Below are 132,183 nucleotides of genomic sequence, written 5' to 3'. Positions count from 1 at the left end.
AATGCTTTGCATAGCGCGGGCGCAATAATAACGGCATTTATTAAGCGTTTACTATGTGCAAAGCACTGTTCGAAACCCCGCGGTCGCCCCGCCTCGGACTCCCGCCAGCCTGGGCTGTCGTGAAGTTACAAGCGTGCAGCGGTGATCCCTGAAAACGGGAAAGTCGGTTGGGGAAGGGGCTCACGGTCTTCATCCCCATTTGACAGACGAGATCACCGAGGCCCAGAGAAGTTCCGTGACCCGCCCAAAGTCACCCGGCTGACGACCGCCGGGGCCGAGATTTGAACACATGACCTCCGACTCTTTCCGCTGAGCCACGCGGCGATAAGACACTGCTGCCCGACCGACTTTCCCGTTTTCAGGGATAATAATAATAATAATTGGCATTTGTTAAGCGCTTACTATGTGCAAAGCACTGTTCTAAGCGCTGGATCACCGCCGCACGCTCGTAACTTCGCGACCGCCCAGGCCGGCGGGAGTCCGAGGCGGGGCGGCCGCGGGGTCTCGACGGCGGCTTTCCGTTTCCAACGTCCGGTAGTTTTGCAAGAAAATCTTCCCAGGCCGAGCCCGGACGCACGCCCTCGGCCGGGCCGGGGAAATTACCCAAAGCGGAGACGGGTATCGTCGGCCTTCCCTTTTTTTCCCCTCTCCGTTTCAGACACGGAGCCGTTTTCACTTCCAAGGATTTCAGGCCCCGGCGGTTGACATATAACATCACCCCTCTGTATATAACGCCGAATTACTCGTGACTCTTCCAAAGTTCACCGTAGGCTCGGGATGTCAAACAGAGAAAGAACACGCCTCGTCCGCGTTTCCACTGAAGACTTGCAGAGAAGTCGGCGGCTTATGATAAATACCGACTGACATTACTAGAAAGAAATAGCGTACGCGGGCCCCGAGGCACTTTCCCGGGAGATTTACGAGCGGGGCCGGGATTCGGCTTCACGGGTGGGTCCTTGCTGGTCGTTCGGGCCGCCCGAGTCTTCCAACGGGGGAGAGCGGCAGGACGACGTCGGGCAACTAGAAAAGCCCACGGTTGATCCACTACATCATCATCATCATCAATCGTATTTATTGAGCGCTTACTATGTGCAGAGCACATAGTACTAAGCGCTTGGGAAGTACAAATTGGCAACATATAGAGACAGTCCCTACCCAACAGTGGGTTCACAGTCTAAAATATACTAAGCACTTGGGAGAGTACAATACAACTTTATACGGTCACATTCCCATCCCACAATGTGCTTAGAGTTTAGAGGTGGGGAGACACACATCAATATAAATAAATAAAATAAAATGACAGATCTGTACGTAAGTGCTAGGAGGCTGGGAGGGGAACGAGCTAAGTGATACAGGAGGGAGTGGGAGTTGGGGGAAAATGGGGCTTAGTCTGGAAAGGCCTGTTGGAGGAGATTTGTCTTCATTAAGGCCTTGAAGGGTTGGAGGGAGAGTAATTGTCCGTCGGATTTGAGGAGTGAGGGCGTTCCAATCAATCAATCAATCATATTGAGCGCTTACTGTGTGCAGAGCACTGTACCAAGCGCTTGGGAAGTACAAGTTGGCAACATATAGAGACAGTCCCTACCCAACAGTGGGCTCACAGTCTAAAAGGGGGATGGCGAGACTGTTCTAAGCACTGGGGGAGATACGAGGTTATCAAGTGGTGGAGCCGGGATTAGAACCCCTCTCCATCCCCCCCTTCTTACCTCCTTCCCTTCCCCACAGCACCTGTATATATATATGTATATATGTTTGTACATATTTATTACTCTATTTATTTTACTTGTACATAACTATCCTATTTATTTTAGTTTGTTAATATGTTTTGTTTTGTTCTCTGTCTCCCCCTTCTAGACTGTGAGCCCACTGTTGGGTAGGGACCGTCTCTAGATGTTGCCAACTTGGACTTCCCAAGCGCTTAGTCCAGTGCTCTGCACACAGTAAGCGCTCAATAAATACGATTGATTGATTGATTGATCGTTTATATTAACGTCCGTCCCCTCCCTAGGCTGCAGACTCACTGCGGGCGGGGAAACGGCGGAGCCCAGCGGAAAGTCCCTGGGAGTCGGAGGACCTGGGTTCTAATCCTGCCTCTGCCACTTGTCTGCTGCGTGACCTTGGATGAGTCACTTCCCTGTGCCTCCCTTAATAATAATAACAATAATGACGGCATTTATTAAGCACTTACTACGTGCAAAGCACTGTTCTAATCGCTGGGGAGGTTACACGATGATCAGGTTGTCCCACGGGAGGCTCACAGTCTTCATCCCCATCTTCCCTCCTTCCCTTCCCCACAGCACCTGTATATATGTATATAGGTTTGTACATATTTATTACTCTATTTATTTACTTATTTTACTTGTTACCTATCTATTCTGTTTATTTTATTTTGTTAGTACGTTTGGTTTTGTTCTCCGTCTCCCCCTTCTAGACTGTGAGCCCACTGTTGGGTAGGGACAGTCTCTATATGTTGCCAACTTGGACTTCCCAAGCGCTTAGTCCAGTGCTCTGCACACAGTAAGCGCTCAATAAATACGATTGATTGATTGATTGATCGTTTATATTAACGTCCGTCCCCTCCCTAGGCTGCAGACTCACTGCGGGCGGGGAAACGGCGGAGCCCAGCGGAAAGTCCCTGGGAGTCGGAGGACCCGGGTTCTAATCCTGCCTCTGCCACTTGTCTGCTGCGTGACCTTGGACGAGTCACTTCCCTGTGCCTCCCTTAATAATAATAATGACGGCATTTATTAAGCGCTTACTACGTGCAAAGCACTGTTCTAAGCGCTGGGGAGGTTACACGGTGATCAGGTTGTCCCACGGGAGGCTCACAGTCTTCATCCCCATCTTACCTCCTTCCCTTCCCCACAGCACCTGTATATATGTATATAGGTTTGTACATATTTATTACTCTATTTATTTACTTATTTTACTTGTTACCTATCTATTCTGTTTATTTTATTTTGTTAGCGTGTTTGGTTTTGTTCTCCGTCTCCCCCTTCTAGACTGTGAGCCCACTGTTGGGTAGGGACTGTCTCTAGATGTTGCCAGCTTGTACTTCCCAAGCGCTTAGTACAGTGCTCTGCACACAGTAAGCGCTTAATAAATACGATTGATTGATTGAATGGGGATTCAATACACGTTTTCCCTCCCACTAAGAGGGTGGGACCGGACGATCTTTTTCCTCTCCTCCTCCCCTCCCTCTTCCCTACAGCACTTGTAAATACTTGTACTTATTTATTACTCTATTTATGTTTTCTGTACATATTTATTACTCTATTTTATTAATGATGTGTACAGCTATCATTCTATTTATTCTGATTGGTATTGTTTCGTTTTGTTGTCTGTCTCCCCCTTCTCGACTGCGAGCCCACTGTTGGGTAGGGACCGTTTCTACATGTTGCCAACTTGTACTTCCCAAGCGCTTAGTCCAGTGCTCTGCACACAGTAAGCGCTCAATAAATACGATTGAATGAATGAATGAGCCCCTTGTCGGGTAGGAACCGCCTCTGTATGTTGCCGATTTGTACCTCCCAAGCGTTCAGTCCAGCGCTCTGCACCCAGTAAGCGCTCAATAAATACGACCGAATGAATCTTGTGTCTGCCCGGCACTTAGAGCGGTGCCTGCCGCATAGTAAGTGCTCATCGAGCGCTCTCATCATCATCGTCAGTATTATTATCTACAGAATCAATCAATCAATCGTATTTATTGAGCGCTTACTGCGTGCAAAGCACTGTACTAAGCGCTTGGGAAGTCCAAGTCGGCAACATATAGAGACAGTCCCTACCCAACAGTGGGCTCACGGCCTAGAAGGGGGAGACAGAGAACAAAACCAAACATATTAACAAAGGAAAATAGATAGAATAGATATGTACAAGTAAAATAAATAAATAGAGTAATAAAAGAACTCTGAGGGTCCCCTCCCAGATCCGCATTAGCGGAACTGTGTCACCAAAAATGCTTTTCAAATAGACGAAAAAGAACCCGCCACTTTACCGGAACCGGGCCGGCTGAAAATCGGGCCGTCCGCTGGAGACCCAGACGACCGATCGTGTCGGCCGCGTTCCCGGAGTGCTACAAATCGATCGATCGACTACGCGTTTATTACGGTATCCGTTACGCGCTTACGACGTGTCGAGCGCTGGGTTCGATTATAAATTAGTCAGGCCGGATAAGTCCCCTTCCCACATGGGGCTCACGGTCCAAGTAGGAGGGAGAGCGGGTTTCGAATTCCCATTTTGCGGTCGAAGGAAACCAAGCCGCGGAGAGGTGACGTGACTTGTCCAAGGTCACCCGGCCGAACGGCGGAGCCGGGATTAGAACCCGGGTCCCCAGGCTCCCAGGCCCGATTTCTTCCCTCTTCCCTAAATTAATGAGTGCTTACTGTATGCAGAGCACTATAGTAAGCGACTTGGAGATACAGTGCTCTGCACACAGTAAGCGCTCAATAAATACGATCGATTGATTGATTGATTGATTGGAGATGGCCATCAGCGAGGAACTAGAATAACGCAGCTCAGTGGAAAGAGCCGGGGTTTGGGAGTCAGGGGTCACGGGTTCTAATCCCGGCTCCGCCGCGCGTCGGCTGTGTGACCTCGGGCAAGTCGCTTCACTTCTCTGTGCCTCAGTCGCCTCATCTGTAGAACAGGGACGAAGACAACCTGATTCCCTTGTACCTCCCCCGGCGCTTAGAACAGCGCTTGGCACATAGCAAGCGCTTACCAAATACGATCATTATTATTGTTATGACAACTCTGTAGACGAGAAACAGAACACGGGGCTTTGACTCTTGAAAATTCTGAGATCGAGCCCGTTGCTGGATTTTAACCGCTATAGATAATATCTTATGCTTACAATGTATTATAACTGGAAAAAGACACTGTTATAATAATCATATATTATTATATGTACAGTGTACATATACAGTACACATGTACAGTGCTCTGCACGCAGTAAGCACTCAATAAATACGACTGAATGAATGAATGATTATGGGTTCTAATCCTGGCTCTGCCACTTGTCTGCTGCGTGACCTTGGGCAAGTCACTTCTCTGTGCCTCCTTTAATAATAATATCATCAATCGTATTTATTGAGCGCTTACTATGTGCAGAGCACTGTTATTATAATAATAATAATGATGGCATTTACTAAGCACTTACTATGTGCAAAGCACTGTTCTAAGCACTCCTTATTATTATTATTATGTTGCCGATTTGTACTTCCCAAGCGCTTAGTCCAGTGCTCTGCACACAGTAAGCGCTCAATAAATACGATCGAATGAATGAATGAGTGAATAAGACAAACGACAAAAAGCAACAAAGTCTAGGGGAGAGGTCAGATGGGGAGCAGGGAAAATCAGGCTGGGAGGAAGGGAAGCACCTGTATATATGTATATATGTTTGTACATATTTATTACTCTATTTATTTATTTATTTATTTTATTTGTACATATCTATTCTATTTATTTTATTTTGTTAGCATGTTTGGTTTTGTTCTCTGTCTCCCCCTTTTAGACTGTGAGCCCGCTGTTGGGTAGGGACTGTCTCTAGACGTTGCCAATTTGTACTTCCCAAGCGCTTAGCACAGTGCTCTGCACATAGTAAGCGCTCAGTAAATACGATTGATGAGGATGATGACCAGGGATTATTAGGGATGGCACTTAGAACAGTGCTTGGCACATAGTAAGCGCTTAACAAATACCATGATTATTAATTATTATTATTATTATTATTATTATCATCATCATCATCATTCTTTTTAGTAAAACCATTAAATCTCATCAGGCAACAAGGTGCTTTAAGGGAAGAGCGACCCCTGGTGGAATACTGCGGTGGTGCGCCTGGATTCCAGCTGAAATAATTGTGGTATTTAAGTGCTTACTATAACAATAATAATAATAATAATAATAATAATAATAATAATAATAATAATAATAATAATAGCTGTGGCATTTGTTAATTGCTTACTATGTTCGAAGCCCTGTTCTAAACGCTGGGGAGGATAGAGGTGATCAGGTTGACCCACGGGGGGCTCACAGGCTGAGCAGAAAGAGGCCGGGATTGGGAGTCAGAGGTTCAAATCCCGGCTCCGCCAACTATCAGCTGGGTGACTTTGGGCGAGTCACTTCACTTCTCTGCGCCTCAGTGCCCTCATCTGGAAAATGGGGATGAAGACTGGGAGCCCCACGTGGGACAACCTGATCACCTTGTATCCTCCCCAGTGCTTAGAACAGGGCTTTGCACATAGTAGGCGCTGAACAAATACCATCATCATTATTATTATTATCCCCGTTTTCCAGATGAGGCCCAGAGAAGTGAAGTGACTCGCCCAAAGTCACCCAACTGACAAGTGGCGGAGCCGGGATTAGAACCCAAGACCTCTGATTCCCAAGCCCGGGCTCTTAACGCTGAGCCGAGCTGCTTCTCAGACCAGGAGCCTGTCGTTGGGGAGCGACCGTCTCTATCTGTTGCCGACTTGTCCTTCCCAAGCGCTTAGTACAGTGCCCTGATTGAATGAATGAATGATAATAATAATAATGGCATTTAAGCGCTTACTATGTGCGAAGCACTGTTCTAAGCGCTGGGGGGGGATATAAGATGATCAGGCTGTCCCACGGCTTCATCCCCATTTTCCAGATGAGGGAACTGAGGCCCAGAGAAGTGAAGCGACTTGCCCAAAGTCACCCAGCTGACAAGTGGTGGAGCCGGGATTTGAACCCGTGACCTCTGATTCCAAAGCCCGGGCTCTTTCCGCTGAGCCCCGCTGCTTCTCTAATGAATGACTGCTCTGCACATAGTAAGCGCTCAATAAATACGATTGATTGATTGAATGACTGGGCTGCAGAGCGGGAGCCCGTTGTTGGGGAGGGACCGTCTCTATCGGTGGCCCAATTGGACTTTCCAAGCGCTTAGTCCGGCGCTCCGCAGGAAGGAAGGAAGGAAGGTGTTGTCCACAGCGGACTTGACATGACTGACTCCATTTTGTGTATGCTGACAGTAAGCCTCCATTTCTGCAGGCTGAGAGAACAAGTCTGTAAAAGAGGCCTTCGAGGCCATCAACAAGTACCACCCACCCGAAGAGAATTTACATCCCTATTACCTATCTATGCAAGGTCAAAGGGCACAAGAATTTACATCCCTATCACCTATCTATGCAAGGCGGGGGAACGGAGAACAAAGATAATTTGTAACATCCTGCCGGTCCCAGTTCCTGAAATTCCTGAAATTTCCAAATGCCCCCACTCCCATGTTGCTGTAACTCGATAAAAGACACGGTGATATTGGGATCGGGGCTGCTTGTCACTCGTCCCTCTCCCGGGAGGTGAAGGGGCAGGGAGACACTTTCCTTCTTTGCTGCTCTATCTGAATTCGTGTCTCCGAGTCATTTTTCCTCTCTGCGGAAGGAAGGAAGGAAGGAAGGAAGGAAGGAAGGAAGGAAAGAAGGAAGGAAGGAAGGAAGGAAAGAAGGCTGGTCCCCGGCGGGGAGGAGAGGGAGGGGGCGGGGTCAAGGAGACACAGGCCCCGCCCCTCCGCGGCGGCCACGCCCACTGCTGGCCACGCCCCTCCCATAGGCTCCGCCCACGCCCCGTCCTCATTGGCCATGGCCCCGCTCCTTCCGCTTTGGCCACGCCCTCTTCTCATTGGCTCTGCCCCTCCGCTCCAGTCACGCCCATTCTTCTCCGACCACGCCCCTCCTCACCGGCTCCGCCCCTCCGTGTCGGCCACGCCCACAGTTGACCCCGCCCATCACGCTCCGGCCACGCCCTCTCCTCATGGGCCCCGCCCCTCCCCATTGGCTCCGCCCCCGCTCCGGTCACGCCCATTCCTCTCCGACCACACCCTCTCCTCATTGGCCCCGCCCCTCCGCGCCATCCTTCCTCATTGGCCCCGCCCCTCCACACCAGCCGTGCCCCCTCCTCATTGGCCCCGTCCTTCCGCGCCGACCACGCCCACCGCTGGCCCCGCCCATTCCAATCCGACCACGCCTTCTTCTCGTTGGCCCCGCCCCTTCTCGATGGCCCCGCCCCTTTCCGCGCCGACCAGCCCTAGCCCCTTCCTTCCTTCCCCCTCCTCATCCCCCCATCTTACCTCCTTCCCTTCCCCACAGCACCTGCATATATGTATATATCTTTGTACATATTTATTACTCTATTTTTATTTATTTTACTTGTACATATCTATTCTATTCATTTTACTTTGTTAGTATGTTTAGTTTTGTTCTCTGTCTCCCCCTTCTAGGCTGTGAGCCCACTGTTGGGTAGGGACTGTCTATATGTTGCCAACTTGTATTCACTCATTCATTCATTCAATCATATTTATTGAGCACTTACTGTGTGCTGAGCACTGGACTAAGCGCTTGGGAAGTACAAGTTGGGAACATCTAGAGATGGTCCCTACCCAACAGTGGGCTCACAGTCTAGAAAGGAGAGACAGAGAACAAAACATATTAACAAAATAAAATAGAATATGTACAAATAAAATAGAGTAATAAATATGTATAATCAATCAATCAATCAATCGCATTTATTGAGCACTTACTGTGTGCAGAGCACTGCACTAAGCGCTTGGGAAGTACAAGCTGGCAACATATAGCGAGAGTACAACATAACAACAGACACATTCCTGTCCACAACAAGTGCACAGGCTAGGGGGGAAGCCAGACATTAATATAAATAAATAAATAGATAAATGAATAAATAAAAAATACATCTCTTCCTATTTATCAAGCTAAGAGTACAAGAGAAAAATCCTCATTTCAACCACATAAGAACTCCTATATGCTAAGGACTAAACCTTAGTCAGGCACATAAAAACAAGTATTTGGATTATGAACCACTTTTCAGAATTAGTAAGTGCTATGGACTGTGAGCCCACTGTTGGGTAGAGACTGTCTCTATATGTTGCCGACTTGTACTTCCCAAGCGCTTAGTACAGTGCTCTGCACACAGTAAGCGCTCAATAAATACGATTGATTGATATAAAGACAGTCCAAAGCGCTTATACAGTGCTCTGCACACAGTAAGCGCTCAATAAATACGATTGATGGATGATGGATGGACCACGGCCTCTCCTCGTTGGCCCGCCCTGTGGCCCCGCCCCCAGCCACTCGATGGCCCCGCCCCTCCACATTGGCCCCGCCCCTCCGCGTCAGTCACTCCCCGCCCGCCCCAGGTCCTCCGAGCGGCAGGCAGGTGCGCCGCTCTAGGCTGGTCCCTCTCTATGGCCCGGGGTCGAGCGCCGCCGCCGCTTTGAAGGGGAGGGGGAGGAGGGTGCGCGCGCCGCCCGGCCCCGGCTGGCGCTGTGGGGGGGGGGAGGAGCTGCTGCTATTGGGCGATCGCTGTCACGTGCCCGCAGCGGCCCAGGTGATTGGTCGCCGGCCGCCGCCACGTGCGGCGGAGGGGCGGGGGCGGCCTGGTCACGTGCGGCAGGGGAAGGCGGGGCCGGCCACAGCCCGGGCCCGGGAGCCCCGAGGACCTGGGTTCTAATCCCGCCTCCCCCACCGCTCGCCTCACTTCTCTGGGCCTCGGTGACCTCCGCTGTAAAATGGGGATTGAGCCTCTCGTGGGACGGGGGCTGTGTCCGACTCCATTTGATTACACACAGTGCCTGGAACGGAGCGCCTAATACATACCAGGATCATTATTATTTTTGGAAGAGGCCGGGCTCTGTCGGGTCCGGGGAGAGGCCGAAGTCGGGCCCTGTCATGCGCAGGGGAGGAGGTGGCTGGGCGGGCTCCCTCACGTGCCGGGGGCGGGAGGAGGCGGAGGCCGGGCACGTGACTAGCCTAGGCTAGACCGTCTCTCTAAGGTGCCGACTTGGATTTCCCAAGCGCTTAGTACGGTGCTCTGCACCCAGGAGGCGCTCAGTAAATACGACTGGAAGAAAGGGGCGGCCGCCTCAGCTCCGGGCTCGGTCACGTGGTGGGGGCGGTGTCACGTGTCGGGAGAGGCGGGGCTCTGGTCACGTGCCGGGGGAGTCGGGGCCCGGTCACGTGGTGGGGGAAGCAGGGGGAGCTCGGTCACGTGACGGGGGCGGAAGGTGGGGCTCGGGGCACATGGTGGGGATAGGAGGCGGGGGGGCTCGGGGCACGTGGCGGGGACAGGACAAATACCCCTAACAAATACCTTGATTATAATTATTATTCTCTTGGCCTCAGTTCCCTCATCTGGAAAATGAGTCTGTGAGACCCTTATGGGACCACCTCATCACCTTGTATCCCCCCCAGTGCTTAGAACAGTGCCCAGCATATGGTAAGCGCTTAACAAATACCATCATTATAATTATTATTCTATGGGCCCCAGTTCCCTCATCTGGAAGATGAGTCCGTGAACCATGGTATTTGCTCCCCCTTTTAAACTGTGAGACCACTGTTGCGTAGGGACCGTCTATGTTTCCAACTTGGACTTCCCAAGCGCTTAGTTCAGTGCTCTGCACACAGTAAATGCTCAATAAATATGATTGATTGTATACATGTATATATACATACATGTACATATATAAATATATATATACATACATGTATATATGTACAAACATACATGTTTGTATATGTACAAACATACTGCATATGTTTGTACATATTTATTACTCTATTTATTTACTTATTTTTCTCGTACATATCTATTCTATTTTATTTTGTTAGTATGTTTCGTTTTGTTCTCCGTCTCCCCCTTTTAGACTGTGAGCCCACCGTTGGGTAGGGACCGTCTCTCTATGTTGCCAGCTTGGCCTTCCCAAGCGCTTAGTCCAGTGCTGTGCACACAGTAAGCGCTCAATAAATGCGATTGATTGATTGATTGACAGGAGGAGGCCGGTCACGTGCCGGGGGCGGCCGATTGGTGGGGCTCGGTCACGCGGCGGGGGGCGGCCGATTGGTTGGGCTCGGTCACGTGTTGGGGGCCGGCGGGGCTCGGTCAAGTGTCGGGGGCGGCCGATTGGTTGGACTCGGTCACGTGCTGGGAGCGGCCGGTTGGTGGGGCTCGGTCACGTGCCGGGGGCCGGCGGGGCGTCGGTCACGTGGCGGGGGGGGGTCGGGCGGTGCGGTTGCCGGGGCGGTGCGGGGCTCGGATGCGGTTGCCGGGGCGATTGTGCGTGTCGGCGCTGAGGGTCCCGGGGATGCCCCGGGGGGCCCGCGGAACCGCCGCCGCCGCCGCCGCCGCCGCCGGACGGCCCGGACCCGCCACCGTCTACGCGCAGGTGGTGGCGGCCGGAGGCGGCGGCGCCCCGCCCGCCCTCTACGTCTTCTCCGAGTACAACAGGTACAGGGACACACACACACACACACACACACACACTCACACTCACACACACTCACACACTCTACCCCCAACCACAACCATAACAATAACAATCCTGGTGGTGTTTGGTGTTTGTATCTATGTGTATATGTTTGTACTCATTTATTACTCTATTTATTTATTTACTTTATTTGTGCATATCTATTCTATTTATTTTATTTTGTTAGTACGTTTGGTTTTGTTCTCCGTCTCCCCCTTTTAGACTGTGAGCCCACTGTTGGGGAGGGACTGTCTCTAGATTTTGAGCCCCTTCCTTCCTCTCCCCCTCTCCATCCCCCGCTTCTTACCTCCTTCCCTTCCCCACAGCACCTGTATATATGTATATATGTTTGTACATATTTATTATCCTATTTATTTATTTTATTTGTGCATACCTATTCTATTTATTTTATTTTGTTAGTACGTTTGGTTTTGTTCTCCGTCTCCCCCTTTTAGACTGAGCCCACTGTTGGGTAGGGACTGTCTCTAGATGTTGAGCCCCTTCCTTCCTCTCCCCCTCTCCCCCTTCTTACCTCCTTCCCTTCCCCACAGCACTTGTACATATGTATATATGTTTGTACATATTTATTACCCTATTTATTTGTTTATTTTATTTGTACATACCTATTCTATTTATTTTATTTTGTTACTACGTTTGGTTTTGTTCTCTGTCTCCCCCTTTTAGACTGTGAGCCCACTGTTGGGGAGGGACTGTCTCTAGCTGTTGAGCCCCTTCCTTCCTCTCCCCCTCTCCATCCCCCCCTTCTTACCTCCTTCCTTTCCCCACAGCACCTGTATATATGTTTGTACATATTTATTACCCTGTTTATTTATTTTATTTGTACATACCTATTCTATTTATTTTATTTTGTTACTACGTTTGGTTTTGTTCTCTGTCTCCCCCTTTTAGACTGTGAGCCCACTGTTGGGGAGGGACTGTCTCTAGATTTTGAGCCCCTTCCTTCCTCTCCCCCTCTCCATCCCCCCCTTCTTACCTCCTTCCTTTCCCCACAGCAACTGTATATATGTTTGTACATATTTATTACCTTATTTATTTATTTTATTTGTGCATACCTATTTATTTTATTTTGTTAGTACGTTTGGTTTTGTTCTCCGTCTCCCCCTCTTAGACTGAGCCCACTGTTGGGTAGGGACTGTCTCTAGATGTTGAGCCCCTTCCTTCCTCTCCCCCTCTCCCCCTTCTTACCTCCTTCCCTTCCCCACAGCACCTGTATATATGTATATATGTTTGTACACATTTATTACCCTATTTATTTGTTTATTTTATTTGTACATACCTATTCTATTTATTTTATTTTGTTAGTACGTTTGGTTTTGTTCTCTGTCTCCCCCTTTTAGACTGTGAGCCCACTGTTGGGGAGGGACTGTCTCTAGATTTTGAGCCCCTTCCTTCCTCTCCCCCTCTCCATCCCCCCCTTCTTACCTCCTTCCCTTCCCCACAGCACCTGTATATATGTTTGTACATATTTATTACCCTATTTATTTATTTTATTTGTACATACCTATTCTATTTATTTTATTTTGTTAGTACGTTTGGTTTTGTTCTCCGTCTCCCCCTTTTAGACTGTGAGCCCACTGTTGGGTAGGGACTGTCTCTAGATGCTGCCAATTTGTACTTCCCAAGCGCTTAGTACAGTGCTCCGCACATAGTAAGCGCTCAATAAATACGATTGATGATGATGGTAAGCGCTTACTAGGCTCCGAGCACTGTTGTAAGCGCCGGGAGGGGATGCAAGGTCAGCAGGTGGGCCCACGTGGGGCTCACACACTCATTTTCCACATGAGGGAACTGAGGCCCAGAGAAGAATCAGAATAATGACGGGATTTCATCAATCGTATTTATTGAGCGCTTACTATGTGCAGAGTACTGTACTAAGCGCTTGGAAAGTACAAATTGGCAACATATAGCGCTTATATTGGTTAAGCGCTTACTAGGTGCTGGGCACTGTTGTAAGCGCTGGAGGGGATACATGATGGTCAGGCCTTCCCACAGACTCATTTTCCAGATGAGGGGACTGAGGCCCAGAGAAGAATCAGAATAATGACGGGATTTGTTAAGCGCTTACTAGGTGCCAAGCACTGTTCTAAGCGCTGGGGGAGGATACAATCAATCAATCGTATTTATTGAGCGCTTACTGTTTGCAGAGCACTGTACTAAGCACTTGGGAAGTACAACATCTAGAGACAGTCCCTACCCAACAGTGGGCTCACAGTCTAAAAGGGAGAGACAGAGAACAAAACCAAACATACTAATAAAATAAATAGAATAGATATGTACAAGTAAAATAAATAAATAATAAATAGAGTAATAACTCATTTTCCAGATGAGGGAACTGAGGCCCAGAGCAGAATCAGAATAATGAGGATTTGTTGAGCGCTTACTAGGTGCCAAGCACTGTTCTTAGCGCTGGAGGGTGGGGAGGGGATACAATCAATCAATCAATCGTATTTATTGAGCGCTTATTGTGTGCAGCGCACTGGACTAAGCGCTTGGGAAGTCCAAGTTGGCAACATCTAGAGACGGTCCCTACCCAACAGTGGGCTCACAGTCTAGAAGGGGGAGACGGAGAACAAAACCAAACATGCTAACAAAATAAAATAAATAGAATAGATATGTACAAGTAAAATAAGTAAATAAAAATAGAGCAATAAATAAATAAATAGAGTAATAACTCATTTTCCAGATGAGGGAACTGAGGCCCAGAGAAGAATCAGAATAATGACGGGATTTGTTAATCAATCAATCGTATTTATTGAGCGCTTACTGTGTGCAGAGCACTGGACTAAGTGCTTGGGAAGTACAAGTTGGCAACATCTAGAGACAGTCCCTATCCAGCAGTGGGCTCACGGTCTAAAAGGGGGAGACGGATAACAAAACCAAACATACTAACAAAATAAAATAAATAGAATAGATATGTACAAGCAAAATAAATAAATAGAGTAATAAATAAATAGAGTAATAACTCATTTTCCAGATGAGGGAACTGAGGCCCAGAGAAGAATCAAAATAGTGACGGGATTTGTTAATCAATCAATCGTATTTATTGAGCACTTACTGTGTGCAGAGCACTGTACTAAGCGCTTGGGAAGTACAAGTTGGCAACATATAGAGACGGTCCCTACCCAAACATCATCAATCGTATTTAATGAGCGCTTACTATGTGCAGAGCACTGACTAAGCGCTTGGGAAGTACAAATTGGCAACATATAGAGACAGCCCCTATCCAGCAGTGGGCTCACAGTCTAAAAGGGGGAGACGGACAACAAAACCAAACATACTAACAAAATAAAATAAATAGAATAGATATGTACAAGAAAAATAAATAAATAGAGTAATAAATAAATAGAGTAATAACTCATTTTCCAGATGAGGGAACTGAGGCCCAGAGGAGAATCAGAATAATGATGGGATTTGTTAAGCGCTTACTAGGTGCCAAGCACTGTTCTAAGCGCTGGGGGGGATACAAGGTGATCAGGTCATCCCACAGACTCATTTTCCAGATGAGGAAACTGAGGCCCAGAGCATAATCATAATAATGATGGTATTTGTTAAGCACTTACCATGTGCTGAGCACTGTTCTAAGTGCTGGGGGGGGGATACATGGTCAGCAGGTCATCCCACCTGGGGCTCCCAGTCTTCATCCCCATTTGACAGATGAGGGAACTGAGGCCCAGAGAATAATACTAATATTGTTGGTATTTGTTAGGCACTTACTACATGCCTCCCAAAGTCACACAGCTGACAATAATACTAATGATGGCATCTGTTAAGCGCTTACTATGTGCCAAGCACTGTTCTAAGCTCTGAGGGGGGATCCAAGGTGATCAGGTTGTCCCACGGGGGGCTCACAGTCTTCATCTCCATTTTACAGATGAGGGAACAGAAGCCCAGAAAATAATAACAACATTGGTATTTGTTAAGCGCTTACTATGTGCCAAGCACTGTTCTAAGCGTTGGGGGGGATACAAGGTTAGCAGGTCGTCCCACGTGGGGCTCACAGTCGTCATCCTCATTTTACAGATGAGGGAACTGAGGCCCAGAGAATAATACTAATATTGTTGGTGTTAAGCGCTTACTATGTGCCAAGCACTGTTCTAAGCACTGGGGGGATACAGGGTCAGCAGGTCAATCAATCAATCGTATTTATTGAGCGCTTACTGTGTGCCGAGCACTGTACTAAGCGCTTGGAAAGTCCAAGTTGGCAACATCTAGAGACAGTCCCTACCCAACAGTGGGCTCACAGTCTAAAAGGGGGAGACAGAGAACAAAACCAAACATACCAACAAAATAAAATAAGTAGAATAGATATGTACAAGTAAAATAAAGAGTAATAAATATGTATATAAATATGCAATATGTAAATAAATAAAATAGAGTAATAAATACGTATACTAATAAATATAAGTATATAAATAAATAGGTCGTCCCAGGTAGCGCTCAGTCTTCATCCCCATTTTACAGATGAGGTCACTGAGGCCCAGAGGACTAAAGGGATTCGCCCAAAGTCACACAGCTAACAATAGTAATAATGATGGCATTTGTTAAGCCCTTACTATGTGCCAAGCACTGTTCCAAACGCTGGGGGGGGGGGGGGGGGGGAATACAAGGTCATTGGGGGTCAGAGAGCGTGGGTTCTAATCCTGGCTGTACCACTTATCATCCATGTGACTTGGGGCAAGGCACCTCCCTGGGCCTCAGTGACCTCATCTGGAAAATGGGGATGAAGACTGGGAGCCCCACGGGGGACAACCTGATCACCTTGTAATAATAATGGGATTTATTAAGCGCTTACTATTCATTCAGTCGTATTTATTGAGCGCTTACTGTGCGCAGAGCACTGTTCTAAGCACTGGGGAGATTACAGTGTGATCGTGTCATCCCATGTGGGGCTCAGCCTTCATCCCCATTTTACAGATGAGGTCACTGAGGCACGGAGAAGTCAAGGGACTTGCCCAAAGTCACACAGCCTCACCCCAATGCTTAGAACGGTGCTTGGCACATAGTAAGTGTTTAATAAACACCAGCTTAATTATTATTGTCATTAATTATTATTGTCATTTTTACCCCATCATCATCATCATCAATCGTGTTTGTTGAGCGCTTATTATGTGCAGAGCGCTGTACTAAGCACTTGGGAAGTACAAATTAGCAACATATACAGTCCCTACCCAACAGTGGGCTCACAGTCTAAAAGGCGCTTAGAACAGCGCCTGACACATAGCGCTCAGCAAATAGAAGCGTGGCTCAGTGGAAAGAGCCCGGGCTTTGGAGTCAGAGGTCAGAGGTCATGGGTTCGAATCCTGGCTCCGCCACATGCCTGCTGGGTGACCCTGGGCAAGTCACTTAACTCCTCTGAGCCTCAGTGACCTCATCTGTAAAATGGGGATTAAAACCGTGAGCCCCACATGGGACAACCTGATCACCTCGTATCCCCCCCAGCGCTTAGAACGGTGCTTTGCACATAGTAAGCGCTTAACAATTGCCATCATTATTATTATACCCTCACTGTTGTCAGTGATGGCATTTATTAAGCGCTTACTATGTGCCAAGCACCGTTCTAAGCTCTGAGGGAGATACAAGGTGATCAGGTTGTCCCACGGCGGGACATCCCCATTTTCCAGACGAGGGAACTGAGGCCCAGAGAGTAATAACGGCAACAGCGGTAATTCATCATCATCATCATCATCATCAATCGTATTCATTGAGCGCTTACTATGTGCAGAGCACTGTACGAAGCGCTTGGGAAGTCCAAATTGGCAACATATAGAGACAGTCCCTACCCAACAGCGGGCTCACGGTCTAAAAGGGGGAGACGGAGAACAAAACCAAACGTACTAACAAAATAAAATAAATAGGATAGATATGGACAAGTAAAATAAATAGAGTAATAAATCTGTATAAACATATATCCAGGTGCTGTGGGGAAGGGAAGGAGGTAAGAAGGGGGGGATGGAGAGGGGGACGAGGGGGGTAATTATTGCTATCGTCGTCCCTAAGCGCTCGGGAGAGTCACCACTACAGTGTAATAGACGCATCCCTTGCCCCCCGTCCCTTCCTCCCCGGGGGGCACTCACTCAGTCCTCAGGGGTGGTCTCTCCGCAGGTATCTCTTCAACTGCGGCGAGGGCGTCCAACGGCTCATGCAAGAACACAAGTGAGTGGGCCCGGCCCTCGGGGGGACCGGGCCGGGGTGGGGGCGGGCCGCCGGCCCCCCGCTGAACGCCTCTCCCCCCCCCAGGTTGAGGGTGGCCCGCTTGGACAACATCTTCCTCACCCGAATGCACTGGTCCAACGTCGGGGGGCTGTCGGGTGAGTGGGTCGCCGGGAGGGTGGGAAAGAGGGGCAGCCAGGTGCATTTATTGGGCGCCTCCAGGCTGCACAGCGCTGTCTTTTGCACGGGGACCGTAGAGCGGAGTGGGTAGGTTTATTACACTAGTAATAACGATGCTGGCATTCGTTAAGCGCCTACTAGGTGCCGAGCACTGTTTAATCGATCAATCAGTCGTATTGAGCGCTTACCGTGTGCAGAGCACTGTACTAAGCGCTTGGGAAGTCCAAGCTGTCTTAGGCGCTGTGGGGAGATACAAGGTGAGCGGGTTGTCAATCAATCAATCAATCAATCAATCAGTCGTATTTATTGAGCGCTTACTATGTGCAGAGCACTGTACTAAGCGCTTGGGAAGTACAAATTGGCATCACATAGAGACAGTCCCTACCCAACAGTGGGCTCACAGTCTAAAAGTCCCCCGTGGGGCTCACGGTCTTCGTCTCCGTTTTACAGATGAGGTCACTGAGGCCCGGAGAATATGAGGGTGACGATGGTGTCTGTTAAGCGCTTAGTATGTGCCGAGCCGGGGTAGATACAGGGGCGTCGGGTGGTCCCACGTGGGGCTCGCAGTCTTTAATCCCCACTCTACAGATGAGGTCACTGAGGCACAGAGAACAATAGTGCTAATGATGGTGTCTGGTAAGCGCTTACTATGTGCCAACCACTGGGGCAGATCCAAGGTGATCAGGTGGTCCTACGTGGGGCTCGCAGTCTTTAATCCCCACTCTACAGATGAGGCCACTGAGGCACAGAGAACAATAGTGATAATGATGGTGTTAAGCGCTTACTATGTGCCAAGCACTGTTCTAAGCGCTGGGGCAGATCCAAGGTGATCAGGTGGTCCCACGTGGGACTCGCAGTCTTTAATCCCCACTCTACAGATGAGGCCACTGAGGCACAGAGAATAATAATGATAATGATGGTGTCTGTGAAGCACACGCACCGTGCTAAGCGCTGGGGCCGATCCCAGGTCATCAGGTTGCCCCACGTGGGGCTCACAGTCTTTAATCCCCATTTTCCAGATGAGGCAACTGAGGGCCAGAGAAGTGACTTGCCCAAAGTCACGGAGCCGGGATTAGACCCCACGACCTCCGACTCCCAAGCCCGGGCTCTTTCCATCTAGAGGGAAGACAGACGTTAATCTAAGTAAATAGATTCTAGATAGGGACGTAAGTGATTTGTGCCCCGAGTTCCCCAAAACCAGGAATCAACCAAATCGACGCCCTTCTCGGCTCGCTCACCCTCGCGGGCGGGGAACGGGTCTGGTTATCGTCCCGTTGGGCTCTCCCTGGCGCTCAGTACAGCGCTCCGCCCATGGGAATCCCTTGCCAGACTTTAAGATCCCTAAAGGAAAGGGGTCCCGTCTGTGCCCGCATTCGGCCTAGTCACGCTCTGGTCAAAGCCCAGTCGGTACCGTGGTCCGACCGGAACGCCGAGCGACCCGGCGGCGGGCGGAGCGGGAGATCTGCCCGGGAGTGACGTTGGCGCTTCTGATTTCCGTCCCCCCGACAGGGATGCTCCTCACCCTGCAGGAGACGGGGCTGGTCAAATGCGTGCTTTCCGGACCCCCGCAGCTGGTGAGTCCTTGGGCGAGCGCGACCCGATCCTTGCCCCCGGCTCCGTCTGCCCGCCCAAACCCTCGGCCTCCCCGCGCCCGCCCTCTTCCAGGACGGCTCTTCGCGTCCCCGGGCTTGAGTCGGCGGCAGCCGAGCCTCGGGGGGTGCGGACTCGGGCGGAGGGGCCGCGAGGACCGCCGATGGACGGCGAGCTCTCCGCGGCCTTTTCCTTTCTAGAAAAGTTACCTGGAAGCCATCAAGATATTTTCCGGTTCCTTGAAAGGGATAGACCTGGGTGAGTTGCGCGGCGGCCTTCCGGTCAGCCAGCTCGTCCCGGGCCCCGCGGAGTCCCTCCGTCCTGGTGCGCCAGCCGGGTCGGGAGGGGTCTCCGATGCGAGGGAGAGCGGGAAGGGGACCCGGGGGTCCCCCGGGTCCCGGGAGCGACCGGTTCCAGAATCCCCCGCGATCGTTCCCGCGGCCAGATGGGGAACAAGCCGGAGACAAGCCAGGGAAATGGGGCGGCGGGCAAGCCGCAGGCGGGATAATCGCGTTTATTTAACCCATTTTACGCGAGGGTATAAGATGATAAGATTACGTTGCCAACTTGTACCTCCTAAGCGCTTGGTACAGCGCTCTGCACATAGTAAGCGCTCAATAAATACGATTGAATGAGTAATAAGGTCAGACTCTCCCACACGGGATTCACAGTCTTACAGAGGGGTGGGGGAGACGCCTATCTTCTCCCTGTCGAGCACAAAAGGAAACCGAGGCCCGGAGAAGTTTAGGCGGCTCAGTGACTCAGCGGGCAAGTGGCGGAGCCGCGACTAGAACCCGATTCTCCCGTCTCCCGGGCCGCCCCGGCCCGCCTGCCCGGCCGGTGGAAGGGTGGCGGGAATATTTAAGCAACATGTGTCACACCGAGCCTAGTTCTCCGGGCGGGAATGTTTGAGGGCTTCAGTGGCCTTTCCCGCTGGGGTTGCCGAAATTCCCCGGGGGCTTCCGGGCTCGTCGGCTCCCCTCGGGGCTCCATGCTCTCCGTGTCTCCCAGCCGTGCGGCCCCACTCCGCCCCGGACTACCGAGATGACACCATGACCGTATTCCAGGTGCCTATTCAGAGTAAGTACGGCCAGGCTCACGGGCCAGAGTCCCGGGGTGGGGGTCCGCTAGCCGTGACCCGAGACGGGCGGGGAGCCGACCCCATTCCTCGACCCCGAGCGGTCGGGAATCGCTGAGGCGGGCGGGAGGAGGGCCGGGGTGGGGGTGAGGCCGGGCTGTTCGCCGTGAGGACCGGATTCCCAGTCCCCGGGGCCGTAAGGAGGCCGACGGACCGATGGCCGGAATCTCCCGGCCGCGGGCTCCGCCTCAGTCTCTCCCCCGGCCCCACGTCAGGCAAGCAGGGCTCCGGCGAGCAGGCCCAGCCCCCCACCAGCCCCGAGAGGGCCCTCGGCGAATGCAGCCCCGACGGCCGAGCCGGCGTGGAGTCGTGCGAGGACGGGCGGTGTTCTCCAGCGGACCGTCGACCTTCCTCTCCGGACGTCCCAGGTAGGGCCCGGAGCGCCGACCCAAAGGAGCGCTCCCCCCCGCCGGGCTCCCCAAACCAAAGGCACGGCGAGGTGTCCGAGCCGCAAGACCGGAGAATATCTCGGTCCTGGGTAATCGCTTCCTTTTTGGGTTTCTTTTTTCAAGCCACGTCTGCGAAGGGAGGGTGAGCCTAAATACCAATGGTCGCGGTGTTTACTCACCTTGAATTCTGTGCCAAGCGCTGTGCTCAACTCTGATGTGGCCGCAGAGCGATCAGACCCAATCCCTGCCCCGCACGGGGCTGGCTAACGGTCTTATGTGGGCGGGGCTTTTGTAGATGAGGAAACTGAGGCACGGAGAAGTGAAGCGACTTGCTGAGGGTCGGGATTAGAACCCAGACCTCCCGAATCCGAGGCCCAGACTCTCCCCACTAGTGCAGCCTTGTTTGCCGAAGCGGCGGCCGGAGCGGGGACCCTCATCGAGCCGGAGACTCGATCTCCGGCGTGCGCCTTCCTGTCAGGGAGAGAAACCGCTCGGGTCAGGCCGACGGGAAAGCTTTTCCGGGCAGTTCCGGATCCGGGCCCCTCCTCGTCCTCTTCCCGGGCATTTGAGCGCCCAGGAAGCAGATCCACAGCCCCCGTCCTTCCCCGCAAGGAACTGGGTTTTAAAACCTCCACCTGTGGGCAGGGATCTAAGGAATCCCGTAGCTCGGGAGCCGATAGGGACGACAGGTGGAAGCGCTTTGTACTTCCCAAGCGCTTAGTACGGTGCTCTGCACACAGTAAGCGCTCAATAAATACGATTGATGATGATGATGATGACGTTTTGGCTTTCAGACGGCAACCGGGCGTCGGAGGGCCGGGACCCGTCTCTGGTGGTGGCCTTCATCTGCAAGGTAACAGGCGGCCGGAGAAAGGGGAGCCGCGTCTTCCCCGCGACCCGACGCCGTCCCGCTCGCCCACGGGGATTCCCGGCCTCCTTCCGAACTCCTGGAAGCCCGGGCGCTCGGAAGCATGGCCACCTCCCCGATGGGCGGGCGGGGGCCCGGGGAAGCCGCGCCCGGCCGAAGGCAGCCCCGTGACCGGCCCGTTTCTCCCTGGCAGCTTCACCGAAGAAAGGGAAACTTTTTGGTGCTCAAAGCCAGGGACCTGGGCCTTCCCGTGTGAGTGTGAGAGGGGACGGGGGAGGGCTCCTGCGACGGGGGGCGGCCCGGGGGGGCCGCGTTGGACCTGGCGTCGCCGTCCCTTCCAGGGGCACCTCGGCCATCGCCCCCATCATCGCTGCCGTCAAAGACGGGAAAAGCGTCACGTTCGAAGGGCGAGAGGTGAGAATGGGTCTCCTCGGGCCGGCGACCCCGGCCGTCCCCCCAGAAGGCGGTCCGTGGGGTGGGCGCGGGCCTTCCCAGGCTCCCGAACCCCAGGGGTGCCCGGTGACGGCGGAGGGTTCCGAGGAAGACTGGCTGGGGGGACGGTTCGGGCCCCGGGCCGGCGTCCGGAGACCCCAGCGGCCGTAGCCCGGCCCCTCGGCCGCCCCGCCCCGAAGCGCGCCTGAAGCGGATGTCCCGTCTCGCAGATCCTGGCCGAGGAGGTGTGCACCCCCGCCGATCCCGGCTCGGCTTTCGTCGTGGTGGAGTGTCCGCACGAAGGCTTCGTGGAGCCCATCTGCGAGAACGACAGTTTCAAGAGGTGGGTGGGGGAGAGGGGGCCGGCCGGTCCCTTCGGAAAGCCGCGCCCCGGCGGGGCCCGGGAGCCAAGCGGCCGACGGAGGGGGGATAGAAGGGAAGTCTTCTTCCTTCCTTCCCCCGGAGCTAGTCGACGCCCTTCCCGCCTCTCCCCCGGCTGCCTAGGAGGTAGGGTCCGACCCGGGCTGGAGACACGAGGCCCCGCCGTCTTGGAATCCGGTCCGGCCCCAGCCCGGATCGGAAGGCGGCCTCGCTCCGGCCCGGGGGACGGGGAGAAGACGGCGGGCCTGGGGTCGGAGTCCGGGCGAGGAGCGGGTAACTCTGAGCGGCCGGGGCCGCTGAAAGCCCCCTGCTCTTTCAGGTACCAGGAGGGGAAGACGGAGGCCCACGTGGCCCTGGTGGTTCACCTGGCCCCGGAAAGCGTGCTGCAAGACAGCCGTTACCAGCGGTGGATGGAGAGGTGCGAGGCTCGGGACGGGAGTGGCGGTCGGCCGCTGAGGCTCATTGGAGGGGCGGGGCGGGGGCGATCCGGTGGATCGCACCACGAAGGGGTGGCCGTTCCCCTTTGCTAGGTAGGCCTCGTGCCCTTTGACCTTTGCCCGGGGTCCGGGTTGAGGCGACCTCGCGTGAGCCATCGCTCCGAGCGGACGGGACGGGAAGCCGCGGCGGTTGGGGCCCGATCCGCTCAGCGTTGGGGCTTTGGCTCCTCCCTCACCGTCCGCCATTCCCGGGATCTGCCTCAGGCCGGGCGGCGGCCCGGAAGCGCCCGGGCGGAGCCGGGGCGGCCGGGACGCCCCCCCGGCCCTGACGTCGGTCACCCGGTAGGTTTGGCCCCGACACGCAGCACCTGGTGCTGAACGAACGCTGCCCTTCCGTCCACAACCTCCGAAGCCACAAGTTCCAGGCCCAGCTCAACCTCATCCACCCGGACATCTTTCCCCTGCTGGCCCGCTGCCCCGACCAGGTAAGGGCCTCCAGACGGAGCCCCGGACGGCCCGCCGCGGCCCGCGCCCCGGCCCGGCCCCCTGAGCCCGAAGGCCTGTCTCCCCTTCAGGAAGCCCCCCCGACGCTCGGGGTGCCCGTGGTCCGCGCCGAGTGTCTTCTGAAGTACCAGCTGAGGCCCAGGCCGGAGTGGCAGAGGTGCGGGGCGGCGGCGGGGGGTGGCCCGGGACCCGGCGGGTGGGCTCTGCCCGGCCCGGCTGCTGGAGATCCCGCTCCTCTAGGGACGCCTGCATCGTGTGCGACCACAGCGAGTTCGTGGCGGAAGCTCTGCAGCTGCCCGACTTCGAACAGAGGGTGAAAGAGTGCCGGGAGAGCGTGGAGAAGACCGCGGCGGGTGAGTGGATGGCGGGCTTGGAGGGCTGGCCGGGGTGGCTTAGGGTCTGGAAAGCGCCCCTCACCACGATTCCCCTTCTCCGGGGGGACTAGAAGGGTCGCCACCCTCCTCCTCCTTTCCGCCCTTCCCCAAACGTGGAGGGGGAAGCTGGGCCCGGAGGGAAGTCTGACGTTTCCGGAGCTTCCCCCTTTTCCTCGCCTCTTTTCTGGAAGAAGCGAGCCGATAGCCGGCGGTCCTGGTTGTTCCAGCCTTTGAAGCAGCGGGTCCGCCACGGGTCGCTGCCAAAGGGATTCACCCCTTCTCGGGATTCCAGGGGACGGGGGATTGGAGACACCCTGGGATCGGGAGGTGGGAATTTTGTCGTTTCCAACCTCCCCGAGGCGGGGCCGGTGGGCGGATGACGGTCCCGGGAAGGGTGGCCCTCCTCACGCCCGCTCTCCTAGGCGAAGGAGCCCGGTATCCGGAGGTCGTCTTCCTGGGCACGGGCTCCGCCATCCCGATGAAGATCCGCAATGTCAGCTCCACCCTCGTGAACCTGAGGTGGCCGGCGGAGGGGGCGGGAGGGCGGGCTGCGGGCCGGATCCTGGTTGGGGTGGGCCGGCCCGGCTCCCGGGGCGCCGTGGCGGAGAGCCGGGGATCGGGCCGCTTCCCTTCACCTGCCGCCTAACCGAGGAAGATCGGGGGGTGGGAGCAGCCCAGCCCCGGGAGGTGCGGATTTTTAAAGCGCCCGACGGGTCGGCCTCCCCGCCGGGCCGCCCCGTCCCCCGCCTCGGTCTGACCTCGTGTCCACCTTGCCCCCCGCAGCCCCAGCAAGTCCCTGCTCCTGGATTGCGGGGAGGGGACCTTCGGCCAGCTCTGCCGCCACTACGGGGATCGGGTGGACCCGGTGTTGCGTGGCATCGCGGCCGTGTTCGTGTCCCACATCCACGCTGACCACCACACGGTGAGGGGCCCCCTTGCTCCGAACCCCAAAGATGCCCGTCCCGCCCCCCGATTCTCGCTCCCCAGTCATCCATCTCCCGTCCCTTCCGAGGCCTCTGTTTCCCAATCTGTAGAACGGGGACCAAACACCTGTTCTCCTTCCCCCCTTAAGGATGAGGATCGTCCCCGGGAGCGTGTCCGCCCCAGTGCTCCGCGGAGCGTGTGGCGCGCGGTAGGCGTCGAAACTTTGCCACAATTAATTGGTGCGTGTTGCTCTCCAGGGTCTGCTCAGCATTCTGCTGCAGAGGGAGCGGGCTTTCGTAAGTAGCGGCCGCTCTGTCGGGAGCCCCTCGGTTTCCCCGCCTGGGCCTCCCCACCGTGGCGGTCGGTGGCCGGATCCACCCCCGCCGTCCCCCGGACACACGCGTACGCTTGCAGGAGGCGCTGGGGCGGAGGCCGGACCCCCTGCTCCTGATCGCCCCGACCCAGGTCATGGCGTGGCTGCAGAGCTACCACGACCGGTGCCAGAAGATCCTGGGCAACGTCAAGTGAGTGTCAAGGCGGACCGGGCGTCGCGGGGCATCGCGATGGGTTCGCGGACCGCCATGGGGCTCGTGGTCGCCGGCTCCCGGACGCGCGCTTCCCTCCCTCCTCAGGATGATTCCTGCCAAGTGGCTCCGGGCGGGCGTCGAGGTGCCCTCCCAGGCGGGCAAGCGGCTGGTCGCTTCCCTGCTGGAGCAGTACGACCTGGAGCAGGTGAGGAGGGGGGCCCCCGCCGCGGCGGGCCGGGAGGCGGCGGCGGGACCGTCCTGACCCCCGCGTCCCGCCTCAGTTCCAGACCTGCTGGGTCCGCCACTGCTGGGACGCCTACGCCTGCGCCCTGGTCCACAGGTCGGGCTGGAAGATCGTCTACTCGGGCGACACCATGCCCTGCGACGCTCTGGTCGACATGGGTGAGGATCTGGGGCGCCCGGGGGCCGGAGGGGCTGGCGGAGCCCGCCCGCCGCTGACCCCGGGGCCGCCCCGCTTGCGTCTCCTCAGGCCAGGGAGCCACGCTGCTCATCCACGAGGCCACTCTGGAGGACGGCCTGGAGGCGGAGGCGGTGGAGAAGAGGCATAGGTGGGAGCTGCCGTGGCCGGCCCTCGGGCCCCTGCCGCTGGGGGAAGGATGGGAGGCATCGGTCGGGGCCCCGTTCCTGGGGGACGGGTGGGCAGACGGGCGCCCGATCTCACCCGGCCCTTTCTCCACTCCACGGGGCCTTCCGGGACTCGGAAGTCATTGGAGGTGGTGGGAGGGGGGGTGGGAGAGTTATTTTTCCTGGAAGGCAGTGGGCTGATCCCGGCGCCAGATCCTGGGAAGGGATCAGAGGTGGTCCCGGGGTGCGGGGTTCCCCGGAGCCCCCACTAGTCCTCGGATTTCGGCCAGGAGGCTGCCCCCCGGAACCCCGGGGCCGCTGACCTCCGGGCCGCCCGCCTCCAGCACCACATCCCAGGCCATCGGGACCGGACTGCGGATGAAGGCGGACTTCATCATGCTCAACCACTTCAGCCAGCGGTATGCCAAGATCCCCCTCTTCAGCCCCGACTTCAGCGAGAAGGTGGGGGTCGCCTTCGACCACATGAAGGTACGGGCTCGCGTGACCTCTCTTCCCTTTCCCTCCCACCCTCTCCCCCACTCAATCAGTGATATTTACCGAGCGCTTACCGTGTGCAGAGCGCTGGACTAAACACTTACATTGGGGGGACGGTACGGTAGGGAGACCGGATCCTTGCCCTCTTCCTTCTCCCCGTCCTCGTCTTCCCGTCTTCTCTTCCTCACCTAAGTTGGGAAAGCCCCCCGCTTCGGCATCCCAGGGAATCTGCGCCGGCTTCTCTGAGCCGGGGGCAGCGCCTAGGAGGGGAGTCATTCATTCGGTCGTATTTACTGAGCGCTTACTGCGTGCAGAGCACTGGACCAAGCACTTGGGAAGTACAAGGTAGCAACGTATAGAGACGGTCCCTACCCAACAACGGGCTCACAGTCTGGAAGAGGGGATGGGGAGCGGCGCCCGCGCGGGGTGTTAGACTGAGCGTGTGCCTCGGTCTCTCCCCGAGGCCCGAGCCCCCTGGGGAATCCGGGGCAGATGGCCGGCGGATTGACGAGAAGCGTTGTCCCCTCCGCCGCCAGCGTCTTGGAGTCGCGGCCCCCGACCCGGCGGTTCCCTGCCGACGGTCATAATACGCCCGCCTCCCATCACCAGGTCTGCTTCGGGGACTTCGGGATAGTGCCCCGCTTGGTGCCCCCGCTGAAGGCCCTGTTCGCGGGAGAGCTGGAAGAGATGGAGGAACGGCGAGAGAAGAGGGAACTGCGGCAGCTGAAGGAGGCCGTGCTGGCCTTGAAGCGGGCCGGGAGCCCCGGGGAGAAGCGCGGCCCGCCGGAGGACGCCGGCCGGCCCCGGGGCAAGAAGCTGAAAGCGGAATGAGGACCGGGGGCGGGTGGGACCCGGCTACGGGAGGGCGGGGGGCGGCCCCGGTGCCAAATAAATGCCCGCCGTGCAGCTGGCGACTCATCCTCGGTCGGGGGGGGTGAGGCCCATCCTCGACCAGGGGCGGGCTTGGCCGGCTTCAGCCGCAGGGCCGGGCCCGGGCCTCCTCCCGCGACCCCGGGAAGCGGTAACCGGGAGGTTGGGCCGGGGCCAGAGACCAGAGTTAGCCACTCCGCGCCTCTCGTTCCGGTCAGCCGGGGCCGAGAGCCGGGTGGGAAAACCAGGGAGAGAGTGCGCTTTTCCAAGTGATAATTGGTTGGCAACTTGCCCCGCCTTGCCTCGGGTCAACAAAAAAGAGCAACGGTGGTTTTTATCGAATCGAGAATCAGATGGGACGCGGTCCTTGTGTTGGTGATCACTGATGGTATCTGTTAAGCGCTTACTGTGTGTTAAGCACTGCTGATTTCAAATTAATCAGGTCAGACACAGTCCCCGTCCCACTTTGGGCTAGCTGTCTAAACAGTAGGGAGAACAGCCCCGAGAGTCAGGAGGACCTGGGTTCTAATTCCGGCTAATTCTAATCTTAATTCCGGCTCCGCCACCTGTCTGCTGTATGACTGTGGGCTAGTCATTTCACTTTTCTAGGCCTCAGTTACCCCCATCGGGAACGGGGATTAAGGCCGTAAGCCCCGTTAGGGACAGGGAGTAAGTCCAACCTGACTAACTTGAATCTACCCAGCGCTTAGCGTAGCGTCTGGCATGTAGTAAGCCCTTAAAGTCCACTTAAAAAAAGGAAAACGGTATTCATATCTGTCGAAAAGGGTGGGAGAAGTATTGTATCCCCTTTGTGCAGATGAGAAACTGAGGCGCAGAGAGGTTAGGCGACTTTCCCGGGGTCCCACAGCTAGCGGGGCCGGAATTAGAACTCGGGTCTCAGGCCTCCTGGGCTTGGGCGAAGGAGGATATGTAGTGCGGTGAGAGCCAGGTGCCTTAAATCCAGTGGTCGTTACGAGCGGGGCGGGGGGGTCATGTCCGCTAATTCTGTTGTATTGTGCTCTCCCCGGTGCCAAGTACAGCCCTCTGCACATAGTAAGTGCTCAATAAATGGCACTGAATGAATGGTCAGGGGTGTCTACTTGATGCAGAGAGGGATGGGCAACCACGGGGGCGGGGGGTAGGGTAGAAAGAAAAGAGCGGATTCTGGCGATGCGGTGGTGCGACTCCATAGATCCGCAACAGAACGATTGCGGGCGGAGACGGGGCCTTCTGGGAGAGACGCGTCCGTGGAGTCGCTTTGGGTCGGAGGCGACTCCGCGGCATAAGGCGAAGACCAGATGGTGGAAGTGACGGGATCTGGAGACTGAATGCGTCAGCTATCAAGGAGAATGCCGAGGTTATGAGGCCAGGGGGATGCTGGTATTGGAAAGCGGGAAGGAGGGCGGGGTTTGGGTGGAAAGATGAATTCCGTTTTGGATTCGTGTTCCGTGTTCAATTTGAGGCGTCGGTGGGACGGCGGAGCAGGGCTATCCCGAAGGCAGGAGGAAATGCGAGATTGCAGAGAGGGAGATCGGGGCTGGAGGGGTAAACTTGGGGATGAGAAGCAGAGTGGCCTAGTGGATAGAGCAGGGGCCCGGGAGTAAGAAGGACTTGGGTTCTAATCCTGGCTCTGCCACTTCACTGCTGGGTGACCTTGGACTGGTCATTTCACTTCTCTGGGCCTCCGTCTGTAAAACGGGGATTCATTCTGTTGTGTTTATCGAGCGCTTACTATGTGGAGAGAACAGTGGAACGGTAAGCAGACACATTCCCTGCCCACTATGAGATACGTTATTATAAGTAAATTACTGATACGTGCATGAGGGCCGTGGGGATGAATAAAAGGAGCAAGGTGGGATGCAGAGAGTGGGAGAAAAGGAAAGGTGGGGAGGGTCGTTGTGAGATTTGAGGAGGGAGGATTTCCAGGCCAGGGCATGGACGTGGGCGAGGGGTCGGCAGCGACATGGACGAGAGCCGAGATACGGTGAGAAGATTGGCGTTAGAGGAACAAAGGGTGCAGGCTGGGCTGTAGTAGACGAGCGGTGATAAGAGGGGGCAAGGTGATTGCTTTAAAGCCCACGGTGAGGAGTTTCTGTTTGATGTGGAGGAGGCTGGACAACTACTGGAGGTTCTTGAGTGGAGAAACAGAAAAACACATGTTTTTGTAGAAAAATGATCCGGTCAGCGGAGTGAAGTACGGCCCGGAGTGGGGAGAGACGGGAGGTCGGCAAGGAGGCTGTTACAGTCATCAAGGTGGGATAGGATAAGTGATTGTATTAATGCGGTAGCAATTTTGGTGGAGGAAAGGGTGGATTTTAGCCCTGTTGCGAAGGGGGAACCCACGGGGTTGAATCCGAATGAGAGAGAGGGGTCAAGGACAACGCCAAGGGTATGGTGCGATGGCAGATCGGAGCGGGTGGAGGAGAAAACTGAGGAACAGGAAGGACTGGGAAGGGTTGGTGAGAAGCTGATGGTCCGGGGATCTGGCTCTTCCTCTCCCGCGTTCCTGACTCCGGTTTCAGGTGTAGACGCGGCCCCGCTTTGAGCTGGGGGAATCCCCCTGCCCCCAAGTAGAGACGAGGATCCCTGGGCGGCCGTCCTGCGGGGCGGCCATCCCGGCTCCGTCTGCCCCTGGGGAAGGGGAAGACGGGTCTGGCGCGCGTTCCCTGTAATAATAATAATAATAATGATGGCATTGATCAAGCGCTTACTATGTGCAAATCACCGTTCTAAGCCCTGGGGAGGTTACAATCAATCAATCGTATTTATTGAGCGCTTACTGTGTGCAGAGCACTGTACTAAGCGCTTGGGAAGTACAAGTTGGCAACATATAGGGAGAGTCCCTACCCAACAGTGGGCTCACAGGCTACAAGGTGATCAGGTTGTCCGACGGGGGGCTCACAGTCTTAATCCCCATTTTCCAGATGAGGTCGCTGAGGCCCAGAGAAGTGAAGTGACTCGTCCAAAGTCACCCAGCCGACAAGTGGCGGAGCCGGGATTGGAACCCATGACCTGTGGCTCCAAAGCCCGGGCTCTTAGCCCGTAATCACCGTTGACGCTGTGGAAACCCCAGCCCCTGTGGCCAACCCCAGCCCCCGGCACTCAATCCAAACTTTTACGCCGTCCCGCGCCCAGAGAGACACAGACGGGGTCGCCATCTCTGAACCAAGTCCCTGGCTCGACAAACTGGGCGTCACTGGTGGTAACGATGGGTGTTCATCGAGCGCAAGACACTGCATTGAGCACTAGGAATAATGATAATAATAATAACGGCGTTTATGAAGCGCTTACTATGTGCAAAGCACTGTTCTAAGCGCTGGGATGGAGCAGGAGAAAGGCGGAAATGAAACCAGCCCAAGGGGGCCGGACGCCATCTAAAGATACATCGAGCATTTCCTCCGAACAGGCATCGGGACAAACCACTCTCGTCTAACGGCGTCCGGCCCATAGCGACTCCGTGGACACAGCTCTCCCGGAACGCCCCGTCTCCGGCTACGATCGTTCCGGTAGCGGATCCCGAGAGTTGTCTTGGGAAAAATGCGGAAGCGGTTGACCGCGGCCTCCCGCGCGGTCAACCTGACTCTCTCCCAGGCCGCTGCTGCCCAGCGCGGGTGAGTTTTTCCTGCCTTCAGCTACGGAACGGGTAGGCCTCAGTTTGCCCCTTCCCTCCCGTAGCCGAGCCCGTTAGAGAAGCGGCGTGGCTCAGTGGAAAGAGCCCGGGCTTTGGAGTCAGAGGTCGTGGGTTCAAATCCCGGCTCCGCCCACTGTCAGCTGTGTGACTTGGGGCAAGTCACTTAACTTCTCTGTGCCTCAGTTCGTTCATTCAATCGTATTCGAGTGCTTACTGTGTGCAGAGCACTGTACTAAGCGCTTGGGAAGTCCAAGTCGGCAACATCTGTAAAATGGGGATTAAGACTGCGAGCCCCACGTGGGACAACCTGATCACCTTGTATCCCCCCGGCGCTTAGAACAGTGCTTTGCACATAGTAAGCGCTTAACAAATACCATCACTATTATTATTATTATTATTACCAGAAACTCTCCAGCTGCCATCCCGAGAGGATTTGGGAGAGCGACAAAGCGCTCAGGGGAAAGAAAACGTGACTCCAGTTCCCGCCTCTCCGGGACCACCCCGACCACAGATAGGTCTTCATTCACTCAATCGTATTAATCGAGCGCTTACTGTGTGCAGAGCACTGTACTAAGTGCTTCACGCCCGCCGCGTCCGCACGACCAGGCCCCCCCCGACTCTTCATCGTGGCCCAGTTCTACTTGATGACGATGATGGCATTTATTAAGCGCTTACTATGTGCAAAGCACCGTTCTAAGCACCGGGGGGATACAAAGTGATGAAGTTGTCCCACGTGGGGGCTCACAGTCTTCATCCCCATTTTACAGATGAGGGAAATGAGGCCCAGAGAAGTGACTTGCCCAAAGGCACACAGCTAAGTGGCGGGGCGGGATTTGAACCCATGACCTCCGACTCCAAAGCCCGGGCTCTTTCCCACTGAGCCACGCTGCTTCTAATTCTGGGCAACGCTCCCCTTGTACAGCCTAGAGGCAATTCCCGCGACTTTCCGCTCGCCTCGCGATGCCCACCGCGCACATCCGACCCTCTCCACCCGACCGGATCCTCCCCCCCCGCCACCCACCCAAGAACGTGGGCGACGCGAAGCCCCCGGAAAGGCCGTTCCCTCCACCCCCACGGCGTCGGGGACCCCCCGGCCCCGCTCACGGAGTATCCCCCAGTAGCAATCCGGCCCCCCTTTGGGTTTCCATTTTATTTTCGAACAAGTTCATAAGTTACACGGTGCATAGTACAGAGCGAGATCGTCGACGCTAGGCCGAAGCGGACCGGAGGGGGACGAGCCGCAGGGCTGGACGTGTCGGGGCGCGTTTTCCCGCCCCGACACATCTGCCCTTCGAAAATGAAAATAGCAAGCTCACCATCACATCCTAGATTTATTACAACCGACCCGCAGGCGAAGGCTAGCACTATGACATAAACACTGGGGTTCCAAGTAGAATACCTTAAATAGCGGAGGAGGAGTCAAACCAGGATATAGGATAAAATATTTCCAAGCTCTGAGAAGCGGTTAGGTTACTGAGCTCCATTTTACGGACAGATAAGGCAATATCCCTGCACGTTAGCTTCTTGATAATTTTTATACATTTTTCTATGGTACAAGAGGAAAAAAAAAATAATCAGAGTTCACAATGCAGAGTTCTTACACTATTTTCACAGTCCGTGAACACTACACACCTTTTATTTTTTGATAAAGATACACTGTAATAAACTCCTTGCCCTTAATAGTTTATAATAATCTGTGATTAATATGCTAATAAATCGCCTTTACCTCCGGTCCCCCTCGACGCGGCCCCCGTCCACGGCCGAGACCCCTCTGACCCGTGGGGACCGGACCGAGTCCTCCGTTGGTTTTTAAAACCCTTCCCCGGACGGGCGCGGGGGAGAGGATGGGGGGAGTCCCGGGGCTCCTCGGAAGACGGGGGCGCGGAGGGGGTCTCCGGCCCCCCGTTCCGCCAGCGGGTCCCCGTCGCCCGGGCCGAGTGCCGACCGACCGCCGAGCTCCGGACTCGGTGTTTGTACACGAAGAAAGGGATCAGACAGAGCCGAGGGGTCACAGGTACTCACACGCTCTCCGGAGCAGCCTCAGCCAGGCACGGGAGGAGGCCGGGAACGACAGTTCGGACATTTGGTCTCGGGGCGTTGGAAGGAAACTTGCCCCCGTCGGCCCCGAGCTTGGGTCTGCCCTCCCGCTAAAGGGGGGCGGCTGGGCAGACCCCTGGAAGGGGAGGGCGCGAGGCCCGGTGGGATTAATGTGGGGTGCCCACATTCACTCCCCGCTCCGAGGTCCGGGCGGGAGCATCTTCCGGACGGCTCGCCGCGTCGGCCTGCCTCCCGCCGGCGGGCTCCCCGAGGTGGAGGGGCGGGGATGCGCTCCGTCCCGGCTCCGAAGACCCTCCCCTCGGCCTCTCTTCCCCACAGCGTCGTTTTTGGTAGAGAAAACAGTCCGCTCGCTTTCCTCACCCTTCCTCCGGCCGCCCTATTGCACTTTGCGAAGGAAACGCCGGGTCCTCCTCCGGCCTCGCGGGGCCCAGGGCGGTGATGGAACCGGGGGGTTCTCCGCGGGCGCCCGCCAAGCTCCGGCGGAGGAGGCCGTGGCCCGGGAAGACGCCCCGGAGTCAAGAAGCCGCGGACAAATCAACTGTACTTACGCTCGCGGTTCACGGGGGAGGAGACGGGGATGGCAGGCCTCAGACCGGCACGGACACTGGGAGAAGAGGTGAGGGGGTGGCACTTTCCAAGGGGTGGGAAGACACGGATGTGGGGGCGACCCGACACCCCTGTCGTCCCCCAGTTGGGGGGGGGGGGCTTCAAACAGGGTGGGAAGAAGGGGTACGGTTTGTGTGTGTCGTGTGTGTTGCGTGTGGACGCGTGGCCCGGCCGGCGGCCCCGTGGCCTAGTCGGGATCAATCCACGAACATGGGCGAGCCGGGCGAGGCCGGCATCCGGTCCAGGATCTTGCAGACGTAGCCGGCCACTTCCACCGCCCGTTCCTCGTACATCAGGATGAAGGTGTGTTTCTGCGGGGGCCGAGCGGGGCGTTGGGCGTCAGGGGCCGCCGCCGCCCGACGGATCCCCGCTCCCCGCTCCCCCGACCCCCCCCGTACTCACCAGAAGCTCTTTATATTTTGGCCTTTTGGATTCATCCTTTGTAAGGCTGAAATAATAATCACGATGGTACTCGTTAAGCGCCTACTCTGTGCGAAGCACCGTTCTAAGAGCCGGGGGGGGGGATACGAGGTGATCAGGTTGTCCCCCGTGGGGCTCACGGTCTTCATCCCCATTTTCCAGATGAGGGAACTGGGGCCCAGAGAAGTGAAGTGACTCGCCCAAAGTCACACAGCTGACAAATGGCGGAGCCGGGATTCGAACCCATGAGCTCGCGCTCCCAAACCCGGGCTATTTATTTATTTATTTTACTTGTACATATTTATTCTATTTATTTTATTTTGTTAATATGTTTGGTTTTGTTGTCCTTCTCCCCCTTCTAGACCGTGAGCCCGCCGTTGGGTAGGGACTGTCTCTAGATGTTGCCAACTTGGACTTCCCAAGCGCTTAGTACAGTGCTGTGCACACGGTAAGCGCTCAATAAATACGATTGAATGTATGAATGAATGAATGCCACTAAACCACGCTCCTTCTCAATAACAATAACAACGATGGCATTTGTGAAGCGCTTACTATGTGCCGAGCACTGTACAAAGCACTAGGGTAGATACAGTGCAGCGTGGCTCAGTGGAAGGAGCCTGGGCTTTGGAGTCAGAGGCCATGGGTTCGAATCCCAGCTCTGCCAATTGTCAGCTGTGTGACCTGGGGCAAGTCACAACTTCTCTGTGCCTCAGTGACCTCATCTGTAAAATGGGGATTAAGACTGTGAGCCCCAAGTGGGACAACCTGATCACCTTGTAACCTCCTCAGCGTTTAGAACAGTGCTTTGCACACAGTAAGCGCTTAATAAATGCCATTATTATTATTATTATACAGTGCTTTGCACATAGTAAGCACTTCATAAATGCCATCGCTACTACGCAAGGTCATCGGGTTGTCCCACGTGGGGCTCCTGGTCTTCATCCCCATTTTCCAGATCAATCAATTGTGTTTATTGAGCGCTTACTGTGTGCAGAGCACTGTACTAAGCGCTTGGGAAGTCCAAGCTGGCAACATATAGAGACGGTCCCCACCCAACGGCGGGCTCACAGTCTCGAAGACTGTGACAGATGAGGCCTCATAAATGCCATCGTTACTACACAAGGTCATCGGGTTGTCCCACATAGGGCTCCCGGTCTTCATCCCCATTTTCCAGATCAATCAATCGTATTTATTGAGCGCTTACTGTGTGCAGAGCACCGTACTAAGCGCTTGGGAAGTCCAAGCTGGCAACGTATAGAGACGGTCCCTACCCAACGGCGGGCTCACAGTCTAGAAGACTGTGACAGATGAGGCCGCTGAGGGGCCCAGAGAATTGAAGTCACGCAGCTGACGGGTGGCGGGGCCGGGATTAGAACTCACGACCCGTGACTCGCAAGCCCGGGATCTTGCCGCTGAGCCACGTTAAAGAGCGGGGCCCTCCGAGGCGGCCGGTGGCCGGCCATACGAGACGCCCGGTGCCATGATGGGGCTGTGGCCTCCCTCCCGCCCAAGCCCGGCCTCTTTCTACCGAGCCGCACGGCTTCTCTTCACCGTCCTCCCCCTCACAGACCGCGGCGGGCTTTCATTTTTCCAAAGCGCCCTCCCCTCCACGCCGCGCCCGCGGGGCGGGACGAGGGGAGTAGTAACTCCTCCCCAATTTCCACGACGGGCGAGCCAAGCCCGGAGAGGTTCGGGCCGGATTCCCGGCCTCGGGCCGCGTCCGGGACTCACCACAGGTTGACGAAGTTGATGAAACTGGGAGAGAATTCCCGCTCTTCCGAGTTGCTCAGCTGGGGGGGGTCTCCCTTCACCACCTGCGTCAGCTGGTCGAAGACGCTGTTCCACTTGGGGTACGGGAATCGGCCCGTGGCCAGCTCGTACTGAGGGGAGACGGCGGAGGGGGACGCGTGGGCCCGGCGAAATCCGCCCCGAGAGGGGACGCGCTTCCCGCTCCCGCGACCTTCCTCTCCGGGAAGCCACAGGGGACTGGGCCGCGGCGACGGGATAACTGCCGAAAGGGACCAAGGGCCTCCCTGCCTCCACCCGCGCACCAGTGACCCGCTTGGCTCCCGGGACGACATTCCAGGCTGCCGGGAGGTCGGGAGAGGGCAGGCCCCGATCTGCAATTTTATTTATAATAATAACGGCATCTATTAAGCGCTTACTATGTGCAAAGCACTGTTCTAAACGCTGGGAACGTTCCAGGGTGATCAGGTGGTCCCACTGCGGGCTCACCGTCTTAATCCCCATTTTCCAGATGAGGTCACTGAGGCCCAGAGAAGTGAAGTGGCTCGCCCAAAGTCACACGGCTGACGATTGGTGGAGCGGGGATTTGAACCCATGACCTCTGACTCCAAAGCCCAGGCTCTTTCCACTGTGCCACGTTGCTTCAATTTTTATTCTGCCTATTTATTTGTATAGGTGTCTGTCTCCCACACCTCTAGACTCTACGCTCAACGAGGGCAGGGAATGTCGCTGTTTATTGCTGTCTTATACTTTCCCAGGCGCTTAGTACAGCGCTCTGCACACGGGAAGCGCTCAATAACTATGACTGAATGAATGAACAAGTGGGGAGGTCTCCCGCCTCTCGTCGTCATCGTCCCGATGATGTTCGTAAAGCCCTTACTACGTGCCAAGCACTGTGATAGACGCACAGGGTCATCAGGTCGTCCCCCTTGGGGCTCACGGTCTTCATCCCCATTTTCCAGATGAGGCCCAGAGAAGTGAAGTGACTCGCCCAAGGCCACCCAGCCGACAAGCGGCGGAGCCGAGATTAGAACCCACGACCTCAGATTCCCAAGCCCGGGCTCTCGTCACCGAGCCACGCCGCTTTAATCCACCCTTCCAAGCTCCGGGCCCGGGAGCCGGCTCTTAGGGAATAGATGGGGAAGGGGGAGACGGGCTAGGATGGAGACCCAGAGGGGTATTTGCTGAGCGCCCACGGGGGCGGGACACGTACCAGCGTGATGCCCAGGCTCCACACATCGGAACGGACGTCGTATCCTTGCCGGGACGCGCTCGGGTCTATCCGCTCTGGCTGTAATAACGATGATAACCGTGGTCTCTGTTAAGCGCTTACTACGTGCCAGGCACTGTACTAAGCGCTGGGGTGGATACAAACCAATCGGGTTGGACACAGCCCCTGTCCCACGTGGGGCTCACGGCCTCAATCCCCATTTTCTACATGAGGGGACTGAGGCCCAGAGAATAATCATAATAATGACGATGGCATTTGTTAAGCGCTTACTAGGTGCGAAGCACTGTTCTAAGCGCGGGGGGGATACAAGGTGATCAGGTTGCCCCACGTGGGGCTCACAGTCTTCATCCCCATTTTCCAGATGAGGGAACTGAGGCCCAGAGAATAATAATAATGACGATGGCATTCGTTAAGCGCTAAGTGTGAAGCACTGTTCTAAGCACAGGGGGGGATACAAGGTGATCAGGTTGTCCCACGTGGGGCTCACAGTCTTCATCCCCATTTTCCAGATGAGGGAACCGAGGCCCAGAGAATAATCATAATAATGACGATGGCATTTGTTAAGCGCTTACTATGTGCGAAGCACTGTTCTAAGCGTGGGGGGGATACAAGGTGATCAGGTTGTCCCACGTGGGGCTCACAGTCTTCATCCCCATTTTCCAGATGAGGGAACCGAGGCCCAGAGAATAATCGTAATAATGACGATGGCATTTGTTAAGCGCTTACTATGCGCAAAGCACTGTTCTAAGCGCAGGGAAGGGATGCAAGGTGATCAGGTTGTTCCACGTGGGGCTCCCAGTCTTCATCCCCATTTTCCAGATGAGGGAACCGAGGCCCAGAGAATAATCATAATAAAGACGACAACCTTTGTTAAGCGCTTACGAGGTGCGAAGCACTGTTCTAAGCGCAAGGGGGGAGATACAAGATGATCAGGTTGTCACACGTGGGGCTCCCAGTCTTCATCCCCATTTTCCAGATGAGGGAACTGAGGCCCAGAGAAGTGAAGTGACTGGCCCAAAGTCACCCAGCAGACAAGTGGCGGCGGCAGGATTCGAACCTACGACCCCTGACTCCCAAGCCCGGACTCTTTCCGCCGAGCCACGCTGCTTCTCTGTAAGACGGGGGATCGCGGGGAGTCGCCACCGAACGCCTCCCTCCCCACAGAGCGGCCCGTGGCCAACTCTCCCTGTCCACAATTTTTTTGGGAACTGGAATCGTGACTGGGTAGACGGGAACTTGGAAAATCCTCGGGAAAAACGCGGAACCCGGCCTTTCGCCGGAAAACACGGGGGGGACGGGGACGAGGGCGCGGGCGGCCACTCACCGCCATGTACGGCCGACACCCAGCATCTCTCGTCTTGGCGATGGAGTCCACCAGCTGACCGCTGATGCCAAAATCACAGAGCTTTATATTCCCGTTCCGATCCAGGAGAATATTGGAAGGTTTGATGTCTGCAAGACAGAAACGCGGGAAACCGGCTGGGAATCATCGGGAAAACCGGAGGGAAATGCGTCCCCTACGGGGCCTCCGGGCCAGGTGTCGGCAGACTCAGAGCCGCAACGTGGAAAACCGGGACAACGAAACACGGCTCGCTCCCTCCCTCCGCGCACGCCCCTCGTTTTCTTCAAACGTTTCCGGAGACGAGGGCCTGGTCGGTTTTCCTGAATCACCGAGGGGAAGGCCTCCCGGAGGAAATGGGATTTTAGTACGGCTCCGAAGGTGGGAAGACGGGTGGTCGTAATAACAATAATAATAATAATAATAATGGCATTTATTAAGCGCTCACTATGTGCTTTGCACATGTGAGATCAGGTTCACAGTCTTCATCCCCATTTTCCAGATGAGGGAACCGAGGCCCAGAGAAGTGAAGTGACTTGCCCAAAGTCACCCAGCTGACAATTGGCGGAGCCGGGATTCGAACCCATGACCTCTGACTCCAAAGCCCGGGCTCTTTCCACTGAGCCAAGCTGCTTAGGCGTAAGCGAACGGCATAGCGGGGAGAGCACAGGCTTGGGAATCCAAAGGTCACGAGTTCTAATCCCGGCTCCACCACTTCTCTGCTGTGTGGCCCTGGGCAAGCCACTTCACTTCTCTGTACCTCAGCTGCCTCATCTGGAAAATGGGGATTAGGACCGTGAGCCCCACGTGGGACAGGGACTGTGTCCGATTTCCTTGTATCCACCCCAGTGCTTAGTACAGTGCCTGGCACATAGTAAGCGCTTAGCAAATGCCACATTTATAGAGAAGCAGCATGGCTCAGTGGAAAGTCTTGGGAGTCGGAGGTCCTGGGTTCGAATCCCGGCTCCTCCGCTTGTCAGCCCTGTGACTTTGGGCAAGTCACTTCACTTCTCTGGGCCTCAGTGACCTCATCTGCAAGACTGTGAGCCCCACATGGGACAACCCCATCACCTTGGATCCTCCCCGGCGCTTACAACAGTGCTTGGCACATCGTAAGCGCTTAACAAATACCAAAATTATTATTGTTATTATAGGAAGGGGGCCGGAGGGGAGAATTCCAGGCCTCGGGGAGGACACGGCCGAAGAGCTGGGGGTGGGATGGAGTAGAGGATACGCTCAGCCGACGGGACGACCGATTCTCCCGCACCCCACGTACTGGTCACACAGTAAGCGCTCAATAAATAGGATTGAACGAATGAATGAATGAATGAATGAATGAATGGCCCACCCCTCCGGGCATCCAGCCTGGACCACCCCCCGCCCGAGGGTCCGCTCCGGAGAGTCCTCCGCCCCCCTCCACGAACGGCAGCCCCCTCGCACGTACCTCGGTGAATGATTTTCAAGTTTTCCTTTAAGTGGTTTAGTGCTTTCACAGTCTGGGAAAGAAAGGGAAATTCGGGAGGTGAAAGCTGGGCCGCAGAAACATCCAGCAACATCCCTGTCCCGCGTGGGGCTCACAGTCCTAATCCCCATTTTCCGGATGAGGCAGCTGAGGTACAGAGAAGTGAAGTGGCTTGCCCAGGGCCACACAGCAGAGAAGTGGTGGAGCCGGGATTAGAACTCGTGACCTTTGGATTCCCAAGCCTGCATCCAGCATCCAACATATTTATTACTCTATCTACTTATTTATTTATTTATTTTACTTGTACATTTCTATCCTACTTATTTTATTTTGTTGGTATGTTTGGTTCTGTTCTCTGTCTCCCCCTTTTAGACTGTGAGCCCACTGTTGGGTAGGGACTGTCTCTATGTGATGCCAATTTGTACTTCCCAAGCGCTTAGTACAGTGCTCTGCACATAGTAAGCGCTCAATAAATACGATTGATTGATTGATTGATTGATCCAGCAACAGACGAGACTTTCCGGGGTGGGGGGCCCCGCTTTGTGACCTCCGCAGCGGGACGTCAACCCGTGTGGGGAGGGAATGTGCTGGTGGCTCTGTACTTTCCAAGCGCTCAGTACAGTGCTCTGCACACCGGAAGTGCTCAATAAATACGACCAAATCGACAAATGGATAAATAAAAGAAACTCTCCCTCTTCCTCCCTCTCCCATAGGGGAAAGAGCCCAGGCCTGGGTTCTAATCAATCAATCAATCAATCAATCAATCGTATTTATTGAGCGCTTACTATGTGCAGAGCACTGTACTAAGCGCTTGGGAAGTACAAATTGGCAACACATAGAGACAGTCCCTACCCAACAGTGGGCTCACAGTCTAAATCCCGGCTCTGCCACTTCCCTGCTGCGTGACCTTGGGCGAGTCACTTCAGTTCTCTGGGCCTCATCTGGAAAATGGGGATGAAGACCGTGAGCCCCCCGTGGGACAACCTGATCACCTTGTAACCTCCCCGGCGCTTAGAACAGTGCTCGGCGCATAGCAAGCGCTTAATAAATGCCATTATTATTTATTATTATTATTCACAGCTCCTCACCTTCCTCATCTGCAAAATGGGAACTCGATCTCGGTTCTCCCTCCTACTTAGACTACGAGACCCAGGTGGGACCCGATGATGTAGTATCAACCCCAGCGCTTAGTACATCATCATCATCATCAATCGTATTTATTGAGCGCTTACTGTGTGCAGAGCACTGTACTAAGCGCTTGGGAAGTACAAATTGGCAACACATACAGTACAGTGCTCTACACACAGTAAGTACAGAGAAGCAGCGTGGCTCAGTGGAAAGAGCCCGGGCTTTGGCGCCAGAGGTCATGGGTTCAAATCCTGACTCCGCCAATTGCCAGCTGTGTGACTTTGGGCAAGTCACTTCGCTTCTCTGGGCCTCAGTGACCTCATCTGGAAAATGGCGATTAAGGCTGTGAGCCCCCCGTGGGACGACCTGATCACCTTGTAACCTCTTCAGCGCTTAGAACAGTGCTTTGCACATAGTAAGCGCTTAATAAACGCTATCATTATTATTACTAAAAAAATACCACAATCGTCACTATTACGACTGTTACTACAAGAAAGCGCGTTTTCCGCTACGTGCTCCGACTAGAATGCGATGGCAGAATGGGAGGGTGTTCTTTCGACAGGGCCACGTCTGGACTTCCACCCCGGCGCTTAGTACAGTACCTGGCACATAGTAAGCGCTTAATAATGATAATAATAATGATAATAAGGGTATTTGTTAAGCACTTACTATGTGCAGAGCACTGTTCTAAGCACTGGGGAGGATACAAGGTGATCGGGTTGTCCCATGTGGGGCTCACAGTCTTAATCCCCATTTTTCACATGAGGTCACTGAGGCGTAGAGAAGTGAAGTGACTTGCCCAAAGTCACCCAGCTGACAATTGGCGGAGCCGGGATTTGAACCCATGACTTCTGACTCCCAAGCCCGGGCTCGTTCCACCGAGCCACGCTGTTTGACGGCATCTGTTAAGCCCTTACTGTGTGCCAAGCACCGCTCTAAGCGCTGGGGGGGATACAAGGTGATCAGGTCGTCCCCCGGGGGGCTCCCAGTCTTCATCCCCATTTTCCAGATGAGGTCACTGAGGCCCAGAGAAGTGAAGCGACTTGCCCGAAGTCACACAGCTGACAAGTGGCGGAGCCGGGACCACGATGACGACTTAGGGTGATGGGGGTGTCGGCTGAAACAGGTGTGGCTCTGACCCCCTCCGACCCCCACGGTTACTATTTATTTTATTTTATTTATTTAATATATTTTGTTGTGTGTCTCCCCCTTCTAGCCTGTGAGCCCGTTGTTGGGTAGGGACCGTCTCTCGATGCTGCCAACTTGTCCTCTCCCAAGCGCTTAGTACAGTGCTCTGCCCACAGTAAGCGCTCAATAATACGACTGGATGAATGAACGGCCATTTCCAAACAGCAAGGAGGGTCGGGCTACTTACAGCTAAAGTGATTTTGCCTAAAATTTCCTCCGGAATAACGTCGTCTAATACACTATATACATATTTGTAAAACTTATCAAACGAGGTAGACATGAGCTCCATACAGATCCAACAGTCACCCTAAAAGAGAACAGAATAGAGTTATCCCCCGGACATCAGAAGTATACCCCGAAGGCATATAGTAGGCGCAAAGGGGATTCATTCATTCAATCGTATTTATTGAGCGCTTACTGTGTGCAGAGCACTGGACTGAGCGCTTTGGTTTGTTTTTCTGTCTCCCCCTTCTAGACTGTGAGCCCACTGTTGGGTAGGGACCGTCTCGATATGCTGCCAACTTGGACTTCCCAAGCGCTTAGTACAGTGCTCGGCACACAGTAAGCGCTCAATAAATACGACTGAATGAATGAATTTGGAAGTACAAGCTGGCAACATATAGAGATGGTGTCGACAACGGGCTCACAGTAAATACGACTGAATGAATGAATGAATGGCCGCGTCCGACCTGATTAACTTGTCCCTCCCGCGATGTTCAGTGCTTGGCACATAGTAAGCGCTTAACATATACCATTATTATTATTTTATTACTATTATTATTATTATTATTGTTATCTCACAGCCCCAGAGGGAGGGAGCTTGAGGTCGGCTGCTTCAGGGCGAAAGAAGGAGACACTTCCCTCCCTGGTAAACTGAGGCATTAGGAAAACCAGGAGCCCAAGGGATTGGCCCGACGGAAAATATCAGTAGCCGAGCGGGCTCGGGGTCATTTCACGGGAAAGCGGCGGATTACTGAGCCGGGTGGACGCGGGTCCTAATAATCGTCGTATTCGTTAGGCGCTTACTACATGCCAAGCTCTGTACTAAGCACTGGGGTAAATACAACATCAGCAGGTCCCACCTGGGACTCACAGTCTAAGCAGGAGGGAGAACGGGCACTGAACACCCATTTTACAGATGAGAAAACAGGGGCACAGAGAAGTTTTTTTTCATTTTAATGGCATTTATTAAGCACTTACTATGTGCAAAGCACTGTTCTAAGCACTGGAAGTTACATTTTAATGGCATTTATTAAGCGCTTACCATGTGCAAAGCACTGTTCTAAGCGCTGGAAGTTACATGACTTGCCTGAGGTCACGAAGCAGGTATGACTTACCCAATCCCTACACCCCTTGTGGTCTTGGGGGAGAGCCCCGGGGCGGAATTATTATTATTAATAATAATAATGATAATAATGGGATTTGTTAAGGGGGGAGAGCCCTAGGGTCTAGGGCGGAATTATCATTATTAATAATAGTAGTGATAATAATGGTATTTGTTAAGTGCTTACTATGTGCCAAGCACTGTTCTAAGCACTGGGGGAGATACAAGGTGATCAGGTTGTCCCCCTTGGGGCTCACAGTCTTCATCCCCATTTTCCAGGTGAGGGAACTGAGGCACAGAGAAGTGAAGTGGCTTCACTGAAGAGGCGGGATCAGAACCCACATCTTCGGACTCCCAAGCCCACGCTCTTTCCATTACGCCACACTCTTCTCCAATCAAAGGCAGTGCGGCCCAGTAGAAACAGCACAGGCCTGGAAGCGGGAAGACCCGGTTTCAAATCCCAGCTCTGCCAAGGTCTCGCCTCTAGATCGTAAAATTGCCGCGGGCTGGGAACGCGTCTTCCAACTCTGTCACACTGTGCTCTCCCAGGTGCTCAGTACAGTGTTCCCCGCACGGTAAGCACTCAATAAATACGACCGACTGGACCGTCGGGCAAATCGCTTCACGTCTGTGGGCCTCCGTTTCCTCCCGTGTAAAATGGGGGATTCAATCCCTGTCCTCCCTCTTAGACTGTGTCCAACCAGACCGATTTATAGCTACCCCGCGCTTAGAACAGTGCCGGACACATAGTGAGCGCCTGAGTCCTGCGCTAAAGAAGCAACCACAAAAGAATCCACCCTCAAAACAAAATACATCCAGGGCCAAGGGGTTCGCGGATCAGTCCAGCAATGGCCAAGATGGTTTCCTGGCTCCCCCCTGCCCAGCTCAAGGCGTCCCCTACCTCAGCTCCCCGGCTGATGGTCACCACCGTCCGGATAAATCGACGGGAGGCGTCGCTACAGTTCCCACCCCACCCAGTCCGGGACACGAGGAGACGGGAGGAGGAGCAGAGGATTCCTCGGTGACCGGAGATAAGTCGGTAGCCGCGTCGCTGCCCCCGTTCTCGGGCCGATTCCCGGCGGCCCCCGCTCCCCGGTCGCGCTCCACGTGGGAAGACCGCGTCGGCCTCTCCGCGGCCTCGCCCGCCCTTACCTCTCTGAAGAGCGCTCCGTAAAACTGCACGATATACGGGCAGTCGCTACTCCGCATCACGACGTCAAGGTCCATAAGGAGCTGTTTCTGTTCTTTCTCATCCACGGTCGAGCGAATTCTCTGAAACGGCAGAGACGGGGTGGGGTCACCCTGGGGCGCGGGCCTCTAGGCCGGTCGGTCTCCGTTGCTCCCTCCGCCATCCCCCGGACCAGGAGAGCTCGGAGGTAGACGGACGGATCCCTCGGTAAAGGATGTCAGACGCCTCAGGGGCTTCCTCTCTCCCTCCCGGATAAACCGGCCAGCCGACCCAGCAATCCACCCTGTTTACCGAGCACAGCGCTCCGCTAAGCGCTAGGAAGCGGACGATATGTCGGAGACGGGAGACCCGATCCTTACCCACGAGGGGCTTACGGTCTACTTCCCGACATCTCCACCCCAACCCAACCCCAGTTCCTGAAAGTTCCTGAAAGTTCCTGAAAGAAGAGAAGCAGCGTGGCTCAGTGGAAAGAGTCAGAGGTCGTGGGTTCGAACCCCGGCTCTGCCAACTGTGTGACTTTGGGCAAGTCACTTCTCTGGGCCTCGGTGACCTCATCTGTAAAATGGGGATGAAGACCGTGAGCCTCCCGTGGGACAACCTGATCACCTTGTAACCTCCCCAGCGCTTACAACAGTGCTTGGCACATAGTAAGCTCTTAATAAATACCATTTTAGAAAAAAAGAGACAGGAGGCAAAGAAGGTGAGGAGAAGGAAGCCCAAAATCTTTAAGGCAAGAAGTAGCACGCTTTAGAGACGACAGGATTTTTTTTTCAGCCCCAACATGGCTGAATTTCTTCTTCGCAAAGGGGACGCGGGCCCGAATACCGGCCCGGCGGCTTTCCACGGCTGAGCGGATCTAAGCACCGCAAGATCATTCCGGGCATCACCTACTTTAACTGCCATTATCTGCCCACTTGGCTTGTGGGCCATTTTGTTGACGGAACCGTAGGCCCCTCGTCCAATTTCTCCGAGGTCTTTCAAGTCCTCTGCAGTGAAATCCCAGTGTTGTTCGGGGGAGATCTTCAGTTTTCCTGACGATTCGATGCTGTGCGTCCTCAGCCTCTCTCTGTTGAAATAGGGGGAAGCCATTTTTCCACACTGGAAATCACCGGGGACCGTCCGCCTCCCCCGCCCCCCGATAAAAAGCTGGGCATCTCAGAAGCTCTTGCCACATTCTGACCTCCAGGTTTTCGAATTTGCACATCGGTTTCGCTCTGTCAGCGTTTCCAGAAAGGCCCGCGCTAAATTCCCGCCGCCGCTGAACGGTCGGGCCTCCCTCGCGGGCCGGACAACCCTCCGTTTCGGCCCCTCCGGCCCGCAGAATCTCGGGAGCTGAAATTCTCCCTCCCTCTCCGACGTGATTCCCCTGCCCGGCCGGGCGCGGGGATGGTCAAATCGGTTTTCTTCCTGACTCCTCCGATGCTCTCAAAGCCACGTTTGAACGATCCTAACGCCCGGGCCCGGGAAGAGGCAACGGACCTTAAAAGGGAAAGGGCCATCTACTCCCTCTTCCCGCGGGACAAAACTTTTTACGCCGTTCAGGTCGGGGTGGTCCAGATCTGAAGAGGCAAAGTCCAGAGAAGGTAGCGTGTCTGAGTGGAAAGAGGCCGGCTCTGAGAGTCCGAAGACCTGGGTTCTAATTCCAGCTCCACTCCCTGTCTGCTGTGTGACCCTGGGCAAGTCACAGCCTCTCTGAGGCTCACTTTTCTCTCATCTATGAGATGGGGATAAATGACCTATTATTCTCCTTCCCCATTAGGTTGGGAGCCCTGTGTGGGACAGGGACCATGTCTGACCTAGCTTACAGCTATCCCAGCGCTCAGCAGAAGCAGCGGGGCTCAGCGGAAAGAGCCGGGGCTTTGGAGTCAGAGGGCGTGGGTTCAAATCCCGGCTCCGCCGATTGCCAGCTGTGTGACTTTGGGCAAGTCACTTCACTTCTCTGTGCCTCAGTTCCCTCATCTGTAAAATGGGGATTAAGACCTTGAGCCCCCCGTGTGCTTAGAACAGTGCTTTGCACATAGTAAGCACTTAATAAATGCTATCATTATTATTATTATTATTAGCACGGGATTTGGCATACTGTAAGGACTTAATAAATACCGCCATTATTTTGCCTCAAATGATAGAACTTCCCCTGTCGTTCTAAGGTAAGTCCTCTCCTGTACAGATTTCTCTTTACAGGATAAAGCCCGGGCCTGGGAGTTGGAGGATCTGGGTTCTAATCCCGGCTCTGCCAACTGTCAGCTGCGTGACTTTGGGCAAGTCACTTAATTTCTCTGGGCCTCAGTGACCTCATCTGGAAAATGGGGACTAAAACTGTGAGCCCCCCATGGGACAACCTGATCACCTTGTAACCTCCCCAGTGCTTAGAACAGTGCTTTGCACATAGTAAGCACTTAACAAATACCATCATTATTATTATTATTAATACCGGCTCCACCACCTGTCTGCTGCGGGACCTTGGACAAGTCACTTCACTTCTCTGGGCCTCAGTGATCTCATCCATAAAACGGGGATGAAGACTGTGAGCCCCATGTGGGACAACCTGATTACCTTGTATCTACCCCAGTGCTTAATACAGTCTCTGGCACTTAGTAAGCACTTAAAAAATACCAAACAAAATTTCTCCCGCTTCTCTTCTTGCTGTTAATGTTTTCCTTCTCTCCCAAAGTTTGATAAACCCATCCCATCTCACCAACTCGGGGATCTAACTCTCCTCAGTGAGCGGAGGCAATCAGAAGGCAGATCCAGGTCACGCCAGACTCCTGCCTGGTTAAAGAGACATTAAAGAGCCCGGGCTTTGGAGTCAGAGGTCATGGGTTCAAATCCCGGCTCCGCCAATTGTCAGCTGTGTGACTTTGGGCAAGTCACTTCACTTCTCTGGGCCCTCATCTGGAAAATGGGGATGAAGACTGTGAGCCCCCCGTGGGACAACCCGATCACCTCGTATCCCCCCAGTGCTTAGAACAGTGCTTTGCACATAGTAAGCGCTTAACAAATACCATCATTATTAGTATTATCATTATCTGGCTTCCGAAGAGAAGTTTGGGGGGGAAAAATCGATTTTAAAAAATGACGATGTGAGGAAATGCTCCGGAGGCCCATCCTGGAAATCCTTTCCACTCGCTCTTCTTCCCAGACTTTCGGGTGGGAGCTAAGCAGGAAAGGGCAACGTGAGGGGCTGCTCGCTAAGACCCCGGGCATTCGAGAGCCAAGGCTGACTCGAAATTCCCAACCTGGAGATCAAAAGTATCTAGATTGCAGAATGGAGAAGCAAATGGCTCACACCGTTAGGTGGAAAGGCAAAACAGATGAAGGACATTTCTCTCTCTCTCTCTTTCTCTCTCTCCACTCCCCAACTGCCCCATCCCCTTTCCACCGACACACACACACCGAGCTACAAAGCCAGCAGGATGAACAGCGTCTTTAAATCGCGCATTAAAAGGAGATCGACAGTGCAACGTCCACAGAGAAAAGAAAACACAACGTGGCCTCCGGTCGCCGGTCTTCACGGCCGAATTCCCGCCTAAAGCAGCTTCTCATTAAAAGAGCCTCACGCGCCAGCTAAAGATGATTTTGACCCTCTGAGAATCGAGGGTTGGTAAAAAAACCAATCGGAGAGAATTCTCTCTGTTCCAAAATTGCAAGAATTTTACGGGGATTCGGGGACCCAAGCGCCGCTCAGTTGGTAGCCGCTTCTAACGGTGTCTCTCGCACAGTCCGTCTACTGCTTTGGGAATATTATTACTGGCCGGGTCGGATCGTTACCGAAGGCCCTTTTCCCCAGGGTGGCAATGCAAATCTTTAATTATTTGAAAATTCTAGGTGTGCGGGACAATGAAAAAGGTGTAAAACTACTCCATTCAGAGGCCTTGGGGGGAAAATAGACCATACAGAGAAACTCAGAGGTCTCTCAAAGCGGGGCTGACAGGCTAAACAGGAGAAACGAAATCCTGGATTTTAGAGGTGAAGTCCAAAGTAGCCCCAAGAAAGGCCACGAGGTCTCTCCGTCAACGCTGGGCTTCACTAAATGGATCTTGCAGGAGGGAAACTGAAGAGTCTCTTCACGTGGGCAAGACTTTTAGCTTCCAAGCCTGGTGTGCGTGCATGTGGGGGTCGGGGAAGCTTGCCAGCCAGGGTCAGGGGAGCGGAGGACCGGAGGTTGAGGGAGTGTGAGGGAGAAGAGAGGCCAAGGCCAGAGATCCGATCGAAGGTCAGTCTTCCCCCAACCCAGAAAAGGTAAGGCGATCTCAGGCCCGAGAACTCGGGGGCTGCGTGAGGAAGGGGCCCCTCGGAGCGACAGGTGTCACGGGAACAAAGTCGGAAGAATTCAAGTTGGGACGCCGGAGCCCCGGAAGGTCCGACCTGGGAACCGAGGGGCGGGGGTGGAGACGCTACCCACTAGGGGCTAGGATCCGGGGGCTCGAGACTTCGGCCAGTGAAGCGGGCGAGTCAAACGAGCGGCCAATCTGACGCTCGGGGGTGCGGGCGGAGACAGCCCCTCAGAAGGCCTGCGCGTTCTTCAGAGAGAGGGAGCGTGCCGTAAAAAGGTTTCCCCGCTATCGCTGCAGTGAGGAAAGCGGGCCGCTGCTCCACAGCTCCTCTTCTCTCCCCCTTGAGGGGTCCAAACGGCCTCTTAATTTAGACCTGAAAGGTGGGACTGGCAATTCGGAAATGGCCTCTCTCCCTGTCGTCCGTCGGGACGGATTTCCACCGGCGATGACCCGGGCAGAAACGGGTTCTGCTTCCCCACTGGCAGTGCCTCTGCGGTGTTGCCGCTTTCTGGTCCCCCGTTTTAGAAAATGTGGGCCGGGAGACCAGGGGGCTTTGGGTTAGGTTCCAGGGCCCCTCTGGAATAAAAGCCTGTAGGCAAAGTGGTTGGGGGGGGAGTGAATGGGACTCCCGGGAAATTCTGCAGTAAGTTTCAGGGGGAATACCGGATTGAAGTTTCCAAAGCAGTGCTGTCTAGCAGGGCTGAAGCAGGGAGGCAACCTGGGAGATTTCATCAGCTGGGTAAAGCAAACCTGAAGGGGACACTTCCCCAAGCGTCACGAATGTCCTTGCCCCTCTCCTGTCTGTCTGTCTCTCTCTCGCTCGGACAAAAATCCCTTCCTCTTCCCTAACGAAACGGACCTTCTGCAGACCTCGGCCATTGGACTCGGCACATCTTAGGGACAAAATTGCCGCGGCATCCCCACAGTCTGCAAACCATCTACTGGCTTGCTTCTTTACAGTCGGTGGCACCTCCCAAAATCAGTCAGCTTCCTGAATCTCTGATCCCCCTCTGCTCCCTCCGGCCGAAAATCCACAGAGCCGAGCTAGACGGCTCCCAGACCCTCCCAGACGGGGAGGGAGGGAGAGGAGACCATAGGGGACGGGACTAGAGAGGGGCGAGAGAGTCGATCCCTCCCTGCCTGTTAAGGCCAGCGTCCGGTGACCCCTTACAGACCCGGCCTTGGATACGCCAGACGTCCGTTCTCCGGACAGCTGGGTGCCCTTGTCCCAGTGAAGTGCCTGGAAAGGGATGTGGGGTCGGGGAGGGTCGGGAGTTGGGGGTGGGGGGGGAACGACACGGGCTCCGGGTCCACTTTTCCAGATCCGGGCCGGAAGGAGGAGTCTCTCCCGGTTTTCCTCAGCACTCTCCTTTAGCCGAATTTGAGATCCCCGTTACAACCGGGCCGCTCGGGCCCGGATCCAGCAGCGAGCTCTCTCCCGGGACGGGTCCCGCGCTCAGGTGTAAACCACGTGCGATCGTTGCCCCGCCCGGAGAGGCGGCCGTCCGTCCCTCTTCAATAAGACTCCGGGCCCTCCGTGGGAACGAAGCCCCGGGGTGTCTGCCCTTCCCTGCGGCTGCAGCGCTGGAGACGTCCTACGCTCTGAACGGATCCCCGCTCTCGGTGTGAGAAAAGCCACCGGTGGGCCTGAACGCCCGCGCGGGGCTCGGATCGGGAACCAACGCGGAGGCTCAGGGCGGATTTTGACCCCTCCCCGGAAAATGACACCGACGTGGCCCTGCCGTCACGGGGTGAAATCATGGAATGGCGTCAAGTCCCGAGGCTGTTTTCATTACTTTAAGAGAAATCGCTTTTTGCCGTTACGGAATCTCTGATAATGGCTAATGGACAGTTAAGCTTACTGTAGCCTGCTGGACAGTTTCTGGACGAGGTCCGCTTCTCTCCTTTTGAAATGAACAGGAGAATGGAATTACTACCCCAGAGTTGACTGGATTTCGCTTCAGCCAGGAAAAGAGGTGTGAAAATGACAGGAAAACACGCTTCCGTTATCACATCGCCAATAACGTCTCCCCGGTCCTCATGTTTACCCACGGGCTCTGGGGCGGGGCCGAAGGCTAGAATTCATGCACCTTAAAAGAGATTGCTTCGGACAATCAGCCAGACTTTAGCGCTCCGGTCCTCAAGAAGCAGCAGCAGTACATTTCACGCCGCGGCGCTCAAACTGGGAACGCCAACAGAGGACGGGGGGCGGCTCAGACCACCTCGGCAGCCAAAAATCTTATTTTCACCTTTAGGGACGGGAGGCGGAGCGGCAAACGAGAATCTCAGAGGGACGTTCCTGCGCTAAGGGGGCTCCTAGCCGCTTAAGGCCATCACTTCGCAACTCTCTTCTGTGTCACGAGGGACGAATTTCTTACCTGAAAACGAGTTTGACTCCCATCCGTCCAGGACTGGTGACTTTAACCAATCAGACTTAGGAGACAAGGCAGAGCAGGCGGCTTTTTCACCCTTTGAAAAGCAGGGCGTACTTTCCTTCAGACATACATCTTCAGTTAAGTGCTTATGCGGGCAAGCAGCGTTAAAACAGTGACACCGGCCGCTCTCTGACTGGCTGGCGGTCAACAGGGGAGCAAGGGTTTAGAGTTCCGAGGCGGCAGAACCGCATTTCCAGGTACGAAATGTACCCTTCCCACGTCTAGGATCCGCTCCCCCGGGACGGAAAAGCGGCACCCCTCTACGGGGTCAGGGAGAGAGAGTAAGTCGGAGGGAAACATCTCATACGAGGCAAGGCACCCGCAGCAGATAAAAGCAAGCGGGAGCTCGCCGCTTCGGGCTCTGGAAAATTCGGCCGTGACCTTTCGCTCTCCGACTACGCCTGTCTGGAGATTCTGCCTGAGAGGGGTGAAGGGGGGGCCTTCCTACCCCAAAGACCTAAAGCTCTCCCAATCCAGTCCCGAGCCCACCCGGAAAACCAGGACAAATCAGCTGGGAGGGGAGTTGGCTGGAGATCTCCCTCCATCTTGGGAGCGGGAAAAAACAGATCGCGTTCTAAAGGCTCGGGGTTTGAGGTGGACCTGAGCTGTCACTGAGTCTCCCTCCTTAAGGGAAGGGGGAAAACATTGGGAACATTTTCAAAATCCCACCTGACGGTTTCGCGCGCTCTCTCGGAACCCTGCTCCCACAGTGTAAAGGGGCTCTATTGAGGGTCTTTAGCCAAATTCTTACGTGACCTTCATCGGAACCTGGTTTATCTTTTACTGATAAGGCCAGGCCCACAACTCTTCCATACGTGATGTGCAGGGCGGGATTTCCCGTCCTCAGCTCTCTCCTATCACCCAGACTATTGCTACAGACAAGAGGCTGGACTGAAAACGCCTGAAACCTCCGCTGAAAGTTTAGGGAGATAGGAAGACAAGCAGGGTTTGCTAGCCCTCCATTATGTCCCTGAGCTGGGCCCTCTGAAAAGGAGACACCTTTAAAGTTCAGCATTGGCTGCATTCTCCCCAAAACTGCCTGTGTCCCGAATCCATCTCATCAAGCGAATTCAGGATGTTCCCCATGAGAACTTGGAGGGGGCAGCTGCTCTAACAGAAACCGGGGCTGGGATGGGGGTGGCAGAGGGGGTGCGCTGCATTTCTGCTCTCCTCGATTTTGTCCTGGGAGAGAGGGTCCCATCGAAAAGGGAGCGGGGGAACTCCTGGAAAACACGTGACTGCGGAATCTACAGCCAGCCCAAAACATCGGTTCATCTCCAACCCTCTCTATTCCTCCCGGCTGGCATAATCGGCAGGGATTTCCGGAAAACCGACCTCCCGGTCCGGTGTAGGAGACCCCAGATTGCTTTCTTTGGAGGAGGGCACCCACGGCCTCCCTTCCGGTGGCCCGGTGACTCTCTCGGACTCTGTCTACAGTAGCCTTTCCTTCAGCCCTCTCTCCCAACGAAAGGAGACCGGGAATAACCATGGGCTCTGCCCCGGGGGCTCCCGGCTAAAACGGGAACGGTAGCATTACCTCGGGGCCTCCCTGTAAGCGGAAGGAACCTTCCGGGGAAAGGGAAGGGAAGCAGCGTGGCCTGGTGGAAAGAGCCCGGGCCTGGGAATCAGAGGACCTGGGTTCTAATCCCGACTCACCCCACCACTTACCTGCTGCGTGGCCCTGGGCGAGTCGCTTCGCTGGGCCTCGGTTCCCTCATCTGCGCAATGGGGACGCTATACCTGGTCTCCCTCCTACTTTGACTGCGAGCCCCATGTGGAATCTGGTGATCTTGTAGCCCCGGTGCTTAGGACAATCTTGGCACATAGTAAGTGATGACCAAATACCACAATTATGACCATTTTGGGGGTGCGGGACCATAAACCAGCTGCTGTCTTTGCGGGGGAACGGGGAAGGTTACCCGACCTGTCTTCCTGACCACGCTATCAGGGAAGCCGGGCTCTCTTCCACGGCCTTCTAATAACAATAATAATGATGGCATTTATTAAGCGCTTACTACATGCAAAGCACTGTACTAAGCGCTGGGTAGTCTCCGGTCAAGATGAGCAGCAGGATCCCAAAGGAGGGGAACGTAGTGGACGTGGCCTTAAATGAGTTTTTGCCTTTCCTTCCCAGGAGGGCAACATTCTTCTTCTTCTTACCCCGTCTCTCTGGGCCTAAACTCCTGACAGGGAATGTGCAGGACTGACTGGGCCATTTTTTTTTTAATTGGCATTTGTTGAGCACTTACTATGTGCCAGGCACTCTTCTGAGCAAACTAATCAGATTGGACAAGTCTACGTAATAATAATGATGGCATTTATTAAGCGCTTACTACATGCAAAGCACTGTTCTAAGCGCCGGGGCGGTTACGAGGTGATCAGGTTGTCCCACGGGGGGCTCCCAGTCTTCATCCCCATTTTCCAGATGAGGAAACTGAGGCCCAGAGAAGTGAAGTGGCCTGCCCAAAGTCACCCAGCGGACAAGTGGCGGAGCCGGGATTTGAATCCGTGACCCTGGACTCCAAAGCCCGGGCTCTTTCCACTGAGCCACGCTGCTTCTCTGTCTATGTCCCACATGAGGCTCACGGTCTTAATCCCCATTTTGCAGATGAGGTAACTGAGGCGCAGAGAAGCGAGGAGACTTGCCCACGGTCCCACAGCAGACAAGTGGCTGAGCTGGGACTAGATTGCGGGTCTTTTCGACCGCCAGAGCCACTCCAGCCAAATGCCAGTTCTTCCGGATCCTGGACCCCGGATCCTTTTGGAAAAGTCTCTTTTGTCCTCAGACTGTTCCTGACATGAGGGTAGATTCTGCCTGTGGGGAGCCAGCCGGGCGTGGAGTCGGAAACCCGCTCCGAGATGGTGGGAGCCCTTCTAGGCCAGAAGAGCCCGGGCCACCCGATCCTCTCGACTAACTTGTACTTCCCAAGCGCTTAGTACAGTGCTCTGCACACAGTAAGCACTCAATAAATACAATTGAATGAATGACTACCAACTCCTAATGATAATGATAGCAGTTATTAAGTGCTTACTATGTGCAAAGCCTTGTTCTAAGCCCTGGGGAGGTTACAAGGTGATCAGGTTGTCCCACGGGGGGCTCACAGTCTTCATCCCCATTTTACAGATGAGGGAACTGAGGCCCAGAGAAGTGAAGTGACTTGCCCAAAGTCACACAGCTGACAAGTGGCGGAGCCAGGATTTGAACCCACGACCTGGTGGGCAGGGAACGTGTGTGTCTACCAACTCCGTTGCGCCACACTCTCCCAAGCGCTTAGTACAGTGCTCTGCACCCATTAAGCACTCGATAAATACCACTGATTGACTGGTTATCTTGGGGGGAGACCTGGGGGCGGGGGGGGACGACAGAGAAGCAGCGTGGCCCAGTGGAAAGAGCCAGGGCTTGGGAGTCGGAGGTCATGGGTTCTAATCCCGACTCTGTCTGCTGTGTGACTTTGGGCAAGTCACTTCACTTCTCTAAGCCTCAGTTCCCTCATCTGTAAAATGGGGACTAAGACTGTGAGCCCCACGTGGGACAACCTGATCACCTTGTATCCACCCCCCCAGCGCTTAGAACGGTGCTTCGCACACAGTAAGCGCTTAACAAACGCCATCATTATTATTATCCCTGACAACCTGATCACCTTGTATCTCCCCAGTGCTTACAACAGTGCTTTGCACATAGTAAGCGCTTAATAAATGCATTATTATTATTATTACATTATTATTTATCAGTTTCCCCCCAGATCTGCGAGATGCACGTCCCCTCCGGCGAGTTACCGCTGGAGGAAAACAAAATCCCCACGGGAAATCCCGGTTCAGGCAGAGAAGCAGCATGGCCTAATGGAAAGAGCCTGGGCCTTTCCAGAGGACCTGGGTTCTAATCTCAGTACTATCATGTAACTACTGTGTGACTTTGGGCAATCACTTAAGCCCTCTGCTCCTCGGCTCCTTCAGCTGCAAAAAAGGGGATTCAAAACCTGTTCTCCATCCTATTAAGACTGCGAGCCCCGCTTTGGGATCTGATGCGCTTGTATCTACCCCAGTGCTTGGCACAGAGTAAGCGCCTAACCATTACCACAATTATCATTATTATTCTCAGTGCCCGCCAGGGAAGAGGTGGAAGAAAAGTTGCGGTGGGACCCTGGAGCGGAGGGATTTTGGTGCCGGCGCGCTGGTCCTTACCTTCCCACGTCTTCCCGCTCCCCGGGAAGGGCGGGTGGGAGAGCTCGGGGGTCGGAGCCGACGGGGAAATCCAGCAGACCGGGCCGGGAAGGGTCCGGGGCCGTGTCCCGCACCTTCCCGATCCCCCTCCTCGCCCGCTTCGGCCGAGTTACGGTTCTGTCCTACAAGAGGACGCGGTCCCGGCTCTCCCGGCTGTCGGAATTTGGGGGGCGGGAGCCGGAGGAGGAGGGAGGGCTGGCACGGTCTCACCCAAGGCGCACCCCACTTGCGGGAGCCCGCCGCCGATCTCGGGGGAAAGGGGCATCGGCGGGGCCCGCTGTAGCTCCCTCCCGTCCCCTCGAACGTCTGAGCTCGAGTCGACGGAAGGAGTGATCGGGGTGCCTTTTCCTGACTCTGAGGCCCCTGAATAATAATAATAATGGCATTTATTAAGCGCTTACCATGTGCAAAGCACTGTTCTAAGCGCTGGGGGGTTACAAGGTGATCAGGTTGGCCCACATGGGGCTCACGGCATTAATCCCCATTTTACAGTTGAGGTAACGGAGGCCCAGAGAAGTGAAGTGATTGCCCAAAGTCACACAGCTGCCAATCCGCAGACCCAGGATTTGAACCCATGACCTCTGACTCCAAAGCCCGGGCTCTTTCCAGTGAGCCACGCGGCTTCTCCTGCCTGAACTCGGAGAACTTAGAGAAGCGGCGTGGCTTAGTGGCAAGAGCCCGGGCTTGGGAGTCGGAGGTCGTGGGTTCGAATCCCAGCTCCGCTAGTTGTCTGCCCGGTGACTTTGGGAAGGTCGCTTCACTTCTGTGCCTCGGTGACCTCATCTGGAAAATGGGGATTAAAACCATGAGCCCTACTTGGGACAACCTAATAATCTTGTATTTCCCTTGGTGCTTAGAACAGTGCTTGGCACATAGTAAACGCTTAACAAATACCATTGTTATTATTATTAACTCGGGGCTACAATGACACCGATGGGGCCCTCCGGGGACCGGCGTGGAGGGAAATGACGAGCTCCGTTGCTTCACACCGGTCTAGACCGGAGTGGACAGGGAACGCGTCTTCCAACTCTGTTGTACTGGACTCTCCTACACGCTGAGCACAGCGCTCCGCACGCAGTAGGGGCTCAATAAATCCCACTGGTCGATCCCACCTGGCTCCCCAATCCCTCACCAGAACCGTGCTTCCAGGCTCAGCAATGGGCCCGACGGGACGGAAAAAAACGGGACAGAAAAAAAACGGGATGCCACCCGGAAGGGGCTAAGTTCCATCTGGGGCTATTTCTATCGCTAGCCGCCATTTCTTCTCCTCTTGATCAGTTCTTTTTGGAGAAGCTCAGAAAGGCAGACTCGTAAGAACGGAGTTTGCCCCGCCATCTGAATTCCCAGCTTGTCCTTTGCTGCCTTTACAGGGTCTCCGTAAAAATAGAGTCCGTTTGAGAGTCACCACCTGGTGGAATTGGGAGCTGACTGAAGGTGGGAAATGATTCCAAGAGTCGCTCTCCTCGGGGAAAATTCCCAGGGCCGCGGCTTGGCCGGCTGAAGAGAACTCCCCAGGCCGTCCCTCCCTTTACGCTTCAAATGTCTTTTGAAATCCCTTAAAGGAATGGCCCTGACCGCCCTCAGTTCAAAGAGGATCAAATCCAGTTTACGTTTTTTTGGCCCGAATTAAAAATTCCCCTGTAAAACCGAGGGAAATATCTGCCTTTCTTAAACCCGAGGTCCCGGAGGTCCGATCGAAATCGTTAACTGGAGATGAGCACGGCTAGGTGTAAAACGCAACAGCACAGCCCCTTCGGACTATATTCGGTTCATATACATAGCACAGATAGGCGTATATATAGTATACGTTCAACTGGAGCACAAGATTGCCACATTTACATGCCTTAAAGGAAGGATTTAGGGGCAAGGCAAAATACTAACCCTGTGGAAACTGAAGAGGTATCTACACATCTTTCCTTTGGCAGATAGCTTTTGAAATCCTGGATTTTGCCGCCTAACCTTGCGTTTGTAAAAAAAAAAAAAACACAAAAACAACGACAAAAAAAAAAGAATTACACAAAAAATTACAGATTCTGTTTCATACAATGATAAGGACCGAAAATTTACCAGAACTTCTGATCCAAAAATACGGACTGGTTGTCTAACGGTTTGGGCGTTTGCGGGGTGCAGACCTGAGACCCTGGGGAAGCTGATTTTAGGCTGGCTTATCCAGTGCTTAGAACAGTGCTTGGCACATAGTAAGCACTTAAATCCAGCGCTTAGAACAGTGCTTTGCACATAGCGCTTAACAATTACCAAAATTATTATTATTATATGTCATCATTATTATTCTTTATTAGCTGAGGGCCCAGTGGACAATCTGGCATTTAAGGGGGTCCAATAACTGGTAGAACAGTGCCCAGCGCTTAGAACAGTGCTTGGCACACAACAAGCGCTTAACAAATGCCATTATTATTATTATTATTATTAGCTGAGGGCCCAGTGGACAATCCGGCATTTAAGGGGGTCCAATAACTGGCATAGGTCATTATTCACTCAATCGTATTTATTGAGTGCTTACTGTGTGCAGAGCACTGTACTAAGCGCTCAGCACTGTACCAAGCGCTTAGCCCTGTCATGGTTACTGAACTTATTTCGAAGCTTCGTGCTCTACGGGAAACCCGAGCAACCCCGTGGACATCGGCCACCTGCAAAGCCCAGTCCAGTAAGCGCTTAGTACAAGGTGTCGCATTCAGGAGCGTTCAATAAATACGAATGATCGATAAACCGTCACCGGACAACTGAGGCCCTTCAGGAGAGAAAAATGTCGTGGCTTTGATGCTGAAATTCACCCCAGGGAAACAGCCGAGCCGTCTGCCATTAGGGAGGCTTAATCTATGTGGCTTCCTCGTTTCAGAGGCGGGGATGCGTCATTCTCTCTGCTGACCTGAATTCCCCAAGAAATCTCTGCGGGTTTTAGCTGATGTTTGTCAGCTTTCCACAATTAAAGGTGAGGATGCGGGGAAGGGCATAGGTGTCGGGGGGATGAGGAAGAAAGCCCTCTTCTGAAAATGGGGGATTCAAAAGCCGCGCTCCCTCCTACTTGCGGAAGCCCTACTTGGGACGGGGACTGTGTCCAACCTCATTATCTTGTAGCAACCCAGGGCTCAGTACAGTGCTTGGCACAGAGCAAGCGCTTAGCAAATACTATTATTATTATTATCACCCTTGCCTGAAAACTACCAACTGACCCTGGAGAAACGCCCCGTCCTCCTCACTAAATCTATCTTCGAATTCAGTCTGACCAACCGACTGGCGGCTGTCTTGGATTTCCACCTAATAGGCCCCACCTCAGAGGGGAAAGACCCCGAATCTCGCCTCACAAAGACGAGTACAAAGAAATGGGCTCCCAATGAATCCCCCAATCCCAAATTTCGCCCAGGGTATTTTATCATCATCATTATCAGTTTTATATTGGGCTATTTATTAAACTTTTACTAGGTGACAAGCACTATGCCCTGAGATGGGGAGATGCTCTGTACCTTGTGGCTGGATCAGTTTTAATAATGTATCTCTCTGGGCCTGGAGATTTGACCATCTGGACTAGAAGATCTGCGTGGCGATTGACTTTCCAGAGATCCCTTCTACCAGAATGAAACCCTACAGAATTTTGCCCAGTCCAAAACAACTTCTCGCTAATGTCTCTCAACTGTCCCAATGTTGGAAACGGGTAGTGATGGGAAAGAGATAAAGAGAGCTTTTGACAAAGAAAGAAGACTTTCGGAAGACTGGACTCCCACGATGTCTGGAAAACGCAAACGTCTCGTTAACTCTTCGCTGGGAGAGTTTGTTGGCTTGGGAATAATCTTGGGGCTAGGCAAGAGGAGGCAACGGACGGCTGCTCCAGTCCGGCCTAGGAGGAGATGGGATATTCCGGATGGAAAGGTCTGGGCTTCGAGGCCCAGATGGATCTGGAGGTCAAGCTGCCGGTCACCTCGACCTTTTTGAGAAGCATCGCTGCTGAACAAATTCCGCAGTTGTTATCTTATCGTTTATAAGGTGTTTTTTTTTCCTGACTCGGGTTGACAAATCAGCCAATTAGGGCCAGGATCATTGTCTTTGTTGAAAATGGACGCATCCTAAGGGGAAAGAAGTCAGAACGAAGAACTCTGAACTCAATCAAATCCTGATCGTTAACCACTGGACGGCACTGGACGGCAAAATCTAAAGGGCCTAGAAAAGATAATGGTTTAAGTATCCTTCTGCTGGTATGAAACCAAAACTGCCCCCCAGTCAACGTTCGGGGGTGGGGGGGATAGAGAACCGTGGCCTGGGGCATTCTTCCAGGATTCGGCTGGCACTTTCATCCTTTTGCGGCTACTTTGTCGCAGGGGGTGTCTGAAGAATGACACCTATTTAGAAGGTTTATTGAGAGCATCTCTGGAGGAGGGACCTCGCCGCTTTCCTCTGCTGCCCCGTGTCTACGAAACAGCGGAAGAAGAGCCGCTCACCGGAAACGATCAACAGCCGCTCCACTCCCTGCCTGGCAGGAGAAGCTGCCGGATCATCCGAAGCAATGTCTCGGCTAGGGAGACTTCACGTTAAATGCCCTACGAGGAAAATCCTAGCGTAGACGATTAATAACTACTACGGGATTTATTAAGTGCTTCCTATGGCCCGAGTACAGCATTCAGGGCTGGGAAAGAGAAAAGAGAGTCGGCTCGGGTCTGGAAGGAGAAACTAAACCTCAGAGCAAAGATGGGATTTCTCGAAGCTCCCTGATAGGAGATGATCTTCGGGCCCGACGGATGTTTCGGAAGGACGCTCTTCGGATGGAGGGGAAACGCTTCATCTGCCTGGCTAATTGGAAAGCTTGAAATCCTGAGCTTCCAGGCTGAAGGGGGAAAACTGAAGTCTCTGGGCACTAGGACGGCCCTTCTAGAGATACTGGCTAGTAGCATCCTACGGTGTGTCTTTTGCCGGGCTGACTGAGCCGCGTATCTCTGAAAATCCTGGAAGGCAGAGTCAGTGTAAAGAAGAAAGGCAGGCAGCACCTCTAGAATCCCCAAGCCTTGGCAATAACGGATCTGGAAAAGCTTGTGAAGGGCGAGAGGGGCTTCAGGAAGCACAGAGTAAAATCAATCAAAAGACCACATGGGCATGATCAGCCTCAAGTTAAAACCACGTTCTTAAAGAACAAATACCAAAGCGATTAGCTCTGCAAAGTGAGTGTTCTTATGAACGTTGAGCGATCAAACCAGATCGATAGACTGCCACTTAACGTCTCTGGGCCTCAGTTCCCTCATCTGGAAAATGGGGATTAAGACTGAGCCCCCCGTGGGACAACCTGATCACTTTGCAACCTCCCCAGCACTTAGAACGGTGCTTTGCACATAGTAAGTGCTTAATAAATGCCATCATTATTATTATTTATAATTTTGTTCCTCTCTAGAGGAACATATGTTGCCGACTTGTTCTTCCCAAGCGCTTGGTACAGTGATCTGCACACAGTAAGCGCTCAGTAAATACGACTGAATGAACAGAGAAGCAGCGCGGCTTAGCGGAGCTAGCACGGGCCTGGGCCCTGGGTTCTAATTCCACCTCGGCCACTTGTCGGCCGTGCGTCCATGGGCAAGTCACTTCACTTCTCTGGGCCTCAGTTACTTCACCTGTAAAATGGGGATTGAGGCCGTGAGCCCTCTGCGGGACGGGGACTGTGTCCAACCTGATTGACTTGAATCTACCCCGGCGCTTAGAACAGTGCGTGGCACATAGTAAGCGCTGAACAAGTACCATAATTACTATTATTACCAAACCAATTTAGCGAACGGTCTATTATCTGTGTGATTGTTGTTTTATTTTCATCTGAGCTAGTTTTGGTTTGAATAAAACCACCACATAACTCCAAATACGGATTGTAGTTGCCTTACAATAATCATTATGGTATTTGTTAAGTGCTTGCTAATAATAATAATAATAATGGCATTTATTAAGCGCTTACTACGTGCAGAGCGTTGTTCTAAGCCCTGGACCTAAGCGTCCAAACTTTACATTATCTGAATTACCCTCAGACCAATCAGGTGGATTAGTTGGTGAATGCAAAAATACATTCCTAATAAATCCCTGCAGACGCAGCACCTGTTTGAGTAATAACCTGTGGCCTCTCCTCAATTTATGACCACAGGTTCTCATCCACAAATCAGTTCAATCTCTGACTTCCTGCTATTAAGTTGTTTTTCTCCAGAATGTAATGTGTGCCTGTGATTGTGTGTGTATATGAGAACGTATATGGGAGAGGATGCTTCCGTATTCGACAGAATTTCCGTATGGATACGTTGGCATTGTTGAAAGGGCTGGTGATCCCATGTCCGGATGGGATTTTTTTTTATGGGAAGCGGGGTGGCCTACTGGGAAGAGCCCGGGAGTCAGAGGCCCTGAGTTCTAATCTCGGCTCTGCCGCTGGTCTGCTCCGTGTCTTTGAGCGAGTCGCTTCACATCTCTGGGCCCCGGTTCCCCCGTCTACAAAATGGAGACCCAATCCCCATTCTCCCTCCTATTCAGGCGGGGAGCCCCCGTGGGACCTGATGATCTTGTATCTGCCTTTAGTACAGCGCTTGGCACACAGTAAGCGCTTAGCAAATTCCAAAATCATGACAAACGTCCGAGTACGTTTTCTTGGACGTGTCAGTACACGCCGAGTTTTCCTGCCACCGAGGTTTGTGGTCTCACCGAACCGGCGTTGAGAAAAATGTGCCAACTTTGCATCTGGAGTCCAGGTGGGCGAGGATTGGGAAAAGGAAGGCAAAAAGCCGTCATTCTGGGTATCACGGGGATGATGATGATAATACTACTAATAATAGTATTTGTTCGGCATTTATTGCGCACCAACCGATGCCCTGACTGGCTTCTCTGAGGCTGGCAGAGACCTGGAATGGGCAAGGCTGGGAATCCAACCCAGACAACTATGGAGACCAGTAACCCTATCATCCTAGGGCCATTATGATGAATTACGGCGCTTGTTTAAAGCTTACTATGTGCCTCCAGGCACTATAATAATTATGGTATTTATTAAGCGCTTACTATGTGCAAGGCACTGTTCTAAGCGCTGGGGAGGATACAAGGTGATCAGGTTGTCCCACGGCGGGCTCACAGTCTTCATCCCCATTTTACAATGAGGGACCTGAGGCCCAGAGAAGTTAAGTGACTTGCCCAAAGTCACACAGCTGACAAGTGGTGGAGCCAGGATTTGAACCCATGACCTCTGACTCCAAAGCCCGTGCTGTTTCCACTGAGCCATGCTGCTTCACTGTACTAGACGCCGGGGTAGATCACAGCTCCCGTCCCACAAGGGGCTCCCAATCTAACAGCGAGGGAGCGCAATTCGATACCCATCAACGTATGACAAAACGGAGGCCCAGAATAGTGACGTTCCTCGCCCGAGGTCACCCGGCAGGCCAAGCGGAGGTGTCAGGATTAGAACCCGGGATCCGAAGGCCGGGCTCTTTCTGCTAGGCCGCTCTGCGGTAGCACTCGCGCCTCGTTCGGCTCCAAGCGCGGGGGTCCGACCGTTTCCTCCGCCTCTCGCTGTCTCCAGACAGATGGGCGTCGGGGGGAGGAACCTTCCCGAATGCTACGGCTGCATCTTGGCCAAGGCGGGAGGTGGAAACGCGAATGCTGGCAGAAGTGAGCGCGTTTAAATGAATCCGTGTTCACGTATGTGTGTGTACATGCGTGTTTCAGGGTGTTTGTTACTGGAGCCGTGTGTCAGGTCTTCTTCAAATAGACTGTAAGCTCACTGTGCGTGGGGAACGCGTCTACCAAGAGCTCAGTACCTTGCTCTGCACACAGTAAGCGCTCAGTAAATACCTTTGATTTATTTTTTATGGTATTTGTTAAGCATTTACTATATACCAGGGACTGTACTAAGCACTGGGGTAGAGAAGCAGCGTGGCTCAGTGGAAAGAGCCCGGGCTTGGGAGTCAGAGGTCATGGGTTCAAATCCCGACTCTGCCGCTCGTCAGCTGTGTGACTCTGGCAAGTCACTTCGCTTCTCTGTGCCCCAGTTACCTCATCTGTAAAATGGGGATGAAGACTGTGAGCCCCACGTGGGACAACCTGATCACCTTGTATCCTCCCCAGCACTTAGAACAGTGCTGTGCACATAGTAAGCGCTTAACAAATGCCATCATTATTATTATTATTATCATCATCATCATCATGATACTGTATAACTGTATAACGAATACATTTTTTTTTAACCAACTGCTGTACTGGACTCCCCCAAAGTGCTCTGCATAAAGTCAGGGCTCAGTAAAGACCACTGCTTGATTGGGGCTACAGAACACGGCTTTTAGGGGGAAGAGAAAGGGTTGTCATCAGGGTGACACCAGAGACGGAGTGTAAGCTCACTGTGGGCGGGGAACATTGCTACCAACTGTCCTCTCCCAAGGGCTTAGTACAGTGCTCTGCACACAGTAAGCACTCAATAAATACCACTGACTGACCGACTGACAGGAAAGAAGTGAAATCTAGAGGTCAGGGTGGGAAACATAAAACCTGAGGCTGAATGAACTGTTTTTTCCAAACTAAAACACCAGATTTTAAGGGGCCGGATGGAGAAGAGTGGGTCTAGAATCCACTTTGGTTTGGGAGCACTGCACGCAATCTCCCAAAGATGCCAGGAATCTGAGGCTCCAGCGGGTGAAAAGGAAAAGACGAATCCATCGCAAGGAAGGGAAAACTTTCTGGTTCCTTAACTCTTCCACCTGCCGACCGCTTGCTGCTTCTTGCCCCCGGAGAGACGGCAGAGGTTCCGGAGGCCTTTGCGATGGTCGTGCCCTATATCTTCGGGATTATATCCGTGTCACGGCTGATCAGTCGTAACTTCCTCGCTAGACTGAGACTCCCTGAGGGCAGGGATCGTGTCCCCTTAAGCCAGTGAACTGCCTCAGGCGCTTAGTACAGCACTCTGCCCCCAGCAAGTGCTCAATAAACACCTCTGACGGACAGGCGTGGCGAGAGGCCTAAATTAGCCCTTTGAAAATCGCCCAGTCCGGCTCTTCCCCAAAGCCTCCGGACTCCACTCATTCGGTGGGGGCCCGAGAGTCGGGGGATCCGAGTTCGAATCCCAGCTCTGCCGGCTGCCCGATGCGTGACTTTGGGCAAGTCACTTATCTTCTCAGGGCCTCAGTTTCTTCGTCTGGAAAATGGCGGTTCAAGGCCTGTTCTTCCCCCTGCTTAGATTATGACGGACGGGAGCGGTTTCCAACCTGAATGACTTGTATCTACCCCGGTCCAGAGAACAGTGCTTGACCCATAGGAGGTGTTTAACAAATAGCCTGCTATTAATAATAAGGAAGAGGGGCCCCACGAGGTCAACACTGTGGGACAGAGTGTAGGGCTGGGATTCAGATCTAGAGTTCTACTGGACTTTGAACCTCAACTGCGCCTCTGTTTCCCCATCTCGCTACAGTGGGAATAACGACATAATTGGCGTCAGAGGACAGTTCTGCCGCTAAGGTGCTGTGGAGAAATCAGAGCGCAATAAAAATTCAAGATCTCAGCAGCCCCGATAACACGGTAATGTAGCCAGAGCAGCTGCTGGATGAAACAGTGGGGGAGAAGAGCACAGGGAAAAGGAAGGCCAAGTTGCCAACGTGAGAGAGAAAGAGAGAGAGTGTGTTGAGCGCTAGGAAGTAAAAGATGGAGACGAGCAGAGGAAATGCCTGAGAATGAGAAGAGAGGGTGCATTCTAGGGGGTGGAGGGTACTTTCAAAAGCACCTACTCCAGCCGAAACCTTTCCACGACCCCCTGGCTGGTAAAGTCTGGGGGTGGGCTATTTTGTGTGACACAAACACATCCCCTTTCCTCTCCACCCCCAATTTGGATTCTCCAAGCCTCCTGCCCCTTTGGAAGTCAGTACCCATCCTATCCTCAGAGAAATCTGGTCTCCCCTCGGAATTAACTTAGGGACTTTATTTCGCTGACAGCCACTCGCTCAATACTTCTTCCCCGGGAAAGACGAGCCTCCGACGGCAGGGACGTGGCACGGACCACAGTGCTGGGTGTGGGAGAGGGCACTTGAGACCCATTTTTGACTAGATACTGTGACCTTTTTCCTCCAAATGGGTATTAACTAAACCACGTGGGCACGGGGTTCTCTCGGCAGCTCTCAGGTGGGAAAGCCTTAAGGGGAAAATCCCTTTGGGAAGAATAAGAACCACGCTGACCGTAAAAGAGGGAGCGATTTGGGGAAGACTTGGCGGTTAAGGTTCACTTTCCCCAAAAAGCAATTGCAATTTGGTCAAAAACAGGGATGGAAGATTTTCAGGGCACGAGACTCTGAACCCCCAAGTCCCCCAACCCTCCTCCAAAAGTTTAGAAAAAAAGCATCATCAAAACACACGGATAATGCAGAAACTGAAGCGCCGACCCTGCTTTTAAGGCAGCACTGGCAAATCAATGGAAATTTCGGAACCGTCGGAAGGGCTGGGACTTGGGATTGATTTCCAAAGGGGGGGTACTCACATGTGTGGATTTTGGACTCCGGAAGGATTCAGGGTAAAGCGGGCTGTAGATTTGAATGGTGGATTGGCAAAATTCAACTTCAGTGCTTTGCGTTTACCTGAGAAACACAGACAAGAAGTGAAAGCTTCACATACGGCAAACCGCGAGTTCTTCGGCGGGCAAAATGACTTCCTCCGGTTGTATCTGCGGTTCGCGACGCCGACCGAGGACCTTCGCGGTCAGGTCCGTGGGACTCCGTGGAAAAAAACGCCGGCAATACAGACAAAAGACACCCGCCATTCTGCCGCCCCGGCCCAACGAGACGGCATTCGGAGGCGGTCACACTAGCGCGAGACTCGATTTCGAGCGGCCCGAGGCCGATGACGACGGAGAGGTTGTATCTGGCCTTCAGGGAAGGGGAACGGGAATTCCATTTCCTCTGCCTCCACACACATCATTACCCGGCCACGGATTTTGCAGGGCCTTCGTGCCTCGGTTTATCCTGATGGGGTTCTTTTTTTTTTTTTTTTTTTTTACCTCAGAAGTGTAATCGGCAGGGATCCTTTTGTCAATCGGTCAGTCAATCGTATTTATTGAGCGCTTACTGTGTGCAGAGCACTGTACTAAGCGCTTGGGAGAGTACAATAAAACAGACACATTCCCTGACCACAATGAGCCTACAGTCTGGAGAGGGAGACAGACGTTAATATAAGTAATTGTATAATTATAACAATAATTGCATAATAATATAAGTAATTATTTATATTGGTAAACAACCCATATATATCTGGTATATAATAGAATATATTATTTTATAATCATATAAATAAAATCACAGATATTAAGTGCTGTGGGGATGGGAAGGGGGAACGTCAAGGCGGCGCAGAATGAAGTGTGAGTGAAAGCGGACTTTTTAGAATGGAAAAATCCAGTCAATTCCCTCGAGAAGGATAACTCGCTGTAGGCTGCGAGTCACCTGAACATTAAAAATTCAATCAGTGTGGTATTAATTGAGCCCTTATTGTGTGCAGAGCACTGTAATAAGCGCTCTGGGGAGTCCAGTACAACAGAGTTGGTAGAAACGCTCCCCGCCCATAAGACGCTTGCAGTCTAGACGGAGAGGCAGACATCAAAAAGCCTCTTGCCTGCTGTGTGACTTTGGGCGACTCACTTACCCTCTCTGTGCCTCTGGGGATTCAATACCTGCTCTCCGTCCCACTTAGACCGTGAGCCCCTGTAGGACAAGGGGCTGCGTCCAACCTGAAGAATTTGTATCTACCCCAGTGCTTAAAACAGCTGTATTTATCATTTTTGTTCAATGTTTATTACGTGCCAGGCACCATACTAAACACTGGGGTAGATCCAAACCGGTCAGATTGGTCACAATCCCTGTCCCAGAGGACTCACGGTCTTAATCCCCATTTTACAGACGAGGTAACTGAGGCACGGAAGTGAAGTGACTTGCCCAAGGTTATTCTGCAGGCAAAAATAAGGATTTTTTTTTGGGGGGGGGGGGGGATTAATGAACGTGACTGAAACCGTATTGCTTCCCACTGGCTGAAATCCAAGAAGTGGGTAGAAGATATTGGAGGTGATTATTTATTATTTATTCAAGTGCTTAGTACAGTGCTCTGCACATAGTAAGCGCTCAATAAATACGATTGATGATGATTATTTATTTACCTGACAAGCCATCTGATGGTCATTACCACCCCAGGAAGTCCACTTAAATTGCTTTAAAATCAGTTTCTAGTACACCTAGAATTTCTAGAATTTCTAGAATTTGACCGAGGTGCAATGCTACGGAACTTCTGCTTACGGGGTTTGCTGTCCTCCTCAAAAAGCGTTTCTGACAGGGTTGACTTGGGGAGCGATATCTAACCCAACTGTCCCCTAAAAAGGCGCGCTCTGGTAAGGAACGCTTTGGAGGTTTCGTCGGCAAATCTACAACCGACATTTTCATCCGCGCTCCTTTGAGACCCAACGCCTCCCTGGCGTCCCAGAAGACTAACTTCTAAGAGATTATGACCGGTTAATTGATTGAAGCCCCAGAGACAGTTCGGGCTCTGAAAATTAATATATTATACTAATATACGCCTATTAATGTCTGTCTCCCCACTCTAGACTGTAAACTCGGTGTACGCAGGGAACGTCACTACTAATTTAGCAATAATGGACTCTCCCAAGCGCTTAGTGCAGTGCCTTGCATAAGATGAGCGCTCGATAAATATCATTGACTGAGGTATTGATTGCAAGGGATTGATTGAGAAGTAGCATGGCCTAGTGGATACAGCCCACGCCTGGGTGTCCGAAGGACCTGGGTTCTAATCCCGGCTCTACCGCTTGTCTGCTGCGTGACCTTGGGCCGGTCACGTCGCTTCTCTGGGCCTCAGTTCCCTCATCTGGAAAATGGGGATTGAAGCCGCGAGCCCCACGTGGGACAGGGACAATACCACAATTATTAATACTGTTACAGTGCCAGGCATATAATAAGCACCTAACAGAGACCATTACAGAGAAGCAGCGTGGCTCAGTGGAAAGAGCCCGGCCTTTGGAGTCAGAGGTCATGGGTTCAGATTCCGGCTCCGCCAACTGTCAGCTGTGGGACTTTGGGCGAGTCGCTTCACTTCTCTGGGCCTCAGTTACCTCATCTGTAAAAGGGGGATGAAGACTGTGAGCCCCCCGTGGGACAACCTGATCACCTTGTATCCTCCCCAGTGCTTAGAACACTGTTTTGCACATCGTAAGCGCTTAATAAATGCCATTATTATTATTATTATTTTTAAAAGGCGGGGGGGGGGGTGTGTTGAGATAAAACTGGAATTTTGCTCCTGCTACAAACTCTGCTCCGTTTGGGCTCACTGAAATGACTCCTAAGCCGGAGTTTCCGCCCGGCATCAGAGGCCAAAGGGCTCGTCACGGCAAGGAGGGGCTGGAGGTTGGTATTCACCAGCTCCTCAGTGGAACGAGACAAGCTGCGACTTCCCTGTCCCACACGGGGCTCACAGTCTTTAATCCTCATTTTCCAGATGAGGAAACTGAGGCCCAGAGAAGTGAAGTGACTTACCCAAGGTCCTACAGCAGACAAGCGGCGGAGCCGGGATTAGAAGCCAAGACCCTCTGCCCTATCCACTAGGCCACGCTGCTGCTTCGGCATCTCCCCCAGTGCTCAGAACAGCACATAGTAAGCGCTTAACTTTTTAGGCTGTGAGCCCACTCTTGGGTAGGGACTGTCTCTATATGTTGCCAACTTGCACTTCCCAAGCGCTTAGTACAGTGCTCTGCACACAGTAAGCGCTCAATAAATACGATTGATTGATTGATTGATTAACAAATGCCACCATTATTCGTCGCGGGGCCGAGTGGAAAGAACACAGGCCTCAGCGTCAGAGGACCTGGGCTCGAATTCAGCCAGTCAAGGGCATTTACTGAGTGGTTACTATGCGCAGAGCACTGTACTAAGAGTTTGGGAGTACAATACAACGACACATTCCCTGCCCATGGCGAGCTTAGATCTAAATAAAATGACGGACACGTACATAAGTGCTGCGGGGCTGGGACGGGGGGGATGGATGAAGGGGGCAAGCCAAAGCGACTCAGAGGGAGTGGAAGAAAAGGAAAAGAGGGCTTAGGCTGGGAAGGCCTCTTGGAGGAGGTGGGCATTCAATATATGTTCAATATATTCAATATATATTCAGCACCTGTATATATGTTTGTACATATTTATTACTCTATTTATTTATTTATTTTACTTGTACATACCTATTCTATTTATTTTATTTTGTTAGTATGTTTGGTTTTGTTTCTCTGTCTCCCCCTTTTAGACTGTGAGCCCACTGTTGGGTAGGGACTGTCTCTAGATGTTGCCAATTTGTCCTTCCCAAGCGCTTAGTACAGTGCTCTGCACATAGTAAGCGCTCAATAAATACGATTGATGATGATGATGATGAAGAAGAAGGGCAGAGTCACCGTCTGCCGGATATGAAGAGGGAGGATGCAGCAAGCCAGGGGCGGATCGTGGGCGGGAAAGATCGAGGGCCGGAGAGAAGGCTGGAATCAGAGGAGTGAAATGCGTGGGCTGGGAAGGAGAGCGGCCAAGTCAGCTAGGAGGAGGCTAGGAGGAGTTTCTGTTGGACGCGGAGGTTCTTGAGGAGCGGGGAGACACGTACTGAACGTTTTTGTAGAAAAATGACGCGGGCGGCAGAGCAAAGTATGGACTGGAGTGGGGAGAGGCAGGAGTTTGGGAGGTCCGCGAGGAGGCCGAGCCGGGAGTCAAGGCGGGAGGGAAGAAGTGCTTGGATTCACATGGCGGCAGTTGGCTGGCACCGACGGGCATCCTGCCACCAGCCGCATAAAGCGCGGGCCTCCCTTCTAGACCGTGAGCCCGTTGTCGGGTAGGGACCGTCTCTCTATGTTGCCAACTTGTACTTCCCAAACGCTTAGTCCAGTGCTCTGCACACAGTCAGCGTTCAATAAATACGACTGAATGAATGGGAGTCAGAGGACCTGGGTTCGAATGCCGGCCCCTCCCCCGGTCTGCTGGAAGTCGCTTCACTTCTCTGGGCCTCAGTCCCCTCATATGGAAAACGGCGATTAAGTCGGTGAGCGCCCAGTGGGACGTGGACCGTGTCTAGCCTGATTTGCTTGTATCTACTCCAGTGCTTAGCACAGTGCCCGGAACAGAGTATTCAGTCATTCATTTGTATTTATTGAGCGCTTACTGTGTGCAGAGCACTGTACTAAGCGCTTGGGAAGTCCAAGTTGGCAACATATAGAGACGGTCCCTGCCCAACAGTGGGCTCACAGTCTAGAAGGGGGAGACATTCACTCAATCAATCGTATTTATTGAGCGCTTACCTTGTGCAGAGCACTGGACTAAGCGCTTGGGAAGTACAAGTTGGCAACATATAGAGACTGTCCATACATTTTACTTGTACATATCTATCCTATTTATTTTATTTTGTTGGTATGTTTGGTTTTGTTCTCTGTCTCCCCTTTTTAGACTGTGAGCCCACTGTTGGGTAGGGACTGTCTCTATGTGTTGCCAATTTGTACTTCCCAAGCGCTTAGTACAGTGCTCTGCACATAGTAAGCGCTCAATAAATACGATTGATGATGATGATGATGATGTCCCTACCCAACAACGGTCTCACAGTCTAGAAGGGGGAGACAGACGACAAAACGTGTGGACGGGTGTCAAATCACCAGAATAAATAAAAGTAAAGCTAGATACACATCTTTAACAAATAAATAGAATAGTAAATATGTACAGGTAAAATAAAATAGAGCAAGAAATCAAGCGCATAACAAATACCATTTCAAAAACACACAAACAAGTCCTAACATGGGGCCCACGGCTGAAGCAGAAAGGAGAGGGGAAATTTTGTCCCCATTTTCCAAAGGAGACAACTGAGGCCCAAGGAGTGAAGTGACTTATCCAAGGTCACACACGGCAGGCCGGTGGCAGAGTCGGGATTAGAAGCCCGGTCCTCCGATTCCCTGGTTCGTGATCTTTCTAAGAGGCCACACTGCTCCTCATCCCGGTAGAACAGCATTCCATCGTCAATCAACCAGAGGTATTTATTGAGCGTCTTCTCGCTTTTAAGCGCCGAACTCGGGAGGTCCAACAGGTAGACCGTGAGCTTGTTGGGGGCAGGGATCGCCGCTCTTTATTGTTGTACTGTACTTTCCCAAGCGCTTAGTACAGTGCTTTGCACATAGTAAGCGCTTAATAAATGCCATTATTATTATTATTATTATTACAGTGCTCTGTACACCTTAAGCGCTTAATAAATATGACCAAATGAGCAAGATACGGTCTCTGCCTTCAAGGAGGCTGCACCGTACCGGCGGCAACAGACCAAAACATTTCACAAGGAAACGGGGGCGGCAGGAAGCTCTTCCACTTCTCTGCTGTGTGGCCTTGGGCCAGTCACTTCCCTTCTCTGGCCTCAGTTACCTCATCTGGAAAATGGGGATTAAAACCGTGAGACCCATGCGGGACAGGGATCGTGCCTAACTCGAGTTCCTTGTATCTCCCCCAGGGCTTAGTAATAATAATAATAATAATAATAATAATAGTATTTGTTAAGCGCTTACTATGTGCAAAGCACTGTCCTAAGCGCTGGGGAGGTTACAAGGCGATCAGTTTGTCCCACAGTTTTAATCCCCATTTTCCAGATGAGGGAACTGAGGCCCAGGGAAGTTAAGTGACTTGCCCAAAGTCACACAGCTGACAAGTTGGCGGAGCCGGGATTTGAACCCATGAACTCTGACTCCTGGCACCTATTAAGCGCTTCTCAAACCCCCTAAATATTATTATTATTATTACTATTCTTGTGGCATTTACTGAGCACCTACTTTGCACTGGACTAAGCGCTCATGTCACATCTCCTTCCCGCAGAGGCTGTTCTTCGGTGTTGTCACTGAGATTCGCATCTGGCCTAATTTTTTCCCTTCTGAGCTACTGAAAATTTGGTTTTGAGCCTGGTTTACTGTTACCCAGAAAGGCTGGGGACCTATCGCCTCCGCGAGACCCCCAGTTCTCGCCCTCGATCCGAACCGGGGCTGACGCTCCCTGAACTTCAAATCCTGTTCGTTTTCCACCAGGTTTGGAGGAGGTGAACGGGAGGTAAGGAACTCAGTGGACCGGGATCGGAAAGGGCTGAGAAACCCAGCCGTCCGTCTGGCCACGGGAGAAGAAAAGATTGTTGGGGAAAACCGACTGGGAACTGAATGCTTTCCAGGGTCATCTCGGGAGGGTCGGCAGCTCCTCGGGAAATACGGTTTGGGTGATTCAATAATAATAATAATGGTATTTGTTAAGCACTTACTAGGTGCAAAGCAATCAATCGTATTTATTGAGCGCTTAGTGTGTGCAGAGAGAGCACTGTACTAAGCGCTTGGGAAGTCCAAGTTGGCAACATATAGAGACAGTCCCTACCCAACAGTGGGCTCACAGTCTACAAGGGGGAGACAGAGAACAAAACCAAACATACTAACAAAATAAAATAAATAGAATAGATATGTTCAAGTAAAATAGAGTAATAAATAATCTAATAAATGAAGGGTGGTTACCATGGGGCAGGGAGCCCCCAATCCCCCCATCCCCCCCCCAAACCCCAGCTCCCGTGGGCCGCTGATCTCCAGCCGCCATCCGCGCCGCCCGACGGGGCTACTGTTCTGAGCTCTGGGGAGGTTACAAGGTGATCAGGTTGTCCCACTGGGGGCTCACAGTTTTAATCCCCATTTTACAGATGAGGTAACTGAGGCGCAGAGAAGTGACTTGCCCAAAGTCACCCGGCTGACAGTTGGAGGAGCCGGGATTTGAACCCATGACCTCTGACTCCAAAGCCTGTGCTCTTTCCCCCGAGCCACACTGCTTCTCACCAGTCTCAGAATCAAAACGGGCATCGCCCTCATCTCTCGAAAACGGACGGGGGGGGATTTGTATCCTTCGCCACCCCGAACCGGAAGCCCGGCGTTCGAGGCCCCGCGGACGGGGGTACTTCCAATAATGACAATAGTCATAGTATTTCTTTAGCCCTCACGATCCGCCAGGCCCAGTTTTAAGCGCTGGGGTAGATACAAGTTAATCAGTTTGGACATAGATGCTGTCCCACGCTGGGGTCACAGTCTTTATCCCCATTTTACAGAAGAGGGGACCGAGGCCCAGAGAAGTACAGTGACTCGCCCAGGGTCACACAGCAGACAAGTGGCAGAGCCGGGATGAGAACCCAGGTCCTTCTGAACCCCAGACCTGGGCTCTATCCACTAGGCCACGCGGCTTCGGTCTTCCCACGGTCTCTCCGGGACCCCCCCGGCCACCCACCCCCCTCCAGTGCTTCCCTGGAAACAGACCGGCGGGAATGGCACCCCGGAGTCCCGGGAGAATCCCAACCAGGCCTCCGCCCTCACACCCGACCGCGTCCCGGCATCCTTCCGCCGCGACTCAACCCGCCAACGTCCCCGGCCGACGCGTGCAACGGGCGACCGGGCCAAAAATAAATGGAACAGATGCACGCGGACGAGGACAGGCCGGATGAGATGCGCGGTGGACTTTTATTGAATTCCGAGCGAAATCTGCCACGCGGAGGCGGGCCGTCGGAAACCGGATGTGGCTTTCCAATAAAACTCCACTAACTTAGGACGGGCGGCTGTGGAGGGCTACTCTGCGGCAAAGAGAGATGCGGCCGTGAAAAGGATAAAAGCCACGCGAGTCAAACGATGGAAAAAAATAAAATAATTCATCCCCAGAGCTTCCATTAGTCATCGAAAACAGCTTGTAAACGGTGAGTCAATTTCGCAGTCTACGACCCGGCGCTCACCGAAACTCTACGTACCGGTGCAGGGCCGAAAGGTTTTGGCGTACGGCTTTATGTTTTTAAAGAGAAGCGAGCCTCGGTTTACCCTGACCTTCGCCAGGGAAGCACTGTGGGAAGGAGCACTTTCCACCCCTTAAGGAGGTGCAAAATCACCCCTTTCGCCCTAAATTAGCTCTTTCCAGCAGCCGTGTCCGGCGGGGCCTAGTAAAAACACTCGCCCATCAATTGATGGAATTTATTGAGCGCTCTCTGCACACAGAGCACCGTTCTAAGCGCTGGGGAGAGAGATAGGGTTTCCGGGCGTCCGTTTGCAATTAATCACAAACACCCTGTTGTGATCCCGTCCCGTCAGGCCGCCTCTCATTTCTGTTTCTAAAAATCCTCTGCCACGGGGATTCTGAACAGAGAGGGGAGGACAGAGATTCTGGAAACCGACCAGTCTCTAGCCGAGGATCCTTGATTGAAAAATGGAAGCTCTAAACCGGGTTTAATTGCCATGGTAGGTTAGTTGGAAACAGCAGCGGACACAACCCCAGTACCAAGACGGATATCGAAAAAAAAAAACAAAACCAAAAAAAAAGGAGCGTAGAGCTATAAAATGTTGATCTTACTTTGCGCCTTTTCACAGAAGTTTATCTGAAAACCTAAAGTGAGAGAGAAGTTCCAGTTCATTTGCAGTAAATCACACGAACAACCGACATTAGGATGGCGTGACATTTCGTTTTTACATTAAATCCGGAATAAAACAAGTGGCGAGAGAGGGAAATCAGACGGCGTTTACCACTACCGGGACAGAGCGGGACTTCAGATACGGGCCTTTTTTGTTCTTTTTAAACCGCAGTTCAACGTTCTCCGCAGAGTAATAAACACCCCCACACAGCCCTCCTTAAATAAGAGCGCTGAAACATTGTAGCCTTACACTCTGTGAGGCCGAAGGCTTCTGTTTAAAGACATTCGAAAACCTGACAATGAGAACAGGGCGTGTTGGTCTATTTTTTTCTGGAAGCTGGTTCCTAAGAGGGCTTTAGAATCTCTAATTGTCAGCTGTGTGACTTTGGGCAAGTCACTTCACTTCTCTGGGCCTCAGTTCCCTCATCCGTAAAATGGGGATTGACTGTGAGCCCCCCACGGGACAACCTGATCACCTTGTAACCTTCCTAGCGCTTAGAACACTGCTTAAGCACTTAATAAATGCCATCATTATTATTATTATTATTATGGACACTGCTCTCCACCCATTTAACATCCCGATCGAATCCCCGATTATTTCCCCCGAGTCGCCGGCGAGACCGGTGAATGGGAACTTTTGAAATCTACCACCCTGTCTGAAGAGAGAAACGGCATGGCCTAGCGGAAAGAGTCCGGGTTTGGGAATACGAGCGGATCTAAATTCTAATCCCGGCTCTGCCGCCTCTCTGGTCGCTTACCTTCTCTCTATCTCCGTTATTGCGATTGTAAAAATAATCATAATACTAATAATGGTATTTCTTAAGTGCTTACGACGTACCAGGCCCGGGACTAAACGCCAGGGTGGATACGGGCAAATCAGGCTGGAAACAGTCCCTGGCCCACATCATCATCATCATCAATCGTATTTATTGAGCGCTTACTATGTGCAGAGCACTGTACTAAGCGCTTGGGAAGTACAAATTGGTAACAAATAGAGACAGCCCTACCCGACAGTGGGCTCACAGTCTAAAAGGGGGAGACAGAGAACAAAACATACTAACAAAATAAAATAGAATAGATATGTACAAATAAAATAAATAAATAAATAAATAAATAGAGTAAAAAATATGTACAAACATATATACATATATACAGGTGCTGTGGGGAAGGGAAGGAGGTAAGATGGGGGGATGGAGAGGGGGACGAGGGGGAGAGGAAGGAAGGGGCTCAGTCTGGGAAGGCCTCCTGGAGGAGGTGAGCTCTCAGCAGGGCCTTGAAGGGAGGAAGAGAGCTAGCTTGGCGGATGGGCAGAGGGAGGGCACATGTGGCTCACGCTGTTAATCCCCATTTTACAGAGGAGGTAACTGAGGCCTAGAGAAGTGAAGTGACTTGCCCAAGGTCACACAGCAGACAAGCGGCGGAGCCAGGATCAGAACTCGGGTCCTTCTGACTCTCAGGCCTGGGCTCTATAATAATAATAATGATGGCATTTATTAAGGGTTTACTATGTGCAAAGCGCTGGGGAGGTTACAAGGTGATCAGGTTGTCCCACGGGGGGGGGGGGACTCACAGTCTTAATCCCCATTTTACAGATGAGGTGACTGAGGCCCAGAGAAGTTAAGCGACTTGCCCAAAGTCACACAGCTGACAATTGGTGGAGCCGGGATTTGAACCCATGACCTCTGACTCCAAAAGCCCATGCTCTTTCCACTTTCCACGCTGCTTCTCTATCTGCTAGGCCACGCTGGGATTCACTATCCGTTCTCCATCCTACTTGGTGAGCCCCGTGAGGGGCGAGGATCGCCTCCGATCTGATGAACTCGGATCTCTCCCGGCGTCTAGAACAGTGCTCAGCGCATAGTCAGCGCGTAACAGACCCCGTGATTCCTAAAACCGGGGCCTCGGGCCGGGGAGAGATCTGGGCCCCGACCAGCTGGGGCGGAACCGGGATAGAAGGGGTGCCCTCTTGGGAAGATAAGGAAAGGCGTGGCAATCGGGAAATGGCGCAGTCCCCAAATTCCGGACGCCCGGCGCTCGGATCCCCCGGAAAAGCCGATGGAGTCACCGGGCGGCGTTGTGACTTTGATGTCTGAAATACCGAGAGCAGATTTTCCCACCCTTTTGCCCAGGGGTTGTGTTTACTCATTGCGATTTTCGGAAGAGGGAGCGGGGTGGAAACCAGGCGCGGTTTCGGGAAAACTGGTCCCGTGGGTCCGGATGGCTCTGACACCATCCCGGCCCTCGGCTTTGGCATTCTAGTAAACCCGGAAGGCTCTGCGGGCGGCGGGAAGGCCGCCCTCAAAAATCAAAATCCACCCAGGGCTGATTCGCTTCTCGAGAGGAGCAGCGAGGAATAGCGGATAGAGCACGGGCCTGGGAGTTGGAATAATAATAATAATGATGATGGTATTTGTTAGGCGCTTACTACGTGCCAAGCACTGTTCTAAGCGCCGGGGTAAATACAAGGTAATCAGGTAGTCCCACGCAGGGCTCACAGTCTTCATCCCCATTTGACAGATGAGCTCACTGAGGCAAAGGGAAGTGAGCCCACTGTTGGGTAGGGACCATCTCTATATGTTGCCGACTTGTACTTCCCAAGCGCTTAGTCCAGTGCTCTGCACACAGTAAGCGCTCAATAAATACGATGGAATGGAATGAATGAATGAATGAAGTGGCGGAGCCAGGATTAGATCCCACAACCTCTGACTCCCAAGCTCGGGATCTTTCCACTAAGCCACGCTGCTTCTCGGAAGGAAGGTCATGGGTTCTAATCCCAGCTCCCCGCTGTGCGACCTTGGGCAAGTCACTTCTCTGGGCCTCAGTTATTGCCTCTGTAAAACGGGGACTGCTGTGAGCCCCACGTGGGACTCGATGGGCTTGCGTCCTTCCCAGCGCTTAGTACAGTGCCCGGCACAGAGTCAGCGCCTAACAAATACCACAATTATTCACTCCTCTGAGCCTCGGTTCCCTCATCTGTAAAATGGGGATTGAGGCCGTGAGCCCCACGGGGGACCCGATTTGCTTGTATCCACCCCAGCGCTTAGTACAGTCGTCCTGGGACCGGGGGGCAGGTGGGGGACGGGGCCCGAGGCCCGGTACGCGCGTCGGTTATATCGTACTCTCCCAAGCCCTTCGTAAAATGCTCTGCACGCAGTAAGTGCTCAGAAAATACGAACGAATGGCCCTGCCACTTGTCTGCTGTGTGGCCTTGGGCAAGTCACTTCACATCTCTGGGCCTAAATCTGTAAAATGGGGATTGAAACTGTGAGCTGTCTATGTTTTGTTGTTTGTCTCCCCTTTCGAGACTGTGAGCCCGCTGTTGGGTAGGGACCGTCTCTAGATGTTGCCGACTTGTAATAATAATAATAATAATAATAATGGTGGCATTTATTAAGCGCTTACTATGTGCAAAGCACTGTTCTAAGCGCTGGGGGGAATACAAGGTGAGCAGGTTGTCCCACGGGGGGCTCACAGTCTCAATCCCCATTTTACAGATGAGGGAACTGAGGCCCAGAGAAGTGAAGTGACTTGCCCAAAGTCACACAGCTGACAAGTGGCGGAGCCGGGATTTGAACCCATGACCTCTGACTCCAAAGCCCGGGCTCTTTCCACTGAGCCACGCTGCTTCTCCTTGTACTTCCCAAGCGCTTAGTACAGTGCTCTGCACACAGTAAGCGCTCAATAAATACGAATGAATGAATGAGTGACAGGGACTGTGTCCAACCCGATCAGCTTGTATCTACCCCAGCGCTTAGTACAGTGCGTGGCACACAGGAAGCGCTTCTCAGTGGAAAGAGCACGGGCTTTGGGGTCAGGGGTCATGGATTCAAATCCCTACTCCGCCACATGTCTGCTGTGTGACCTTGGGCAAGTCAGTTAACTTCTCTGAGTCTCAGTTACCTCATCGTACCTCGTTCTCGCCCGTCCCGCCATCGACCCCCGGCCCACGTCATCCCCCGGGGCCCGGAATGCCCCCAATCCCTCTGCCCATCCGCCAAGCTCGCTCTCTTCCTCCCTTCAAGGCCCTGCTGAGAGCTCACCTCCTCCAGGAGGCCTTCCCAGACTGAGCCCCTTCCTTCCTCTCCCCCTCGTCCCCCCTCCATCCCCCCCATCTTCCCTCCTTCCCTTCCCCACAGCACCGTATATATGGATATATGTTTGTACATATTTATTACTCTATTTTACTTGTACCTATCTATTCTATTTATTTTATTTTGTTAGTATGTTTGGTTTTGTTCTCTGTCTCCCCCTTTTAGACCGTGAGCCCACTGCTGGGTAGGGACTGTCTCTAGATGTTGCCAATTTGTACTTCCCAAGCGCTTAGTCCAGTGCTCTGCACATAGTAAGCGCTCAATAAATACGATTGATGATGACGATGATCTGTAAAATGGGGATTAAAAGATTGTGAGCCCCACGCGGGGCAACTTGATCACCTTGTATCCCCCCAGCGCTTAGAACAGTGCTCTGCACATAGTAAGCACTTAACAAATGCCATCATCATTATTATTATTACAGTGCCTGGCACATAGTAAGCGTTTAACAAAAACCGCAATTATTATTAGGCCAGCGGTTAGATTTGGGCCGCAGCTATGAAAACACACCCCCTCTCCGCTGCTCCGAATGGATCCAGGAGCCCATCCCCATCACCGCCCCACCTCTCCGCCCCGGCCGGGGGACCGCGGACCCCAGCGCCCGAATGCCGCCATCCTGGCGACCCTCAAAGTCCGACGCGGACCCGCCCAACCGCTCGGCTGGTGGTGATCCCGGACGGGAAAACGTCTCGGACCCCCGGTCGATTCGCCTACTCTAACGCTGGGTATTTGAAAGTCTCTGGTCCCGCTTCCAAGAGGAAAGATCCGATTTCGCTGTGAGAAAGCAAGAAAACTCTAGGGATGGGTCATGGGCCAGAGCCTTGTACTTCCCAAGCGCTTAGTACAGTGCTCTGCACACGGTAAGCGCTCAATAAATACGATTGAATGAATGAATGAATTCCGTATTGGGTTTTGGGGGGTTTCTTTGGAGCGCTATGAATTGAAAAATGAGTGGACTCTGGTATCCTATGTCTTTAGGAAAGGACACCAGAATCCTCTCATTTATTTATATATATTTATAAAGCAGCGCGGCTCAGTGGCAAGAGCCCGGGCTTTGGAGTCAGAGGTCATGGGTTCAAATCCCGGCTCCGCCAATCGTCAGCTGTGGGACTCTGGGCAAGTCACTTCACTTCTCTGGGCCTCGGTGACCTCATCTGGAAAATGGGGATGAAGACTGGGAGCCCCCCGTGGGACAACCTGATCCCCTTGCAACCTACCCAGTGCTTAGAACAGTGCTTGGCACATAGTAAGCGCCTAATAAATGCCATTATTATTATTATTATACATTACGGGGAGAGGAGGAGAAAGAGAGAGAGATTTCACATCTTTTCCTGGTTGTCCCAGGGTAAGGACCTGAAAAAATGCTAGAGAAGCAATGTAGCCACAGGCTAGAGCCCGGGCCCGGGAGTCCAAAGGACCTGGGTTCTAATTCCGGCTCCCCCACTTGTCTGCTGTGTGACCTTGGGCAAGTTACTTCACTTCTCTGTGCCTCAGTGCCCTCATCTGGAAAATGGAGGTGAAGACTGGGAGCCCCATGTGGGCCAGGGACTGTGTCCAATCTGATTAGCTTGTATCATCATCATCATCATCAATCGTATTTATTGAGCGCTTACTATGTGCAGAGCACTGTACTAAGCGCTTGGGAAGTACAAATTGGCAACATCTAGAGACAGTCCCTACCCAACAGTGGGCTCACAGTCTAAAAGGGGGAGACAGAGAACAAAACCAAACATACTACCCCAGTGCTTAGAACAGTGCCTGGCACATAATAATAATAATAATAATAATAATAATAATAATAATAATGGCATTTGTTAAGCGCTTACTATGTGCAGAGCACTGTTCTAAGCACTGGGGGGGATACAAGGTGATTAAGTTGTCCCACTTGGGGCTCACAGTCTTAATCCCCATTGTCCAGATGAGGGAACTGAGGCCCAGAGAAGTGAAGTGACTTGCCCAAGGTCAGGCAGCAGACATGTGGCGGAGCCGGAATTCGAACCCATGACCTCTGACTCCAAAGCCCGGGCTCTTTCCACTGAGCCATGCTGCTTCTAATACCATCGCTGTCATCATCATTCTCAACCAAGCTTTCTGCCTGCCTACTACCCAAAATGGCAGGGGTAAAAGCACACTCAATACCCTCAACCATCACCCTAATCCTAATGATAACAATAATAATAATAATAATAATAATAATAATAATAATAATAATGGTATTTGTTAAGCACTTGCTATATGCCAAGGACTCTAAACACTTGGGTGAATACAAGGTAATCAGAGAGGAAACAGTCTCCATCTAAACAGTCACAATAAGAGGGGAACGGGTAACAATGATTGTGTTTGTTAAGTGCTTACTATGTGCCAGGCACTGTACTAAGCGCTAGGGAGGATACAAGCAAATCGGGTTGGACACAGTCCCTGTCCCCCGTGGGGCTCACGGTCTCGATCCCCATTTTACAGACGAGGTCAAATGAGTTGCAGTCACACAGCAGACAAGGCGGAGCCGGGATTAGAAGCCCCATTTTACAGATGAGGAAACTGAGGGGCAGAGAAGGGAAGTGATTTGCCCAAGGTCACACAGCAGACAAGGTGGAGCCGGGATTAGAAGCCCCATTTTACAGATGAGGAAACTGAGGGGCAGAGAAGGGAAGTGACTTGCCCAAGGTCACACAGCAGATAAGTGGCGGAGCCGGGATCAGAACCCCCATTTTACAGATGAGGAAACTGAGGCCCAGAGAAATGAAGTGACTTGCCCAAGGTCTATCAGCAGGTACGAGGCTGAGCCAGGATCAGAACTCGGGCCCTTTGACTCCCAGTCCTGGGCTCTTTCCACAGTCCTCCGGACTGGAATTTTTTTCGCGGGCAGGGAACGTGTCTTCCAACTCTGTTATAATAATAATAATGGTATTTGTTAAACGCTTACTATGTGCAAAGCACTGTTCTAAGCATGGTTATAGCATACGCTACTAAGCGGTTAGTACAGCGCTCCGCACACAGTAAGTGCTCAATAAATACGATCGAATGAATGAATTAATAAGCCACACGGCCTCCCCAGAAGCCCAGCACGAGGAGATTAGGTTCCAGGTCAAAACCGTAAGTGCAGAAGATGATTTTTTGAAAATTCACCCCACCCTCCGTTCCACAGATATCCACATCTGTAATTTATTTGAGGGTCTGGCTTTCCCTCTAGACTGTAAACTCGTTGTGGGCAGGGAATGTGTCTACCAACTCTGCTTTACCGTCCTCTCCTCTCCCAAGGGCTTAGTACAGTGCTCCGCACCCAGTAGGTGCTCAATAAATACCATTGATTGATTGACTTTTTCATTCTCAACCAACCAGTGGTATTTACTGAGCGCTTACTGGGTGCGGAGCACTGCACTAAGCGCTTGGGAGAGCACTCAATAAGTACGATCAAATGAATGAGTGAATATTGCTGAACTGTACTTAGTACAGTGCTCTGCACACAGTAAGCGCTCAATAAATATGACTGAATGAATGAATGAATGACAACACAACAATATAACAGACACACTGTGCCCAGAGCGAGTTTACAGGCTAGAGGGGGAGACGACCATTAATATTAATAAATAAGATAATGTGTACGCAAGAGCCGTACATATATATGTATATATGTTTGTACATATTTATCACTCTATTTATTTATTTATTTATTTTACTTGTACATTTCTATTCTATTTATTTTATTTTGTTAGTACATTTGGTTTTATTCTCCGTCTCCCCCTTTTAGACTGTGAGCCCGCTGTTGGGTAGGGACCGTCTCTATATGTTGCCAACTTGGACTTCCCAAGCGCTTAGTATAGTGCTCTGCACACAGTAAGCGCTCAATAAATACGATTGATTGATTGATTATCTTATTTATTAATATTAATGGTTGAGGATGAAAAAGTCAATCAATCGATGGTATTTATTGAGCGCAAGGAAGCAAGTCAGGGCGATGCAGGAGAGAGTGGAAAAAGAGGAAATCGGGGCTTCAATCAGTCAATCGTATTAATTGTGTGCAGGGCACCGCGCTAGAGAAGCAGCGTGGCTCAGTGGAAAGAGCATGGGCTTTGGAGTCAGAGGTCAGGGGTTCAAATCCCAGCTCCGCCACATAATAATAATAATAATAATAATAATAATAATGGCATTTGTTAAGCGCTTACTATGTGCAAAGCACTGTTCTAGGTGCTGGGGGGGATACAAGGTGATCAATTTGTCCCACGGGGGGGCTCACAGTCTTAATCCCCATTTTCCAGATGAGGTAACTGAGGCTCAGAGAAGGTAAGTGACTTGCCCAAGGTCACACAGCAGACATGTGGCGGAGCAGGATTCGAACCCATGACCTCTGACTCCAAAGCCCGTGCTCTTTCCACTGAGCCACGCTGCCGCTGTGTGACTTAGGGCGAGTCACTTCACTTCTCCGGGCCTCAGTTCCCTCATCTGTAAAATGGGGAGGAAGACTGGGAGCCCCCTGTGGGACAACCTGATCACCGTGTATAATAATAATAATTAAAATAATGTTGGTATTTGTTAAGCACTTACTATGTGCCAAGCGCTGTTCTAAGTGCTGGGGAGGTTACGAGGTGATCAGGTTGTCCCACGTGGGGGCTCACAGAATTTTAATCCCCATTTTACAGATGAGGTAACTGAGGCCCAGAGAAGTGAAGTGACTTGCCCAAAGTCACACAGCTGACAAGTGGCAGAGCCGGGATTTGAACCCCTGACCTCTGACTCCAAAGCCCGGGCTCTTTCCACTGAGCCACGCTGCTCCTCTTATCCCCCCAGCGCTTACAACGGTGCTTTGCACATATTAAGCGCTTAACAAATACCAATAGTAAATATTATTATTATTACAGCCCTATATAAAAGACACATTTCCAGCCCACAGTGAGTTTACGCTCTAAAGGAGGAGGTGAACGTTAATATAAATAAATTACTGATATTTAATTAAGCGCCTGTGGGGTTTGACTAAAGGGAGCAGATCAGGTTGATGCAGAAGGGAGGGGAAAAAGAGGAAATGAGGGCCCAGTCGGGAAGCCCTCTTGGAGGAGATTAGACTGTGAGCCCACTGTTGGGCAGGGACTGTCTCTAGATGTTGCCAATTTGTACTTCCCAAGCGCTTAGTACAGTGCTCTGCACATAGTAAGCGCTCAATAAATACGATTGATGATGATGATGCGTCTTCGAGAAGGCTTTGAAGGTGGGGAGCGTCAACGCCTGTCAGGCTCCAGGCCAGAGGCACGACGGGGGAGATTTTGGTACAGCGAGTAGGCCCAATTAGAGCAGCGAAGCATGTGGGCTGCATTGCATCATCATCATCATCAATCGTATTTATTGAGCGCTTACTATGTGCAGAGCACTGTACTAAGCGCTTGGGAAGTACAAATTGGCAACATCTAGAGACAGTCCCTACCCAACAGTGGGCTCACAGTCTAAAAGTTGCAGTAGGAGAGCAGCGAGGTGAGATAGGAGGGGGCGAGGGGCTGCGCGGCTTTAAATCCGCCGGTGGACGGACAACCACCGGAGACTGAGCTTTTTTGTAGAAAAACGATCCAGGAAGCGGAACGAAGTATAGGGAGTCGGAAACATCCGGCGAGGATTAACGGGTATGGGGGTCGGGAAGGATGGAGAAATAATTTTGCCGGGCAGAGCTAAAGCGAGCCAAGGATGAACTCGAGGTGGACAGGTTCGGGCTGATGCCCGGATTTCCGACGGAGCTCGGGGGGCCGTGCCCGGGAGCGAAGGAAGCGGGCGGTGGAGGCGATGCGGGGCTGTGGCTTAGCGGTACGAGATGGACGAAGGGACGGGGGAAAGAGTGTGTCGCGTTCTTGAGTGCTTCTTCGGGGAGGCTTTGAAGGCGGGGAGAGTCACCGTCTGTCCGATAATAATCAATCAATCAATCGTATTTATTGAGCGCTTACCGTGTGCAGAGCACTGTACTGAGAGCTTGGGAAGTACAAGTTGGCAACACATAGAGACAGTCCCTACCCAACGGTGGGCTCACAGTCTAGAAGGGGGAGACAGAAAACAAAACCAAACATATTAACAAGATAAAATAAATAGAATAGATATGGACAAGTAAAATAAATAATTTTATAATAATTTATAATAAATAATAATAGCGTTTATTAAGCGCTTACTATGTGCAAAGCCCTGTTCTAAGCGCTGGGGAGGTTACAAGGTGATCAGGCTGTCCCCTGGAGGGCTCACAGTCTTCATCATCAGTCTTCTTATATTGCCAACTTGTACTTCCCAAGCACTTAGTGCAGTGCTCTGCACACAGTAAGCGCTCAATAAATACGATGGAATGAATCCCCATTTTACAGGCGAGGTAATGGAGGCCCAGAGAAGTGAAGCGACTCGCCCAAAGTCACACAGCTGACAATTGGCGGGGGCCGGGATTTGAACCCATGACCTCTGACTCCAAAGCCCGGGCTCTTTCCACTGTGCCACACTGTTGGATATGAGGAGGGAGGGCGTTCCGAGCCAGAGGCGGGACTCGAGCCCCACATGGGACAGGGACCGTGTCCAGTCCCACCTGCTTGTATCCACCCCAGCGCCCAGTACAGTGCCTGGCGCATAGTAAGCGCTTAACAAATACCATAATTATCACTATGAGCTCAAGGAGTCTGGAGGGGAATGGTAGGAGGGAGATAACCGGAGGGCGTCGTGGAATCAAAGGATATCGTTTTTTAGATAGGGGAGACACGAGCACTTTTGAAAGCCATATCCACCCTTCTAGACTGTAAATTCAATGTATATATGTGTGTACATATTTATTACTCTATTTTACTTGTACATATGTATTCTATTTATTTTATTTTGTTAAAATGTTTTGTTCTGTTGTCTGTCTCCCCCTTCTAGACTGTGAGCCCACTGTTGGGTAGGGACCGTCTCTATATGTTGCCAACTTGGACTTCCCAAGCGCTTAGTACAGTGCTCTGCACACAGTAAGCGCTCAATAAATACGATTGAATGAATGAATGAATGAATTGTGGGCGGGGAGCCTGCCTATCCACTTTTTTCTCCTGGACTCTCCCAGGGGCTTAGCCCAGTGCTCGGCACTCCGAAGGCGCTCCCTAAATACCCCCGATCGAGTGGATCGGAAGCTGGGCCGCGTGAGCCGGAGGCGGGAATGAGAAGACCGGCGCTTGTACCAACAGCTCGGTTCTTGGGAAAGAGGAAAGGCCTGATTTCAGACATGTGGTACAGGAAGCTAGGAGGATGTGGTCACTTGAATTCCGAGAGGAGGAGGAGGAGGCGGGAGAATCAAAGGGATTTCGGCGCGAACGAGTCGTTGGGAGAGTGGGTGTGTTTGGCGGCGGTGGTGGTTATCTCCCACAGTGACTAGGACGCCGCTTTGTTGGTTATTTTGAAAGAAAATTCCGTTCAGTCGCTTCCACATTCCCCTCGAGACACTTGTCTGCTGGGCGACCTCGGACAAGTCGCGTAACTTCTCCGGGCCTCAGCGACCTCATCTGTAAAATGGGGGTGAAGACTGTGAGCCCCACGTGGGGCAACCTGATTACCTTATATCTACCTCAGTGCTTAGAACAGGGCTTGGCACACAGTAAGCGCTCAACGAATACCATTATTATTATCCGGGAATCAGACAGAGACGGCCTCCGGACTGGGCACAGGACACCGCGCTAGGTCCTGGGGAGAGGATGAGGGAGTTTAGTTGACGCAATCGTTGACCTCGAGTAGCTGACAATCAAGCACTTAGAACAGTGACTGGCACATAGTAGGCGCTTAACATATACCATAAAAAAAAAGATGAGGGCTGGACGCTAAAATAAATTAGGAGAAGGGGAAGAGAACAGAAAGTAAAGACAGATACATTAAGTGGGGTGTCTGTGTCTGTGCTTTTTTGGGGGGTGGGAAATGGTGATTTCAGGTCACCCAAAAGGGTTGAGACTGCAGGGAGAGAGGGAAGGGAGGTGAGAGACGAATTCAGGGAAAACCACACTGGAGGTGATGGGATCTGAAGACGAGGCGATCAGTATTTAATCCCGCCACACCTCCCGCCCCTGGACAGTGCTCTGCACACAGTAAGCGCTCAATAAAAACGACTGACGATTGATGATGGACATCGGGGTAGCCCCTTACCTCTATTTTGGGAAACGCCCCACCCGCGCCACAGTAAATTCGCTCCAGAGCCTAGGAAATTAGGAGAAGCTAAAGGAGTTTGAATCGAAGTCAGCGAGACAGCGCCTGCTCCCAACCCCAGGGGAAACCGAGGCCCTAAGTGAAGTGACTCGTCCAAGGTCACCCAGCCGGGTCCTTTGATTCCCGGTTTTGTCCTTTTTCCACTAGGCCGGGCTGCCGCCCTAGAAGCCCGGAATGAGGAGACTATATAGATTGTATACCTCCCCGTACGTGACCTCGGGAGTAGCCAGGTGGCCCACATCTCGGGAAGAAGAGCAGGATCGGGGAAAACGAGGCCAGATGTCCACTTGGCTTTAGAACAGTGCCTGGCACATAGTAAGCGCTTAACAAATACCGCAATTATTATTATTACGGAGGATGCCCGATCTGAGGGCTGGATGGTTCTCCCGGCCGGGGACCGGACGAGCCCGGCCCCGCTGACCGGGATGGGGATTAGGCAGAGAAATCCCAACTCCCATCTCCGCACCCGCTCCCCTCCAGACCAGACGCATCCCAGATTCCTGAAGAGGGGCGGGCGTCGCGGCAGAGGAGGGGGGTCGCTCTTTGGCCACCTCAGGCCGAGCACCCAAGGGAAGACGGGCAAAGAGCCCCTTGGTTTCCCCGGATGACCCCGTGGTGGTGGAGACGGGGCGGACAGGGGGACCCCAAAAGGCGGGGGAACAGAGGAGGAGGAAGGACGGCCCAAACTCCTGCCTCACGCGGGTTTCAGACACGGCTCATTCCTCTATCTGAACCCGCGGGGGCTACCCACTTGGAGAGACCCCCACACTCGAGAACCCCGGGTGAGACGGGGACCTGATTAACCCCAGAGCTCAGCACAGCGTTGGCTACAGCGTGGCGCTTACCGAATACCACGGTTATTATTATTAGCATTAATAGCGGGCCTCCGGAGTACCACGAGGCCCGAACTTTCCTGAAACCTCGGCCGGACAGGGCCGCCGGCCTCCCCCCTTCCACCCGCCGACGTTTTTCCCAGTCGGAGAGGAACGACGGGAGAGATGGAGCCAGGGAAGCGGGAGACTCTGACCAGTGGGTCGGAGCCGAGAGGCCGAGGCCACGCCGAACGGTCAGAGAGCCGGCGAAGTCAAAAGATTTCCAATATCCAAATGGAAAAGATTGGAAAAAATATCAAAAAGATTTCCAGTATCGCTCTCAGCGGGGAAGGTGGGGGGGGTGTTCTGTCCATCCCCACATTCTCGCCAGGCAAGACCGAGAGGCAGCCCGGGCGTGGGCGTCGGAAAAACCCGGGTTTTAATCCGGGCTCCGCCACTCGTCTGCTGCTTGTCCTTGGACAAGTCACTTCACTTCCCTAGGCCTCGGTTACCTCATCAGCAAAATGGGGGTGAAGACCGTGAGCCTCACGTGGGACTTGGACTGTGTGCACCCTGATTAGCTTCGATCTACCCCCGCGCTTAATATGGTGCCTGGCACAGAGTAAGCGCTTAATTAACAGGTGCCATTAAAAATGTTTTTTTCAAAAAAGGCAGAGTGTGAAGGAGCAAAAGAAGACGAAGGGGCGGGTGGGATGAGGTGGCTGAAAATGAGTAGTTGGAGAAGCAAAAGTCAGGACCGGTTTTAAGAACGGAAGTTTCACAACTCGGATCGGTTCGATGGATGGTTAAATGACCGAAATGGATGACAAAGCTGGAGAAACTGGCTTTTCCCAGATGACTAGAAAATGTAAGGCAAAAAAAAAAAACCCTTCATCCCTGCATCGCAATCTGTCAAAGCTACCGAATTCATTTGTTAGAGCACAAGCGATTTTTAATATCAGATGCCGATAGTCCAGAGGATCCCCCTAATTAAACTACAGCAAAGGATCCTAGGAGTTGCTTCTTTTTAACTTCTATAACTGACCTTGTAAGCAACGTGGCTCAATGGAAAGAGCCCGGGCTTTCGAGTCCGAGGTTCAAATCCCCACTCTGTCAATTGCCAGCTGTGTGACTTTGGGCAAGTCACTTCACTGGGCCTCAGTTCCCTCATCTGTAAAATGGGGATGAAGACTGGGAGCCCCCCCGTGGGACCACCTGATCACCTTGCAACCTCCCCGACGGTGGTTTGCACACAGTAAGCGCTTGATAAACGCTATCATTATTAGTAAGGAGGTGTCTCCCAACCCCACAAAACAGAAACACTTGAAAAAAAAAATTATGAGGTTGGCTAAAAGACAACTGCAAACCTCTTCGATGCCACGTGTCTCCCTAGGTAGAGGAAATCAATAATAACAATAATAAAAACACATCAGGAGAGTTTTCGTCGATTTCTTTTTGCTGTTTTGCATTCGGCAATTTTGAAAAGTTACGAGGCCTTCCTTCAAAAGTGGTGTTTGCAAACGCGCGGCAATCAGATATTGACCGCTTCCGTTCCCGGGTGTCAAATCTGATTTCACGACGGCCGCCTGAATGCTAAAGCTGCGCTCCTGGGGTTCTGGTGGTGTTTGCAAATAAGAGTGTTTTCTACATGAGAGTATTGGGAGGGTTTTGGTTGGATTATATGTTGACACTGTCAATTTGTAGAGATAAAAAACATAAATAAAACATTTTTATGAGGAAAAATGTGTTTGAGTTTAGGAATAGACTCAAAGCACTTAGTGTGTTTAAAAAATTAGCAATATACAATAATCATCTGCTCAATAGGAAACAATGTGGCCTAGTAGAAAGAGCATGGTCATGAGAGTCAGAAGCCCTGGGTTCTAATCCTGACTCCTCCACCTGTCTTTGGCTTTGGGCAAGTCACTTCAGTTACCTCATCTGTAAAGAGGCCACCAGGAGCTGAGAGTCTCGAGAGAAGACACTCATTCCTTATCCTGAAAATGCTCATTATCTAATGGGGGAAGATAGACAGATTCTATTAGTGGGAGGCGGGGGGCAAGGACATCAAGAGCATTTTTCCTTTCCCTGACTTACAAACAAGATTGTTAATTTTCTTATTTCAAATTCATATGGTTCCTGTACTTTATTTCCCATACTTGGTCCTACCAACTGTCCATTTTTTGGGTGGGGAAAGAATAACAGACTGGAATCAAGAGTTCTTTGAAGTCTTTTTAGACTGTGAGCCCACTGTTGGGTAGGGACTGTCTCTATATGTTGCCAATTTGTACTTCCCAAGCGCTTAGTACAGTGCTCTGCACACAGTAAGCGCTCAATAAATACGATTGATTGATTGATTGATTGATTGCTCCATCCCATCCCATCCCGGAGCAGGAGGAAAAAAGAGAGTCAGCTTCCCGGAGGGCCCTGCCGGAGTTCTGTGTTTCCTCCTGGAGCTGATCCCGGAGAAATGTCGCTAAAATCTTGCTCCTGAGGCCTGCGGAGGACTCCAGGCTGTCCAGCTCCGACTTTCCTACTGGCCTGTCACCTCCGTCTGTGGCGTCCACCCCATCCACACCCTCCCCTGCCCAGAGGTGGCCACGAAATGGGGTGGAAGGGTCGGCAGATACCCCGCCCGTCTCCGGGGGCCAGTTTCCTCATCCGTAAAATGGGACTACAATCCCTCTTCTCCTTCCCCTTTAGACCGCGTCCAACCTGACGATGCCGGAGCTAGCCCAGCGCTTAGTACGGTGCCTGGTACCTAGTTAGTCCAGAAGAGCGTGGCTCAGTGGAAAGAGCCCGGGCTTGGGAGTCGGAGGTCATGGGTTCGAATCCCGGCTCCGCCACTTGTCAGCTGTGTGACTTTGGGCGAGTCACTTCACTTCTCTGGGCCTCAGTGACCTCATCTGGATAATGGGGATGAAGACTGTGAGCCCCCCGGGGGACAACCTGCTCACCTTGTAACCTCCCCAGTGCTTAGAACGGTGCTTGGCACATAGTAAGCGCTTAAATACCAACATTATTATTATTATTATTATTAACAGCCTCTACAATTATTATAATTACTATCCACCGAGAGCCCAACTTGGTGGTGAGGGGGATGTTGGCAGAGATGAAGCCCACCCCACTCCCAACATCTCCCATCCTCTTCCTCTCTCAGGATGACATAACCGGGTTTCACGGGGGGACGGTGCTCTGGTCAAGCGCTTAGCACAGTGCTCCGCACACAGGAAGCGCTCAATAAATCCGACTGCATGAATACCCTCTCAGCACTCCCTGCCTTCAAATGAGGTCACTTCAGGAAGATAACGGTAGTAGCAGTGCTTTGCACATAGTAAGCGCTTAATGAATGCCATTATTATTATTATTATTATTATTATTATTATTATTATTAGCAGAAGCAGTAGAGTAAAACTCTGAGCCCCTCGCGGGACAGGATCTGTATCCAACCCGATTATGTTGCCGACCTGTACTTCCCAAGCGCTTAGTACAGTGCTCTGCCCACAGTCGAGAACTAGAACATATTTAAGTGACTTGCCCCAAATCACACAGCTGACAAGTGGCAGAGGCGGGATTAGAACCCACAACCTCCAACTCCCAAGCCCGGGCTCCTTCCGCTAAGCCATGCTGGGAATTCATTCATTCAACATATTTATTGAGCGCTTACTGTGTGCACAGCACTGTACTGAGCGCTTGGGAAGTCCAAGTTGGCAACATATAGAGATGGTCCCTACCCAACAACAGTCTAGAAGGGATTAGTCCAGTGCTCTGCACACAGTAAGCGCTCAATAAATACGACTGAACGAATGAATGAATGAGACCCAATCCCTCGGAGGTGTTCATTCCTTCAGTCGCATTTACTGAGCGCTTACCGTGTGCCAAGCACTGTACTAAACGCTCGGGAGCTCAGAGAAGCAGGGCTTTGGAGTCAGAGGTCATGGGTTCGAATCCTGGCTCCACCACGTCTGCTGTGTGACCTTGGGCAAGTCACTTAACTTCTCTGAGCCTCAGTTACCTCATCTGTAAAATGGGGATTACGACCGTGAGCCCCACGTGGGACAACCTGATCACTTTGTATCCCCCCAGCGCTTAGAACAGTGCTCTGCACATAGTAAGCGCTTAACAAATGCCAACATTATTATTATTATTATTACTAAAGGACGCAGTCCCTGCCCACAATGAGCTCACCGTATACAGTGGGAGACGGACACTCACGGACAGAAATAAATAAATTACCGACATAAACGTATGTGACGTGGGGAGGAGAGAGAGCAAGTCAGGGCAAGCCCCGGTCTCCTTTCTACATGGAGGAAACGTCGCTCTTTTGTTATATCCAACAATCGACCTTTGCTTGTTTATTTTTCGCAAAATGGCCAAATCTCACACGTCTGGTCACCAAATCCTGTCGGTTACACCTTCCCCGTCCCTTCCATTCTGAGAAGCAGCGTGGCTCGGTGGAGAAGAGCCCGGGCTTTGGAGTCAGAGGTCATGGGTTCAAATCCCGGCTCCACCAACTGTCAGCTGTGTGACTTTGGGCGAGTCACTTCACTTCTCCGGGCCTCAGTGACCTCATCTGTAGAATGGGGATGAAGACTGTGAGCCCCCCGGGGGACCACCTGATCACCTTGTAACCTCCCCAGTGCTCAAGCGCTTAATAAATGCTATCATTATTATTATTACTATTATTATTCCCCCTGCTCCTACGCTGATTCCGCCCTGACGACTCTAACAGCCTCCACGCCGACCTCCCTGCCTCCTGTCTCTCCCCACTCCACCCCTTCCTTTCCTCCGCTGTCTGGATCATCTTCTTCCAAACCATTCAGCCCGCGTCCCCCCGACCCCTCGAGAGCACCGGGAAACAGTGCGGCCCGGCGGAAAACGCCCGGGCGTCCCAGGGCCCGGGTCCTAATTCCGGCTCCGCCACTTGTCAGCTGTGTGACCCTGGGCAAGTCACTTCACTTCTCGGGGCTTCAGTTTCCTCACCTGTAAAATGGGGATTAATAATAATAATAATAATAATAATGGTATCTGTTAAGCGCTTACTACGTGCAAAGCAACCGAGAGCCCCGTGTGGGACAGGGACGCTGTCCAATCTGCTTAGCTTGTAACGACCCCGGCGTTTAGTACAGCGCTCTGCACACAGTAAGCGCTAAACAAATACCATAAAAAAAATGAAAAAGACCCTCCAGTGGTTGCCCATCTGCCTCCGCCTCAAACAATAGCTCCTTACCGTCACCTTTAAGGCATTCATTCGATCGTATTTACTGAGCGTTTATTGTGCGCAGAGCACTGTACTAAGCACTCAACAAGCTCACCCTCTGCTACCTTACCGCCCTGATTTCCTCCTACAACAAAATCCACACACTTCACTCCTCTAAAACCAACTTATTTCCTGTACCTCGATCTCGTCTCTAATCACCACTGACCCCTAGCCCATTTCCTGCATCAGGAACAGAACTCCCATCCCCTTTACGTATATGTATACATATACATATATATCTGTAGATCTATAGATACATATATACGTCTATACATCTATAGCTATATATAGATCTATAAATATATATCTCTATAACATTATGTTATTATTATAATCTATATATCTAGATATATCTCTATACAGATATATAGATCTATAGATATATGTAGAGATTATAATAACATAATAACATAGGGATGTATCTACAGATCTATAGATATATAGAGATATATATCTAGATATATGTTTCTCACATAGATATATGTGAAACTCCTTCCCTTTACATATATGTGTGTGTGACTATATATCTATATATAGGCATATATCTGTTATAATAATAATAATAATAATGATGGCATTTGTTAAGCACTATAGATATACAGACATATCTGTTATAATAATATGTATATACGTAAACTCCTTTCCCCTTTACATATATATGTATGTATATATACATACACACATATATACACACATATATGTATATATACATATACATATATATGCACACATATATATATGTCTATGTAATGGGGAAAGGAGTTTACACATATACGTGTATATATATGTATAGATATATACATATGTCTGTTATAATAATAATAATGATGATGGCATTTGTTAAGCGCTATGTGTGATGCACTGTTCTATGTGCTGCGGGGGGGGGGGGGGGTACAAGGTGATCGGGTTGTCCCATGGGGGGCTCACAGTTTTAATCCCCATTTTCCAGATGAGGGAACTGAGGCCCAGAGAAGTTGAGTGACTTGCCCAAAGTCAGCCAGCTGACAAGTGGCGGAGCCGGGATTAGAACCCACGACCTCTGACGCCCAAGCCCAAGCTCTTTCCACTGAGCCACACTGCTTCTCGTTAGCTCGTTACGGGCAGGGAAAGTGTCTGTTAATTCTGTTGGACTGGCCTCTCCCAAGTGCTTAGTACCACGCTCGGCACGTAATAAGTGCTCAATAAATACCACTGATTAGGTGTCAAGCACTGTTCTGAGCACTGGGGGTAGATACAATCAATCAATCAATCGTATTTATTGAGCGCTTACTGTACTAAGCGCTTGGGAAGTATCAGATCCCACATGGGTCTCTCGATCTAAGTAGGCACTGAATCCCCGTTTGGCAGACTGAAGGGACAGAGAAGTCAAGGTCGTGCGGCAGGGAAGCGGAAGAGGCAGAATTAGAACCCAGGTCCTCTGGCTCCTAGGCCCGGGCTCTTTCCAAAAGGCCACGCCGGTTCTCTCGCCGGCCAAACTACCACGACCGTTGGTTTCGGTCAGGATGACGCAAAACCAAGCCATTCATTCGATCGTATTTATTGAGCGCTTACCCTGTGCACAGCACTGTACTAAGCGCTTGGGAAGTACAAGTCGGCAACGTATAGAGACGGTCCCTACCCAACAAAGGGATCACGGTCCCAGACTGAGCTCCCTCCTTCCTCTGCCCCTCCTCCCCCTCTCCATCCCCCTGCCTTACCTCCTTCCCTTCCCCACACCACCTGTATATATGGATATATGTTTGTACAGATTTATTACTCTATTTATTTATTTTACTTGTACATATCTATCCTATTTATTTTGTTAATATGTTTGGTTTTGTTCTCTGTCTCCCCCTTCTAGCCTGTGAGCCCACCGTTGGGTAGGGACCGTCTCTAGATGTTGCCAACTTGGACTTCCCAAGCGCTTAGTCCAGTGCTCTGCACACAGTAAGCGTTCAATAAATACAATTGATTGATTGATTGATAGAAGTCTAGCCAGGCTTTGGAAGGAAGGCCTCGGGGACGTCCAGTATGCTGCTGTTAGCTATTAGCTGGGGTCCAGAGCTTGTCAACTGCTACTTGTTCCGTTCTTGGAATCAAAGGATTTCAAAATAAATGGATTCATCCGCTTGACTCCCGCTTCCGAGCAGGCGCGTCTTCCTGGCATCTCCTGAAATGACCCACTTGTAGGCTGCGCGGAGCGATACGTTCTCCATTCATTCATTCAATCGTATTTATTGAGCGCTTACTGTGTGCAGAGCACTGTACTAAGCGCTTGGGAAGTCCAAGTTGGCAACACATAGAAACGGTCCCTACCCAACAACGGGCTCACAGTCTAGAAGGGGGAGACGGACAACAAAACAAAACAGACAGGCCTCAATAGCATCAAAATAGATAAATAGAATTATAGATATCAATCAATCTTATTTATTGAGCGCTTACTGTGTGCAGAGCACTGTACTAAGCGCTTACAGGAGAGATATATATCCTATTTAGGTCAACCTCTGGAGTGGTCACCGGCCTGGGTCCTAGGTTCTAATCCAGCTCCGCCGCTTGTCTGCTGGGGGACTTTGGGCAAGTCGCTTGGCTTCTCTGGGCCTCGGTGCCCTCATCGGCAAAATGGGGACTAATAATAATAATGATGATGGCATTTGTTAAGCGCTTACTATGTGCAAAGCACTGCTCTAAGTGCTGGGGTGGATACAAGGTGATCAGGTCGTCCCACGTGGGGCTCACGGTCTTCACCCCCATTTTCCAGATGAAGGAACTGAGGCCCAGGGGAGTCAAGTGACTTGCCCAAAGTCACCCAGCTTTGACGAGCGGCGGAGCCGGAATTTGAACCCATGACCTCTGGCTCCCAAGCCCGGGCTCTTTCCACTGAGCCACCATTAAGACGGTGAGCCCCACGTGGGACGTGGTCTGTGTCCGATCTGTTTAGCCTGTAGCGACCCCAGCGCTTAATAGAGTGCCCGCTACATAATAAGCACTTAAATACCACAAATACCATTTAAAAATTAAAAAAAAAAAAGTCACGATAGTAGGGCTGCATAATAAACGCTGAACAGATACCACAAATGCCATTTAAAGAAATAAAAGAAAAAAATCACAACAGCAGGGCTGCAGAATAGGCGCTTAACAGATACCATAAATGCCATTTAAAAAAATAAAAGAAAAAAATCACAACAGCAGGGCTGCAGAATAGGCGCTTAACAGATACCATAAATGCCATTTAAAAAAATAAAAGAAAAAAATCACAACAGCAGGGCTGCAGAATAGGCGCTTAACAGATACCATAAATGCCATTTAAAAAAAAATAGAAATAAAAAAATTCACAGTAGCAGGGCTGCATAATAAGCGTCCAACAGGTCCCATCAACACCATTTCAAAAAATAAAAACGGGAAAAAATCACAACAGCGGGGCTAGGGAATAAGCGTGCAACAAATCCCGTCAGTACCATTAAAAAAATCAAACAAACCGAAATAAAAACCCACAAATAGCAGGCGTGCGGTGGAACCAGATTATTGGAGAGACGAGGCGTACCGGAGGAAAGATTTATTTCCTTGAACCGAACGGGCTGAAAGTTCTCCCCCTCTCCTCTGCTCACTGATAACGACATCCCACAAAGTGAGATTTCCATGAAATGTCCCTCTCTCTCATCAGGTCATTTTCTCCCAACACGGACCCTGGCACCATGCGAGCATTCCCAGGATGGCTCCCGGGAAACTTCCTCCCGTCTCCCGCTACTCCTCTACCTCCACCGCGGTGTTCACGGGTCATGCGGAGTTGAAAGCCTTGACGCTAAACTTTAACTCGGGAGAAGCTGGATTTCTTCAGCCCATTCCTCGGGCCGACAAACCGATCAGACCCCGGGAGATGTCCCAAGGGACTTGTTTTCCGGGTCGCGATCCGAACTCCATCTCTTTTCCAAAACCAAGCGGAGATTCGACCGTTCGGAGCTATCCCGCGCTGACCACCGGACCTCCGAGGGCCTGCTCTCCTCCTGGTTGGAGATTTGCTGTCGTTCATTCAATCGTATTTCTTGAACACGGAATATTTACTGACTAATATTTATTGGACACAGAAGCCAGCATGGCTCGGTGGCCAGAGCCTGGGCTTCGGAGTCACAGGTCGTGGGTTCAAATCCCGGCTCCGCCAATTGTCAGCTGTGTGACTTTGGACAAGTCACTTCAATCAATCAATCAATCGTATTTATTGAGCGCTTACTGTGTGCAGAGCACTGTACTAAGCACTTGGGAAGTACAAGTTGGAAACACTGTTCTAAGCGCTGGGGGGATACAAGGTTGCCCTACTTGGGGCTCACAGTCTTAATCCCCATTTTACAGAGGAGGTAACTGAGGCACAATGAAGTGAAGTGGCTTGCCCAAGGTCACACAGCTAAGTGGCGGGGCCAGGATTCGAACCCATGACCTCTGACTCCCAAGCCCACGCTCTTTCCACTGAGCCACGCTGCTACCCCTGGGCCTCAGTTCCCTCATCTGGAAAATGGGGATGAAGACCGCGAGCCCCCCGTGGGACAACCTGATCACCTTGTAACCTCCCCAGCGCTTAGAACAGTGCTTTGCACATAGTAAGCGCTTAATAAATACCATCATTAGTATTATTACTGGTATCTACCTCTACCCCAGTGCTTGGCGCATAGTAAGCGCTTAACTACCATTATTATAATTATTACTATGATGATGATGATGATGATGATGGTGAAGCGATTACTATGTGCAGAGCACTGGAGAGAAGCAGCGTGGCTCAGTGGAAAGAGCCCGGGCTTTGGAGTCAGGGGTCATGGGTTCGAATCCCAGCTCTGCCAAATGTCAGCTGTGTGACTTTGGGCAAGTCACTTCACTTCTCTGTGCCTCAGTTCCCTCATCTGTAAAATGGGGGTTAAGACTGTGAGCCCCCCGTGGGACAACCCGATCGCCTTGTAACCTCCCCAGCGCTTAGAACAGTGCTTTGCACACAGTAAGCGTTTAGTAAATGCCATCATTATCATTATTGTTATCTACCCCAGTGCTTGGTGCATAGTAAGCGCTTAACAACTACCATTATTATTATTATTATGAAGTGATTACTATGTGCAGAGCACTGGAGAGAAGCAGCGTGGCTCAGTGGAAAGAGCCCGGGCTTTGGAGTCAGAGGTCATGGGTTCGAATCCCAGCTCTGCCAATTATCAGCTGTGTGACTTTGGGCAAGTCACTTCACTTCTCTGGGCCTCAGTTCCCTCATCTGGAAAATGGGGATTAAGACCGTGAGCCCCCTGTGGGACAACCTGATCTCCTTGTAACCTCCCCAACGCTTAGAACAGTGCTTTGCACATAGTAAGTGCTTAATAAATTCATTCATTCATTCAATCGTATTTATACGATTGAATGAATGAATGAATAAATGCCATCATCATCATCATTTTTATTGGTATCTACCCCAGTGCTTGGTGCATAGTAAGTGCTTAACAACTACCATTATTATTATTACTGATTACTTTGTGCAGAGCACTGTATAAGCGCTGGGGAGAGTACAAGTACAAGGAAAAGTGCTGAACTACACTTTCCAAGCGCTTAGTACAGTGCTCTGCACACAGTAAGCGCTCAATAAATAGGATGGGAATGAATGACTGAATACAAGACTGTAAATGTGTTGTGGTCAGGGAATGTGTCTGTTAATTATAGCGTCTTCTCCCAAGCGCTTAGTCCAGTGCGCGGCACACAATAAGCGCTCAATAAATATGACTGAATGAATGAATGAATAATAAGCAGTGACAGAAGCCCGGCTCTGCCGAGGCCGGGTGGCCTTGGGCAAGTCAGTTCTCTTTGCCTCGGTGACCTCCTCTGGAAAATGGGCCTGTGAGCCCTATGCGGGACGGGGACTGGGTCCGATTTTATTCGCTTGTCTCTCGCCCAGCGCTTAGCACAGTGTCTGGCACGTGGCGAGCGCTTCACAAAATACCACGGGGATCACGGGGGCCGGAAAGTGGGGGTCCGCAGGCGGTCGGGCGAGGGGGGAGACCGCAAGGAGGGATCTGGGAAGCAGCGTGGCTCAGTGGAAAGAGCCCGGGCTTTGGGGTCAGAGGTCACGGGTTCAAATCCCGGCTCCGCCACACGTCTGCTCTGTGACCTTGGGCAAGTCACTTCACTTCTCTGAGCCTCAGTTCCCTCATCTGTCAAATGGGGATGAAGACTGGGAGCCCCACATGAGACAACCGGATCAACTTGTATCCCCCCCAGCGCTTAGAGCAGGGCTTTGCACATGGCAAGCGCTTAACAAATACCATCGTTATTATTATTATTATTCTCCGGGCCTCAGTGACCTCAACTGTCAAATGGGGATGAAGACTGGGAGCCCCACGTGGGGCGACCTGATCGCCCTGTCACCTCCCCAGCGCTTAGAACAGGGCTTTGTGCGTAGTAAGTGCTTACCAAATGCCATCATCATCATTGTGATTTCGGGGGGGAGGCCCAGGGCCGGGCCCGGGTCCGGGGGGCAAAGAGGAGAAGGGGAAAAGCTGGAGGAGGCCGGGGAAGCGGGAGCCCCCCGGCTGGGCACGGACAGGGGCAGGGCCGGGGACAGGGGCAGATAAAGGGGCAGAGGCAGGACAAGGGGCAGGGGCAGGAGCAAGAAGCAGGAAAAGGGGCAGTGGCAGGAGCAGGAAAAGGGGCAGGGGCAGGAAAGGGGGCAGGGGCAGGAAAAGGGGAAGAAGCAAGGAGCAGGAAAAGGGGCAGAAGCAAGGAGCAGGGGCAGGAAAAGGGGCAGGGGCAGGAGCAAGAAAAGGGGCAGGGCAGGAGCAGGAAAAGGGGCAGGGACAGAAAAAGGGGCAGAAGCAGGAGCAGGAAAAGGGGCAGGAAAAGGGGCAGGGGCAGGATAAGGGGCAGGGGCAGGAAAAGGGGCAGAAGCAGGAGCAGGAAAAGGGGCAGGAGTAGGAAAAAAGGGGCAGGGGCAGGAAAAGGGGCAGGGGCAGAAAAGGGGAAGGGGCAGGAACAGGAAAAGGGGCAGGGAAAGGGGCAGGAGCAGGAAAAGGGGTAGAAGCTGGAGCAGGAAAAGGGGCAGGGGCAGGAAAAGGGGCAGGAGCAGAAAAAAAGGGGCAGGGGCAGAAAAGGGGCAGGGGCAGAGGCAGAAAAGGGGCAGGGGCAGGAACAGGAAAAGGGGCAGGGAAAGTGGCAGGAGCAGGAAAAGGGGCAGAAGCTGGAGCAGGAAAAGGGGCAGGGAAAGGGGCAGGAAGAGGAAGCGGGCTGGGAGGATGCTGGGCCCCGGCGGGAAGAAGGTGGTCGGGCCTCGTAGTCCGGGGGGCCGGAGGGGCCGGGGGCCGGTGGGGTCCGGTGGGGTCCCTCCACCCCCAACAAGCCAACCCGAGGGCCGAGCGGGCCGGGGCCAACGCAAGCGCCCAGGGGCCACACACTATATACACACACCATACACACACACACATAGACACTGCACACACTACCCCCCCAGCCCCCCGCCCCACCCCCAGCAGGCTTCCCCCGCGGCGTCGGGGGTCGGTGGGGGCCGCGGGGCGCAGGCCCGGGGCCTGCCCGGAGGGGGCGGGCGGTGGGGCGATGGGGCGGGAGCTCCGGGAAAATCCGGCTGCTCGGGCCCTGCGGGGGGGGGGGGAGGGGAGGGGAGAGGGGGGCCGCCCCCCCCGACACACACACACACACACACACACACACACACACACACACAGAGCCCCGCAATCCCGAGGGTCGGTGTCGCGCGGAGGGCGGGGGGGGGGGGGGGGGCGCAATGGCGGCCTCCTCCTCCTCCTCCTCCTCCTCCTCGTCGTCCGCGCGTCGTCCGCCCCGTGAGCCCTTACCCTGCATGCTGCTGACGGCCGCCGGGGGCCCGAGGGGGCCGGGGGGCCCGGGGGCTCCGGGGGCTCCGGGGGGCGTCCCGCCGCCGCCGCCGCCGGCGCCGCTGGGGCTCGGAGCCGCCATTGTGGGGACGGAGGCCGGACGGGCGGGCGGACGGAGGCCGGAGGGCGGGACGGAGGGGGAGGGAGGGGAGGAGGAGGAGGGGAGGAGGGGCCGAGCCGACCGGCGGCGCCGCGGCGGCTGCAATGCAGCAGGGCCGGCCTCCCGCGCGCGCCTGGCCCCCTCCCGCCCCGGACACGCCCCCGATTGGCCCCCGGCACGCCGCAGGCCCCGCCCCTCCGCCGGGCTCCGCCCCCCATTGGCCCGCGACACTCTGCAGGCCCCGCCCCCCCGAGAGGCCCCGCCCCTCATTGGCCCGCGAAACGTCCCCGCCCGCGGGACACGCCCCCCCGGACACGCCCCGCCCCTGATTGGCCCGCGACACGCCCCCGCCCGCAGACCACGCCCCCGGACACGCCCCTCCCCCGATTGGCCCCTCATACGGCGCAGGCCACGCCCCTACTGGGGCTCCGCCCCTGATTGGCCCGCGACACGTCCCCGCCCGCGGGACACGCCCCCCGGACACGCCCCGTCCCTGATTGGCCCGCGACACGCCCCCGCTCGCAGACCACGCCCCCGTACACGCTCTGCCCCTGATTGACCCCCGGCCCGCCGGCAGGCCCCGCCCCCGGCCACGCTCCGCCCCTCAGTGGCCCGTGACACGCCCACAGGCCCCTCCCCTGGACACCGCTCCGAGACACCCTCCGCCCCTGATTGGCCCGCGACACGCCCCCGCTCGCAGACCACGCCCCCGACACGCTCCGCCCCTGATTGGCCCGCGTCACGCCCGCAGACCTCCCCGCCCCTCCGGGAGGCTCCGCCCCCGATTGGCCCGCGACGCGTCCCCGCTCGAAGGACACGCCCCCCAGCCACGCTCCGTCCCTGATTGGCCCCTCACGCGCCTCAGGCCCCGCCCCTCCTGGAGGCTCCGCCCCCGATTGGCCCGCGACATGTCCCCTCTCGCAGAAAACGCCACCCGAACGCGCTCCGCCCCTGATTGACCCCGACACGCCCGCAGGCCCCGCCCCAGGACAATCTCCGCCCCTGATTGGCTCCCGACACGCCCGCAGGCCCCGCCCCTCCGGGAGACTCCGCCCCTGATCGGCCCACGACGCGCCCCGCCCCTGATTGGCCCCTGACACGCCCGCAGGCCCCGCCCGCAGAGAGGCTCCGCCCCTGATTGGTCCGGGACTCGCCGCCGGCCACGCCCCCGACACGCCTTCGTCCGCGGAACACGCCCCCACCTGGAGACCACGCCCCTGCCCGTAGACCACGCCCCTCCGGCAGGCCACGCCCCCAACCTGGGCAGTCGTTCGTTCATTCATTCATTCGATTGTATTTATTGAGCGCTTACTGTGTGCAGAGCGCTGTACTAAGCGCTTGGGAAGTCCAAGTCGGCAACATCTAGAGACGGTCCCTACCCAACGGCGGGCTCACAGTCTAGAAGGGGGAGGCGGACAAAAACATGGCGACCGGTGTCCAAACCGCCAGAATAAATAGGGTTATAATAATAATAATGGCACTTATTAAGCGCTTACTATGTGCCAAGCACTGTTCTAAGCGCTAGGGAGGATATAAGGTGATCAGGTTGTCCCACGGGGGGCTCACAGTCTTCATCCCCATTTCCCAGATGAGGGAACTGAGGCCCAGAGAAGTGAAGTGACTTGCCCAAAGTCACCCAGCTGACAATTGGCAGAGTCAGGATTCGAACCCATGACCTCGCACTCCCAAGGCCATGCTCTTTCCACTAGGCCACACGGCTCCTCATAGTTCCTTATAGCTGTACGCACATCAGTGGAAAGAGCCTGGGCTTTGGGGTCAGAGGTCATGGGTTCAAATCCCCACTCCACCTATTCAATCGTATTTATTGAGTGCTTACTGTGTGCAGAGCACTGTACTAATCAATCAATCAATCAATCAATCGTATTTATTGAGCGCTTACTGTGTGCAGAGCGCTGTACTAAGCGCTTGGGAAGTACATGTTGGCAACATATAGAGACGGTCCCTACCCAACAGCGGGCTCACAGTCTAGAAGGGGGAGACAGAAAACAAAACGAAACATATTAACAAAATAAAATAAATAGAATAAATATGTACAAGTGAAATAAATAAATAAATAGAATAATAAAAACGTACAAATATATATACATATATACAGGTGCTGTGGGGAGGGGAAGGAGGTAAGTGGGGGGATGGGGAGGGGGAGGATGATTAAGTTGGACATAGTCCCCATCCCACCTAGGGATACTAAGGGATACATACTAAGCGCTTTGGGAAGTACAAGTTGGTAACATTGTCAGCTGTGTGACTTTGGGCAAGTCACTTCACTTCTCTGGGCCTCAGTTGCCTCATCTGTAAAACGGGGATTAAGACTGTGAGCCAACCGTGGGACAACCTTGTAACCTCCCCAGCGCTCAGAACAGTGCTTTGCACATAGTAAGCGCTCATTATTAAATCCCCGGGGGTGCGAGGCCCCCTAGAAACAGCCCGGGCCCTGGAGTCCCAGACCACCTGGGTTCTCAGCCTTTCTGCTTGTCTGCTGAAGGACCTTGGCCGAGTCACTTGACTTTCCTGGGCCTCCTCTGTCAAATGGGGATGGCGACGGTGAGCCCCTTGCGGGACCGGGACTCTGTCCAGCCCGACTGGCTGGGATCCACTCCCCCCCGACACCCCAGCGCTTAGTACAGGGCCTGGCACGTAGTAAGCGCTCATGATGATGATGATGATGTTTTGTTTTGTTGTCTGTCTCCCCCTTCTAGACTGGGAGCCCGTTGTTGGGTAAGAACCGTCTCTATCTGGTGTCGACTTGTACTTCCCGAGCGCTTAGTACAGTGCTCTGCACACAGGAAGCGCTCAATAAATAGGATTGAATGAATGAACAGGAAGCGTTCGATACATATGATTGAATGAATGAATGATGGTGATGCTAACGTCTGGGCTGCCATCTAGTGGCCAATATGGAAAAGCACAGGCCAAACGCTTAGTGAACGCCCACTGGGCCTAAATTCAATGTGTGTGTATAATACTGATGGCATTTATTAAGCGCTTACTATGTGCCAAGCACTGTTCTAAGCGCTGGGGAGGTTACAAGGTGATCAGGTTGTCCCACTGGGGGCTCCCAGTCATCATCCCCCTTTTACAGACGAGGTAACTGAGGCACAGAGAAGCCAAGTGACTTGCCCGAGGTCACACAGCTGACATGTGTATAATAATGATGGCATCTGTTAAGCGCTTACTATGTGCCAAGCACTATTTTAAGCGCTGGGGAGGTTACAAGGTGATCAGGTTGTCCCACGGGGGGCTCCCAGTCTTCATCCCCCTTTTACAGACGAGGTAACTGAGGCACAGAGAAGCCAAGTGCCTTGCCCGAGGTCACACAGCTGACATGTGTATAATCATGATGGCATTTGTTAAGCGCTTACTATGTGCCAAGCACTATTCTAAGCACTGGTGGGATACAAGGTGATCAGGTTGTCCCACGGGGGGCTCCCAGTCTTCATCCCCCTTTTACAGGCGAGGTAACTGAGGCACAGAGAAGCCAAGTGACTTGCCCGAGGTCACACAGCTGACATGTGTATAATAATGATGGCATTTGTTAAGCGCTTACTATGTGCCAAGCACTGTTTTAAGCGCTGGGGAGGTTACAAGGTGATCAGGTTGTCCCACGGGGGGCTCCCAGTCTTCATCCCCATTTTACAGGTGAGGTAACTGAGGCACAGAGAAGCCAAGTGACTTGCCCGAGGTCACACAGCTGACGTGTATAATAATGATGGCATTTGTTAAGCGCTTACTGTGTGCCAAGCACTATTCTAAGCACTGGTGGGATACAAGGTGATCAGGTTGTCCCCCGTGGGGCTCACGGTACCCAGCGATGCCCACAGCACCCGTATATATGCTTGTACAGATCTATTACTCTATTTATTTTATTTCTACATATTTACTATTCTATTGATTTTGCTAATGAAGTGCATCGAGCTTTAATTCAATTTGTTCTGCCGATTTTGACACCAGTCCCCATCTTTCGTTTTGTCGTCTGTCTCCCCCTTCTAGTCCATGGGCCTGTCGTTGGGGAGGGACCGTCTCTATCCGTTCCCGAGTTGGACTTCCCAAGCGCTTAGTCCAGTGCTCTGCACACAGGAAGCGCTCAGTAAATACGATTGAATTAATGAATGATGATGATGATGATGATGATGGTGTCTGGGCCGCATCCAGTGGCCAACATGGAAAAGCACAGGCCAAACGCTTAGTGAACGCCCACTGAGGCGAAATTCAATGTGTGTGTGTGTATAATGATAATGGCATTTATTAAGCGCTTACTATGTGCCAAGCACTGTTCTAAGCACTGGGGAGGTTACAAGGTGATCGGGTTGTCCCACGTAGGGCTCCCAGTCTTCATCCCCCTTTTACAGACAAGGTAACTGAGGCACAGAGAAGCCAAGTGCCTTGCCCGAGGTCACACAGCTGACATGTGTATAATAATGATGGCATTTGTTAAGCGCTTACTATGTGGCAAGCACTGTTTTAAGCGCTGGGGAGGTTACAAGGAGATCAGGTTGTCGCTCACAGTCTTAATCCCCATTATCCAGATGAGGTAACTGAGGCCCAGAGAAGTGAAGTGACTCGCCCAAAGTCACCCAGCAGACAATTGGCAGAGCCGGGATTTGAACCCATGACCTTTGACTCCAAAGCCCGGGCTCTCGCCACTGAGCCACGCTGCTATTTATTTTGACTAATGTCTGTCTCCCCCTCTAGACTGTAAGCTAGTCGTGGGCAGGGAATGTGTCGTTTATCCTTCTTTCGTACTCTCCCACACTCTTAATACAGTGCTCCGCATATAATGATAATAATAATAATAATAATAATAATGGCATTTACTAAGTGCTTACTATGTGCAAAGCACTGTTCTAAGCGCTGGGGAGGTTACAAGGTGATCAAGTTGTCCCACAGGGGGCTCACAGTCTTAATCCCCATTTTACAGATGAGGGAACTGAGGCACAGAGAAGTGAAGTGACTTGCCCAAAGTCACCCAGCTGACAATTGGTAGAGCCAGGATTTGAACCCATGACTTCTGACTCCAAAGCCCATGCTCTTTCCACTGAGCCATGCTGCTATTTATTTTGACTAATGTCTGTCTCCTCCTCTAGACTGTAAGCTAGTCATGGGCAGGGAATGTGTCTGTTTATTCTTCTTTGGTACTCTCCCACGCGCTTAGTACAGTGCTCCATGAATAATAATAATAATAATAATAATGGCATTTATTAAGCGCTTACTATGTGCAGAGCACTGTTCTAATAATAATAATAATGTCATTTATTAAGCGTTTACTATGTGCCAAGCACTGTTCTAAGTGCTGGGGAGGTCACAAGGTGATCAGGTTGTCCCACGGGGGGCTCCCAGTCTTCATCCCCATTTTACAGATGAGGTCACTGAGGCCCAGAGAAGTGAAGTGACTTGCCTAAAGTTACACAGCTGACAATTGGCAGAGCCGGGATTTGAACCCATGACCTCTGATTCCAAAGCCCGGGCTCTTTCCACTGAGCCGCACTGTGACCAACCCAATTTGTTTGTATCTACCCCAGCGTTTAGTACAGTCTCTGGACCATAGTAAGTGCTTAACAAACACCACAATTATTATTATTATTACTAATACTAATTACTAATTACTACTACTACTACTAATATTATTATTACTAATGATTTTAATGGTAATTATTATTATTATTACTAGTAATAATAATAATTACCATTACAAAATCATTTTGAATTAATTTAATTTAATTACTTTAATTAAATTACTTTAAATTAAATTAAATTAAGTTAATTTAAATTACTTTAATTAATTAATTTAATTAATGAATTTAATTACCATTAAAAAATACATCATGGGCACATGAGGGTGGCATTTCCTCAGGAATCGTTCCCCACCTGGGCCCGGGCCTTCACCTGGGTTTCCTTGGGTCGGGGTTATAATAATAATGGCATTTGTTAAGCGCTCACTATGTGCCAAACACTGTGGACTTGGTCTGCATGCCTGGCCAGAAAAAGAGCGTTAACGGGTCACCCTGGCCGCCCCCATAGTGGATATAATAATAATGATGGCATTTATTAAGCGCTTACTATGTGCAGAGCACTGTTCTAAGCGCTGGGGGGGTTACAAGGTGATCAGGTGGTCCCACGGGGGGCTCCCAGTCTTCATCCCTATTTTCCAGATGAGGGAACTGAGGCCCGGAGAAGTGAAGTGACTTGTCCAAAGTCACCCAGCTGATAATTGGCGGAGCCAGGATTTGAACCCATGACCTCTGACTCCAAAGCCCGGGCTCTTTTCCACTGAGCCACGCTGCTTCTCAGGATGTAATAATAATAATTATGGCATTTATTAAGCGCTTACTATGTGCAAAGCACAGTTCTAAGCGCTGGGGAGGTTCCCCACCCGAGCCCAGGCCTTCACATGGATTTCCTTGGATCGGGGTTATAATAATAATAGCATTTATTAGGCGCTTACTATGTTCCCCCCAGCTTGTATTCCCCACCAGCACTTAGTACAGTACAGATAGGCAGCGTGGCTCAGTGGAAAGAGCCCGGGCTTGGGAGTCAGACGTCATGGGTTCGAATCCCTGCCCTGCCATTCGTCAGCTGTGTGCCCTTGGGCAAGCCATTTAACTTCTCTGTGCCTCAGTTACCTCATCTGTAAAATGGGGATTAAGACTGTGAGCCCAATGTGGGACAACCTGATCACCTTGTATCCCCCCCCAGTGCTTAGAACAGTGCTTTGCACATGGTAAGTGCTTAACAAATACCCACATTATTATTATTATTACAGTGACTGACACACAGTAAGCGCTTAACAAATATCACAATTATTATTATTATTATTATTACACTTTCCAAGCACAGCCTTCTGCGTTCAATAATAGTTCCTTGAGGGCAAGGATTCTGTCTACCAACTCTATTATACTCTCCCAAGCGTTTAGAACAGCGCTTTGCACAGCGTATACCGTAAGCTCCTTGAGGGCAGGGAGCAATTCTACCAATTCTATTGTCCTCTTCCAAACCCTTGGTATAGTTTCTCCACACAGTAGACTCTAAGCTCCTTGAAAATGTCCACCAGCTAGAATGTGCCCTTTTCAAAGGCTTAACACAGTGCTCTGCGCACAATAAATAGCATTCGTTGATTGATGGATGACAATTCTAATCTCCGTTGACTGGCGGTCTCATGGCCTGTTTGCCAGAGCACGGATCTGGGCATCCGGAGCCTTGGTTTTATTCCTGGCTCTGCCCGCTTGGCTGCTATGGGACTTCGGAGACGTCGCTTCGCTTTCCTCGGTTTCCTCACCCATAAAATGGGTATAAAACACGGGGTCCCTCCCTCTTAGAACGTGAGCCCCGTGTAGGACGCTGACCGTGTCCGATCTGATTACCTTGTCTCTACAGCAGCGCTGGGCCCAGAGGAAGCGTTTAATAAATTCCGCCCTCGTTATTCTTCTTTCCCTTCTCCACCTCCGCGCTTTTGGGATCCCTGACAGCTTTACCAAACTCAGTCAGCTCATTCCCTCCCGCCTCACCTAACTTATCGACTACAACTCAGCCCACACACTCCACTCCTCTAGCTTCGGTTTATTCACGGTGTCCCAATCTCGTCTATCTCCCTGCCGACCCCTTTCCAACCACCACTCCTCCTCAGGCCTGGAACTTCCTCCCGTTCCACATACGCCAGACCTCCACTCTCTCCATCTTCAAAGCATCATTTAAGCACTCGATAAATCCGATCGAGGCCTTCCCCGGTTAAATCCCCTTCTCCGTCGTCTACGCGCTTGGCTCTGCGATCTTTGGGCATTCGACATTCGCTCCATCCTCCACCCTGCGGCGCTTAAATACGCATCTTTAAATTACATTTGATACGTTTTTTATTTATGTTAATGCCCGCCTCCCCTTCTAGACTGGAAGCTCATGGGTTGGCAGTGTCTGACGACTCTGTTGTATCGTCCTTTCCCAAGAGCTTAGTACAGCGCTCCGCACATGTAAGTGCTCAAGAAATACCATCGCTTGCTCGATTGATTGATTGATAGGCTTGAACTGGGCAATCTGCTCCCGGAGTCTGGGGTGGAGCGGAGGTGGACCATGTGGTCGGGGCAGGTCTCAATTCCCATTTCTGGGGGAATCTCCGAGGCCGGGCCCGGATGCAGAACATGAGAAAGCCGGGCTAAATGTGCCTTATCTGAGGCCCATCTCCTCCAAGAGGCCTTCCCTGATTAAGCCCTGATTTCCTCTTCTCCTACTCCCTTCTGCGTTGCGTTTGCGCTTGGATTTGCTCCCTTTATTCACCCCTCCCTCAGCCCCGCAGGATTTATGTCCATATCCATAATTTCTTTATTTACATTAATCTCCATCTCCCCCTCTAGACTGTGAGCTTATTGTGGGCAGGAAACGTGTCTCTTGTATTGTTATATTATACTCTCCCCAGCTCCTAGTAAAATGCTCTGCACACGGTAAGCTCTCAATAAATAAGATTGAGTGATTGATTGATTGATTGATTGATAAAGGTAAGCTGGGGGTGGGAGATGGGTGGGTTATCCTCCCCGGCCTCCTAACGGCCCTGGCTTATGGTCCCCGCAACGGGGATCTCACGGAGGCTGTAGTGAGGACTAAAGCCCTCGCCTTCCCCATGTTCCTCTTGGGAACATTCCAGTGGACTGCACCCATAAAAAATCCTGAAGAGAGGTCGGAATTGGCTAGAGGGACCTGAGGGCTGCTTCCCACCTCCACCTCGATCAGGGGACTGGGAGAGGGAGGAGAGAGGGGGAAGGTGGGGGAGAGGCAGAGGGAGGAGAGAGAAAGAGAAGGAAGGGGAAAGGCAGAGGGAGGAAAAGGAAGGGAGAGGCACAGTGAGGAGAGAGTGAAGGGAGTGGAGAGACAGAGGGAGGAGAGAGCAGGGGGAGAGGCAGAAGGAGGAGAGAGAACGGGAGGAGAGACAGAGGAAGGGGAGAGGCAGGGGGAGGAGAGAGAGAAGGGAGGGGAGAAGCAAAGAGAGGAGAAAGAGAAGGGAGGGTAGAGGCACAGGAAGGAGAGAAAGGAAAGGAGAGAGAGCAAAGGGAGAGAGAAGGAAAGGGAGAGGCAGAGTGAGGAGAGAAGGGAGGGGAAAGGCAGAGGGAGGAGAAAGAGCGAAGGGAAAGGGAGGTACAGTGAAGAGAAAGAAGGGAGGGGAGAGGCAGAGTGAGGAGAGAGAAGAGGGAGAGGCACGGGGAGGAGAGAGAGAAGGGAGGGGAGAGGCAGAGGGAGGAGAGAGAAGGGGGAAGAGGCAGAGGAAGGAGAGAGAGAAGGGAGGGGAGAGGCAGCGAGAGGAGAGAAAGGAAGGGAGAGAGAGCAAAGGGAGAGAGAAGGGAAGGAAGAGGCAGAGGGAGGAGAAAAGGGAGGGGAAAGGCAGAGGGAGGAGAGAGAGAAGGGAAGGGAGAGGTACAGGGAGGAGAAAGAAGGGAGGGGAGAGGCAGAGGGAGGAGAGAGAGAAGGGAGGGGAGAGATACAGGGAGGAGAGAGAAGGGGGAAGAGGCAGAGGGAAGAGAGAGAGAAGGGGGGGAGAGGCAGAGGGAGGAGAGAGAAGAGGGGAGAGGCAGAGGGAGGAGAGAGAGAGAAGGGAGGGGAGAGGCAAAGAGAGGAGAAAGAGAAGGGAGGGGAGAGGCACAGGGAGGAGAGAAAGGAAAGGAGAGAGAGCAAAGGGAGAGAGAAGGGAAGGGAGAGGCAGAAGGGGGAGAGAAAGGAAAGGAGAGAGAGCAAAGGGAGAGAGAAGGGAAGGGAGAGTCAGAGGGAGGAGAGAAGGGAGGGGAAAGGCAGAGGGAGGAGACAAAGGAAGGGAGAGACAAAGCAAACAGAGAGAGAAGGGAGGGGAGAGGCAGAGCCAGGAGCTAAGGAAATGGAGAGTAGAGGAAGGAGAGATAGAAGGGAGGGAGAGGCAGAGCGAGGAGGGAGAGAGAAGGAAGGGGAGGGGGAAGAGGCAGAGAGAAGAGGGAGGGATGGGAAAGTGTGGCCCAGTGGAAAGAGCACGGGCTTGGGAGTCTGAGGCCCTGGGTTCTAGTCCCCACTCCGTCACATGGTTGTTGTATGACCTGGGGCAAGCCACTTAACTTCTCTGTGCCTCATCTGTCAAGTGGGGATTAAAGCCTACTCTCTCCTACTTAGACTGTGAGCCCCGTGGGGGACAGGGACTGTGTCCAACCTGATTAACTTGTGTCTACCCCAGTGATTAGAACAGTGCTTGGCACACGGTAAGCGCTTGGCAAGTACCATTATTTGGGCAGAGAGAAAGGGGAGGGGAGAGGCAGAGTGAGGAGAGAGAGAAAGAAGAGTGGGGGGAAACCGAGCAAGAAGGGAGAAGGGAGAGGGGAGGCAGAGAGAGGAGAGAAAAAGAAGGGAGAAGACATAGAGGAGAGAGAGAAAAAGAAGGGAGAAGACATAGAGGAGAGAGAGAAAAGAGAGAAGGGGAAAGGGCAGAACGAGGAGAGAGAAAGAAGAGAAGGGAGGGGAGAATGGGGAGGGAAAAACAATAAAACCCAAGCATATAAAGAGGAGAGGGTTGAATGAGAGAGAGAGGAGTCATTCATTCATTTATTCATTCATTTATTCATTCATTCAATCGTATTTATTGAGCGCTTACTGTGTGTAGAGCACTGTACTAAGCGCTTGGGAAGTCCAAGTTGGCAACATTTAGAGACGGTCCCTACCCAACGATGGGCTCACGGTCTAGAGTAAGGATAATGCCAAGTTTATGGGCTTAGTAAGCACCGAACAAATACCACAATTATTATTATTATAACCAAATTGGGCACAGCCCCTGACCCACAAAAGGTGCACAGTCTGTACTAAAAAGAACATGATTTTCTGCAGGCAGGAAAATACTCAGTTCCCTCATCCCAAGCACTTAGTACAGTGCAGACAATAATAATAATAATAATAATAATGATGGCATTTATTAAGCGCTTACTATGGGCAAAGCACTGTTCTAAGCTGGGGAGGTTGCAAGGTGATCAGGTTGTCCCACGGGGGGCTCACAGTTTTCATTCCCATTTTACAGATGAGGGAACTGAGGCCCAGAGAAGTGAAGTGACTTGCCCCAAGTCACCCAGCTGATAAGCAGCGTGGCTCAGTGGAAAGATCATGGGCTTTGGAGTCAGAGGTCATGGGTTCAAATTCTGGCTCTGGCAATTGTCAGCTGTGTGACTTTGGGCAAGTCACTTCACTTCTCTGGGCTTCAGTTACCTCACTTGTAAAATGGGGATTAAAACTGTGAGCCCCCCAGGGGACAACCTGATCACCTTGTAACCCCCCCAGCGCTTAGAACAGTGCTCTGCACATAGTAAGTGCTTAATAAATGCCATTATTATTATTATTATTATTAATTGGCGGAGCCGGAATTTGAACCCACGACCTCTGACTCCAAAGCCCGCGCTCTTTCCACTGAGCCGCGCTGCTTCTCTCGTTCAATAAATGCAAGTGATTAATTAATCTACCCATATCCCACTTGGGGCTCCCAATCTAAATAGGAAGGAGAATAGGTATTGAATCCCCTTTTCAGGCAGGTGGCAGAGCAGGGATTAGAACCCAGGTCCTCTGACTTCAGGGCCCAGAATCTTTCCATCAGGGCAGGCCGGTGACTCAGTTTCACCGCCTCTAAACCGGAGAGAGTCACGTCGGCCACGAGGGAACCAGAGTGAGGGAGGAGCTGGGAGTCCGATCTGTGACAGCCTGTGGCCCGCTGTGTGACCTGGGGCGAGTCACTTCACTTCTCTGGGCCTCAGTTTCCTCATCTGTCCAATGAGGATTGAGACCGTGAGCCCCATGTGGGACAGGGACTGTGTCCAACCCGATTGGCGGGACAGTACAGTCCTGGCACACAGTAAGCGCTCAACAAATACCAGAATTATTATTATTATCATTATTATTACTACTATTACTACCACTTTTACTCTGGAAGCAGGGAAGCAGCGTGGCTCAGTGGCAAGAACCCCGGCTTGGGAGTCAGAGGTCATGGGTTCAAATCCCGGCCCCACCAACTGTCAGCTGTGTGACTTTGGGCAAGTCACTTCACTTCTCTGTGCCTCAGTTCCCTCATCTGGAAAATGGGGATGAAGACTGGGAGCCCCACTTGGGATAACCTTATCACCCTGTATCCTCCCCAGCGCTTAGAACAGTGCCTGGCACATAGTAAGTGCTTAAGAAGTACCATTATTACTATTACTCCTGTGTCTACCAGAGAAGCAGCGTGGCTCAGTGGAAAGATCACGGGCTTGGGAGTCAGAGGTCATGGGTTCAAATCCCGGCCCCGCCAACTGTCAGCTGTGTGACTTTGGGCAAGTCACTTCACTTCTCTGTGCCTCAGTTACCTCATCTATAAATTGGGGATGAAGACTGTGAGCCTCATGTGGGACATCCTGATCACCTTGTATCCTCCCCAGTGCTTAGAACAGTGCTTGGCACATAGTAAGCGCTTAAGAAATACCAACATTATTATTATTATTATTATTATTACTACCGCCACCACCACTATTACTAGTACTATCTCCAGATAATAATAATACTTTCTCCAGATAATAATAACAGCAATAGCAATATCTATTATTCATTCATTCAACTGTATATATTGAGTGCATGCTGTGTGCAATAATAATAATTATATATTATAATTATATAAAATTAATTATATATCAAATAATTATATAAAAATATAATTTTATATTATAATATAATAATACTCATAATAATAACAATAAATAATTATATATTATAATAATGTAATAATAATTATAATAATAATATTATAATAATATATAATATATGTGTTGCCAATTTGTACTTCCCAAGCACTTAGTACAGTGCTCTGCACATAGTAAGCGCTCAATAAATACGATTGATGATGATGATGATAATAATATTATTATGTATTATAATAATATTATGTTGCCAACTTGTACTTCCTAAGCGCTTAGTACAGTGCTCTGCACAGAGTAAGTGCTCAGTAAATACGACTGATTGATTAATAATAATAATGATGGCATTTGCTAAGCGCTTACTATGTGCAAAGCAGTGTTCTAAGCACTGGGGAGGTTACAAGGTGACCAGATTGTCCCACGAGGGGCTCACAGTCTTAATCCCCATTTTCCAGATGAGGGAACTGAGGCCCAGAGAAGTGAAGTGACTCGCCCAGAGTCACCCAGCCGACAAGTGGCGGAGCCGGGATTTGAACCCCTGACCTCTGACTCCAAAGCCCGGGCTCTTTCCAGTGAGCCAGGCCGCTTCCCGATGTACTAGGTGCTTGGGAAAGTACAACAGAGCAAGCGCTTATCTATTATCTATTTAGACTGTGAGCCCACTGTTGGGTAGGGACTGTGTGTATATGTTGCCAAATGTTGCCAATTTGTACTTCCCAAGCGCTTAGTACAGTGCTCTGCACATAGTAAGCGCTCAATAAATACGATTGATGATGATGATGATTAAGCGCTTACTGTCCTAAGCGCTGGGGTAGATACAAGCTAATCAGGTTGTACACGGTCCCCGTCCCGCAGGATTTAGGACCCATGACAGGCCTCTTGACTGGTAAGTGCCACCCTAAACCCACTCGCTCCTTGGGCAAACATCCGGTGACACGTAATCTACATGTACAGGGGCTGGGCACGTGAGAAATCCCGGGGCTCTGGGGACCGTGACTTTATCTCCCCGTTATAAAAGAAGACTTTGATCAGCCACCCAGCCCTGACCCAAGAAGAAACCGATGCAACGTCCGGATAAACCTGGCTTCACGGAGAGAGCCCGGGCTCGGGAGTCAGAGGACCTGCGTTCTAATCCCTGCTCTGCCACTTCTCTGCTGGGTGACCCTGGGCAAGTCACTTCACTTCTCTGGGCCTCAGTTACCTCATCTGTGAAATGGTGGTTAAATCATCATCAACATCATCATCATCAATCGTATTTATTGAGCGCTTACTGTGTACAGAGCACTGTACTAAGCGCTTGGGAAGTCCAAGTTGGCAACATATAGAGACAGTCCCTACCCAACAGTGGGCTCACAGTCTAAAAGGGGGCTCACAGCCTAAAAGGTTAAATCCCACTCCCTTCTCCCTAGACTGTGAGCCCCACGTGGGACGGGGATTACGTCCAACCTGATAACCTTGTAATAATTCATTCAGTCGCATTTATTGAGCCCTTACTGTACACAAAACACTCATTCATTCATTCATTCAATCGTATTTATTGAGCGCTTACTGTGTGCAGAGCACTGTACTAAGCGCTTGGGAAGTACAAGTTGGCAACATATAGAGACAGTCCCTACCCAACAGTGGGCTCACAGTCTAAATGGGGGCTCACAGCCTAAAAGGTTAAATCCCACTCCCTTCTCCCTAGACTGTGAGCCCCACGTGGGACAGGGATTACGTCCAACCTGATGATAACCTTGTAATAATTCATTCAGTCGTATTTATTGAGCACTTACTGTACACAAAACACTCATTCATTCATTCATTCATTCAATTGTATTTATTGAGCGCTTACTGTGTGCAGAGCACTGTACTAAGCGCTTGGGAAGTACAAGTTGGCAACATATAGAGAGAGTCCCTACCCAACAGTGGGCTCACAGTCTAAAAGGTTAAATCCCACTCCCTTCTCCCTAGACTGTGAGCCCCACGTGGGACGGGGATTACGTCCAACCTGATAACCTTGTAATAATTCATTCAGTCGCATTTATTGAGCGCTTACTGTACACAAAACACTCATTCATTCATTCATTCATTCATTCAATCGTATTTATTGAGCGCTTACTGTGTGCAGAGCACTGTACTAAGCGCTTGGGAAGTCCAAGTTGGCAACATATAGAGACAGTCCCTACCCAACAGTGGGCTCACAGTCTAATAGGGGGCTCATAGTCTAAAAGGTTAAATCCCACTCCCTTCTCCCTAGACTGTGAGCCCCACGTGGGACAGGGATTACATCCAACCTGATGATAACCTTGTAATAATTCATTCAGTCGTATTTATTGAGCGCTTACTGTACACAAAACACTCATTCATTCATTCATTCAATTGTATTTATTGAGCGCTTACTGTGTACAGAGCACTGTATTAAGCGCTTGGGAAGTACAGGTGGCAACATATAGAGACAGTCCCTACCCAACAGTGGGCTCACAGTCTAAAAGGGGGCTCACAGTCTAAAAGGTTAAATCCCACTCCCTTTCTCCCTAGACCGTGAGCCCCATGTGGGACAGGGATTACATCCAACCTGATAACCTTGTAATAATTCATTCAGTCGCATTTATTGAGCGCTTACTGTACACAAAACACTCATTCATTCATTCAATCGTATTTATTGAGCGCTTACTGTGTGCAGAGCACTGTACTAAGCGCTTGGGAAGTACAAGTTGGCAACATATAGAGACAGTCCCTACCCAACAGCAGGCTCACAGTCTAAAAGGGGGCTCATAGTCTAAAAGGTTAAATCCCACTCCCTTCTCCCTAGACTGTGAGCCCCACGTGGGACAGGGATTACATCCAACCTGATGATAACCTTGTAATAATTCATTCAGTCGCATTTATTGAGCGCTTACTGCACACAAAACACTCATTCATTCATTCATTCATTCAATCGTATTTATTGAGCGCTTACTGTGTGCAGAGCACTGTACTAAGCGCTTGGGAAGTACAAGTTGGCAACATATAGAGACAGTCCCTACCCAACAGCGGGCTCACAGTCTAAAAGGGGGCTCATAGTCTAAAAGGTTAAATCCCACTCCCTTCTCCCTAGACTGTGAGCCCCACATGGGACAGGGATTACATCCAACCTGATGATAACCTTGTAATAATTCATTCAGTCGTATTTATTGAGCACTTACTGTACACAAAACACTCATTCATTCATTCATTCATTCATTCAATCGTATTTATTGAGCGCTTACTGTGTGCAGAGCACTGTACTAAGCGCTTGGGAAGTACAAGTTGGCAACATATAGAGACAGTCCCTACTCAACAGTGGGCTCACAGTCTAAATGGGGGCTCATAGTCTAAAAGGTTAAATCCCACTCCCTTCTCCCTAGACTGTGAGCCCCAGGTGGGACAGGGATTACATCCAACCTGATAACCTTGTAATAATTCATTCAGTCGCATTTATTGAGCGCTTACTGCACACAAAACACTCATTCATTCATTCATTCATTCAATCATATTTATTGAGCGCTTACTGTGTGCAGAGCACTGTACTAAGCGCTTGGGAAGTCCAAGTTGGCAACATATAGAGACAGTCCCTACCCAACAGTGGGCTCACAGTCTAAATGGGGGCTCATAGTCTAAAAGGTTAAATCCCACTCCCTTCTCCCTAGACCGTGAGCCCCAGGTGGGACAGGGATTACATCCAACCTGATAACCTTGTAATAATTCATTCAGTCGCATTTATTGAGCGCTTACTGTACACAAAACACTCATTCATTCATTCATTCATTCATTCAATCATATTTATTGAGCGCTTACTGTGTGCAGAGCACTGTACTAAGCGCTTGGGAAGTCCAAGTTGGCAACATATAGAGACAGTCCCTACCCAACAGTGGGCTCACAGTCTAAAAGGGGGCTCACAGTCTGAAAGGATAAATCCCACTCCCTTTTCCCTAGACTGTGAGCCCCACGTGGGACAGGGAGTGCGTCCAACCTGATGATAACCTTGCAATAATTCATTCAGTCGTATTTATTGAGCGCTTACTGTACACAAAACACTCATTCATTCATTCAATCGTATTTATTGAGCGCTTACTGTGTGCAGAGCACTGTACTAAGCGCTTGGGAAGTCCAAGTTGGCAACATATAGAGACGATCCCTACCCAACAGTGGGCTCACAGTCTAGAAGGGGGAGACAGGGAACAAAACAAAACATCTTAACAAAATAATTAGAATAAATATGTACAAATAAAATAAATACGATATAACAGCAAACAGACACGGTCCTGCCCACAGTAAGCTCACAGTCTAGAGATAATAATTCTATAGTAAGAATTATAATTGTGGTATTTATTAAGCATCTACTGTGTGCCAGGCACTGTACTAAACGCGGGGGTGGATACAAGCAAATCAGGTCAGACACAGTCCCTGTCCCACGTGGGGCTCACGGTCTCAATCCCCATTTTCCAGATGAGGTCACTGAGGCCCAGGGAAGTGACGTGACTTGCCCAGGGTCGCACAGCAGACAAGTGGCAGAGCGGAATTTGAACCCATGACCTTCTGACACGCAGGCCCGGGCTCTAGCCACTAGTTCAAGGCTTAGAAAGGTGTTTGGCACATAGTAAGCGCTTAACAAATGCCAAGATTCTTATTCTTCGAACGGAGACAATGGGTTACTCTGCCATGACCGCTCGAGCGCTTATTGTGTGCAAAACACTATACAAAGTGTTCGGGAGAGTACGATATTACCGAATTGGTACACACGACGTCTCTGCCCGAGGGTTTACATTCTAGAGGGCCAGACCGTAAGGTTCGAAGCTCAATCCTGGATCTCCTATTCTCCATCTAACCCTCAATCCCTTGGGAAGTTCATCCACTCGCTTACCGTAGGCACTTAGTACAGTACCTGCACACAGAAAGACAAGCAGTGTGATCTAGTGGAGAGAACCCGGGCTTGGGAGACAGAGGACGTTTTAGACTGTGAGCCCACTGTTGGGTAGGGACTGTCTCTAAGCGCTTGGGAAGTACAAGTCGGCAACATATAGAGATGGTCCCTACCCCACAACGGGCTCACAGTCTAGAAGGGGGAGACAGGCAACAAAACAAAACATGGAGACAGGTGTCAAAATCATTAGAACAAATAGAATTATAGCTGTAGGTGTTAGTTATATAGTTATAGTTGTCCCACAGGGGGCTCACAGTCTCAATCCCCATTCTGCAGATGAGGAAACTGAGGCACAGAGAAGTGAAGTGACTTGCCCAAAGTCATACAGCTGACATGAATTTTCCCCTGGACCAAGCGGAATTGGGGAGAGAGGATGCAGAGGCCCTCCCTTCCGGCAATCACTGGTCAGTGAGAATTTGGAACTGGCCCCCGAGAAGGGGCGTGGGGGGCTTTGAAAAGGCAGAGAGGAGAGGAAGCGGAGGGAGGGGGATGAGGAGGAGGGAGCGGATGAGAGGAAGGGATAGAAAAGGGGAGAGGGGGCTCCGCTTCTGCGCTCTGTCCAGCCAGGGCTGGTTTCAGACATTCGCCACCCCCGCCACAAACCGCCATTCCAAATGGCATCCTCGCGTCACGCCCTCCTGCAACACAGCAGACTGATGTATGTGACATTTTATAGAAGAACAGTTACTCCCGCCCCTTGGGCCCAACGCCCCGAGCAACTCAACTCCCTGTTGCCAACTTGTACTTCCCGAGCGCTTAGTACGGTGCTCTGCACACAGTAAGCGCTCAATAAATACTATTGAATGAATGAGTGAATGATTGCTTTCATCCCGCCACCATCTTTGGGAAGGGCAACGGTTCATTCATTCAGTTGTATTTATGGAGCGCTTACTGTGTGCAGAGCACTGTACTGAGCGCGTTGTACTAAGGCAACAGTGCTGCACTCTTACAGCGGGGCCGCTCTGTTTGAGAAGCCAAGGCAACGGCCACCTTGGGTTGATGCCCCATGGCCGTCATCTTTGGCAGAAGCTGCCCAGTTTCCAGCTTCAAGCTAACCGAGGGGTTCATCCTCTTTGGACCAATCCCGTGAGGAGTTTGTGCTGATTTCGGGTAGTTTTCTTGGGATTTCTGGGCACGTGATGGGGATCTGGGGGAGTTTTCTTAGACGGGAACTGGGGGTTATTGGGTAACTTCCCCACGTGGCTGAAAATATCTCAGGAAATGTCCTTTGGCTGGAAAACACTATGCACTTCTGAATCTCTTCTGAGAAAAGGGCGATAGCTTCTAGGAAAAAAGGCTTCGGGCTTTATCTCCAGCCTGTCAGCCCTTGGCGACTATCGGCAGACAGATGACTGTAAAGGAAAAGGAAACCGGCATGGCCTAGTGGATAGAGCCCAGGCGACAGAAGGAGCCGGGTTCTAATCCCCGCTCCACCAAGCGCCTGCAGTGTTACCTGGACGAGTCGCTTAACTTCCCTGTGACTCAGTCGCCTCATCTGTAAAATGGGGATGAAGACTGTGAGTCCCACGTGGGACAGGGACTGTGTCCAGTTTGGCTGGTATCTACTCCAGCACTTAGTACAGTGCCTGGCACATAGTCAGTGCTTAACAAATGATTTTTAAGAAAGGATCTCCATCCTGATGATCTTGTATCTACCCCGAAACTGAGGTCAGGCAGCAGACAAGTGGCGGAGCCGGGATTGGAACTCGGGTCCTCTGATTCCCAGGCCCGGGCTCTTTCCACAAGGCCAAGCTGCTTCTCTGGGCTTCAGTTCCCTCACGGGGAAAATGGGGATTTAATACCTGATATCCTTCCCCTTTAGATCTGTGAGGCCCTCGTGGGAGAGGGACTGTGTCCGATCTGCGTATCCCGCATCTTCCCCAGTGCTCAGCCTAGCGTTTGGCACGTACTTATTACCGGTAACCCTACTGGCATGAAAGATCATAATAATAATGGTATTTGTTAAGTACTATATGCCAAGCACCATTCTAAGCACCGGGGTAGATACAAGGTAATCAGGTTGTCCCACCCGGGGCTCACACTCTAAACCCCCATTTTACGGATAAGGTAACTGAGGCCCAGAGAAGTGAGGTGACTTGCCCAAGTTCACACAGCAGACAGGTGAGGGAGCCAGGATTAGAACCCAGTTCCTCCTGACTTTCAGGCCCGTGGTCTACCCATTAAGCCAGGTTCCAAGCGCTGGTTTAGGCTGTAGACTGGTCTAGACTGTAGGGTCACTGTGGGCAGGGGACGTGCCTCCCAACTCCCAGCGCTAAGAACGGTGCTCGGCACATAGTAAGTGCTTAGCAAATGCCATCATTATTAGACCATGCTCTCTCAAGAGCTTAGTATAGTGCTCTGTTCACTGGAAGCACTCAATAAATACAATGGATCGGTTTGTTTCCGTCCCAGGGCCCTTTCTCTAATCGATCAGTCAGTCAATTGAAGACGGTGGGCAGAACTCCGTTCCAAGGTTGGTCTCGACATGTGCTCGGTACATAGTAAGCGCTTAACAAATGCTATTATTATCATTCTTCTTCTTATTATTATTATTATTACTATTATTATTATTATGACAGCAGCCTGGGCTGGAGGATGCCCCTGTTGCAGCTGTTTGGCCCTCAGCCGCGAGCTTGACACAGCCCTGGGGAACAGCAGAGACGGCTGCCGAGGGGAACGGGGGAGAGCCAGCGTGCCCTCCTGCTGCTTCAGCTTTTTTGGCTAGCAGAACAATTTAGGGGGCTCCTGACATTCTTCAAAGGTAACTACAGCAATCCTCAGTTTCCCCCTACGGCTCCCACCAGGCCTTTGGGGAAGAGAACGCTTTGATCCCTCTAGACCGTAAGCTCCTCTAGACCATAAGCTCGTTGAGGGCAGGGAACTTGTGTGTTTATTGTCGTATCGTACTTTCCCGAGCGCTTAGTACAGTGCTCTGCGCACCATAAGCGCTCAATAAATATGACTGAATGAATTTTCACTCCTGGGGGTCCAGTTTCCAGGTTTTAACGGGCAGAGTGGGACTTGTCTTTTATTTTGTCTTTTATGAGAAGCAGCGCAGCTCAGTGGAAAGAGCCCGGGCTTTGGAGTCAGAGTTCATGGGTTCAAATCCCGGCTCCGCCAATTGTCAGCTGTGTGACTTTGGGCGAGTCACTTAACTTCTCTGTTCCTCAGGGACCTCATCTGTAAAATGGGAATTAAGACTGGGAGCCCCCCGTGGGACAACCTGATCACCTTGTAACCTCCCCAGTGCTTAGAACAGTGCTTTGCACATAGTTGGCACTTAATAAATGCCGTTATTATTATTATTATTATTATTATTCCCTTAGACACTGATGATACTCAGGATATTTGTTAAGCGAAGAACAGGAATTTATCTAATCCTCATTTTACAGGCGAGGAAAGTGAGACACGGAGAGGTGACGTGATTTGCTTAGAACCTAAGTTTTCCCTCTCCCAGCCCTGGGCCCTTTCCACTACACCACGCTGCTTTTCAAAAGGCACTCTGTTTTCTCCAAACGCACCCAAACCCATAAAAATACACGTATAAATGTCCATTCTCCATTACAACCTTCCAAAAAGTTAACACTGCTTTCTCCGTTTATAAAAAAACCCTGTAATAATAATAATAATGATAATAATAATGATAGCATTTACTAAGTGCTTACTATGTGCAAAGCACTGTTCTAAGTGCTGGGGAGGTTACAAGGTGATGAGGTTGTCCCACGGGGGGCTCACAGTCTTAAATCTCCATTTTGCAGATGAGGGAACTGAGGCCCAGAGAAGTTAAATGACTTGCTCAAAGTCACACAGCTGACAAGTGGCAGAGCCGGGATTTGAACCCATGACCTCTGACTCCAAAGCCCGGGCTCTGGGGGATTCTGGGATTCTGGACTGTGTCCAACCTGATTAACCCATCTCTGCCCCAGGAATTCCCCTCTCAGGGTGACACCTGGAGAGTTTCCAGTCCTCTACCGGTCTCGGCTACGGGAGGGAGAGTCAAGCAGAGGCCTATCCGTTCCGTTCCTAGCTTGCAACTGGCTACAAGTCCAAACTTGCCCGTGCTGGTGAGGTAACTGAGGCCCAGAGAAGTAAAGTAACTTGCCCAAGGTCACACAGCAGACATCTGGTAGAGTCAGGATTAGAACCCCTGACTATATCCTTATTGTCTACTATTTCTCCTCTCTGCAACATATTCTAATGTCTGTCTCCCCTTCTAGGCTGTAAGCTTCTTGTCAGTCAGTCAGTGGTATTTATTGAGCACTTCTTTTGCACAGAGTACCGCACTAAGTAATAATAATTATGTTGTTGTTTTTGTTAATGGCATTTATTAAGCGCTTACTATGTGCAAAGCACTGTTCTAATAATTATGTTGTTGTTTTTGTTAATGGCATTTATTAAGCGCTTACTATAACACAGAGCACTGTTCTAAGCGCTGGGGAGGTTACAAGGTGATCAGGTTGTCCCACGGGGGGCTCACAGTCTTCATCCCCATTTTCCAGATGAGGGAACTGAGGCCCAGAGAAGTGAAGTGACTTGCCCAAAGTCACACAGCTGACAATTGGCAGAGCCGGGATTTGAACCCATGACCTCTGACTCCAGAGCCCGGGCTCTTTTCCACTGAGCCACGGACACCTTCTCTAATTATGGTGTCTGTTAAGTGCTTACTACGTGCCAAGCACTGTTCTAAGCGCTGCAGGCGATACAAAATAAGCAGGGCTCACAGTCTTAATCCCCGTTTTACAGAGGAGGTAACTGAGGCACAGGAATCAATCAATCAATCGTATTTATTGAGCGCTTACTGTGTGCAGAGCACTGTACTAAGCGCTTGGGAAGTACAAGTTGGCAACATATACATGTACAAGTTGGGAAGTTGAGTGGCTCGCCCAAGTTCACACACCAGGCAAGTGGCGGAGCCGAGATTAGAACCCATGTCCTCTGACCCCTGAGGCTGGGCTCTTGCCACCGATCCAAGCTGCTTCTCTGCGCGCTTGGGAGAGTACAATATACCGACATAACAGACACATTCCCTGCCCACAAGGAGTTTACAATCCAAATTACAGATATGTCCAGAAGTGCTGTGGGGCTGAGACGGGGTGAGGGATAAATAAAAGAAGCAAGTCAGGGTGATGCAGAAGGAGATGCTAGAAAAGGAAAAGAGGGAAGGCCTCTTGGAGGAGATGTGCTTTTCGTAAGGCTTTGAAGTGGGAGAGGGTAATTGTTTATTTCGAAGAGGGAGGGCATGCCAGGCCAGAGACGGGGCGGGGGCGAGATAGAAGAGATGGAAGTACAGAGAGAAGGTGAGCATTAGAAGAGCAAAGTGTGGTTGTTACAGGACAGCAGCGAGGGAGACAGGCAGGGGAAGGTCGAACGAGTGCTCTAAAATCAATGGCGAGGAGTTTCTGTTTTGAGGGGGAGGCTGATGGGCAACCACTGGAGTCTTTTGAGGAGGGGGGGAAACATGGCCTGAATGTTTCCGTAATAAAACGATCTGGGCAGCAGAGAGAAGTATGGACTGGGGTGGGGAGATTCAGGAGGCCGGGAGGTCAGCGAGGAGCCTGATCTCCAGTAATCAAGGCGGGACGGGACGAGTGCTTGGATTAACGTGTTTGAATGGAGAGGAAAGGGTGGATTTTAGCGACGTTGGGAAGGTCAGACTGACAGGAATAAGTGATGGATTGAATAGACTGTGAGCCCACTTTTTAGACTGTGAGCCCACTGTTGGGTAGGGACTGTCTCTATATGTTGCCAGCTTGTACAAGTACAGTGCTCTGCACACAGTAAGCGCTCAATAAATACGATTGATTGATTGACTGAATATGTGGGTTGAATGAGAGGGATGAGTCAAGGTTAACGCCAAGGGTCACGGGCTTGTGAGACGGGAAGGACGGTGGGGCCGTCGACAGCGATGGGAAAGTCAGGGGAGGGACGGGGCTTGGGTGGGAAAATACGGATTTCTGTTCTAGACAAGTTAAGTTGGAGGCGACAGCGGGGCATCCAAGTTGAGATGTCTCGAAGGCAGGAGGAAATGTGAGATTGCAGAGAGGGAGAGAGATCAGGGATGGAGATGGAGATTCGGGAATCATCCACGGAGAGGTGGTAGTTGAGCCAAGGGAGCAAATGAGTTCTCCAAGGGAGTGGGTGTAGATGGAGAACGAAAAGGGGACCTAGAACTGAACCCTGAGGGACCCCCGTGGTTAGGAGGTGGGAGGCGGAGGAGGAGCCCGCCAAAGAGACTGGGAATGAGAAGCCAGAGAGATGAGGACAGTGACATTATTAAAGGAACCAAAATTTCTCCACGCTTTCCCCTCTGCCGTACTCCTTCCCCGGAATGTGTCTACCAACTCTGTTGCATTGGACTCTCCCAAGCATTTAGTAGTAATAATAATACTAATTACGGTACTTGTTAAGTGCTTACTATGTGCCAAACACGGTACTAAGCACTGGGGCGGATACAAGTTAATCCAGTTGGTCCCTGTCCCACATGGGGCTCATACTCTTAATCTCCATTTTACAGATGAGGTCACTGAGGCCCAGAGAAGTGAAATGACTTGCCCAAGGTCACACAGCAGAAGTGTGACACAGCCCGGATCAGAACCCAGGTCCTTCTTCCTCCCAGGTCCGGCCTTTATCTACGAGAAGCAGCGTGGCTCAGCGGAAAGAGCCCGGGCTTTGGGGTCAGGGGTCGTGGGTTCAAATCCCGGCTCCGCCAATTGTCAGCTGTGTGACTTTGGGGAAGTCACTTCACTTCTCTGGGCCTCAGTGACCTCATCTGTAAAATGGGGATGAAGACTGTGGGACAGCTTGACCACCTGGTAGCCACCCCAGCACTTAGAACAGTGCTTTGCACATAGTAAGCACTTAATAAATGCCATCATCATTATTATTATTATTATTACTAATCAGGTTTATCACGCTGCTTCCCCTTCTAGACTGTGAGCCCGTTGTTGGGTAGGAACCGTCTCTGTACGTTGCCGACTTGTACTTCCCAAGCGCTTACTACAGCGCTCTGCCCACAGGAAGCGCTCAGTACATACGATCGAATGAATGAATGAACGCACACAGTCAGCGCTCAAGAAATACCTTGGATGAAGATGCTGTTGACGGCGATGACGATTTGATGGTTTGGTTGGATTTCGAGCGGGGCGTGGGAGGCGATCCCGTGCGATTATTCTTGGCTCCTTCTGTTCTCTGTTTACTTTCTGCGCCGTTTCGGTTTGGCTCATCGCTTTCTATTTCCGGTTCTCATACCCTGGAGTATTTGGGTGGAAACGCTTCAGAAAAGCCGTCATCATTTCAGGCAGAAACAAGTATATGGAGAATGGGGAACTGAGTCTTTGTTTTCCTCCCCCAAGTAGGCTCTCGTTTCCTCTTCTCCCACTCCCTTCTGCGTTGCTCTTGCACTTTATATAAATTAATATATATGTAAATAAAGATTTTACACTCTTTATTCATCCCTCCCTCATCCCCACAGCACCTACATCCCTATCCATATTTATTTATTACTGCCCGATTCCCGCCTCGAATGTAAGCTAGTTATGGGCAGGGAAGGATACTAACTCTGTGATATTGTACTCACCCGAGGGCTTAGTTTAGTACGAAGTGGATAGAGCCTGGGAGCCAGAAGGTCATGGGTTCTAATCCTGCCCCTGCCCCACATCGGCTGTGCAACCTTGGGCGAGTCACTTCACATCCCTGTGCCTCAGTTACCTCTTCTGGGGATGGAGGCTGTGAGCCCCACGTGGGACGGGGACTGCGTCCAGCCCAATCTGCTTGTATCCGCCCCAGCGCTTAGTACAGTGCTTGGCACATAGTAAGCGCTTAACGGATATCATTCATTCATTCAATCGTATTTATTGAGCGCTTACCGTGTGCAGAGCACTGGACTAAGCGCTTGGGAAGGACAAATCGGCAACAGGAAGAGACGGTCCCTACCCGACAACGGGCTCACAGTCTAGAAGGGGGGAGACAGACGACAAAACAGAACACGTAGAGAAGTGTCAAAACCGTCAGAACAAATCGAATTATAGCTATAATAATAATAATGACGGCATTTATTAAGCGCTTACTATGTGCAAAGCATATGTTGCCAACTTGTACTTCCCAAGCGCTTAGTACAGTGCTCTGCACACAGTAAGCGCTCAATAAATACGATTGATGATGATACGAGGTGATCAGGTTGTCCCACGGGGGGCTCGCAGTCAATCCCCATTTTACAGATGAGGTAACTGAGGCACAGAGAAGTTAAGTCACTTGCCCAAAGTCACTCGCCTATATGCACATCATTGACAAAATAAAGAGAATTGTAAATACGTACAAGGAAACTAGAGTAATAAATCTGTACAAATATATACAAGCGCTGTGGGGAGGGGAACAATCATAATTATTAGTACTGAACGATTGACTGGCTGGATCGGGAGAATCTTATCTGGGGAATTAGCGATGATGACCTTCGGCCCTCCCGAAGATCCCATCTTAACTCAGGGTTGGGAGGGTCAGAGTTCACGCGGACGAAGCAAATGAACGGGAGGCCAAAACAGTCTCGCCACGTGGAGTGGCCGTCTTCTGAGGGCCAGATCCTTTTTCGTTTTTGTTAGGCCAACCCCTCTCGGGGAGTACAATATCACAGAGTTAGTATCCTTCCCTGCCCATAACTAGCTTACATTCGAGGCGGGAATCGGGCAGTAATAAATAAATATGGATAGGGATGTAGGTGCTGTAGGGATGAGGGAGGGATGAATAAAGAGTGTAAAATCTTTATTTACATATATATTAATTTATATAAAGTGCAAGAGCAACGCAGAAAGGAGTGGGAGAAGAGGAAATGAGAGCCTACTTGGTGGAGGAAAACAAAGACTCAGTTCCCCATTCTCCATATACTTGTTTCTGCCTGAATGTTCCGGAATCATTTTTCTTTTTTAAGGTTTTGGACGTCAGCTGGAAACGGCCATTGGTTACTGACTTCACTCATTCATTCAATCGCATTTATTGAGCGCTTACTGTGTGCAGAGCACTGGACTAAGCGCTTGGGAAGTCCAAGTTGGCAACATCTAGAGACAGTCCCTACCCAACAGTGAGCTCACAGTCTAGAAGGGGGACACAGAGAACAAAACAAAACATATTAACAAAACAAAATAAGTAGAATAAATACGTACAAGTAAAATAAATCAATTAATAGGGTAATAAATATGTACAAACATATATACAGACTTCCTGGAGTTTCAAACCCAGCGTGGGACAAAGAGCAACGACAGGGCAGATAGGGAGCGAGGCCGGCCCAGTGGACGTTAGACTTTTTTATGGTCTTTGTTGAGCACTTACTGTACTAAGCGCCGGGGTAGATCCAAGCTAAGCGGGTTGGACTTGGTCCTTTCCCCACGTGGGGATCGCGGTCTTCATCTCCGTTTTCCAGACGAGCTAACCGAGGCACAGAAGAGTGAAGTGCCTTGCCCAAGGTCACACAGCAGACAAGGGGCGGAGCCAGGATCCGAACTCAGGTCCTGCTGACTCTAGACCGCGCAGAGCTCTTGGCAAAGTACAGCAGAGAGGCAGACGCGTTCCCTGCCCTTCCTGGGTTTACGGTTCGGAAGCGGCGCGGCGTAACGGCCGGAGCTGGGGTTCATGGGTTCTAATCCCGCTCCACCACTCATCTGCTGCGTGACCTTGGCCGAGTCACTTCTCTTCTCTGGTCCTCGCTTATCTCATTTGCAGAATGGCGATTGAGCCCATCAGCCCCTTATGGAGAAGCAGCGTGGCTCAGTGGAAAGAGCCCGGGGTTTGCGAGGCAGAGGTCATGGGTTCGAATCCCCGCCCCGCCACACGTCTGCTGTGTGATCTTTGCAAGTCACTTCAGTTCTCTGAGCCTCAGTGACCTCATCTGTAAAATGGGGATGAAGACTGTGAGCCCCACGTGGGACAACCTGATTACCTTGTATCCCACCCAGTGCTTGTACTTCCCAAGTGCTTAGTACAGTGCTCTGCATACAGTAAGCGCTCAGTAAATACGATTGATTGATTGATTGATTAGAACAGTGCTTGGCACATAGTAAGCACTTAACAAACACCATCATTGTTTTTTTTATGGGACAGGGACTGTGTCCAACCTCTACCCACCCCAGCGCTTAGTACAGTGCCTGGCACGTAGCAATCGCTTAACAAATTCCATCATTCTTAGCGCTTAGTGCAGTGCTCTGCACACAGGAAGCGCTCAATAAATACGATTGAATGAACTTAGAGGCAGACATTAAAAAGCACATAGTAAGTGCTTAACAAAAACCCTCATTATTATTTGGAGGCAGATATTTAAAAGATCGAAGCCAATTATCTTCGAAATCTCTCACAGTTTGGACGAGTTTCGAACAACTCCACACTCGCCTTCGGACTTCCAGGGAGAGGCTAGTGGGAATCTCCTTCATTCATTCGTTCATTCACTCTCACTCAATCGTATTTATTGAGTGCTTACTGGGTGCAGGGCACTGTACTAAGCGCTTGGGAAGTACACAGAGAGACGGTCCCTACCCAGCAGCAGGCTCCCAGTCTAGAAGGGGGAGGCAGACGACACAGCATGTGAACATTCATTCATTCACTCAATCATCTTTATTGAGTGCTTACTATGTGCAGGGCACTGTACTAAGCGCTTGGGAAGTACACAGAGAAAAGGTCCTTACCCAACAACTGTCTAGAAGGCGGGGGGGGGGGAACAGACGACACAGCATGTGGACATTCATTCGTTCACTCAAGCGTCTTTACTGAGCGCTTACTATGTGCAGGGCACTGTACTAGGCGCTTGGGAAGTACACAGAGAGACGGTCCCTACCCAAGAACCATCTAGAAGGGGGGGACAGACGACACAGCATGTGGACATTCATTCATTCACTCAAGCGTTCATTCATTCAATCATTTGAATGATTAATTTAACTTCTCTGTGCCTCAGTTCCCTCATCTGGAAAATGGGGATGAAGACTGTGAGCCCCCCGTGGGACAACCTGATCACCTTGTATCCCCCCAGCACTTAGAACAGTGCTTTGCACATAGTAAGCGCTTAACAAATACTATTATTATTATTATTATTCACCGAATAACGAAATGAAACCAACCAGGTTGGTTTCCAGACTGCTAACCCAAAACACGGGTTTTCTTAGCAGCTGATTCACAGGGAGATGAAGCATTTAAGAGAAAATCAGGGCCCTTCCCCCTAGATAGAGACTGTCAAATTAAACCGCCTCCTTCCTTTCATAGTATTTCTTAATATTTCTTGGGAAGCAGCATGGCAGAATGGTTAGAGCCCGGGCCCGGGAGCCAGAAGGATCCGGGTTCTAATCCCGGCTCTGGCATTTGTCTGCTGCTTGGCCTTGGGCAAGTCACTTTACTGCCCGGTGCCTCAGTTACCTCATCTGTAAAATGGGGATGAAGACAGTGAGCCCCATGCAGGACAGAGACTGTATCCAACCCAATTTGCGTGTATCCACCCCAGCGCTTAGTACCGTGCCTGGCCCATAGTAAGCCATTAATTACCACAATTATTATTATTATTAAGCACTTATTATGTGCCTAGCATTGTCCCAAGCACCATGCCAGGGTAGATGCAAGATCATCAGCATGTTGAGAAGCAGCACGGCTAAGTGGAAAGAGCCCGGGCTTTAGAGTCAGAAGTCATCATCATCGTCATCATCAATCGTATTTATTGAGCGCTTACTGTGTGCAGAGCACTGTACTAAGCGTTTGGGAAGTACAAGTTGGCAACATATAGAGACAGTCCCTACCCAACAGTGGGCTCACAGTCTAAAAGGGGGGTCATGGGTTCAAATCCCGACTCCGCCAACTGTCAGCTGTGTGACTTTGGGCAAGCCACTTCACTTCTCTGGGCCTCAGTTCCCTCCTCTGCGAAATGGGGATTACGACCGTGGGCCCCAAGTGGGACAACCTGATCACCTTGTAACCTTCCCAGCGCTTAGAACAGTGCTTTGCACAGAGTAAGTGCTTAATAAATACCATTAAAAAAATGTTCCCTGTCCCATTAAGGGTTCACAGCTTCAGGGGGAGAACAGGTACTTTCATTCAATCGTATTTATGGAGCGCTTACTGTGTGCAGAGCACTGTTTCCCCATTCTTCAGGGAAACAGAGGCACAGAATAGTTCAGCGACTTACCCAAGGTCACGTTACAAGGAAGTGGCGCGGTCCGAAACAGAGTGCAGATCGCGTGATTCCTTGTCCTGTGTCCTTTTTCACTAGGCCACGCCACTCCCCCCGCTGATTCATGAACGCCCTCCGAAAGTCCGCCTTGACTTCCTGCTCCTTTCCGGCATCAGGCCCCGAGTGACCCCTCGGATTTTGGAAACCTGGCCCAGTTTCCCAGGGAGTTCAAGGGGATTCCTGGGGGTTGAGGGGAAGAGAAGCAGGGAATGTGCCTACCAACTCTGCTATATCGTACCCTCCCAAACGCTCAGTACAGTGTTCTGCACACAGTAAGCACTCCATAAATGCTAGTGATTGATTGATTCCGTGGGCCAAATACAGCCCCCTGTGCCCCCCGCCCCATTAACACATTCCAAACTCCAAACTCTGAGAAACGGGAGTCTCTCCAAAAATAACGGCCCAGGATTCACCCTGAAACTCCATCGGCCCCGCTGCTCCACGAAGCCAGCAATATAGCTTATGTTGCCAATTTGTACTTCCCAAGCGCTTAGTACAGTGCTCTGCACATAGTAAGCGCTCAATAAATACGATTGATGGTGATGATAATATAGGGAGGAGGAGGAGGTGGTGAGAAGCAGCGTCCCCAGATGGAAAGAAGATGGAACCAGAAGTCACGAGACCTGGATTCTAGTCCTTGCGCTGCCATTTGCCTGCTGTGTGTTCTTGGGTAAGTCACTTAACTTCTCTGGGCCTCAGTTTCCTCACCCGAAAAATAAAGATCTAATATCTGCTCTCCCTTCCCTTTAGACTGTGAGTGTCGCGTGGAACAGGGACGGTCTGATCTGATTCTCTCGTGTCAACCCTATGTGCTTGACACCCAAAAGTACATCTCCTCCGGGAAGCCTTCCCTGATTGAATCCCCCCCTCCTCTTCTCCCACTCCTTTCTGCGACACTCATACTTGCTCTTCATTCGTCCACTCTCCCTTCCCCATGGCACATATGCATATATCTGTAATTCATTTATTTATTTATCTATTTATTTGTATTTATGTCTGTCTCCCCCTCTTGACTGTGAGCTCGTTGTGGGCAGGGACTATGATGTTATATCACGCTTTCCCAAGTGCTTAGTACATTGCTTTGCACACAATAAGCGCTCAATAAATATGATGAATAATAATATTAATACTTATCAAGGGGCTGGGGAGAAAGGGGGCGGGTGGCACGGAATTTAAGGTTTCCCCCGTATCTCTGTTGTCGCCTTCTACCTTTGGGTGCGAAGAGAAGCAGTGCGGCCTAGTGGAAAGAGCACCGGCCTTGGAGGATCTGGATTCTAATTCCAACTCTGCCACACTTGTCTGCTGTGTGACCTT

General features: G+C 51.9%; 2 protein-coding genes across 6 annotated transcripts; one reads left to right on the top strand and one right to left on the bottom strand.

Annotated features, from left to right (window-relative positions):
- The first annotated feature begins 11,094 nt into the window (after positions 1-11,094).
- ELAC2 (elaC ribonuclease Z 2) lies at positions 11,095-27,113 on the top strand. Its single transcript, XM_038742836.1, has 24 exons — positions 11,095-11,256; positions 17,399-17,449; positions 17,534-17,604; positions 19,136-19,200; positions 19,417-19,474; positions 20,228-20,296; positions 20,570-20,722; positions 21,538-21,596; positions 21,805-21,863; positions 21,953-22,025; positions 22,274-22,386; positions 22,744-22,842; positions 23,208-23,346; positions 23,437-23,522; positions 23,606-23,718; positions 24,162-24,258; positions 24,523-24,661; positions 24,921-24,959; positions 25,078-25,187; positions 25,296-25,395; positions 25,472-25,592; positions 25,681-25,759; positions 26,120-26,264; positions 26,880-27,113. Exons 1-24 carry the CDS (start codon positions 11,114-11,116, stop codon positions 27,099-27,101), a joined length of 2,403 nt encoding a protein of 800 aa, XP_038598764.1. The 5' UTR covers positions 11,095-11,113; the 3' UTR covers positions 27,102-27,113.
- A 4,796-nt stretch (positions 27,114-31,909) lies between these two features.
- Positions 31,910-101,084, bottom strand: MAP2K4 (mitogen-activated protein kinase kinase 4). 5 transcript variants are annotated; one of them, XM_038742840.1, is made up of 14 exons: positions 100,964-100,982; positions 74,775-74,807; positions 65,861-65,957; positions 57,274-57,351; positions 50,599-50,640; positions 45,354-45,528; positions 44,426-44,545; positions 42,137-42,256; positions 39,616-39,667; positions 38,157-38,284; positions 36,815-36,892; positions 35,587-35,735; positions 33,838-33,883; positions 31,910-33,746 (listed from the first exon to the last, which is right to left on the bottom strand). In XM_038742840.1, exons 1-14 carry the CDS (start codon positions 100,968-100,970, stop codon positions 33,633-33,635), a joined length of 1,239 nt encoding a protein of 412 aa, XP_038598768.1. In that variant the 5' UTR covers positions 100,971-100,982; the 3' UTR covers positions 31,910-33,632. The 5 variants fall into 5 exon arrangements, with proteins under 5 accessions (XP_038598768.1, XP_038598769.1, XP_038598771.1 ...); XM_038742841.1 differs by lacking the exon at positions 74,775-74,807 and having other exon boundaries at positions 100,964-101,006; XM_038742843.1 differs by lacking the exon at positions 50,599-50,640.
- Between the last annotated feature and the right edge of the window lie 31,099 nt (positions 101,085-132,183).

The sequence above is a fragment of the Tachyglossus aculeatus genome, unplaced genomic scaffold (assembly GCF_015852505.1).
Source record: "Tachyglossus aculeatus isolate mTacAcu1 unplaced genomic scaffold, mTacAcu1.pri scaffold_1_arrow_ctg1, whole genome shotgun sequence".
Classification (NCBI taxonomy): Eukaryota; Metazoa; Chordata; class Mammalia; order Monotremata; family Tachyglossidae; genus Tachyglossus; species Tachyglossus aculeatus.
Note: the sequence above shows the minus strand (reverse complement) of the source record. Positions and strands in the feature narration are given on the sequence as shown.

What these genes read in the sequence shown, in the direction of transcription:
- MAP2K4 (XM_038742840.1), bottom strand. An exon ending in TAGGCAAAATCACTTTAGCT is followed by an intron (nt 39,668 to 42,136) that starts GTAAGTAGCCCG and finishes TTTCTTTCCCAG; the next exon opens with ACTGTGAAAGCACTAAACCA. An exon ending in ATCAACTTCGTCAACCTGTG is followed by an intron (nt 33,884 to 35,586) that starts GTGAGTCCCGGA and finishes TTATTATTTCAG; the next exon opens with CCTTACAAAGGATGAATCCA.
- ELAC2 (XM_038742836.1), top strand. Translation starts at nt 11,114, where the DNA reads ATGCCCCGGGGGGCCCGCGGAACCGCCGCCGCCGCCGCCGCCGCCGCC. An exon ending in AGGGACCTGGGCCTTCCCGT is followed by an intron (nt 21,864 to 21,952) that starts GTGAGTGTGAGA and finishes CGTCCCTTCCAG; the next exon opens with GGGCACCTCGGCCATCGCCC. An exon ending in TCACGTTCGAAGGGCGAGAG is followed by an intron (nt 22,026 to 22,273) that starts GTGAGAATGGGT and finishes CCCGTCTCGCAG; the next exon opens with ATCCTGGCCGAGGAGGTGTG.